Below are 121,896 nucleotides of genomic sequence, written 5' to 3' on the forward strand. Positions count from 1 at the left end.
CTCCATGTCATACTAACTCGCCCTTCTTTCATATGATTCCCTGCACTCTGCCAAAGGTTTGATTATGTGTCTTAGTATCTACTTTGATACCCTATAAGTAGAGTCTTTCAGGGGTCCACTGCGGTAGGTTCCTGTCCTGTTACTTGTTTTCTCCTCCGTCCAGTGCACATCCCATTTGTCTTTCTAAGTGAGGATTGATCATCTTATCCTGGGTCCTCTTTCTTGTTTATCTTCTTTAGTTGTATAGATTTCATTATGTTTATCATATCTTATAGGTCTATATAAGTGAGTATATACTATGGCCTGCCCAAATCCCATTCTATTTTTTTTCTTCTCAATGCAGTTTATTCAGGAACCTTGAACAATCTTCTGACCCTGGGGAAAGCCAGCCCACAGCTTAAATAGCCTCTGGGTAGCCAACCCCAGCGTGCCACGTGGGCAATGCAGATAGGTCCACATACACGGAAGCAAGCCAGATCCTCAGCCTTAGCCAAATATTGAGTTGTTTGTGACAGAGAGCACTCACCATCAGGAAGGTAGGAGGCGAAAACCAGCTCCATCTTTAAGGCGTGGCATTATGCAGCTCTCTACAGTTCTCTCTTTTTGTTTTAGACGCATCAGGCAAGAGTAGAGGTCTGATCTCTGATATTAGAAATAAGTTGGGACTTTGTACCGATGTTCATTTAGGTGTCATCCACCCAAAGAGCATCAGACACATCCAATACCTTTTTCTCAGAGGCAGGACTTGGGGCATCAACCCGCATGCAATCAGACATGCTATTCTCTGGGTCGAAAGCGGCTGATCCTGAGTGCAGTGCTTAGCCTCACATCCTGAGCATAACATTTTAGCTTTTTATGGTAGCCAACCATGCTTGGGGAGACTGTCCTGCTTCAATGGCTGTAAAGGCCTGAATGATGATCATTACGCTGCATTACGCTGTTGTGAGACTCTAATCTTGCATATACACCACAGGCAAACCAAGGAGACCAACATCCGAAGGCCTGCTAATGCTCCCATGCCTGTCCATTCCTTCAGATGATTCATGGCTGCAGAAATCCATGATGATAATCCTGTGGCTAGTTCTGCATCCACTCTGGTAGAATTTTCCATAACAATGGCCACTCTCAGCTGCTCCATCATAGTATCGAATTCTCCAGTCCAATTACCTAAAATATAGCTAGACAATTGTTTAGACAGATTTGCAGCATGGGAAAAATTCTCATATTGTATGCTAGTGACACAAAGTCCAGCATACTTCCATTGACAGCCAAGTTGAGCGATTTGCCATAGGGTATCAATTTGCTCCTGCACGAGGTCAATCCTCTGATTGAACACCATCAAGCCTCCTTTTAGTTGAGCCTTAATTCCTTTTTGTACATCTAAAGCATGAGCTACATTGGCTAAAAGATTATTTAAGGTCTGAGCAGTCTGCACAGTATGACTCATGGCTAATGCCGTGGTGGTAGCTCCAACAGCCACCAATGAGATGGCAGTAACAATGGCAGCTGTAATTCCAAGATCCCTTTTCTGTCTGAAGAGAGTCATAGCATGAGGAGCATCAACGGGCACAGGCACCCAGTGAGGCATGCGAGTAACTAGGGCATACCTAAATTCACTAGCATTCCAGCATTGGGCAAAAAAGCAAGTATCATTACCACAATTACTTGGCTCTATCTGGGTAACAATGAATAAAAATGGGGGATATACACAAACAGGTGTGGACTTATAGCAAATATTATGAGGAGCCTTAACCCCTTCGTTGGAACATCCTGCATCAGTTCTAGAACTAGCAGTGGTGGTGTCTGAGGTCTGAGTAGGTTCAGGAGACCATTGCCCCCAGGGGAGAGACGTGCTCCATGTAAATTGACAAACTCCATGTTTTCCTCCACTTTTGAAAGTCATTTAAGGTTCTTAAATTATCTTTTCTTTTTTTTTTCTTTTTCCTTTTTTTTAAAATTTTCATCAATTGCACTTTATTCATTCTGCATCCCCCCCATAAGCTCCTCCCTCCTCCCCTCCCAATCCTACTCTCCCTCCTCCCTCTGCATGCATGCCACTCCCCAAGTCCACTGATAGGGGAGGTTCTCCTCTCCTTTCTGAACTTAGTCTATCAGTTCACATCAAAAGTGACTGCATTGTCCTCTACTATGGCCTGGTCATTTTCATGGAGTCCTTGAACTGTTCTGATTGTATGTTTTGAGAGATAGATCAGTTTCTTCAATTGTATCTTCAATGCCTGAGATTCTCTCCTCCATTTCTTATATTTTGTGGGTGATGCTTATCTCTGTGGTACTTGATCTCTTCTTTATGTAGTCCATTTTCAGAGTATTCTCTGTGTTTACTTATTGATTCAAATTCCCGCTTTCAAAATTTGAATACTTTTAATAATTTTCTTCAGCTGTTAAATTGTGGTTTCTTGTATGATGTCCTCTCTTTGTTTTCCTTGTATTTCCCTGTATTTCTTTGAGACATTTGTTCTTTTCCACTTTATATACCTCTAATAACTGCATAAACATATATTTAATGTCCTTTTCCTGTGTTTCAGCTTCATTAGAATATCCATTGCTCTCAGGGCTGGGTTCTGGTGGAGCGAGGATGTCTTGGTTTTTGTTCACTGTGTCTCTATGCCATCTGGTTGTCTGTAACCTTACCTGTTTTTCCTAGAAACTGCAGCAAAGATTGGATCCTCCTGTCTTTGCAATTTAGAGTAGGATTCAGGAAAATGTCAAATGTGCAGTTCAGATGCTAGCATCTTGAAGGGCAGGGCACAGGGCAGTGTATGGTCAAATAAACATGTAGGGGCTGGTGAATTGAAGGACAGTGGTGTGCATGCACCAGAATCCTGAATTTTGGAGTGCAGGTACTGGTGGTCATCATTAGCAACGTGCAGGTGCCTTAGGTGGCATCCATGGGAGTACTCAAAATAAAGCTGGGCTGCCACATACAGATCTGCCCAAAAATGTGCTCCTCGTACTCAGGTTCCTCTGAGCTCTGCATTCTTGGATCTGGAATCTCTGTAATTCTATTGTTCACCTGGTGTCCATAGGGTGACCAGAAGAACAGTGGCTTGGTGGCTGGGATGCTCTCCCAGTAATCCTGAAGCTGTCCCACAGGGAGCAGGAGGGATCTGAAGTCTGGCTGCTAGAGAGGAGAGTCACTGGTACTGGGATCTAAACTCACTGGAGTATGTGAAGGGCCAGGTGGCCCAAAGTTTGCTGCTCCTGGATCCCTGAGATGGCCCCAGGGGACCTGGATCAGATTGACTCCATTTCCTGGATGACATGTCCAGAACAGGAAGAAGCAAAGTTGGTGGACTGATCTAGCCACCTTCAATACACTGGTCTCAGAGTCTCTGAATCTCTGCCCCTTCAGATTTGGGGCACACTGATCTCCACCATCTTGGAATCTCCTTTTCTTGATCTTTCATCCTTCTTTTCTTTTTTGATGGGAGACTTTTGTGATCTTTTGACTTTCCTCATGGGTCTGTTTATGTCTATTTAAGTTGTTGAATTATTGTTGAATTCATCTTTGAATAATGGTTGCTTGGGAAAATCTAAAACTTATCCATCTCATGTACATTTTTAAGCTTACTGGAATACAGTATGTTTTAAAAATGTTTCCTTAGAATATTCTGAATTTCGTTGGTTTCTTTAATAATGTTTTTCTGTAAATTCTGATTCTGTTAATTTGAGTATTCTGTTTTTTCCTTCATTTACTTGAGATATGGGTCTCTCAATTTTGTTTCTTCAGAAAGAGCCAGCTCTTCCTTTTGTTAATTCTATGTATTGTTTTATTTGTTTCTGTTTCATTCATTTCTATTACAATGTTATTAGTTCTTTTTAATATATTATTAATTGTGTACTATTCCAGCATCTGCTAACACCTCTCCTCCCAGCCTCTCCCTTTCACCTCACCTCCCAACCCAATGTGCCCCTCCTCTCTTTCTTGTCAAAAATAAAAAAGAAGTCTCCCTTGGATATCAACCAGCCTTGGCATATAAAGTTGCAAGAAGATTATGTACAACTTCTGTTATTGAGGCTACACAAGGCAGTCCAATTAGGAGAAAAGGATCCAATGGCAGACAAAAGAGTCAGAGAAAGCTTTGGTCTTATTGTTTGGTGTCCCCACAAATACCAAGCTGCACAGCTGTTACATATGTGAAGAGAGCCCAGATCTGTGACATGCATGCTCTACTGTTGTCAGTGCATTCTCTGTGAGCTTACACCAGGAGCCTTTCTGTCGGGCAATCCTGAGCATGGAAAGGAAAGGTCTTTGCCTATAGGGTGCTCCAGAGAGGAGATAAGAGGTCAGTGATGAGAGGGAGTTAGTCAGCTGAGGTGGTCAGTGGACTCTAGCAGCTGACTTCTAAAATACAGACCTTTCTTTGGCTCTGACTTGTTGACAAGGCTTTCTTTCTTTATACAAGTTTCAGAGTACAAACAGATTATTGATTATAAAAGTGGTACAGAATGGGTGTTTGATATTTTTTTTCATTAGATATCCAGGGTTAAAAGCTCAGTTACAATTTTAAAAGTACACACAGAACATACTTGATTATCATTATTAGCCCTATAACTCTACTTTAAGGAATCTAAAGAAGGTCTCCTTCAAAGAAAACACATTTCCTATATGAAATCGTGTTTTTAGGCTGGCATTGTTTGCAGTATGAGTGCAGTCCAGAAAAACAGAAAATATTTTAACTGCTCTTTTTGATGCATAGCAAATACAAATAAATAGCTCCCTTTGCTATATGTATCATCATCTATGCTACAAAGTAGAAAAAGTTTATTTAAGTCAATCTATCTTATTTACTAAATTTTATTTCATTGGGAGTGAACCCTCTGTGACCTTCTAGCTTTAAACTACATTTTCAGGGAGCTCTAAACTGACAATATAAGGATCTTAAATTTATACCTGAATCATCAGGCCTCTCAGGGTTCTCATATTGCCTTTGTTTACCTTGCACCAATATACTGTTTAGGGGCACATGCCCCAAGAAAATTCCTGAAATAATGGCCTCATCTCTCTCATTTGCTTAACTCTGCCTAATCATCTCCAGGGCATAAAGAATATTTGCAAACAGTGGACAGATAAAGATAAGTTTAGTATTTACATAAGACTCAGGACTCATCAGGCCTAGCTGCATTGTCTTCCTCTATGGCCTGGTTAGGTTGATCAGGAGATGTAATCAAGAGCCAACCACTGAGTTTATGTCAGCAACAGTCCCTGTTCCCCTTACAATGCAGCCAGTCCTGATTAGACCTGATAGGCTAGGGTCAGCGGGAAGGGGAGGAGGACCTCCCTATCAGCAGACTTGGAGAGGGGCATGGGAGGAGATGAGGGTGGGAAGGTGTGCAGGGAATGAGCAATGTTGCTACAGCTGTGATGCAAAGTAAATAAACTATGATTAATAAAAATTCCTATTTAAAAAATAAACACAGACATAATATTTCTGTAGAAGAAAAAATAGAAATTGAATCATAGTGCAGAAAGTCCCCAGTAATGCAACACATAGACAAAAACAAACAAACAAACAAACAAACAAACAAAAAACCAAACAGAAGTTAGAGAAAGAAAAACAATGATGGCAATAGTCTGCTCAGCTTTGCTGGAATACCACCAAGCAACTGTGCTGGCTCCATGACTCTTAACAATTTTAGTGAATACGGCTGTGTCATTATCCGTTTCTGATTTAATAGTTTATGGATAAATGGTATTTATGACATAGAGGTCATTTTAGTCTTCAGAATATTACTGGAGGAACAAGAGTGAGAATTAGAACAATTCCCAGGATTATTCTGGAATTAATAATGAAAGACAAAGAGTCCTGTCCTGAGTCAAAGGATGTAAAAGACTATAGAATTTTATTTGCAATTTCCACAGCTGAGATAGGTAATGATTGATCTGAGCTTATCGTTGCAATTTGTTGATACAAGTGTTGCATATTAACCTCCAAATCAGAACTGTTCCATGGAGATGGGACCTATCTTACTCCCATGTTACCTTAGAAAAATTATAGGAGTGGGATAACAAATATCCACTGAAACAGTGAGTAACAAGAAAAATGAGGTGAACTCATGATGATGGAAACATGAAAGTGCATTTTATACACTGATATCATCAAAATAAAATATACACATACTTAGAAACTCAAAGTATACAAAAAACAATTGCAGGCTTACTTGACAGTATTACTTTATCTCAATATGAGTAAAATAGATTTTACTGCCCTAGGGAAACTGGTTAAGCTGTTGAGCAGAAAGCTTATTTTTAATTAAACAAAATATACAGTAGAAATGGGAATTATAAAGAGTTCATGTCCTTGGCAATAACAGGAAGCAGAATATACCAGGGCACACACATCATTGGAAAAGCAGTCTAATGAATTAAATGTGCAATGAATAGATACCTATATAAGGTGAAATATTGATCCAATTTCTCCACACAGATCAGCACGAGTGCATCCCTTGCCCAAGTCAAGAGTACCCAAACCCCGAGAGAAACCACTGCCTGCCCAAGGCAGTGACCTTCCTTTCCATTGAGGATCCTCTGGGCATGGCTCTGGCCTGCATAGCTATGTGCTTCTCTATCATCACAATTGCAGTTCTGGGGATCTTTCTCAAACACCGAGAATCAGCCACTGTTAAGGCCAATAACCGGACTCTCAGCTACATCCTGCTCATCTCCATTCTTCTCTGCTTCTTCTGCTCCTTTTTCTTTATTGGTCGCCCAAACACAACCTCCTGCATACTGCAACAAATAACATTTGCACTTGTGTTCACCTTGGCTGTTTCCACTGTTTTGGCAAAAACTATAACTGTAATTCTGGCCTTTAGGGTCATGAAGCCAGGAAGAACAATGAGAAGGTTGTTTGTCTCAGGTGTCTATAATGCTGTCATTCCCATCTGTGTTCTGATCCAACTCATTCTCTCTGGAGTCTGGCTAGGAACCTCTCCTCCCTATATTGACAAAGATGTACACTCTGAATATGCTCATGTCATCATTTTATGCAATAAGGGCTCAGTTACTGCTTTCTACTGTGTACTGACCTACTTAGGGACCCTGGCCCTAGGGAGCTTCACTGTGGCTTTTCTGGTGAGAAACCTGCCTGACACATTCAATGAGGCCAAGTTCCTGACATTCAGCATGCTGGTGTTCTGCAGTGTCTGGGTCACCTTCATCCCTGTCTACCAGAGCACCAAGGGAAAAGCCATGGTGGCTGTGGAAGTCTTCTCCATCTTGGCCTCCAGTGCAGGACTTCTGGGATGCATCTTTTTCCCTAAGTGCTACATTATTCTCTTAAGACCTGATCAGAACTCTTTGAGATGTATTAAAAACAAAAAAATAGCAAATAAAAATTGATCATTTTGATGTATTAGTTTTCTAATAAAACCCATTAGTATACTAAAATTAAATTATGTATATACTTTTAAGTAGCCTTTTTCTGAAATGTATATTTAAACAAAAACAAGAGCTCCTCACTTTGTCTCACAATCACAGACATTCTATTTCAGAATAAAAGCTGCTGCTGAAAACACATTTTAGTAAGTTATGCATGTTACTTATTAATTTATGGACAATATATATTCAAAATGTAATTACATGATAGTAATTGAGATAAATAGTACATGAAGTAAGTACTTGTTTTCTTTGTTATTTTGGGGAGTATGACAGGGCTTTGGGTGGTATTTGAGATTCTTCTATAGAACAGGGATGAAAATCAATGTTGAGTCATTTTACATATGTCTAGGAAAAGAGAGCAGGGCTAGGTAGTAGATATTTTATCCTTTTATAAAATTCCTTACTCTGATTTTTTGAATGGCTCAACCTGTATAAAATACACCCCCCCATTCCAGAGATTGATTTTCTAGTTTCCGTCTGATACAGATGACCTGGCCAAGTCTCAGACTACAGGGGGACTTGAACCCCCTGGAAACGAACTCACAAAGACAGACCATTTAACACAACGATACACAAGACTCACAGAACAAGAAGCCGGCCATCTTACCTCCCGATGCTGGGTCGGTGGTCCCTGGGCAGGGGTCTCAGATCCCGGACGAGCCCCCAAATGAAAGACCCCCGAAGGTTGTCTTCTGTCAGGGAGACCCCGTACCCAAAGATCAACGAGTCCAGTTGTTCGGATGCAACCAGCAAGAGGCTTTATTGAGTACACGGGTACCCGGGGCGACAAAGTCTCTTGGAAGACTTGCGCGCCTCTCGGTTGGGGTGACGGGTTTTTATAGGGCTCGGGAGCAGGAAGCAAACTAGAAGGAGCCGACGGGCTCGGACTTCTTTTCCGTGCCTCCTGGGAGACGTCTCAGGAGTGCCTGGTAGGGGAATCATTTGCTTCCCCGTCTCAGAGGTAACCCTTCTTGGGTTCCCTCCTGTCTGGAAACACGAGCGGAATGGGACTCTTTGGGGCGACGCCCCTGAGAGAAGTCTACGTGCTTCATCTGGGAGACGAAGGAACCGGACCTCCGACACGGTCTCCATCTGAATTTTTGTTTTTGCTTTGGCGCCGATCTCGTACCACGCGGTTTGTGTTGCCTTCTGTCTGCCTGATTTTTGTCATAAGTGTAGTGAGTGTTGTTTGTCTGTCTACCTTTTGTTTTCTGTTCTGAAAGGCCTCACGAAATTTGTTTAAAATGTGTGCCTATGCGCCTTATTAGATCCATAAGCGCATATTGTATAGGCTGCCACATGGTCTAAAGTGTCTCAGTGTCTCGTCGCCATCTTGACTTCACCATGTGATTTTATAATGTAACCGCCATCTTGGTATGAATAAAAAAGAAAAGCCTTGGTCAAATAATTCTCATTTCCTTCTAGGTTAAAAGGATAGCTTATTTTAAATTGGTATTGGTTTTAAAAATTAAATTGCTTGCACTGGTAAATTTTGGTTTTAAAATCTGGTTTTAATTTTAAAAGATTATGTTTATGCCTTGTGACTTCTACAAAAGGGGTACTTTGTTTTAATATTGCAAAAACGGGTTTTAAAAAATTGTTTAAAGTTTATCAGACATTTGGGTATGACTATGACTGAGAAAATTGCAGTTTTTGAAATGTATCTTATGGAGAGCTGTTTGTTTGATAAGCTGCTTTGTTTATAAAAAAACATGTTTAAACCCTGTTCTTTATCTTGAGACAAAGAAAAGGGGAAGTTTCACCAAGTTCCTTAAAGCTTGTTCTAAGTTCCTTAGAGTTTGGTTGTTACCTTTATGTTATCAGATGCAGGAAAGTTATTTTAAAAAAAAATTGGCAGTTTCAGAACTCCTCTTTATAGTAATGTAACTTGCTTTTGCTTTGCCTATAAAAAGCAAATTGTACGTAGACTCTGGGCTTCAGGATCATGTCAGAATGGAAAGGATTTTAGTGAGAGTTTTTATGTTGTCTAAAAAGCAAGAAAGAGAGCAAAAAAAGTAAGCATGTCTGGTTAAGCCAGAAAAGAAAAGCTGGAAATCTAAATGTATATAGCATGTTGCAGAAGGTTAGTGGATGTGTTATAAAAAGCCAGAGAGTTAATATGATTTAAAGAAAAACTGTATTTTAAAATGTTATACTTCATTTAAAAGGCTGGTGATTCCTCATTACAAAATGTTTTTTATGCTCTTTTAAGGAAAAAAATTCTAGCTGATAGGTTTGGTATGGCTAAAATAATTACAGTTTAAAATTGTTCTGTTATGCAGTTGGTTCTAAAGCTTGTTCGATTACTGGGAACTTTTGGTTGTGGGGGATTATGGAAGCTCCGAAGTGTTTGCTGTATCATCAGCACCTAATGGCCATGTTTGGTATTGTCAGTCACATCCTGTGCTAATGCTAGCACATGGCCAGCCGCCATGATGGTTCAGCAATAGAGAGCTGGTGAAGCTGTAGTTTGGCTGCCATGTTTGTTTAAGGATTCCAGCTCAGTTCAGTTACACGTGGCCAGCCGCCATGCTGGTCCAGAGATATGTTTAGTCATTAGTGCTAAATGCAAAGCTTTTTAATGTTCAATTTTAATGCAAGTGGTAGAAGCAGCAAGATTAGCTAGCCTCTCTATAAACTGTATCCGATTAAAAGGTTTGCTTTGATTTTAGTTCAGAAAGAACAGATTTAAAGTTATGCTAAATACTGCAGTTGAGCCTTACCTAGTCTCTTATCTATTTGTCTTAAAATATATACTTCTAGGACATGCATCTCGAAAATATGCTAGAATCAGAGATCATAGCATTCTGTTTTATAGGACAGAGTTTAGAGCAGATGATAAAAACAGAGTAACTCGGATATGCTGGCCCTCAAGCTTGTCAGAAATCTGAATTGGGCATTTTAACATGTGTAAGCTTATTGTGACAGGAAGTCCCGCAATCCTGGCAGTAGGTCCCCCAAGGTCTCCGAGAAGATTTGGGCACAACGACAGATGAATGCTACTCTGGATTGTGGTATGCTAACCACTGGGCAATATTGCCTCAACTGGCCCACTGCTAAGGCCCAGCCAAAACTGTGGACACCTGGCGTCAATGTTTCACGTTGCTAAGGGCGAGGTGAGGCCATTCTCTCGTTTCTTTCTCAACAGAAACAGTCTCTCATCTTATGTGCCTGGCAGAACTGCGTCTGTTCAGGATGCTGAAACACAGGAGCCAGGGACACTGCCTAGGTAATGGGCTAACTAGTCATCCCTGTCATTTTGATTGGCACATGGATTGGTATTATTTAGCTTATAATTTATCCTTCTCAGGTCTCTGAACACCTTGACGGCTATGCTAAGCTTACAGTAGCTTTGCAGCTAGAGAAAAGACAATTAGATCGACTGTTAGCTCATTGATCAGCTCATTAGCTAGAACCACAGAGTACTAGATACCTTATTTAGAAAAAAAAAAAGACAGGTTTGCCTTGCTCACAGGACTCATGTCTTAAGATAAATAAGTGGAGATTATATAGGGTCTGAGAATACAGGAGTTTAGGTTGTAAAAATCTAGAGTGTTATTATTTAGTTTAAAAAAATGTTTCAGGGTTGATAAATTCAAAAGATTGGAGAGTCTAAGTAGTTTTTTTAAGATATAATTATAAGTTATAAAGAGATAAATATTTTAAAGCAGATTAAAAATGGGAAATATTTTAAATTTCTCCCCCCTTTGCTACTGTTGTGCTTTTAAAAGTTCAGAGTGTTGACATTGATCAATAGAGTTCTGATAAGTTGATGGAGCAATAACTGCTTATTATTCAGTCACCAGGTTAAGATTTTAATTTCCTTTGTTGGCTTCTGAAGATAAAGACTAAAGGTGCTTCTCGTTATTTTAAAAACATCTGTTTAATGTGTGTATCTGACCCAAAAGTCATAGCTTTTAGTATGGTATTCTTAATATCTGCCATTTCTGGGGTAGATTTTGACACAGAAATATCCTAAACCTATTCCTTCTAGTTGCTTTGTTAAGGAAAGTTCAAGCATCCAGGGTTTAGCACTAAAAGCCAGTAATGTATTTCTGCCTAACTTTCCAGTGTAAACATAAAAGTAAAAGTGAAAACTAAAAGTATATGCTGAGTGTATAAAAATGGCCAAGCTTCATTCGTGACTAATTACAAACAGCTATGCCCACAGGAAAAAAAAATGTTACTGTGGACACACTTAGGTCGTGTATAAAGGTTATAAAACAAACAGCTAACTGATACTCATTCAGTGGGATGCAGTTTTACCTGTTCCTCTCAAAATGTTTGATTTGCTGATATGTTACTTTTCTGAGTATTTAAAATTATGTCTATTTCCTTTTGTGTACTAAAATTTCACATGAGTTTCAGGGATGTGACCTGGATCTGGCATAGCTCAAAAGGATCGCAGATGAGATTTTCCCTGATCTTTCCCATTTAATAGACAAATTTTAACTCCTGTCTCCAGTCTGAATTTGTCTCAGCAGATCTGCACTTGTTTAACTCTGTCCGGGATCAGCTGTGGACTGCAAGCTGAGATCTGGACTTCCTGGAAACTGACATGATTGCTCCCTGCCTCTTCGGGTGGATCAACGAACCAGATGCTTGGGACTTCCTCATTGCCCAGCCTTTGACTGGCATTTCAGCCTTCCTAGCCCCTGATGCCTACGGTCCAACGGTCAGCTCGAAGAAGCTCCAGAAGACGGATCTACGCCCAAATCCCCCCTAGCAGGCTGAAATGCTAAGTCAAAATGGGCTCCCTGGCATTAGCTATTGTCTTGGACATCTGCTTAGCTGAAATGGACACTAATATTGCAGCAACTGGGCTAAAAGCCTAGAGAGATCCTGTAATAGTTCTCCTTGGCTTACTACCCCTATATCCACCCTGAAGGAACCCCAGATCCCATTATTAAAATAAATCTATAAGATACAAGGGGTAATATCTGGAAGACCCAAGATTGGGTCTTCAAATGATCATAGGAAAGGAGGAAATAAAAGACCAAAAGATAAGCAGCAATTGTTAACACTATGTAGAGTGGGCGCAGTATAGAGTAAGTTCCCTGAGGGGATAGCTACCTCGCTGCATTCTTTCCCGCCTTCCCGGTTCCGGGTGGGTACGTGACTCGGCTCACAATCTGCCTTCCTGCCTTCCCGGTTCCAGGTGGGTACGTGACTCGACTCACAATCTGCCTTCCTGCCTTCCCTGTTCTGGGTACGTGACTTAACTACGGCTTTGTTCAAACCACCCAATCAGAACCCTGTAACTATGCTCGCTTCTGTAACCGCGCCTCCTGCTCCTGAGCCCTATAAAAACCCGTCACCCCAACCGAGAGGCGCACAAGTCCTCCGATAGGCTTGGTCGCCCCGGGTACCCGTGTATCAAAATAAACCTCTTGCTGCTTGCATCCGAAGGCTGGTCTCGCTGTTCCTTGGGAAGCGGGGTCTCCCCGTCTAGATAGGCTCCTAGGAGTCTTTCATTAATATCTGTGGTCATGGATGTGTCCCAAAGCAAACAGTTTAGGGAACAATGGGTCATAAGAAAGTATGGCCTGCTGACCTCCGGTGCTTATCTGGCAGGCCAGGCTCTTAGGGAGGGTCCCAGGGCTTAGTTCCCAACATCTCCTCCCTTTTTATCTCTTTCCTAAAAGGGGACCCTTTAGGATTCTCAATGAGCATAAAAAAGGCATTTTGGAAGAGCCAATTTGTATAGCTTACTCGGGTTATCCACACAAGCAAGTTTTGGAGGCTGCATTCCCTAAAGCAGGACGTCACCACCACTGTCGACAGTCTATGTCACTTCTGGTACAATGGGACAAAACCCTCAGAGTGCTAGGGCCATAGACAGCGCATATCAACAAGTGCGGCGGGCACAAGTACTCATTATGATCAGGGGCACAAACGGGGTCTGAGCCTGGTGGAAGGCAATGCTTGGCTGTTACCCGTCATTGGAGCAACCTCCTCTTATTGCGAGGCTGTCCTGTCTTAGGTGGGCGAAGACTGACTTGCACACAACCGTCACTGACTTACCAGACCGCGCAGTTTGTGAAAGTGTAACACATTAACTCTCCTCAGAAAGAATGAGAGCCAACCCCAAGTTAAGAGCTATAAGACATTTGCTTAATATGTTTGAATTAATTTTAACAAAATTGGTCAGCCAATTGTGAGAATCGTAAAGGGTCCAGATCTAGTTGGGAGAGCGGCCCCAGAACTTCCATCTTGGGCCAGGGGATATTAGGGTGGAGAAATCGAGGGGGCGGGAAGCTGGGGCATCAGGTGGAAGCTCTACCACAGATTCTTCTTCCCCAGCCAGGCAATGGTAGTGGACTCCAACGGGCTTGATTACGGAGCTTACCTGGTTCTTAACAAAGTTTGTGAGATGATTAAAGGCCCAAGGGCCAAAAGAGAGGAGCAAGAATAGGCCCATGAGGGGGCCCAAAAAACTGGGAGGGAGGGTGGAAAGCCACGGTGAGGTGGCGAACCAATTTTGATACAAGGATTCTTGTTGTTCTCGAGCCTTTTTGCGTTCTTCTAGGCTCTTTTTGACCTTATCTAAACTGTTTTGTACCAATCCAGTCTTATCAGAATAAAAACAGCATTCCTCTTTAAGGGCGGCACAAAGGCCTCCCTCTTTGAGAAAAACTAAGTCAAGGCCTCGCCGGTTTTGATGAACTACTTCAGAAAGGGAAGCCACAGAATCTTTAAGATTTTGAACTCCCTCTCGGAGTTCACTCAAGTCTTTGTCAATAGTCGATTGGAGCTGGGAGAAATGTTGTTGAGAGGTGACCATAGAGGCAATACCAGTTCCAGCTCCTGCGGCACTCAAGCCCAGAAGTACCATAAGGGTAATAGCAGCTAGGGGCTCTCTTATTTTATAGGTATGCCATTATTATAGAAAAATAAAAAACTATCGGGGTCTTGGACAAAAAATCGGGGAAGAATAACAATGACAACACAATAGTCTTTTTTTATCTATAAATCCTTATTAATAATGTAGGTAGTGAGTCCCGTGGCGCAAGCAAGGTAAGTATTATTTGGGGCTTTTGTATAAGAAAATGTTTAATTGACAACAATTGTCTGATTACAGACCGATTGTAATGGTCGCGGGGGGAGCATGTTGGGCCCAACAAGGCAGTAGCCGAATCCTGAAACCGAACTAAGGGTAAAGCCTCCCTCAGGGGGGGCATGCCAAAGTAAGTCAGCAGTTTCATTGGTGGGGACAGGGCCACTCATCATGGCTATCCCCTCATAGAATGGTGGAGCTTACAAGATTAGGAGTAAGACCAGTGGAGCAGGCAAAATAAGTGCCATTAGGTGCAGCAATATATGTAAAGCTTGAATTTACAAGAGTAATATTGCAAATTTCTTGTAAAACCACCAGGGGAAGCATAGAAGGTCCCAACAGGCACGTTCCAATCCCAGACACCTGTGTGACTGTAAGGCTGACTCCCTCTGGGTGCTGCCACCGTAAGGCATTAGAATTATTAGTTGTAATTACTTCTAAGGGTAAGGCTATGCCCTCATGTAAGGGTGGCCGTGGTGAGTAACACACCCAGCATTCCTGAAAATCAGTGGTGTTAATTTGATGTATGGCCTCTTTGTTGACGGGCAGAGGCAGAAGGAATGTAATTGCCTTTGGCAGGGTTACTAAGTGACTAGAAATCACAGGATGGCCCACCAAGATGTGTTAATAATGGTAATTTGGAAAGTTCCTCAGAAGAGTTACTTAGGAAGCCCTGAGGGAGATTAGGATTTAAGGTATTTCAGGAAGATGATCTTATCGAAAGCTCTAGGTCAGCCAGGAATGCACTATTGTATCCGGATATGTCCGGTCAAGCAAGATGCCAAAATTTAGGGGGCAGCAAGGTGCCAGAAGGTCCCCCTTTATTTTATTTTTACAAGGCCATAATACCAAGGGAACCGTGCCTGTCTTAGGCGGGAATCTGGGGTCTTCAACCCTTGCTAAGCTCGTCATTGGATACATCAGCAGCGATTGGCTGAGCTCCTGTCTTACGTGGCAAAAAAAGGGGGGAACAGAAGACCACTGTGGATTCTCTTACCCATCACAGGCTAACTGGTTCAGCTCACTGGGATGATTAGCATTAGACCTATTCATAGTCTTGGCTGACCATCTCTAGCCTTTGATATTGTACCTGGATGGGGTGTACCTTTAGGGCCTCAATCTGCTGTTTAATAGAAGCCTTAATTGTATTGAAAAGAACAGGTCCTATTGAAAGAATTATCAATAAGATAAGCAGGGGACCAGGGAAAGGAAGGAGATAGGGAAGGAGCCCATTCCTGTGCTGCTTAAGTCCACCATGAAAATATATCAGCTGGAGGCAAAGGATCACAGTCCATTGAAACAGTTGTTTGTTTTTTTTTTCCATCACTTCTGTAAAGAGATATAAAAGGAATATGGTCTCAGGGTAATTCTTTTACCCTGGACTGATGAGTGTTATAATTATTATCAATATACTTTACTAATCGTTCTGGCAACCATCTGGCTGCATCTATCTCTTTAGAATTGATGCAAACTGCTTCTCTGCCCCGTATCAGGACAGGACCTGGACCATGCCATTTGTTGTCAGAAGGATCTTTTCATGGGACAGTAGCAAACTGTCTTTCTGTATCCATATGCCAGAAACATTCCACAGCTGAATGTCCATATTTTCGAGTTTCAGGCCCGTGTTAATTAAAGCCTCACAGTACTTTTCCAGAGCACGGAAGAATGTAACCACCCCGGACCCTGGTCCTCTGCTCGGGCAGAGATAAGGAAGTGAGCAAGCAAAGACCTCCACTCTGCAAAGAAGAATGACCAGATCTATGCTTGAGAGATAACATCACCTAGCAATCAACCCAAATGGACTCAATTCTTCTCCTGAAGAGCCCCTGACCTTCTCTCAGGCTCGCTCCTCAGAGAAGACACAGGTTGAAGCTAATTGCTCTTCCATATTTGGCTGTAGCCACATCCCCACTAGCAGGAGATTCGGCAAAACTACAGCTCCACACACTCTCCATCCCTGAACGATCATGGCTAGCCACGTGTATAATCCCCCACAACCAAAAGTTCAGGGTCATCTTTGACTATATATGGAGCTCAAATAAGTTTTAGAACCAACTGCATAACAGAACAGTACAGAACACTCTTAAACTGTATAAATTATTTTAGCCATACCAAACCTATTAGCCAGAATTTTTTCCCCTTAAAAGAGCATAAGAAAACATTTTGCAATGAGGAATCACCAGCCTTTTAAATGAATTATAACAATACAGTTTTTGTCCTCTGGTTACATACATTTATTAACCTTTTGCAACGTTCTATATACCTTTGATTTCTAGCTTTTTTTTTTTTTCTGGCTTAACCAGACATGCTTATTTTTTTGCTCTGTCTTGCATTTTTAGACAACATAAAAACTCTCATCAAAATCCTTTCCATCCTAACATGATCCTGCTGGAGCCCAGCATCCGCAGTTTGCTTTTTATAGGCAAAGCAAAAACAAATTACATTAATACAAAGAGGAGTTCTGAAACTGCCAAATTCTTTTTAAAATAACTTCCCTGTAGCAGACAATATGGTCCAAGGTCACATAAACTCTAAGGAACTTAGAACAAGTTTTAAGGAACTTGGTTAAACTTCCTCTTTTCTTTGTCTCAAGGTAAAGAACAGGGTGGAAACGTTTTTCCATAAAGCAGCTTAACAAACAGCTCTCCATACGATACATTTTAAAAACTGCAATGTTTTCAATTAGGACAAACAATACGGCAGGGTTTCATTTAGTAAAATTGATAAATACCCAAATTATTGTCATACCCAAATGCCTGATAAACTTTAAACATTTTATTATAGCCTTAAACATTTAAACAATTTTTTTAAAAAACCTTTTTTGCAATATCAAAATAAAGTATCCCTTTGTAGGAGAGAAGTCACAAGGCATAACCATAATTTTAAAAGTCAAAACCAGATTTTAAAACCAGAATTTACCAGTATAAACAATTTAATTTTTAAAACCAATACTAATTTAAAATAACTCATCCTTTTAACCTAGAAGGAAATGAAAATTATCTGACTAAGGTTTCCTTTTTTTTTCATACCAAGATGGCGGTTACATTATAAACCATATGGTAAAGTCAAGATGGCGGCGAGGCACTGAGGCACCTCATACACCAGGTGGCAACCCACACACATGCGTTCATAGACCCCACAAACACGTAGGCACACACTTCATGAGGCCTTTTAGAACAGAAAACAGAAGGTAGACACGAAAAAATACTGCACAGAGACATTCAGATAAGAAAAACATTAACCAGCTGGCCAAATTTATTGAAAATACTGATGAAGTTAGGGGCGTCCCCCTGAACTTTGGCAGCTGTGACCACCTTGATCACGTCTTGCTACCCAGATACAGACACCTCAAGCTCAGGAATTTTAAGAACAAAGAACAGAAAATACTACATGCACAAACATTGCACAGAAACATTTAGACACTTACAGCCGGCACACAAAAACTAAACACAGAGACAAAGACAAAAAACAACCACGGTACCTGCTTTTTAAACATTTAAATATATATAGAGAGCATAACCATGATTTTCACTCAGAACTAGAAAAATTCAGAATTTATCAGTGAACACAATTTAATCTTTAAAACTAGAAGTGGCTCCATCTTTCTGGTTTCTGTTCGAGAGCTGGCTGAAGCTGACACTGGCTGAAGCTGGTGGGAGGGGGCGGAGTAAATTGCAGTCTTGCTAAGCTCTGCAGCTGGCAGAGGCAGGTCTTAGGCCTCTGAGGGTTTGGGCGTTCTCATCCACCCAGTTCTCCGCAAGCCTGGCCCTCGGTAGGGGAGTGGGAAGGAGACAAGTAGAGTCCCCGTTCCTCCTGCTCACCGTGCTACGGCTACGGCTCTGATCCATGCCATTTGCCCCAGCCCACCTAGGGGCCTTTTTTGTTTTGGGTGGAAGGGAAGCATCACAAAGGAAGTAGGCTATGAGACTTAGCAGTTTCTTCCCCTGACACTGTTTCATCCTCAATTTGTAATGAGATGAGGTCTATCTCTTCTTTAGGAGGCTTTTTGGTACCAGCTCTTTTTTATGTACTATCTCTTAACATTTGCTTGCACTGCCAAGTGTAGGTGGCCAATCAGAGTTATGCTACCTGGAAGCCTCTTTCAAATCACTCTCCTCTGAGGGGTCTAATTGGTCAGGGCCTTCTTTGGGAAAAATGGGGAAAGCTAGGGAATTAACAGTAATGACGGGGGGATAATTATTATCTTTATCTCGACCTCTTTCTCTAAGGTCCTCGAGAGGGCAGGCTCCAACCTGATCCTACTTTTCGGCCTATCTCTGGCCCATCAATAGCAAACCATGGACAAATGTCCAACACAAAAACAAAGAACTTAATTAAGTCCTTTTTCTTTTAACCCATATTCCTCTCTCCCTGAGAGAAGCCTTTAAATCCTTTACAAAAGCGGCTTCTTTAGACAAAGAATGGCCCATCTTTATGGGACGGAAATGTAAAATAGAAACTCACCAGGCGTTGCTGCTCCTCGGGTGCCAAAGCGGGAGCCTCAGAGACTGCCTTGATCAAGGTCTTTACTCTGGGGGTCCGTCCGACTTGACCCATACCTCGTGCCCCACGTTGGGCGCCACTTGCCCCGACCCAGAGAAAGGAAGGACTCAAGCAAATGTGCACTTGTCAGGAGTCAAATTTTATTGAACCGAAGTAGGCTTTTAAGGCCAACCTTAGATAGGGGCGGGGCGAGGGAGGAGCACAGTGCAGAATCCTTTTTACTCAGGGAGGGGTAGGTTGGAAAGGCCTATTTTAGAGTCTCTCAGCTCAGGAAGGGACAGGTTGGAAAGGCCTACTTTAGAGCCTCTCAGATCAGGAAGGGGCAGGGTGGAAGTTACAGAATCGTCTTGGCCCGGGGCCTGGAACACTTTGCAGTTATTTTAGGATGTCAAGGTACAGTTAGCACATTTCTGTAACTGTCAAGCAGGATTTTGGCCAACCAGGTACAGCAGGGTGGGGGGAATGAGAAAAGGTCAGAAGTTTCTCGGGGCTTATCTCCAACAGCATTTCTGCCTGGCCTTTCTGTTCTGGAACTATATGTGGACGGTGTCCTCAGGCAAACCTGTGCTCAGGGCCAGTTGCACCCTCGTGGCATAGTCTGGGGATGGAGAGATCTCAAAAGCTTGCACTAGCATGCTGATCTGCGCTGGACTAAGCCGCGTTCAAGGCCTTCTCCGTTCTGAGGGCGGGCCTCTTGCTTGTTGTACCCTGGCGACAAGCTTTTCAGGAGGCTGTTGGGAGGCTTCATGGCGGAGCCTGCGTGGTCTGTTTTGAGGTCTTCCTCAACACGCCAGTCCTATTTCTGCGGTTTTGAAACCACACGCGGATGCAGGACTCTGGAACCCCAAATTTCCTGGCCAGTTCCTGCCTGGTCCTGAAGCTCGGGTAAGGTGTCTTGGCGAAAACTGAGAGCAAGACCTCCTTCTGCTTGGCCTGCCAAACAGTCTTTTGACGCCGGGATGTCTTTGCCGTGCTGCAGCCACCCACATCTGCCTGATCTTTCATCCTGCCGAGGACACTTTGACAGGAGTTCTTCCTCTCCAGTGTCTACTCAGAACAACTCCCAGGATGGTGCAGGCTATGTCAAATGCGTAAAGGGGCCTGCTACTCCCCTTGAAATACCAACCTGAGGCCCCACCCACTACCTAAGGGCCTCCTATTACAGGCTAAACCGTGGAACATTCTTCTGCTTCCAATCTGTGCAACCCTTCCCTCCTCCTGCGAATTTTCCCATAGCCCACCCTAAAGCAGCCTTTCCAGAAACAGGTGGTCTTGTGTTCTACCTTAATTCCACTCCGTAGCTCACAATACACACCTGTGTTGGCCCACAAGGAGTTTGAGGGGAGAGTCTAAGGCACGGCTTCTGATGATCAGGCAAGGAGAAGAGGCTTAAGCCACGAGCAGGCTTTGCCTACTTTAACAAGGTCATTCATTCAGCTCTGGCTGATGCTCAAGGAGGAACGTGGCTAGAACAGATCTTGCATTCTGCGTGTGCTGTCTGCCTTAAGTTCCTTTCAGCTCCAGTCTCCTGGTGTATGATTTCAACAATCTAAATATGGTTAGGACCGTGCAAGTCTAAGCATTTGGGCAGAGAGAAAACTTATCCTGCAGAAAGACTCCTGGAATGATTTCTGAATTTCTCCTTCAGTGGCAGGCCACAGAAGGTGTCAAGTTCCCTCTTGGCCCCTCTGGTTCCACCTATTTAATCCACAGTACACTTTGTCCTACTGGAGAAATTTTACAGATTCCTAGAAACTGTGTATGAACCTCAGAAGCACACATTGTGGATCCCAAGACTTTTGGGAGAGGATACTGAAGTCATCTCCTGCATTTCAACTAACACTACTTGTTGCTGCCATTAATTTGCATCTCTGATCATTAGGCACTGTTTTCCAGAACACACAATTTCTGGGACTGCCAAATGTGCCTGTCGTTCTTCAGGGTGTGGCTTTGCCCTAGATGGAGGAGAACAGTAACAGCTGAGCAATTCTACTCCTGCCTTATTTTTGCATCTCCTGTTTTACATGCACCATAATTTTAACTTTTTTCTTGCAGTCCCCATCGACAGTACCTGGGTGTACAATAGATCCTTTAGAAGTTATTCTGCTTCTTCCAGAGATCCTCTTTACCATCCCTGAATACACAGGTCCATAAACATCTGTATTTCCTTTGTGACATAGAACTCTTGCGGATAGGGTCAGAGGTTTATCTGCAGCCAGATGCAAAGCTGTGCTGCTGCATGCAGTGGTGTGTATCAAATCTGAAATCCTCAGTTGAGATTTTCCTACCTGCCTAGTACCTCATGGCTGCCTGATGGGAGACAGCTCGTATTGTTGCATGAGGGGCCTAAGCCTGACAGGCCCCTCTGTTGGTTTACCGATGGCAAGAGGTTAGCCTGTATGTCCCTCTTGGAGCAGTGATCTCTAGACCAGTGCTTTCCTTTGCCACAGCTGCCATGAAACCCCGGGAACCTTTGCATTCCCTTGGAGCCAAAATCTGCTTGTTCCCTTCTGTGAGTAAAGGGACCACTTGCCTCTGTGTTAACACACCTCCTATTTTGCATTCTAGAGATTATAAACTCACAGTTTTTTTTGGTAAATTCCCAGATTCATCCAAAATAGCACACCGGGTGTTTTGAGAACTGGGAACTCTAGCTGTAGCTTGTCCTGTGAGGTCGGCATGATGCTCCTGAGAGCCAATAGCAGTTGTCTCTCTTAATCATTCATCTCTTGGGGCCGCTCCTCCTTTTCATGCTCTAAATACTCTCCTACATGTGGTATTTTCAGTATCATGTGCCAAGAATGGCATCAGTGCTTATCTGGTGTCAGTCTGGTACTGCCCTCTTTAGAGCTGAACCCAATCTCTGTATGAAGTTAGTGAACAGTCTTCTCTAGGGCCTTGAATTACCTTAGTGAATGACGCTGTTGTTTTGCACAGGCTCCTTAACAGATCCCTGCACTCTTAACACTGCAACATGACATTATTCAGTGACTTCATCATCAGAACAAATGAGGGACCACCTGGGAATGAGAAAAACAACTGTGATTATTTGAATTGAAGCCAGGTGCAGATAGCTCTTGAAGGGCGGGATGAACTGTTCTGAGAAACAACCAGCTGTAAAGTATAGAGCAAAAGTGATCTGATTTTCAGGCATAAAAATCCTGTGCTTTGCATGTTCAGGGTCATGTCCTGTCTTTGGAGGTGCGACCCTATCTCGACAGCAATAAAACCTTTTGCTTTTGCATTGAGTTGTGGTCTGTGAGTGTTCCTGTGAAGGGCGCAATCCTGAGCTCCTGAGCAGTGAGACTCCAGGTCTTACATTTTGGTGCGTTGCCCAGAAAAGAGTGTGCCCTTCCTTACCCCTCAACTGGCTGGGCTCAGAGGTCAAGCTCTGAGCAGGTTAGTCTGATTTCTGGTATACCACTGTTTCTCTTTAGTCACCTATCTGGATATTTTTGGTCATATGCTCAGTCCCTGAGATAGACAGACTTGTCAGAATATCGGTTGACTGGGAACTGGAGGATGTTCCAGATTCCATTTGGGGAGGCTAGGTCCTGATGGTCTTCCTCCTATCTGTTTCTCTTCAGAGACAGCCGCCATGAGGCAGCCTCTCAATCAGAATTCTATGGTACCACCGGTAAGGTTGTCCTTGTCTAACTGCCTGTCTTATTCTCTTTGTCTCTATCATTGTTGCTTCTTTGACTTTCTTGATGGACGACTTTATTATGGGACAGGCAGTGACTATCATTTCTTGGAGGTGAGATAAAAGGCACATATTTGTTTGAATCTGTCCTATTCACCAGCCCACTTGGGATGATTGCCAGAAACACTTGCAGGCACTCTGAACTACTGAGGAATGAGACGGGTCCTCATTGGGACAAGAAAGACTGTTCCTGGAATGGACAGGAGGCCTTCCATCCTCCCTAATGAGATTCATGATGGCTTTCCCCTCACCCGCACCAACTGGGATTACAACACATCTGGAGGTAGAGTCTATTCCCTAATTGCGGGTCTCCATGGGGCCGCTTGAAATCCCACCGATTTGACGAAGGTAAGAGAGATGGTTCCGGTTCCAGATGAATCTCCTGCAGCCTTTCTTGAATGGCTGATAGAGGCATACTGTTGGTTTACGCCCTATGACCCTATCTCAGATGAGCCTAAGCCAATGGTGACTATAACCTTTATAGACCCGTCAGCCAGAGATATTTGTAGAAAATTCCAGAAAATAGAGGGTTTACAGGACAAGACTTTGAAGGATTTAAAGGTTTTCTACAGCCAGGAGATGGAAGAAGAGAAAGAGGAAAGAAAGCAGAAAGAGCAGGAAGGGAGAGAAAGAGAAAGGATAAGAGGCAAGACATAAAATTGACTAGGATCCTGGAGAGTTCCTGGAAATCGGAGGGGCCCTCTGTCTAAGGATCAGTGTGCCTATATCAAGGAGAAAGGACACTGGATCCAGGATTGTCCCAAAAGGAAGATGAAGCCCTACACCTGGACCTGGCACACCTCCGGGCCACCAATCCCCAGGTAACTCATCTCCAATATGTGGATGATATACTATTAGCAGCAGATTGTAAAGAAAGCTGTTTTGAGGCCACCAACCAGCTGTTGCAAGAGATGGGTGAGCTCACCTACAGCGAAATAGTCCCATCCTGCAGGAAACAGGTCAGTTATCTGGGATATATATATTAAAAGAGGGAAAGAGATGGCCGTCGGAGGCTAGAAAAGAGACTGTATTTCATATTCCCTCTCCACGTACTACTGAACAACTGAGGGAAATTTTAGGTACAACGGAGTTTTGCTGGCTGTGGATTCTGGGATTTGCCAAGATGGCAGCCCTTCTGCATGCCCTTACAAAGGGCAGTGACTCTTTCATCTGGGGAAAGGATGAACAAGCTGCAGTTGGTAATATCAAACAAGCCTTAATATTGGCCCCAGCATTGGGACTCCCTAATGTAACCAAACCCTTCTATCTCTATGTGTGTGAGAATCAGGGAATGGCCAATGGGGTGCTAACACAGAAAATTGGACCCTGGAAGAGACCAGTAGCCTATCTATCCAAAATGCTTGATTGAGTAGTGGCAAGATGGCCAACCTGCCTGTAAATAATAGCAGCAGTGGCGGCACTAGTAAAACATGGAGACAAACTGACTCTGGGACAGGACCTCACCATCTGTGCTCCTCATGCCCTTGAGAGTGTCATAAGGCAGCCACCTGATTGCTGGCTCACGAATGCCCGCATGACACAATGCCAGGCCTTGCTCTTGAATAATGATAGAGTCATTTTTGCTCTGGCTACAAGGCTAAACCCTGCCACCATATTGCAGGATCCAGAAATTCAGCCCCTGGAGCATGATTTTTTGCAGGTTCTAGTAGAGGAACAGGGATTGCAAAAGGAATTGAAAGATCAGCCTCTGCCCAATGCCGAGGTAACATACTATATGGATGGGAGCAGTTTTTTGAGAACAGGAAGAGAAAGGCAGGGGCAGCAGTAGTAGATGGACATAAAGTAATATGGGCCCAGGCGTTGCCGGAGGACACGTCTGTTCAGCGAGCTGAATTGATTGCTTTAACCCAGGCATTATCTCTGGAAAAGGGAAAAAAGATAAACATCTACACTGATAGTTGGTACGCCTTACCAACAGCCCATGAGCTCGGGGCCATCTATCAGCAGAGAGGCCTGCTAACATCAGCTGGTAAAGAGATAAAAAATAAAGACAAGGTTTTGGCTTTGCTCAATGCCTTGTTGCTGCTGGACAAGGCAAGCATTATTCATTGCCCAGGACATTAGAAGGGGACTTCCAGGGCAGCAAAGGGGAATAACATGGCCGATCAGGAGGCTAAAGCAGCTGCTAGAGGAAACTCTGTCCCAATGGTACTAACTGCTGAACTGCCCAGAGAAGAATGACTAAACTACTCAGAAAGTGACTTAAAGTTAATATGGCAAAAAAAGGGGATATTTGACACCGACGTGGGGGCATGGATTAACTCCAAAGGTAAGATCATTCTACCAGAGGAAGACGCTGAGAGAATAATAACTCAGATGTATAAATGGATTCACTTGAGGGCAAAGAAATTGGCTGCAGTTGCCCGCCAATCCCAGTACCCCAGGCCTTGCCCTTGTGATACCTATCAACAGGCTGTGCATAGCAGTTGCTATAGGGTTGTGCAACAAGGTACTGGAAAAGATAACATCACCTATTTCACTGCCATATTGAACCAAGTCAGGGAGGAGATGAGGATAGACGATTGGTCCCACAGTGTGCCAACAGGAGGCCATGGATCTAAATTACCCCAAGACCTTTTTTGGGGGACAGTAGGGAAGCCTGTATGCTGAAGAAAGGTACCTCCCATTCACCTTTCAGATGGAGGAGGGCTGCAGGATAAGGTCAGACAAGAACAGGTTAAACAATATATTGAAGAGTTAATAAAAAAAAAGAATACTCATCCCTCAATTACCACCCTCTGGTTCTTCCTGATAGTAGAGGAAACTTTATTTTAGACCCCCAGACTATATGTTATTACTGCCACTCATAGCCTCCTAAATGACACCAATCATTTGCTTGAAAGTGACTGCTGGCTCTGCCTCTGACAAGGGCACCCTGTTCCTCTGGATCTACCCCCTTCTTATGCCACTTATTCCACTGCTGTGTGGGTCCTGACACTCAGCACCCCCTATGAGAGTGCAGTCTCTCTTCAACCAACATGTTACCTGTTTGACAAACCCTACAAAAATGATAGCTCAGATCTACCTGTAGGGGATGCTACTTTGCCATTTGTGATTCAACAATTGACATCTCCACAGCTCTCTGCCCTGACAATAACACTGTTTTCTTATGCAGGAATAATATAGCCAATACGTTCTTGCCCACAGATTTGACTGGGACCTGTGTACTGGCAACTCCCTGATCTTAGCATCATTCCAGGGGATGAGGCAGTCCGTCCCCAGCTTTGACTTAATGGCTGGAAGAATGAAGAGAGCCATTCAGTTCATTCCTCTGTTAGTGGGAATTGGGCTGACTGCTTCAATAGGCACTGGGTCAGCTGGTTTGGGTACAGTTTTTATTTTTTTTTTACCTCTTGTTGTACAACTGTACAACAAACTGTCCCAACAGTTAATTAGTGATGTACAATTGCTTTCGAGCACCATCAATGACCTCCAAGACCAGCTCAATTCCTTAGCAGAAGTAGTTCTCCAGACTTGGAGTGGATTAGACCTCCTTATGGCCAAAAAAGGAGGAATCTGCTTAACCCTACAGGAGAAATGCTGTTTTTACACTAATAAATCAGGCATTGTCAAAGGAAAGATTAAAAAATTACAAAAAGATCTTGAAAAAAGGAGATGAGAATTAATAGAATCTCCCTTTTGAAATGGGATAATGGTCGGCTCCCCTATGTGCTTCTCTTACTGGGACCATTTGCTACCCTTTTGCTCCTTGTCACAATAGTACCCTGTATTGTTAACCGATTACTCACCTTCGTCAGGGAATGTGTAAGTGTGGTTCAGGTCCTGATGCTCCAGAGGCAGTATCAACCTCTGAGGTTGATCCACAATTTTAGGGTTAAAATTGGAACACAAAGAAAAGGGGGGATGAGAGCCCATCCGAGAATGAAAACAACTGTAAAAGAAAAACAGCTGTGGCCATTCCCATCCTTGAATTAAAGCCAGAGGCACATAGCTCTCAAATGGCAGGATGAACTGCTCCAAGATAGCCTTGAATTGAAGCCAGAGGTAGGTAGCTCTTGAAGGGGAGGGTGAGTTGTTTTGAGAAAACTCACAAACAGCCAAAAACTGCAAACAACTAGCTATAAACTATCTTCATGCTATTCTTGCTGACCAATCAATGTATAGAGCAAAAGTGGCCAGATTTTTAAGTATAAAAACACTGTGCTTTGCATGCTCTGAGTCATCTCCTGCCTTTGGTGGGGTGACCCTATCGCGATTGAAATAAAAAAAAAAAAAACAACTCTTGTTTTTGCATCGATTGTGGTCTCTGGGAATTCCTGAGAAGGGTGAAATCTTGAACTCCTGAGCTGTGAAACCCCAGGTCTTACAGGATAAATATAAAAGAAGTAAGTGAGTGAAATAACAGTAAATTTTTGAAATAGTTTTAAGCAATCATACTGTGAATTATCTACATAAAATCCCTATAATACATGTAAGTACATGCATGAATATAAACATGTTGCAACCTAAATACTTTTAATAATGCACATAGATATGTATAGTTCAACACTGACCAAGGAAGCTTTTCCTTGAACCAAAATCACGATTGAAAACCACAACCAATAACAAGGCAGAATTCTGGAGAACAGTCACATCTGATACATCTACAAAACAATCCCAGATATAAGACTCAGTGATCATGCATAACAGGAGGTAAAAAAAAAAATTCTATAACACAGAGGATCAGAGTATGTTCTGGTAATGTGTCTCCTAATAATACCAGAAGCTACACCCATAATATAATGGACGAATATAAAAAATAAAGAAAAAAAAAAGGCTTACCCATATACCTGTATAAAAACGAGCTGAAAATTGGAAATGCTAATAGATATGCAAAAGTGACCTAGGAAGAAGCCACTGTCCTTAATCCTATGAAAATATATGCAGGGAACTAATAATGCTGAGAGTGTGAGAAAAAAAAAAAAACTATTTCCAGGAAAGTGCATAAAATCAGTTATCCAATACCAAGCAATCAACACTGAAAACATGAATGGAAGTAACATTATTAAACTGAGCAACTTATATTTAGAGCATAATACCAATTTGAAAAAAGAAGATGAATTTGAAAGAGAAATAGAAGAGGTCTATGGGAAGGTTTGGAGGGAAGAAAAGAGAAGGCACAAAATGATGTAATTATTAAATAACCTTAAAATGAATTAAATATTAGCTCTTTAGGTCATGATTTTAAAATGCATCACTATTGAGTAGTATAAAAACATAAAACTTACAGGTAGATAGATGGAACTAGAAAAAAAACATATTATATGAGGTAATCCAAACACAGAAAGACAAACTTCACGTATTCTCTCTTCTAAGTTTCCCAGCTCTAAACTGAATACGTGTGTACTCATATGTGAGTCCATATCCGGAAGTAATTAAAAAACCAAGAATGAAATAGTGACCATTTCCAAGGTGAGAATGGAAGTGTGTGGGGGCAGTAGGAAGTATAAGAGTATAGAGATTTGAAAGAGGAAATGGGAAAAAACTTGAAGGGAGTATAATAATTTCGGAGGCAAGACAGAAAGATATACAAAAGGGAAGATGCTAAAATAACAGTAAGGATGTCTGAAAAAGTAATATGGAATCATACTAGTAACTATCTAAGATATGTATAATCCATGTAAGCTGTTGTATAAAACTAAAATTTAGTTTCAATGAAATTTTGCCATCTGTGATGACAATTGTCCCTCCATCTAACAAAAACTCCAACACTAGACATGAGAAGTCAACTTTTGAGTTATTGGGAAGGGTTTTATAAGAGAATCCTCAAAAATTATGTGCTACTACCCATCTGAACTGAAAACCACAGTCGATTTCCAGCCCGAAAAGATGTTGTTTGTTCGGTCTGAAATACCTGAAAATAACAGGATGCAGGATGAGGAATTAGGAAAACGAAGAGGTGCCGCCCTAACTCTTGAACTTTGAATTTCCACCAACTGCCAGCTTCTTGGAATATAACCTTATAGTTCTCCTCAAGTGCCTGCTTTTTCAATAGTACATAACACATTGAAGACATGGCATGTATGCTTGTGGGTGCTCGTGTTCCACTTAACATTCGGTACAGTCCTGTCCAAAAGCTCCAATACCCCATCCACCCTCTTAGGAGCTGTCCAGACTTTAAATCTATCTACTGCAGTTCAGCTCCACTTCTAGCCACTCACGTTGTATTATAGGTGTTTCATAGACAAAAAAAAAAAAAAAGTATTTGTTTTATCTTGTACGACTGTGAACATCCTTACGAAAGGGCACTGAACTCATGACGAAATGTCCCAGACACGGAAATTCTTAAAGCCAAGCACTCCATAGCCAGGGAACTACAAATAATCCCAGAGTGCATTGTGCCGGCTCTGTGAGAGCCTCTGTGAGGGCTGCTGAGAACTGCCTCAGAGCAAGGACTTCTGGGATTGTTTGTAGTCACATAGCCAGGTCTCACTGTATCATCCGCTTTGCCGAGTCGCAGACGCAGAAATACAATTCCCAGAATGCTGTACGCACTACATTACACACTCAGAAGCCATCTTCCTCCTCCTTACTTAGCCTGGAGCTTTGTCAGGACCCAGAAGTATCCCCCGGAAGCACTTTCCCCGCGCCACAACGCACACAGCGTTTTCCCTGGTCCCCGGAGTTCTGTAAATGTCCCCTCCCTGCGCCCCTCGAAGTCTTCCGAATCAATTTGTGGGGTCATCGCCCCGCCCCCTGGTACAGGAAATAAACACTCAGGGCTGCTGGAAGCCACTTGTGTGCAGAAAAAAAATGTGCGCTTTTAATTCTCCTGATTAGACGCAGTCCAGCCGGTCCCTGGTCCCTGGAGAAGGGATCCTGGGGTCTCTCCTCCCTTTTAAAATTAATTTCGAGTCTCCCAGTCAAAGCAGGACTAGTCTTGGGAAGGCAGAAACGTGCTCACATGGAAAATAAATCTTTTTTAAATATTTAAAAAAAATGGAGGCAGGAGAGATGGCTCAGAGGTTAACAACGCTGGCTTCTCTTCTAGAGGTCCTGAGTTCAATTCCCAGCAACCACATGGTGGCTCACAGCCATCTGTAATGGGATCTGGTGTCCTCTTCTGGTGCACAGGCAGAATGCTGTACAATGAATGAATGGATGAATGAATGAATGGATGGATGAATCTTAAAAAAAAGTGCCGACCTTTGTCATCGCAACTACCAGGGCTCTGGGATACAGAGAATGCCTCTCTTAGCAAGGTGACAGGTTCCATCCCAGGGACCACACGGTGGCGCTCAAAGCATCTGTCAAGGAATCTGGTGCCCTCTGGTGGCGCACACGTGTCACTTAATAACTAGCTTTATATATGTGATGTTTTCATTTAATACTATGTATTAATTTCAATTTAATAAGAACAGACAAGGGCTTGTCTTGAGAGCAGGCTTCCCAGAGTCCTGTGGAGTCGGGACGCAGGAGGTCTCTGTGCTAGATCAAAGCAGGGCCTGGGGCTACCCAACCTGTGTCCATCCTCCAGTGCTCTCCTCAACCTGATGGTAAGATTCTGTTGCTGAGGACAACACCTTCACAAGTCATTGAACACAGCGAATCCCAGCTGGCACCTACCGAGAACATTCACCCTTATAGACTGCTGTTTGTGATACTGGAACATATGCTGCATGCCACCAGGAGAGAAAAGTACACACCAACCCTGCCATGGAGGCCCACTCCATGAGAAGGAACCTTGATCCAATACTGCTTGAGTGGCCAGGAACCTGAGTCCACAGAAGCCAAGTACATTAGAGAAATCTAAATGCTACAGTTGTGCTAAAGGACCACAGCCATACTCATGGATTGGTGCCTTGCTAGGCCATCATTGAAAACTTCCTCCTGCAGCAGATGGGAATAAATACAGAGACCCACATCCATTCGATATGCAAACAGTGAGAGGCCTTGGACCATTCCACCCTAAATAAGATGTCTCCAAGAAACCCATGCCCCTAAGGGCTCAAGAAACTCTGCGTGCAGAGTGTAAGTGCCAGAGTGGATGAAGGACACAAGGGTAACAAGGCCTTGTAAACACAGCAGGACCAACACACATATGAATGCACCCTGACCCACAAGCTAGCTTTTCTTTCACTTTCCCCTGTTGGGGTTGCTTCTCCAGGCAAAGAGTATGTGTTCAGTCCTGATGCCACTTGATATGCTGGGGTGGGTGGGTATGCACAGGAAAGGCAGTGTGATCCCCTTTTCTGAAGAGCCAGGTGAGGGATGATAGTGGAAAAAGGGAAGGTAGGACTGGGAGGAGAAGAAGGAGGGGTCTAAGAGAGGGATGTAAAATGAATAAATAAAAATTTAAAAAATAAAATTAAGAAATAAGGGGGCAGGACAGATAGCACAGAGTTTAAGATCACAGGCTGCTCTTCCAGACTTTCTGTGCTCAATTCCCAGCACCCACATGGTCATATCAATCTATAGTGAGACCTGGTGCCCTCCTCTGGCATGCAGACAGAATAATGTACAAATAATAAACAAATCTTCCATAATAAAGAGAACTACACTATGAATCATAAATAAAGTTTCCATCCCTCCAAAACGAACACTCATTCCCCTTAATAATAATAATAATAATTAATGAAAATCTTAGTTTTCTCCAAGGGACTCTCATTGAGGCAACAAACCAGACAAATGTGTATGGCAACAGAAAAATTCAAGGGTATACTGTGGGTTGTCAATGCTGCCTCTTCAGACACCAGGCATCCACCTGGTACACAGGCACACCTATCCATGCAGGCAAAACAGTCATACATGTGAAAATAAACTAATAGATGGGATTTACACTTCTTAGAAGAGGGGGAAAAAGCACAAGGGTCCATTAGTAATTAAAGGTAGTTCATTGCCCACCCAGCCCCAGCTTAAATTTATGTATTCCCAGTTTAAATGTGCCAGTTCAAAATTCCCTGCTCAGCCAGGGCCCAGCCATTCCCTGCTCACTGCAGAAGGAATCCAGGGGCCCCTGCCCCCCTTTCTTTTTGTGAGTGCCAACTCTCCCAGTCAAAACAGGGCTGGTTTCAGGAAGGCAAACAGAGATTATAAGTCATTTTTAAAGACTATAACAAGAAGCCAGGTGTGGTGTCGCATGCCTGTGGCTGTCAGTGGGGCAAGCAGAGGCTGGTTTGAATTCCAGGCCATATGGGTTTGCAAAACGAGTTCAGGACAAGGCAAGGCCACAAAAGAAACCCTGTCTCCAAAAGCAAGGGTTTGCACCCCTGCCAGCTCTTCACACTCACTTGTCTAGACATGTCCTAAGTCATGAAGTATGACTTCAACCAGGCTATAAGAAAGCCCTGCCAAGCACAGTGCACACACATTTAATCCCAGCACTCGGGAGGCAGAGGCAGGTAGATGTCTGTGAGTATGTCTGTGAATTTGAGGCCAGCCTGGTATACAAAGAGGCCTGGACAGCCAGGGCTACACAGAGAAACCCTGTCTCAAAAACCCAAATTAATAATAATAATGATAATAATAAGATTGAAATAAAAAAATCAGAGCCTGGCCTGCTGGCACATTGCCAGACCCAGGTTCCTTTCACAAGGAAGGCACACAGTAGAGTTTATGGGAAAAATAGCAGATGGAAGAAAGATTTTAAACTTCATTTTATTTCATTTTTAAAATCTCAATTACATTAATTCTTAGTGGATTAGCGAAACCAAAGACTTAAAGTCAGTGGGTATTGTTTTAAAGTTTAAAGCAGAAGCATGAATAAAGGCTAGTTAGTTGGAGACATGTCCAACCTCCTTTGAGGAAGAACTAGCCTTAATGCCCTGAGGGGACAAATTAGCCTTACTACATTCTTTTCTGCCCACTAATTATACAGTTGCTAGGAAACTGGCCCATAGGGCCAGGCCAGAACTGTTTGTACTCTTGCTGCCCAAAGTGGACCAACCATTTCAAAAGTCAGTTTCCATTTCACAATCACATAACACCAAAGCATGTAAGTCCCTGCTTGCGGTTTTGCCCCATAAAAACATTGCTTCCCTAGATCTCAGGGCTACATTCCTCTCCTGTGTCCACAGGAAGTTTGTGTCCCATGTCTGAACATGTATACAATTTTAAAAACCTCATGTATTTACAGTAGAGTGTACCCCTGGGCTTTTGGGGTTCCCAAACTGGGCATAACAGTTTCACTCTGAATAAGACCATTAGTAATTTATAAACATCTTCCAATGACAATAAACACTTGTAGCCACAGGAAACAACCCAAAAACTACCCAATCTCCCTTAAGGAATATAGGACATCATTCTCATTGATTTCATCTAGCTGACATTTTGGACATGCAGAAATATTTTTGGGGACCCAAAGAAAATTGGAAAAAATGTTTAATTAAATAAGAAATATTTGTGGTCCAGTCTTTGAATGTTGAGAAAATAATAAGTTAGTAAAAGTCCTGTTTAGAACAGTCTAAAATGCGGGACCAATTAAGATTTGTAGCTTTCTTCAAAGCTCTCTTGGGAACAGGCTGTGATGAGAAACAACAATTGAAGCAGTTGAGGCAGAAACAAGTAGAATTCTGGAACATGCAAGATTCTGAAACAGATGTGTTAATGTCTCAGCATGCTGGAAGGAGTATTCTGTCAGGTTTTGTCCAGCATCTCCAGTATTCACTTCTTTTGTTCTGCAAACATATAATTTCTCACAAGCATTATACAGTTCTAAAAGTATAAATGTATGAGATGTTCAGAATGAAATTAAACTGTAAACCAATTTTATCAATGCCAATTAAAAGAATGGCATAATAAATATTGAGGATATTATAGCCAAGGATTTATTGGTCGTGTACTGCTGAAGTTCTGGCTAGAGACATTTTTTTATGTCTCAGTCAGCTTTAGAATTATGTGAAGCGATTATCAATTTATATTGCCTGTTTTGTTTGGTATTCTTAATTTCTTTCTTCTTGTGTGTGACCAAGGTTTTCGGGTGGTCTTCCTCTGTGATATCTGATTTTTATTTGTTTTGAAGGAACCCATAATTTCTCTTCTCCTGTATGAACATATAAAAAACCTCTTCCCCAGTATGTAACACATCCCCTACTGTCCATTGTGAAGTTAGGGTATCTTTGAAATATATAGGCTGAAATAATTCAGCAATTTTTTTCTATAACCCAGTGTCTTTGTGCAGCTGTTGTTTGTTGTTCATTAACATTTAAGAAATTTAAGGTCAAAAAAGCATTATGTAATCTATCTCGTGGGGGGGGGGGTTAAAACCCCTCTCTGTTTGTTAAGCATGTCCCTTAAAGTATGATTCAATTTTTCAATGACTGCTTGACTGGCAGGATTCTGCGGAATACCTGTTACATGTTTTATCTTATAATATGTAAAAAAATCTTTCCATTTTATTAAAGACATATGCTGTAACATTATCAGACTTGATTTGTGTAGGCATAACCATAACTTCCAGAACTTCTAATAAATTTGTAATAACTAAATCAGCCTTCTTAGAACTTGTGGCTTCGCCTGAAAGATGGAGCTGGTTTCCGCCATCCACCTTCCCGATGGTGAGTGCTCTCTGTCACAAACAACTCCGCATTTGGCTAAGGCTGAGGATCTGGCTTGCTTCCATGTATGTGGACCTATCTGCATTGCCCACATGGCATGCTGAGGTTGGCTACCCAGAGGATATTTAACCTGTGGGCTGGCTTTACCCAGGGTCAGATGATTGTTCAAGGTTCCTGAATAAACTGCATTGAAAAAAAAAAGAACTTGTGGCTTTTGTTCATTGGAACCCTGAATATGTGTCTATAGTATGGTGCACATATTTCAGTTTACCAAACTCTATAAAATAAAACACATGATTTGCTAAATTTCATTTCTTTGTTTACCATTTGGGTTACTTCCTGCAGGTAGTGGAGTTTAATTATATAAAGAACAAGTGGGACATTTTCGCACAATTTCTTTGGGTTGTTGCCAAATGATAGAAAACTCTCTTTTTAAACCTTTGCTGTTAACATAGTGTTTTTAAAATGAAATTCTGAGGCCTCTAACAAACTTCCTGTCAATAGTTGATCAATTTCATCATTGCCTTGTGCTAGAGTGCCTGGTGGATGCATATCAGATCTGATCTGTTATATACAATGTATTATTTTTATTTCTTATTACTCGGTGTAATTGAAGAAACAGTGAAGTTAAGTCCAAATAATCCTGAATTAGATCAGAAGTTTCTATATGTAGAACAATAATTTTTGCATATTGAGAGTCAGTGACTATATTAAGAGATTCTTGAAAATTTGATGACACCAAGAGAATTGCATATAATTCTGATTTTTGAACTGAATCATAAGGACTCTCCATCACTTTACTCAGATTTTCTGACTTAGAACCTGCCATTTTTGATTTATTGGCATCCGTATAAAATGTGGGAGCTCCAAAAATTGGAGTTCCTTTTATTATATGAGGAAGAATCCAATTGTTTCTTTTTATAAACTGAAGTGACTTGATTTTGGGGTATCTGTTGCTGATTTCTCCGAAAAACTCACAACAAGCTCTTTGCCAATATCCGTTCACTGCCCATAATGATACAATCTCAGCATTGGGAAAGGTCACCACAATTCCAGCTGGATCTATTCCAGCCAACTGATGAAGTCTCATTTTTCCTTTTAAGAGTAATTCAGGAACTTTTCTATATCGATTTTTAATTTTTTTTTATTTTGCTTGTGTACCAAAAATACCCCATTCTAAGACAAAGTCCACCTTATGCATTAGAATTCCTGTGGGAGAATGAGTGAAAAGCAAGATAACCAAAATATAGGCCGTCTTTGGATCAATATGGTCTATATATGCATCTTGTAATTTCCTTTCTACCAGAGACAATTCATTTTCATCTTCAGTTGATAACGTTCTTGGACATTTAAAGTCCTTATCATCATATAAGGTTTAAAATAAGTTATTTAGCTTTGAGTAGCTAAACAAAATGTAGGCTATAGCCAGTTAATATCTTACAGTAATTTTTTGAAAATCATTGAGAGTTTTTAATTGGGTTCTTCCAAGTTGTTGAGTTTTTTTGTAGACCTATTTTGTATCCTAGGTAATTAATAGAATCTCCTCTTTGTACTTTTTCGGGCGCAATCTCTAAACCCCAACAAGGCAAAGTTCTATTTATTCCATCAAATATATTTTCTAATGTTTTTCTATCTGAATCAGCCAATAAGATAGCATCCATATAGTGGTAAATTATTGATTGAGGAAACTGCTTACAAATTACCTCCAACGGTTGTTGTACAAAATATTGGCACAAAGTAGGACTGTTCAACATCCCTTGTGGTAAGACCCTCGAGTGGTATCTCTTTATTGGACAGCTTCTATTCAAAGTGGGTCCTGAGAAAGCAAACCTTTCCCTATCATACTCATGTAAAGGAATTGTGAAAAAGCAATCCTTTAAATCAATCACTATAATAGGCCATTGTTTAGGTAACACGGAAGGCAATGGGATTCCGGATTGTAATGACCCCATTGCTGGAATAATTTTGTTAATGGCTCTGAGATCTGTTAACATCTTCCATTTGCCAGATTTCTTTTTGATGACAAATACCAGAGAATTCCAAGGGTTGTTGGACTCCTCTATATGCTGAGCCTCCAGTTGTTCCAGGACTAGCTGTTCTAGTGCCAGTAATTTTTCTTTACTCATAGACCATTGTTCAATACAAATAGGTTGGTTTTCCAACCACCTTAGTGGTAAGGCTGTGGGAATTTTATCAGCAGTGGCTTTCCAACAGGCAGTTGAAAAAATGGCCTCTGCTGTATTTTGTTTATGTACAGCCTGGACAGTCTGAAACTGTTTTTGATGGCATTTTAAAATAATTTTAGCTTCTTTATCAGGAGTATTACCTGTTTTTTGCCTCATAACGTGGGGGGATGTTAATCTGGGTCTTCCATTGTTGTAACACATCTCTTCTCCATAAGTTTATGGCTATCTCAGCCACATATGGTCTTAGTTTTCTTATTTGACCTTCTGGTTCTGTACATTTAAACCATCTAACACTTTGTTTCACTTTAGATAAAGTCCCAACTCCTTGGAATTGAATATCCACCTCCTGAAGTGGCCAATTTGGAGGCCAGGATTTACAAGTAATAATTGTGACATCAGTCCCAGTATCCACCACACCTTCAATTTCAATACTATTTAAAATTATCTTTAACTTTGCCCTATGATCATTTATAGAGGTTTGCCAATATATTTGCTTTTTTGTTCCCTTCCCTTCCTTTTTTTTTTTTTATTTACCTATGAAACCTACCCTGGCCTCACTGTTGAAATTTTTAATGTTTATTCCCAGAGCAGTGGTGTTTATCTTTCTTGTGGAGGAGTATCCCTGTCCTGTACTGGGGCCTGAGAAAGGCCCCTTCAGGCAGTTTTTGATAAAGGATTACCCCATTTATCTGTGCTCTATATTCACTTATCCGATGTCAACCCTTGCCACATCTGCTGCATATTCTAGGAAGTATAGGCTTCCTTTTTGAATTATTTTGTTTTTTACTGGTAACTCCATTTGCCCATCAAAATTAAGACATTTCCCAATGTCTTTAGGGGTAGCTTCTCCTATCAAGGCTAAATTGGGTGACTGAGGTTTGTTGTCAATTGTATTTATAACCCATTCATCTATTTGTGCACACCTTGCTTTTAATGGCTGTATTACCTCTTTGCATTCAAAATCTTTGCATTTCAAAAAAATTTTCTAGCTAGTGGATGTGATATATTTGTATCCCCAGCTGAAGTCAATCTTTGCAAAACATTAATGAATGTTTCACATGGAGCTTGTATGACCTGAGAGAATGGATCAAGCCTTTTTCCTGATTCCTCAACCTTGTCCCAGGTATTTAAGGCTGCTAAGTGACATAATGCTAAGGTTTCTTCATTATATACAGCTTGTATCTCTGTGTCAGCCTATTGGCCATCACCAAACAACTGTTCCTTAGAAACACCAACAGCCCTGACTCTATTTTTGTATGCTATCTCTCTAGCCTCTTCTCTTCACCATGAAAGCGATTGTAAATATGGCTCAGGTTCTTTTATTGCCTTTGCCATATCCTCCAGAGTCCTTTGGGATTACTGTACTGATTGGCCAGGAATTCAGCACTTATTTTAAAAATGGTGAATGCATTCCAAAATTGTTGACACTTTCTTTAAATTTTCTCTAGTCTGGCACTTCCACAGGGTGCCATTCAGCCTCATGGTAATCCTGTGGGAAATCATCATCTGCTGGTCTCTGTTGTACACTGACTGGATAAGCTAATGTTTGTTTTCTAACCACCTTTGTTTGACTTTACTTATTATTATCTTTTGCCTCTGCCTGAGTATTTTCTTTACTTAGTATTCTAAACAATTTTTTAAGGTCTGTACCCATATTTCACAACTATCTCTCTGTTGTTTGTTTTGTTCAATAATCTCTTCAATCTCTTGTTTTATGCCTCTCTTCTAACTTTTAATTTTTTCTTTATAGTGTTCTTGTTGTTTGTTGTGTTTTCCAGTATCTTTTCTAAAACCTCTGTCCTATTTTCCTGTTGTTTCTTATGTTCTGTAAGTTTTTGTATCTCTAATTTTATTTCCTGTTTCCAACCTTCATTATTTCTTTATATTGTTCTACTTGTTTTTTTTTTGTGTTGTTCCAGTATCTTTTATAAAGCCTTTGCCTTTGAGAATACATAAAAGGCTAAATCAATTATTAAAGTTAAATTGAGGAATATGAATGTAACCATAGTCATAATTTCTAAACTTTCCTTTATTTCTGTCTTAATACAGTAGAAGAGATTATCAGCCAAGCTCAAAGAAGTCTGTTTTAATGTTTCTCTCATCCTGTTAGACTGTAGTGGCAACCAGTTTTGTTCAGTCTCAGGTCTGCCCACAGTAGGCTGTCTTTTGCTCTGAGGCATGATTAAGAGTCTCTTTTAAAGAGCCAGTAATTTATCTGGGCGTTTTTAGGTTTAAAGTTTGGGTTGTATTGCTGAGAGCTTATTCCTCTCCCCCACCAAATTATATTAAAGAAGTATTTAAAGTGTGTGGATACTTAGATGAGTTGGGTGCCATTTGTTGTAGATTATTAATATTTACTATTGATAAATATTTTAGTTAAGCAGTGGTTATTCCTAAACAGCTGTATAACCAAATCACCACACAGAGACTAGGATTTATTTAATTAACCTAGAGCACAATGCAAGCCAACAGTTACTCCATCCTAAACCTCTAAGCCCACAGAGTTTCCTACCATTCAGATTCACCCATCATATGGCGTTTAGTGATATCTTAGTTCCAGTTCATTTCTACATGTGGTGTCAAGACCTCTCTTGGAGATTCTCCTCCTCTCCTCTCCTGTCTCCTTCCTCTTCCTCCCAGGACCAGGATGTCTCACCTTATCCTCTCCATTACTCAGGATTTGGGCTGGTTGTTTTAATTGACAATATAGAGAACAAATGGTGGCATGTTTATGCAAACTTGAGACAGGTGATGCTTATAAAAAGCATCACAATGCAGTATCTGGATTGAAACCAGACAATAGAGGAGAGAAATCAGCTTTTGAATGAACAAGGGTAAATTGTATACATTCCAACAAAAGAATATTATAACAATATAATCTCTTGTATCATATTAAAACAACATGGTCTAAAACTAGACCTTAATAATAACAAAAAATAGTAAACAGCCTGCATATACATGGAAACTGAACTCTACTCAATGACAGCTGGATTATGGAAGAAATAAACTAATTAGACTTTCTAGAATTTAACAAAAATGAAGGCACAACTTACCCAAACTAATGAGACATAATGAAAGTAATTCTAAGAGGAAAGTTCATAGAACTAAGTGCCTTCATAAAGAAATATGAGGCATCTCAAATCAACATAACAACACACGTGAATGACCTAGTCAAAATGAAGCAGACATATACAAGAGGAGTAGATGGCTAGAAATAATCAAACTTAGGGCAGAAATCAATAAATTAGAAACAAAGAAAACAATTCAAAGAATAAGCAAAAGCAAGAGTGGTTCTTGGAGAAAATGACAAAGATAGACAAACCTTTAGTATAACTAACTAAAACACAGGGAGACACTATATAAATCAGCAAAATCAGAAAATAAAAGGGGGTTACAGACACTGAGGAAATTTGAAGAATCATTAGGTTTCACCTTAAAAGTCTATATGCCACAAAACTTGAAAATCTAAATGAAACGGAATATTTTCTTGCTAGATTCTAATATTTGATTAGATTCAACTAATCAAAGTTGAATCTGGATCAGGTAACTAAATTAATAGACCTACATGCCCTTTTGAAGCATTCATCAAAAGTCTCCCTGCCAAACAAAGCCCAGGGCCTTATAGTTTCCATGCAGAATTCTACTAGACCTTCAAAGAAGAGGTAATTCCAATACTCTTCAAACTATTTCACAAAACAGAAAAAGAAAGAATATTACTAAATTCTTTCTATGAAGCCACATTCACCTTGATACCTAAAACTCACAAGAGCTAAATAAAAGGCAGAGATACACTAACAAAGATTATTTCAGACCAATCTCTCTTATGAATATTGAAGCAAAAATACTCAATAAAATACTTGCAAAATGAATCCAAGAAAACATCAAAAATGTCATCTACCATGACCAAGTGGCTTCATCCTAGGCATGCAGGGGAGATACAATGTACAGAAAACCATCATTGTAATCCACCACATAAACAAACTGAAAAAGAAAAACCACATGATCATCTCAATAGATGCTGAAAAGCATTTAATAAAATCCAAGTTCCATTAATGTTTAAAGTCTTGGAGATATCACAGATAAAAGGCACATGCCTAAACACAGTAAAGATAATATACAACAAGCCTATAGCAAACATCAAACTAAATGAAAAGCAATTTAAACCAGTCCCACTGAAATCAGAGACAAGTCAAGTTTGCTCACTCTCTCCTTTCTCGTCAACATAGTACTGGAAGTTCTAGCTATAGCAGTAAAACAACTAAAGAAAATCAAGGGGATACAAAGCAGAAAGGAAGAAGTCAAAGTATCACTATTCACAGATGATATGATAGTATACATGAGTGACCCTAAAAATTCTACCAGAGAACTATTACAGCTGATAAACACCTTCAGCAAAGTGGCTGAAAACAAAGTTGCTAAAAAATATCTGAAGCCCTCTTGTATAGAAAAGACAAGAGGACTGAGAAAGAAATTAGGACAAAAACAACCTTGCAATAGCCACAAATAACATAAAGTGCACTGGTGTCACTCTAACTAAGCAAGTGAAAATCTGTATAAAAAAACTTCAAGTGTTTGAAGAAAGAAATTGAAGAAGATATCATAAGATGGAATAATCTCCCATACTCATGGATCAGTAGGAATAACAGCAAAATGGCCATCCTACCAAAAGAAATGTAGATATTCAATGCAATTCCCATCAAAATACCAACACAGTTCTTTACAGACCTTGAAAGAACAATTCTCAACATCACATAAAAACACACAAAAAAAGCCAGAATAGTTAAAATAATCTGGTACAAAAAAAAAGCTTCTGGAGATATCTCCATCTTGGATCTCAAGCTGTACTACAGAGAAACAGTAAAAATGGTGTTTTATTGTCATAGAAACATACTGGTGAATCAGTGGAATTGAATCAAAGGCCCAGAAATAAATCCACACACCTACAACACCTGAGTTTTGACAAAGAAGCCAAAACCATTCAATGGAAAAAAGAATATCTTCAACCAATGGTGCTTTTCTAACTGGATGTCCACATATAGAAAGATACAAATAGATCCATAATTACCACCCTGCACAAAAGTAAAGTCCTTGTGAATCAAATACCTTAACATAAAACTAACACTCTTAATCTGCTATTTAAAAAAGTGAGGAAGATCTTGAACACATTGGCACAGGAGACAACTTCCTGAACAGAACACCAGCAGCACAGGCTCTAAGATCAACAATCAATAAATGGGATCTCATAAAACTTAAAAGCTTCTCTAACGCAAAGGACACTGCCAGCAGAACAAAAGGATGGCTTACAGACTGGGAAAGGATCTTCACCAACTCTACATCTGACAGAAGGCTTATATCCAGAATATATAAATAACCCAACAAATCAAATAATCCAATTTAAAATAGGGTTCAAGACTAAACAGAAATTCTCAACAGAGGAATATTGAATGGTGTAGAAACACTTAAAAATGCCCAACGTCCTTAAAAATATGAGAAATGAAAATCAAATTCTTGTCATAACGCAATGTCTATACTTCATATCTTTGTAAAATTTATTTATGTGCTAAATCTAAGTATTCTTTCATTAATTTGGTCATACAACACCACAGTGATACTGTGCAAGCTAATATATCTAGGAAAAGGAAGTCCTAATACAAACTTTGTTTGCCTTTTAAGAAAATGTTGTTCTGATTATTTTCTTCTTGAGGAAGCACAAGGGTAGATTTTGCAAGACTATCTTGGAGCTGAAGTCTCATAAGGAGTTATATGCCATTTTTATGTGAGTTACAACTTCCATGAGGAAGACATTCATGTAGGGCCAGATAATTGATATTTCCCCTAAAAATGAAAGGGGCAGTCTGCTTAGGTTTTTTCCTGGGGAAGCTTAGAAGCAGTACTCCAGGGTGAAGGCATAAATGATTCATTAAAAATTTTCCCATTGCTCCAATGCCCCCAGGTTGTCCATGTATTGAAAGCTCTCTAAGCATGTAACAAGTGGAGATCAAGACCAAGCCTGAAAGATAGCATGAAGTCTATTGTAACATGCAGCTCAGCTGTGCTTGATCTTTGTCAAATAGCTGTGCTGACTTCATGGCTTTAATTATACGTAAACTTTGGTGAGGTTTTAATCCATTTGGAGGTGACTTTTGAAAGAAAATAAGCATCTATTTCTATGTTTCTACATATAGACATCTAGTTTGGTCAGCACCATTTGTGAAGATTTTACCTGTTTTTCCAGTGTGCATTTCTAGCTTTCAGGTGTGTATTTCTATTTTTTGTTATAATGCTAGTGTATTTACATAATCAAATATTACTCAGACATTTAAAAAATCAAATCATGAAATGTGAAGGTAAATTCACCTTTGCAGATAACTGAGAGTGAGAGAACCTAGACCCCAAAAGACACATAGGGTGTGTATTTGCTTTTACATATATATTACTTGCAAGATGTATGATATGCAAGCAACTGAACATAATAATGCAGGGGATACATACAGATTAAGAACTGGAGGTTAGGGGAGCCAGAGATTTCTCCATAGGAAAGAGAAATAAAATACTTGGTACAAATGGAAGTTGGGCTAAAAATATAGAATTGAAGGGGATTGGGAAAGGAAGAGGGCAATGAAAAGGTAACATGAGAAAACACAGGTAAAATTAAGGGTCATTTGTTTGGTACAGTGGAAAACTAATGCAATAGAAATATTTTTAAGTTACGTTCATATTAAGAGCCAATATAAATGAAATCACCACACAAGAAAGTCCCAACTGGAAATCTCTTGTCACTAAGTAAAGCATCCAGTACTGGTAATAGTTTATGTTTAATTGAGGTATTGGCCAAAGTAGTGTGATCTTAATGCCAAAACAATACAGGCTTTTGCCAAGACTATAGGATGCTCTCCATAAATTGACTGCAATGCAGTATTGCTGGAGACAACACTTACACTTACATGGAACATAGATAAATAGAGCTTGTGCCTACATATAACCTTCACACTTACATTCTAGCAATTTTGATATGAGAAGTACTCTGCAACTACAAGAGGAGAAATATAAGCACTAACCCAGCTACCAAATTTTTGAACTATAACATAGTCCTACCTGTAAGACATATTAGTGCAAGAGTTGTAGGAGTAAATAACCAATCTATAGTTTGATTTAAGGTCCACTTCACATGATGCTATCCACACCGGACACTGGATTATTGATCAAGAAATAGAAATTACATAGCCCAGGGTTCTAGGGAAAAAGCAAATACTACATTCTACTAAAAGTAATAAAAATGGACCTTGCCACCATTCTGCAATACTCATAGACCAGTATCTTGTTCATCCATCATGAAAGAAGCTTCATCCTGCAGCTGATGGAAACAAATTCAGAGACCCATAACGAAAATAGACAGTCAGTGAGAGACCTCAGAATATGCCCTCCAGGCTCTTCAGTAATTCAGCCAAAAGAGTATAAGAGCCAGAAAGGATAGAGGATATCAAAGAAGAAAGCATTTTAAATTAAGAGGACTGAAGAATATATAAGCTGTGCATGTGAGGCAGCATGCACAAGGCATTTAATGTTGTCCCTAGCCAAATCTCTAATTGATAAGTGCTTGCAAAGGAAAATATAGTTTTCTCCAAGGTACACTCATTTTATCCGAGGGACTACTCTTAATTGTACTTTTAAGCATACATTCCAAAAGGTAGATGGCAAAAATTTCGCTCACTGGCATGTTTGGATTTTCATGTCCTGTAATTCTGGCATGAATTTTAAAAAATTTATCACAGTTCTCATTTTAATTTGCTGAAGAGTTTTTACTAGTTTTAAAGCTACATGGACCCTCTGTGTGTACTACTGTTTTGTGTTTAATATTTTATGAGATTTCTGCATGTGTGAACAAGTCTACATCTTTTCTCCCCTTGAGCTCTTTTTCTTTTCTTTGTTTGTTCTAATAAGATGTGATTGTTTTTGTCTTTTTTCTATTTTACTTTCTTATTATACATTATAGCCCTCCTTGTTTTATATGAGGGTGAATTTAAACAGGATAGAAGGGGAGATGGGAAAGAGTTGCCAGGGTTAGAGGAAGGGAAAACTTTAATCAGGGTGAATATATGAGTAAAGCGACTATTTTGAAAAGAAAAAAAGGAGGAGGAGGAGCAAGAAGAGAAGCAGGAGGAGGACAAAGAAATGAAGATGAAGATGATTATTATGAACAACAAGAACAAACAAACAACAACAACTGGATAATTGCATCAAAAGAAATGTTAAATAGCCATGCACAAAAGATCCAGAATATTTAAAAAGTGCAAAAAAATAATTTATGAATAATAGAAATAGAGGAAGAAGACAAAACTCACATCAAAATCCCAGAAATATTTTCAGCAAAATAATAGAATATATCCTTAACCTAATGAAGAAGGGGTAACCTATAAAAGTACAAAAAGTATAGAAAACAACAAAGCCTACCAGAAAAGAAATTGTGCTCATCACATAAAATCAAAACCCTAAAAGTAAAGAAAAGTATATTAAACAAAGAAGGTATATTAAAAGTTGCAAGTTGAAAAGACTAAGTTGCATATACATTCAGGCTCATTACAGTAACTCCTGATCTCTCAAGAGAGATTCTAAACCTAGAATGGCTGAGACCGATTGTATATGATCTTTAAGGGATCCTTATTACTATATCCAGTAAACTTTCAATAGTAAATGGTGAATAAAAATATATTGTACAATAAACCAAAATATGAGCAGTATTTTTGTAAAACTCCTTCACTACAGAAGCCAATCAAAGCAAAACTCCTATCTAAAAATGTTAATCACATCCAATAAAAGACAAAAAATGAATTATCCCAAGCATCAAATAAAAAGAGGCAAAACCCACACACCATAACTACAAAATAAAGGGAAATAATAAACATTGTTCTTTGAAAACTCTGAACTCAGTTGTCCAATTCTCCAACAGAAGGACAGGAACTAACAGAATGGACTAGACAAAAAATGTCCATTCTTCTGCTTCATCTACTGAACACTCTTTACCATCCAGGTTAGATAGCATTTCTGTGTAAAAGGATGTAAGGAGACAGTAGAAGAATGTGGACCAAGATAGAAGTTTAGGGGAACTTTATTTTATACAGTTCGCACAAAAAATTCCTACAATTCTTGAGTCAATTTAAAAGAGAATATATACTGTACACACTGAATGAGGAGTTCTACCATTATCCATATGAAAACAACAGATGACTTGCGCAAGTCCAGCACACATATATACTCATGTTTACTGAAACACAGCTGACTGTGTGCTAAGATAGAATAGACTTGATTGTCCTGAATCACATCAGTGCAAAATATTATAATATTCAGTTTTTTTATTCATGGAAAACATATACATTTTTTTGAGATTTTAATATAATCACATTATTTCTCACATCTCTGTCCTCCCTACAAAATCTCCCATACACCCCTCTTTTGGCTCTTTCAATTTCAAGTCTTGTGTTGCCAATAACTCCTATTACATGTATCACACATTATATATGCGTGTGTGTGCATGTATGTGAGAGAGAACATTTAACATTTCAAGAAAGTCAATCATTTTACTTTGAAATTGTGGACGAACTAAAAACGTATCATCAAAAATTGTGACCTTAGCTAGACACAGAAATCAAACATTGTCTGACTTCACTCCTAATTGGGCTATAAGCAGTCAGTACCCTGAAATAAGAATTGAATGGCCAGTATTAGAGCCTGAACATCAGGGTGTAGTGGCATGACTTGTCAAAGAACACATTTCAGTGACAAGAGGAATAATTTAAAGAAATACTTCAGGGTGCATGCATAGGAGCTATTACTAATAGCTTACATTGTTTACTTGAGAAATATTCTGTGTATATTTTTTAAATCTCAATAACCAAAATGTTTTAATTACTGTGTAAGAGATATTAATTTTTTATATATAATTTATTCTTCCATCAATTTCCTTTTATTTTCACCCTCCTGAGTTTTGAGTAATCATTCTTTGCTTCTTTGAAAATTCAAGCCACTTTTTCATAAACTATTTTTACACACTTAACATCAAAATTTGAATTGTAAAATATTTTACAATATTATAATACTAGGAATATATGACAAACCACTGAATTTTATCAAGGGTATTTATTATATATAGTATTACAGGAAAAAGGAAAATGAGTAGAGATGAAATACTATTCTTTCTAGTTGTTTTTAAGAGACAGTTGCCTGAGTCCAGCCATCTCAGGAAAAAAAAAATCCTCCTTTTTTTCTTTTTTATTGATTATTATAATTTATTCACTTTATTTTCTGGCTGTAAGCCCCACCCTCATCTTCAACCAGTTACAACCTACCTTCCTCTTCTCCCGCTATGCCCCTCTCCTAGTCCACAATAGGGAAAGTCCTTCTTCCCACTATCTTATCCTAGTCTATCTTATCAAGTCTTACCAAGAATGGTTGAACCTTCTTCCTTTGTGGCCTGGCAAGGCTGAACCTTCCAGGAGTAGCTGATCAAGGAGCCTGTCACTGAGTTCATGTCAGAGACAGCCCCTGTTACTCTTAATAGGGAACTCACATGGAAACTGAGATACTTATGAGCTACATCTGAGCAGGGGTTCTAGGTGTTCTTCATGCATGGTCCTTGGTTGGAACAGGACCCCCTAGGCCCATATTTTTTGGCTCAATTGGCCTCCTTGTTGAGGGCCTCTCCCATCCAGGCCTTTTTAGCTCCTGAATCTTCCATATTAATCCATGCTTTCTGCACAAAATTTGGGTATGAGTCTAAGAATCTGCTTCAATACCCTGCTATGTAGATTCTTTCAGAGGCCCTCTGTGGTAGTTTCCTGCCCTGTTTCCTATCTTCCCCCATTACAGATGTCTATCCCATTTGCCCTTCTGAATGAAGATTAAGCATCTTCCTTAGGGTTCTTTCTGTTGTTTAGATCCTTTAAGACTCTAGATTTTAGTATTTTATTCCTATATTATATGACTAATATGCACATATGAGTGAGTATATACCATGAGCGTATTTCTGCTTCTGGATACCTCACTCAGAGTGATCTTTTCTGGTTGCATCCATTTGCCTGCTTATTTCCTTCTTTTTAATTGCTGAATAGTATTGCATTGTATAAATGTGCCACAATTTCTCTGTCTATCGGTTTGGGGACATCTAAGTTGTTTCCAAATTCTGGCTATTGTCGATAATGCTGTTATGAGTATAGTTGACCAAATGTCCTTGTTGTATGGTTGATAATCTTCTGAGTATATGCCCAGGGTTGGTATAAATGAATATTCTAGTAGCACTATTCATAATTTTCTGAGAAAGCACCAGATTGATTACCAAAGTGGTTGTACAAGTTTATATTCCTACCAGCAATGGAGAAGGGTTCCCTTTTCTCCACATCCATTCCAGCTTGTGTTGCAGATGATGTGATATAACACTAAAAAATTCAACCAGGGAACTCCTACAGCTGATAAACAACTTCAGCAAAATGACTGGATACAGAATTAAATTTAAAAATTCTGAAGCCCTCCTTTATACAAAAGACAAATGGGCTCAGAAAGAAATTAGGGAAACAAAACCCCTTTACAAAAGCCACAAATAACATAAAGTACCTTGGTGTGACTCTAATCAAGCAAGTGAATGACTTGTATGAAAAAAAAAGAACTTCAGGAAGATATCAGAAGATCTCCCATACTCCAGGATTGGAGGATTAACATAGTAAAAATGGCCACTCTACCAAAAGAAATCTAAAGACTCAATGCAATTCCAATCAAAATACCAGCACAACTCATTACAGGCCTTCAAAGAACAATTCTCAGTTTCATATGGAAAAACAAAAAAACCAGAATTGATTTAAAAAAAAATGCCTGCACAATAAATATTTTCTGGAGATATCTTCATCCAAGATCTCAAGTAGTACTATAGGGCAACAGTAATAAAAAATGGCATGGTACTGGCAACTGTACTTTAAATCTTAAAGGAGTGTGCATCTACTCATTAATCATTTTTATTAAATCATATCAGGAAGCTGAGGGGAAAAAACAAATATAGAGGAATCAACTGCTGTCTTAGTTTTAGACCCAGTTTGAGGGTGCCCAGACAGCCAATGCTACCTTGGGCTATTGTTTCAGCTCATCAACCTTAAAACATCCATGGCTTTACTATTAATAGTGTACTTTTCTTAAATTTAAATTGTTCTCTAAGAGTTTTTACAACAGAGCCGTTAGCAAAAACATCTTCCCTGACCTTATTAAACAATCTATTTTTTTCCAAATTCTTTCTAAGTATAATGGTCATTGCTAACAATCTACATCTATAGCTCATTTCAAGGGCAATGCTTAATTCATTAAACTGCTCCAGTAAACATGTGAAAAGAGATCAAGCATTGTTAATTTTAAATGCCAGTGATATTGCCCAGTGATGAGATAGAAGCTTTCTTAAAGTTTTCATACAACTCATGTTATAAGGAATATGGGCATCACAAAGGCAACAAGCAGAGATATGCTACATAAGAACACAAAGTCATCAGGAAAATTAGTTCTTGGGATTATGCTTCTCCAAGACAAACTCATCATGATTATGCTAACAAGGGAGCCACATTCCATGAGTTCTATCGCTGTTCTGCTGTTGCTCCTGCATGGTGCTTGACAGAACCAGGTAGCCCAAATAATTTGCCTATATGTGGGTGAGGGGGGGTAAGGTTATCCCAGGCCCTGGGAAGGAGAATTCAGGGTATTGCATGGGCTGTACTAGCCTGGACGGACAGATAACATGGAAGGACTGAAGGATTTCTGAGAGAAAATGGCAGGTAGGTTTGATTTGATATGTTAACTAGGAAACTCTGCCATTAGTTTCAGGTTTGAATCCTACTTCTATGGTAACATAAACTTCAGAGAGAGAATCATGGTCTCCATTGCATAATGATCTTCAACTGAGCTCACAGGGAAGAAAGGTGACAAAGACAAACATTCTGTTTTTCTTTTCTTTCTATATATCGTCTTTCTTTTCTTTGAGGGAGGGCAGTTAACCAAACTAGACTCAAATTTTTGCTGTTTTGCTTTGTTTTCCTTACTATATGTTATTTTATTAATTGTTTTTATTTTTCACAATTTATTCATTATATATGCTGATTGAAGGTCACTCCCTCAACTCCTACTGGTCCCTCCCTCCACCTTCCCCCATCCCCTTCCCGTAGACTACTCAAAAGGAGAGTCCCTCTCCCCTGCCATTCACCCTTACATTATCAGAACAGTACTCAGCTATTAAAAACAGAAAAATAAAATTTCTGCTTGTATTTATTTTCCATGGGTCACTGTACTCACCTTAGAAGATTTCATACCATGAAGCTTGCCTGCAACCTTACCTTGAACTAAACACTAAGTATAACTCATTTTAATGAGTCCCATCCCAAGATACTGTTTGATTGACCATCTCAAATCCAGAAACATGTGAAATTTGAAATGCTATGCAGTCTGAAATATTTTATCACAGGCATTTCAGAGAATGTGATTCTCTTGCTGCCTGGAGGGCTGTTTCCCACCAGCCCAGGAAGGCATGAGGGGCAGAAGATGAGTAGTATAAAGCTTGGAAAGCTCACGAGCATAACAGTGGTTAGCCACTCTGGGAGCCACCTCAGAAAGTAAGTTCAACTTTAATTCCAGAAAACAGAACACAGTTGCTTATATTCCTTGGGGAGTACCTGGGATGCTCCAAGCATAGGTGTAGATAATTGTTTAATACTAGGAAATTCAGGAATGCTAGATTTGCATTAAACAGCACATTCCTATTATATGAATAAGAAGAACAAGAACACAGAACCAAATTATCCTATATTTGAAGGGAGGGGAGAGTTATCAGGGATCTGTGTCAAAGGCCATCTATCAAATTTGATTGGTGGTTTCCATGTCTAAAGATACTCTCCAGATGAAGTCAGGCAGAGAAAACGCACCATTGACATGGTTACCCATCTAGGCCAGAAGCAGAGTCATACATGGAAAAGAAAGCCTCCTCCCTCATATCTCAAAATTCAGTGTGGGTTGTGATGATTTTCAATAGAACCCCTGGAACAATAGGTATGTGTACACAAAGAAACTTCTACAGGCTACCACTGTTGTGTTACTCTCAGAGAACTTCCTGGCTGGTGTTAGTTCACCATTCCCTACATATTCATCCACTGGATTAAAAGTTTTTTGTGTAAAGTGAGGCAATTGAAAACAGTAAATGTTGAGAATCAGGATTATCAATAAGTCTTCCATAAACACCTTATTATATAATACTGTTGCATTTAATTGATATTTACCATTCATTGTATTCTTTTTAAAAATAAGTTTATTTACTTTAAATTCCAATCATAGTCCCCCCTCCCTTCTCTCCCCCAGAACTACCCTCCTTTCCTATTGCCCTTATTCCCTTTCCCCTCCAGAAATGGGAGGTCATTTCCATTGAGCTAGTTTTTCAGTTCTGTTGGATCTCATTGGACCAAAGAACACAAAGGTCTTTCTACATTGCTTATAGTCACAGAATTCCTCTCCAGTAAGGTAATTTTGATGATGATGATGACTCTAGATTTGTGCAAGGCCTCACCATTTTAACACATTCATAAGTTCTCGCCAGTATGAATCCTTTCATGAAGATGAAAATTATACAAATGTGGAATAGTTTCGCCTTGTTAAAAGCACTCATAGGCTTTTTGTCCATTAGGATTTCTTTCATGAGTTTGAAATTGATTATGAAGTGCAAATGTTTATTCACATTGATTGCAGTCAGACAGCTTCTTTCCAGTATGTGTTCTTTTATTTATTAGGAGAAGTTATGTTCAAAGGCTTTGCCACATAGTTATATTCATATGGTTTCCCTGCACAATGTTTTGTTGTCTTAGGAGATGAATATTACATGCAAAGTCTTTATCACACTAATTACCCTCAACAGGCTTCTCTCCACTGTGTGTCTTTTCTTTATTGTGGATACCACACTGCTGTTCAAAGGCTTTATCATGTTGGGTATATTCATAAGGTTTCTTTATAATATGTGTTCTTTCATGGCTTATGAGATGACTTTTTTGTGGAAAGGCTTTACTGCACTGGTTACATTCATAAGGTTTCTCTCCAGTGTGTGTTCTTTTATGTCTTAAGAGAGTACTGTTTTCTGCAAAGGCTTTACCACACTGGTTACATTCATAAGGTTTCTCTCCAGTATGTGTTCTTTTATGGCTTATGAGATGACTTTTTTGTGGAAAGGCTTTACTGCACTGGTTACATTCATAAGGTTTCTCTCCAGTGTGTGTTCTTTTATGGATTAAGAGATGACTGTTTTGTGCAAAGGCTTTACCACACTGGTTACATTCATAAGGTTTCTCTCCAGTGTGTGTTCTTTTATGGTTTAAGAGAGTACTGTTTTTTGCAAAGGCTTTACCACAATGGTTACATTCATAAGGTTTCTCTCCAGTGTGTGTTCTTTTATGGCTTAAGAGAGTACTGTTTTCTGCAAAGGCTTTACCACACTGGTTACATTCATAAGGTTTCTCTCCAGTGTGTGTTCTTTTATGGCTTAAGAGAGTACTGTTTTCTGCAAAGGCTTTACCACACTGGTTACATTCATAAGGTTTCTCTCCAGTGTGTGTTCTTTTATGTCTTAAGAGAGTACTGTTTTCTGCAAAGGCTTTACCACACTGGTTACATTCATAAGGTTTCTCTCCAGTATGTGTTCTTCTATGGCTTATGAGATGACTCTTTTGTGCAAACACTTTACCACATTGATTACATTTGAAAGGCTTCTCTCCAGTGTGTGCTCTTTTATGCCTTATGAGATCAGTGGTATAGGAGAAGACTTTACCACATACAGTGCATTTAGAAGGTTTCTCTCCAGTACGACTGCTTGCATGCCTGCACAGATAATTACCACATGTGAAAGATTTACCACAATCAGTGCTTTACACTAATAAATATATTTATCTATATTAATTAATTTCATAATTTGATCTAATGGTAAAGGAGAATCAAATTTTAAAGTTTTATCTTGTTATTTACATTAATGGTTTTTCCCTTCATTATGGGTATTTTTGAAGATCTCTGTGATGGTAAGAGCATTTGTTACGTGGTTCACTTTTATAGCTTCATTTTTCTATAAGAGTTTTATATATATATATATATATATATATATATATATATATATATATTATTGTAAGTATACAGACCTTTACCACAGCAATCCCATTTGCATTGTTTTTACTGTATGAATGACACTTCCTTTGCAAAGTGAGCCACGAGAAGCAGAAGAAGTTCCAAATTCTTAGTATTCATAGGTATTTTCAGCAGTATTAGTTGCTGATGAATTCTCAGTGAAGTTGCAAAACCAATTAATAGTAACCATTTATCGCATTCAGAAAATCTACTCAAAGTGGGGACTACTACAAAATTAATTGTTCTTGGAGAAAGACAGGTACACTGCTTCTTTCAATATTCCTCTGCTCATGTGCCTTACAAACATTGTGACATATGATATACCTATTTAAATTACAAGAATAATAAAGGATTCCCTCACTGAATTAACACAGTTTGTTTTTTGTTCATTATAGACATGTCATATAGGGATGAAGGTTTCTCCACAACAATATTCTTGACTCTCATAAGCTGCTCCTTTCACTAAACTTTACAATATGACTGCATGAATATGAGTAACAGTGGTTGTTATTAGAAAGTTTTGGACACATACTGATCACCTATTCAATATGTATACCTCTTACAATATCTGAGTAGATAAAATGAGACTAAACAGATTGGCAGTTCAACTCAGTAGCTGTAATGTCTATATGATTTAAATGGTATTTTCTGTTACAACATTATTTTATTTTCTTCTATCTTAAGGAATGCCTTGCAAACACAAATCAGATACCTGACATTGAGGTGAATGGAATTGTGAGATTATACTTAAAGCAGTGCTGGTTTTACACTGTTGCTTTTCTTTAAAACCTCTAGGACACAGCCAGGTGTGCTGCTACGTGCCTTTAATCCATGCATTCATGGAGGCAGAAACAGGCAGATATGTGTGATTTCGAGGTCAGGCTGGTCTAACAAGCAAGTCTAAGAAAGTCACAGATACCCAGAAAAAATTCTATCTCAAAAACAGAAAATAAAAAGCAGCCAATAAACAAAAACAAACAAACAAACAAACAAAAAAACACCAAACTTCCAGGACACATTAAAATTTAAGATTTATATCTGTATCAACATGCACATAAAGTTACCTTTTATTACTTGTAGAACTTTGAAAATGTTCTTCAATATTATGGTCATCCCAATTGTAGCCTAAAATATAGTACCAGAAAATATATATTATTGGAAATAGCATGTTATTATTAAGGCAAAACTTAAATCACTATCTTCTGTGACCCTTAGAACCATGCCTGTTTTATTTACCTCATTCCTCCTCATTCTCAATTGGAATTACAGAAGAGGATCAATAACAAAGTAAGAGTTGTCTTTTTATTTTAAAAGTGAAAGAAAAATTGCAGTCTTACCTATAGCAGTGAGGTTTTCACAGGTCTCTAGCATCACAACCTTGTAGAGTTGCTTCTGGGAAGGTTCCAGCAAGGCCCACTCTTCTTGGCTGAATTTCACATGGACATCATTAAAGGTCACTGAATTCTAAAATATACCATACATTTGTAAAAAAGAAAGACTGGCAACAATATAAATTTATATTTCATTGGCAATATAATCATATAATTCTAATGCTTCTTCCATTTATGTTCTGACACAGAAGTGCTAATGTTAGACAGTTGGGTGCTGTGCATCAGGTAAAGGATGGGAGAAGAAAAAGCCTAAAGGTTAGATTGTAAAGGAAAAAAAGGCTTGCTTTGAAAACCTGTGTTAAAGGTTTTGTATTGGTTTGTAAGACATGAATATGAAGTAGCCATTAGTTGGGTTCTTGAGTGATCTATGAATCATCTTCAGTTACTTGGGTGAGTAGGTCAGGACACTTTCATGAGACAGGTGGAAGGAAAAAACACAGGCATAATATTTTATCTAGCAACAAATGAAATGTGGCTATCACGTGACAGTGAACAGATGGGTGGTGTCAGTCAAAAGACAACATGGCACTGGATATCATGTTTTGACCAGGGATCAGAGATATGGCATACCAGTATATGAAAATGGGGGCTCATATATTTGTGGAAGGGAAATTGTACTACAGTGAACAGATGGATAAAAATAATGTGAGTGGCAAGCAACAATAATCATAGCTGATAACATCATATTTCTGAGTTCCCAGACAAAAGAAAAGGCATAGAACACATGATTATTCTTTGATCATTGTTTTGTTTATTCTCCTTTCTAAATCATGTATAGTCTACAGTTTAAAAATAAAGATTAAAACTTTTCTATTAAAACATAAGTGTTAATGTTATCACTAAGTCATTTTAGAAGAAAACTGAATAATGAAGTTTAACTATGTCATATCTGAACTCTTTTGAATAGGATATAGCTTTTGAATAGTCATGGTAATTAATGTGGACAAAGACAGAGAGAAGAGAGCGAAATAGAAAGAGAGAGACAGAGACACACAGAGAAATTAAGAGATGAGCAGTACTAAGTACACATCAGAGAAATTTATGAACAGTTACTAACTACAAAAATTATGGACAAGCTGGGTGTATTCTATTATGCCTTAATTCCATCACTCAGGAGGCAGATGCAGGTGTATCTTATTGAATTGGATGCCAGCATGATCTATGCAAAAAGTTCCAGGACAGCTAGACCTATATAGTAAGACAGAGCCTCCCCTAAAAGTCAATCAAACAAACATAAAAGATTGAAAGAACTCAGAGGTCTTAACTGAAGCTTGTACAAGAAATTATACATCCACTCCAGTTGTGCATTCCTTTTCCAGAAATCTGCACTGCCCCAGCTTAAACTTTAACTCTAATAACATCTTACTAAAAGGGAATGCATGTTTAAACAGCTAAAAATAGAAAAATGAAAATATTAGCAATGTCAATGCTGATCATAAATAAGCAACATAAGGTAGAAGAGATGGCTCAGCAGTGAGGAGCTCTTGCTACTCTTCCAAATAAATGGGCTCAATTGTCATTGTTTACCTGGAACCCACTACTATCAGTTCATGAGTTCTGAACACATCTTCAGACTATAGTGAAGATCAGGCACACAAGAGATGCATATTCATGCATACAATCAAAATACTCATATTCAGTAAAAATTAAAAACAGATCCCAGCTGGAAGGGCTGAACTCACACTGTGTCTGATCAGCAGGGTAGCAGAGACTGCACAGTGACCAATAGTTGGAACTGTAAGCCTCCAAACACCACTGACTGTATTTACCAGGTGAGATGAGAAAAGCAGTTGGGTTCAACCTCAGAGCACTCAGCTAATCCCTTGAAAATTTCTTGGGATGTTTTAGCAGGAATAAGGTTTTCAAGCAAATAGACCCAAGAAGCAAGCAGGAGTAACCATTCTAATATCTAATAAAACAGACTTTCACCAAAAATTAATTGAAAGAGATGAGAAAGGGGTAATCCAAGATGGCGGTGCTGGGATGACACTGTCTGAGGAGCAGGGCAGCAATATTGGTACAGTGACTAAGAGGCTGAACTCTGGACCCTAAAACAAAAGCAATTGTGTTTCTCAGGTGAGAGGAAACTCCACGGAGTGGGAATAAGTTGGGTCTACTCTCAGGTCACCCAGCAAGAACCCAGAAGAAACCCCAGGTCACACAGTCACTGGGTCACTTGACCAGAAGCACACACTTGCATGTCCTGATCACCTTCCCAGGCTGAACTGTGTACCCCAGGGCACAAGAGACTGGGAGTCCCAGTCTTGAGAAAACCCCAGAGAAGGAAGCAAGTAGGGCTGACCTCAGGTCAACCAGTCTATCCCTGGAAAAGGTCCTGCAGACCTGCAGGCACAAAGCAGCCAGCCCTGAGTGGGGCTCCAGCTGCCCACCCTACAACTAACTCTCCATCACAGACAGAACTGTGTACCCCAGGGCACTAGAGGCTGGGTTTTCCTGTTGGAAGAAAACCCCACAGGGAGGGAAACAGCAGGTCCCAGCTTAGAGTACTCAGCTGACCCCCCACCACCACTAACACCACACATATGGGAATGTTCTCAGAAAAAGTTCTCAGTTTCCTGTCCAGTCACCAGCTTGGAGCCACCACTCACAAGCAAGTGCCTACTCACTCCACACGCCCCCTCCCTAACAGTACAGACTGGGTTTTTCTGTTGAGAAAAAACCCAAAGGTGGTGGAAATATCTGGCCCTACCTCAGGACACCTAGCTCTAGAAAAGTTTCTGGTTATCCACAGGCTCCAGGCTCTAGCCTCCTGCTGCACACATGAGAGTAGTGCTCATATGCCACTGATTACCACTTGGGTACTGGGGCAGAGAGCCCCAAACTCAGACCTCCAGAAGCCTGGGTTCCCTAAGATCAACCCCCAAATACTGCTCCAAGGGACAATGAGTTTTCCCTAATTAAACTGACCAAACCACAAGGCACCCAGGTTACAGCAGCAGCTCACTAAATTTACAGCAAGAGGGAAGCTGTCTCCAGGACTTCTCTGGATGAGAGGGTAGTTCCCTTTACTAATGAATACCACAATTACTACTCAGGTCTGCATGCCTGAGATGAGCTGTGGCAATTCCTGAAAAACACCTGCCATTCAGTGACCATACCTAAAAAACGGAGGAGAGCTACTTTGGGAAAAAATCATCTTCCTGCCAAGGTGATTCCACCCACCACAGGATCCCAGGAAGTACCAGAAACTAACCCCCATCACCTAAGATAGCCTAATGGGTAGAGGCTAGCATAAAAGCTCAACCAACAAAAGACAGAGCAATATGGCATCCCTAGAACAAGTTATCCAGGAGCAAGCAGCCCTGGAGCAAGCAGCCCTGGATAACCCAGCGTAAATGAAATTCAAGAAGATGACCTTACATCTGTGCTTATGAACAGGATAATAGAGGAAACAAATAAACTTCGTAAAGACCTAGATGCAGATAAAGTCAAACAGAATATTGCCATTTGCAAAGAAATAGAAGAAGATAAAGACAAAGTGATTGTGGCCATCCTTAAAGAAATACAGGAAGTTGCAGCCAAACAATCTGTGGCCTTTAGAGAGGAAATACTTAAATCCCTGAAAGAAATTAAAGAAACAGAGGATTGTTCTAACAAACAGCTGAAGGGATTGAAGGAAACTAGTCAGAGAGGTGAAGGAAATCAATAAAATGGCTCAAGATCTGATGATAGAATTGGAAAAATTAAAGAAAACACAAATGGAGGAGATTGTGGAGAGAAAGAACTTAGGGAAGAAAACAGGAACTACAGAGTTAAGCATAATGAATAGACTATGAGAGGGAAGAAAGAATCTCAGGTGCGGAAGACACAATGGAAGAAATAGATGTAGCTATCAAAGAAAATGTTAAATCTAAAAAATTCCTGACATAGACCATCCAAGACAACATGAAAAGCAAAACCTAAAAATAATAGGAATAGAGGAAAAAGAAGATTCCCTCCTCCAAGGCCCAGAAAATATTTTCAACAAAATCATAGAAGAAAATTTCCCCAACTTAAAAGAGAGGTTTATAAGAATATAAGAGGCCTACAGAACACCCAATAAATTAGACCAAAATAGAAAATCCTCCCACCACATAATAAATGGTAAGTATACAGAACAAAGAAAAAATGCTAAAAGCTGCAAAGGAAAAAGGCCAAGTAACATATAATGGCAAACCCATTAGAATCACACCTGATTTCTCAACAGAGACTATGAAAGCCAGAAGGGCCTGAACAGATATCATGCAGACCCTAAGAGAACACAGATGACTGTCCAGGCTACTATACCCAGCAAAAGTCTCATTCATCATAGATGGAGCAAACAAGATATTTAATGACAAAAACAAATTTAAACAATACCTATGCACAAATCCAGAGGTACAGAAGCTCCTAGAAGGAAACCTACAACCCAGGAAAGCTAACTACATTCAGGAAAACACAGGAAATAAATAATGTCACTACAGCAAAACTAAAAGTAACCAAGCACACAAACACACTACCACAAGCAACATCAAAATAAATGGATCTAATAGCCACTGGTCATTAATTTCCCTCAACATCAATGGACTTAACACTCCAATAAAGACACAGACTAACAGAATGGATATGTAAACAAGACCCAACAATCTGTTGCATTCAAGAAACACATCTAAGACACAAAGATAGACATTGCCTGAGAGTAAAGAGCTGGAAGGAGGGTCCACGCAAATGGACCCAAGAAACATGCAGGAGTTACCATTCTAATGTCTAATAAAATAGACTTTAAGTATATAGAATCCATCAATGTAATCCACCATATAAACAAATTGAAAAAAAAAAAAAAACAACAGAGGATCATTTTCTTAAATGGTGAAAAAACATTTGACAATATCCAACAGTTATTCTTGTTTAAAGTCTTGGAGAGACTGGGGACAAAGGCACATATCTAAAAATAGTAAAGACAGTGTAAAGAAACCCCATAGCTAACATCAAACTAAATGAAAAGAAAGTTAAATCAATTCCACTGAACTCGGGGACAAGACACGGCTACACACTCTCTCTCAATCTCTTCAATACAGTACTCAAAGTCCTATCTAGGACAATAAGACAACTAAAGGAGATCAAGGGGACACAAATTGTTAAGGAAGAAATCAAATATCACTATTCACAGATATGACAGTATACAAAAATGACCCCAAAAATTCTACTGTAGTGAACTCCTACAGTTGAAAAACACTTCAGCAAAGTGGCTGGATATAAAGTTAACTCAGAAAAAAATCAGTAGCACTCCTGTATACAAATGACAAATGGACTGATAAAGAATTAGGAAAATAACACCCTTCACAATAGCCAGGAAAAAAAATATATTTTGATGTTATCCTCAACAAGCCAGTGAAAAACCTCTATGAAAAACAAAACAAAACAACTTCAAGTCTGTGAAGAAAGAAACTGAAAAAGATACCAGAAGATAGAAATATCTCTCATGCTCATGGATTAGTAGGATCAACATAGTAAAAATTGCCATCCTATCAAAAACAATCTACAGATTCAATGATATTCCCATCAAAATATCAACACAATTCCTTAAGGAACTTGAAAAAAACAATTCTCAGCTTCATATGGAAAAATAAACAAGCCAGAATAGCTAAAACAATCCTGTACAATAGGAGATCTTCAGTAGGTATAACCATCCCTGATCTCAAGCTCTACTATAAATTAATAGTAATAAAAACTGCATGGTACTGGAATAAAAACAGAATGGTGGGTCAATGGAATTGAAGTGAAAACCCATAAATAAACCCATACACCTATGGACACTTGATTTTTGATGAAGAAGTCAAAACCATGCAATGGAAAAAGGACAGCATCTTCAACAAATGGTGCTGTTCTAGCTGGATGTCTACATCTGGAAAAATGAAACTAGATCCATATTTATCACCCTGCACTAAACTGCAGTCCAAGTTGTTCGAAGACCTCAACATAAAACCAGATACACTAAATCTCTTAGAAGAAAAAGTGGGAAAGATCCTCGATGTCATTGGCATAGAAGGTAATTTCCTCAACAGAACACCAAGAACACTTGCTCTAAGATCAAGAATTAATGAATAGGATCTCGTGAAACAAAAAGCTTCTATGAAGCAAAGAACTTTGTCAATAGAACAAAATGACAGCCTACAGCCTGACAAAAGATCTTCACCAACCCTACATACAACAGAGAGGGCTAATAAACAAGATATATAAAAAGATCAAGAAATTTAACTCCAGCAATCCAAATAATCCACTTTAAATCTGGGGTACAGAACTAAACAGAGAATTCTCCACAGAGGAATATCAAATGGTGGAGATTAAATGCTCAATATCTGTAGTCATCATAGAAATGCAAATGACATTCCATCTTAAACCCATCATGGATAATGTCAAAAGCTGAAGTGACAGCAAGCTAGTGAGAATGTGGAGAAAGAGGAACACTCCTGCATTGCTAGTAGGAGTGCAAACTTATACAACCACTTTAGAAATCCATCTGATGCTTTCTCAGACAGTTGAAAATAGTGTTACTTCAAGACCCAGCTCTACCATTCCTGGGAGTATATCAAAAAGATGCTCCACCATTCAACAAAGATATTTGCTCAACTATGTTCATAGCATCTATATTTATAATAGCCAGAATAGTGAAACAAACTACATGTCTCTCAACTGAACCACTGTTTTACAGAAATTGTGGTGCTTTTACACAATGGAATGCTATTTGGGTATTTAAAAAAAAGGAAACCATGAAATTTTCAGGCAAATATATGGAACTACAAATGATCATCTTATGTGAGTTATTCCAAAACCAGAAAGACATGCATGGTATGTACTCATTCATAAGTGGATAATGGCCATAATATAGGATAAACATACTACAATCCACAGACCTAAAGGAGCTAAATAAAAAGGAAGACCCTATGGAGGATGGTCGATTCATATTCAAAAGGGCAAATAGAATCTACACCAGAAGTGACTGAGGAGAGGGAACAGGATGAGAGCCTAACATACATATCCTTCATATCCTTCAAAAGACTACCCAGCAGGGGATCAAAGCAGAGGCTAATACTCACAGCCAAACTTTGGGTAAAACACAAAGAATCATAGAAAAGACTAGGGGGTAGAAAGTAGAAAGAGCCAGATATGGCAGGACTGCCATAAGAAGACCAACAAGGACAACAAATCTGGGCTCATGGGGACTTGCAGAGATTGATGGACCCACCAAAGGCCATGCATGAAGAGGAACCAGACCCCTGCTCAGTTATAGCTGATAGGCAGCTCAGTCTCATGTGGGATCCATAATAAGAAGAGTAGGGGCTGGCTCTGACATGGACTCTGTTACCTGCTCTTTGATCACTCCCCCCTGGTAGAGGGGGCATTGCTACACCACAAAGGAAGAGAATGCAGGCAGTCTTAGTGAGCCTTGATAGGCTGGGGTCAGATGGTAGGAGAGGAGGGCTCCCCCTATCTGAGAATTGGAAATGGGATCAGGGTGAAAGAGGAACAGAGGGGTGAAACCAAGAAGAGACTAGGGAGGGGGCTAAAATTGGGATGTTAAGTGGATAAATTATTTTTAAATTTTATTTATTTATTTATTACAGTTTATTCACTTTGTATACCCACTGTAGCCCCCTCCACCATCTCCTCCCTGTCCCAGCCATTCTCTTTCTCACCCTATGCCCCTTACATATTCTCCTGATAGCGGAGGAACTTGTCCCCTTCTGTCTGAACATAGCTTATCAGGTCTCATCAAGGATGGCTGTAGTATATTCCTCTGTGGCCTCACAAGAGTGCACCCCCCAGCAGGAGGTGTTCAAAGAGCTGAGTTCATGTCAGAGAATAAATTATAGAAAAACAAATTTAAATTAAAATGAGTTAAGTTTGAATAAAATAAATAAATAAAGTCTTAAAACACGAACACAACAGGTAGAAAGAATGTCATACACATGAAATTCAATAACTCAGAAAGCTCAGACACTGTTAGTGTCATGAATACATGCCATCCTAAGAAATTAGATATACTCTCTGCCAAACTTCAAAGGTAAGATGTGGATGAAGATCAGCACAACAACCTATGCTTACATATACAAAACAAAACAAAATGCTACATTCCAGGCTCAGCAGTCAATGTTTATGTTGATGTTGAGGCCAGGCATGTTGATCTAAATTTAAGACCAACACTAAACTGGAGTTAGATCTGTAAGTTCAAAACCTTTTTGGTCTACATACCAACTTTCAGGACAGCCAAGGCTACAAAGAAACTTTTTTTTCAGTGTCAAAAACAGAAACATGATCTTCTCTGGGAGCTTTTTTGATTCAATCAAATAAGTTCTGACCAAGTTCACTATAAGCTTATTGTCATCCCATGACGAAAATGTAGTCTAACTTCAATGATCCTAAAATTCTGCCATAGCTCATACACTGTTCAAATGTTCACAGTCTCTTCTGATACACAGAGAATCTCTTGGGTGCCACATCTTGTAACATCAGAAGCAAGTTATATCATTCCAACATAGATGCACAGAATACCCCTTTCCAATTCTTGTAGAGAGGAATGTGTACATTTTTAGGGAAGAGTAGACCAAGGAAAGAAGATCAGCAAGGAAAACAACAAACCCTGATGCTGTTTGGAAAGGCTTAGATGGTCTTATCCCTGAAACATCTCATACATCCCCAAGATTGCTTACTTCCGCTGCCTATAGGCAGCACTATATGGTAGGTGTCTCCTAACTTAGGTATCTCAACATCTTGTAGTGTCAAGATGCAACTCAGGCTTCACCCTCACCACTTCACACAATAAACAGTTACAGTATCTTCCCTGGGGAGCTGACTCTGCCAAAAACAGATGGCTGGCACAGTGTTGAACTAAAAACAAAAAGGAAGAATCTATTATCTTAAATTTTGCATTCTTCTTGTTTCCAGAATGTGCATAACATGAGTGAGACTGTCAAGTTGGATTTTAAGTAGGGATGGACAAAATGGGATGGATCTTGCCACACTTGGAACACATTTGGAGCAGGTTTTATATGAAGTTCTTTCCGGGTATTAGGAATCACTTAGCCTACTTCTTTGATTAATGGAAGAATTATCAGGAGGGAGTGTTAATTTAAGGACACAAACTTAGGCTTCAAATCCAGACCTAGGACATTCTCTTTGATGATGATCTCCTTAAAAATTCCAGTCTCTGTTTCAGCATGTGACTGCCATCTGAAACTACCTAGTGATGCTTTTCTCTACAAACCAAAGACTACATTTATTTCTGCTCCACTTGACTCTTTCTTCCACTGTGGTCCAGAAGGTCTCATTAATAATAACCATTCAACAGATTAAATGTTCTTCCTAAGAAATCCAGCCCATGCAGGGGGTGCATGTGTTCTGGTAGGTTGTATGCCACCTGATACCATCAGCCTTCCATCATGGCCTCTGAGATTCATCATTTATTCCCATCTGGGATTGCTCACTGGCCCACTGGGCCTAGGCCTCACTGGGTCTGTGTCTCACTAGGCCTATGTCTTGGTTGCAAGCCAACCAGGCATGGACTTTTACTTGAACCTCTGAGGTGAAAGTCCTTAGAGCAAGGCACAGCAGCTTATCCAAGAATGGTAACACTTTGGTATTGCCATAGGCTCTGGAATACCAAAGTTTCCACTACCACTGGTGATTTCATTTCAAAAGAACTAGCTACCTGTAATAGTCAATAGAAAATTCTTTCCACACCCCCATCTAGTGAAAATGGGTGTTGCCCTAAACTGTTCTAGCTGTCCCTGAGAGAAATGGAGCCACTGTTCTCCATCTGAAAGCTGAGCTCCAGGCCTCCGCTGAATGGAGAATGACAGAATGAAGCACATTCTAGAAATATGGAAATATCAATAAAGAAAGCAAAAACAAGCTGGCCATGGTGGTGCACACCTGTGATCCCAGAACTTGGGTAGGTAGAGGCAGAGTGACTTTGAGGCTAGCCTGGTCTATAAAGCAAGGCAAGGACAGCATATGCTACACAGAGAATCCCAGGCTCAAAAATCCAAAAGAAAATTATTTTTTTAAATGCAGAAATTTAGGGAATCCTGGAGTTCCCTATCACAAAACATCCAGGAATTCTGAGACATTATGAAAAGACAAAACATGTTGATAATCAGATTAACAGAAGGATGAGATCAAGGGTCCAGAAGATATTTTTAACAAAATCATACAAGAAAAATTTCTTCACCTAAAGAAGAAGATGTCTATCAAGGCACAAGAAGCATACAAAAATACCGAAGACACTGGACCAGAAAAGAAAGTCCTCTTACCAGAGAATAATAAAAACGCTAAATATACAGAACAAATAAAGAATATTAAAAGCTGTAATAGAAAAAAAAAATCAAACAGGCCACACTAACCAATAAAACAGACAAACCAAAACAAACAAAAACCAACCAAGAAATAAACAAAGGCAGATCTATTGGAATTAATCCTGTGTTCTCAGTAAAGATGCTAGAGGTTGAAGGACATAGACAGTGTGCTTCTGACTCTAAAAAACTACAGAAGCCAAGAAAAATTACTAACTATGCCCAGAACCTTTCAATCATCAAATGGAGAAAATAAGATGTTGCATGTTAAGGTCAAATTTAAACAATATGTATCTATAAATACAGCCCCACACAAGGTGCTAAAACCACCACCACTTTCACCACCAAAATACCAAGATTAACAATCACTGTTCATTGATATCTCTTAATACCATTGACCCAAATTCACCAACGAAAAGACACAGGCTCACAAAATGGATGATAAAACAGAATCCACCCTTCTAAATACATCAAACACAGCTTCACATCAAGATAGATATTATCTCAAGGTAAAGTGTTGGAAAAGATATTCCAAATAAATGGACTAGAGTATCAAGCTTGTATAGCAATTTTAATATCTAACAAAACAGACTTCAAAAACAACTAAACACAAGATGGCAAAAGACATGATATATTAAAATAAAACAACCAGCAATAAAACATATCAATACTTAACATCTATGCCCCAAATATAAGAGCACCCAAGTTATAAAAGAAACCCTTCTGTAGCTTGCATCACATCCTGGTCCTCATAAACTGATAGGGGAAGGCTTCAATATATAACTATCATCAATGGACAGCTCCCCCTGACCAAACTGAACAGAGAAATGCTCCAGTTAACTAACATCAAAAAACTAAATATACCCAAATGATGTTTACAGAACATCCACCCAAGCACAAAAGATTGTTCCCTCTTCTCAGCAACACATATATTGTTCTCCAAAATTGATGATATACTTGAACAATGGAAGTCTCAAAAGATATAAGAAACTTGCAATAACCTTCTGCATCCCATCAGATCACTGAGGTTTAAAGCATCACATCACCAATAACAAAATCAATAGAAAGCTTACAAACTCATAGAAATTGAACAACTCTATTGAATAAAAAATGGATCAAAACTGAAATAAATAAAGAAATTAAAGACTTCCTAAAAGTCAATGAAATGAAGACACAACATATCAAAAGTCATAGTACACAACGGAATTGTTGACCAGAAGACAGTTCATACCACTAAGTACATTCAGAAAAAATAATCAGAAAGATCTCTTAGTAGCAACTTAACAGCACACCTAAATACTCTAGAAAAAAAAGAAGTAAACAAAACTAAAAGTAGATAGTGAGAAATTACTGAACTGTGTCTTCACTGGTAAAACCGAATGTTTCCACAGGAAAAGAAAGGTGGATCCTATCAAAATTGATAATGATTAGATTTGAATAGTAGAGATCTCCTGAATAAGCAGAGGTAACTGTTCATCAGATAGTGTGGTCATTCAGTCCAAACTAACTTAATAAAGACTATAGTTTTCTTCTCAAATAAAAAAGGATACTTTTGTCATTTCATATTTAAAAGAGTTAAGAGGTTTAAAATGTTTGAAGTAAATTCAAAGGTATAAACTGGTTTGAGTTGGAATAACTTGGAGTGAATATAACATACTTGAGCAGTGTGGTGATAGGCCATGCATTTAATCCCAGCAGAGACAAGCAGTTCTCTATTAATTAGTTGTTTTCTAAATTCAGCAGTTACAATCACAGGGTGTTGATTGTTCATAGCCTTAATCCCAGCATTTGGGAGGCACATGTCTTTTACATACCACCTGGGAGGGAGAGGCAGGCACATAGGATTTACAGTGATTTTATTTAAAAGCTGCTTATAAAAGGCAGGCTGAAAATCAAAGTGAATGCCCTTTATTATCTAGAAATAAATACACTTTAAGGTATATTTGTAAACTTTCAAAGATTTTTTAAACTTTAATTGAGATATTATACTTTTCTATTTCCAAAAAATCATTTTGCCCTTTAAAAGATATAACATGCCTAAAAAGGTACAACCCTCATCCCTGAATTAGGGATGGGGCAAGGTTTTGATTTAATCTTTTCAGGAGAATAAAATCATCCAACTACAGAATATGTAGACCACTGGACACATGAAACTTCTGAAGAAAATGACAGATCACCAAAAAAATGTTAAAAGAGAAGGAGTAAACTGGCCAACTGGTATCACTCACCTTCATGTTATCTCTTCTGTCTTCTACAGACATAAGTGCAAATTGTCTTTATATGATTGCTAAAGAACAATCCAAAATCTCTATCTCATATCAGAAAAGCCACCTGGTAAGAAACAGAGGAAAACAGAAAAAATAAGGGATGATTCTATTGCCATGAATCTCATAATCTTCTGGCATGATGTGACTTTTGTACTTACCACAAACTTCAATCATCAAGAATGTGTACAGTGTTTGTGAAAGAATAAGGGGGTGAGAAAAAAAGCCAAAAAAATAAGCCTAAAATATAGCCAAGTTTACATGAAAAGACATAAGTAACCTCTAGCATGAAAAATTTGCATGGGACCAGAGATACCTTTGATTTTCTAATTAATACAAATTAAATAAACACAGATTTCACAACTGCTAGAAGACAAACTCAAAGTGACACCTAAACAGTTATATTTCTGACCATCCAGCTACTACTAACCTCATTTACAGAGAGTCCTTTTGCTTTAGAAGTCTCTTAAAAAATGGAGGTGATCATAAGCTGGGCTATGGCTTGCAGTCCCTCATGTCCCCTTGTGGGTTCAGGCACAGCCCAGCCATTGCAGACAAAATGATGGAGAATAATTTAGTTTCTGTTTCCTGCTGCATGATTTATGTCACAATATGTGGAATCTTTCCTATCCACCTACTTAAAACCAGGCACACCTGACAAAGTTCTGCATCTCAGAAATTCCCTTTGTACCCTGGAATTGAATTTCCCCAAGTTATGCCATTGTGACTGGTGGTAGTTGAAAAGTTAAAGAAAAAAAAAAAACATAATCAAGTATTGCTGAAAGATTACCACCACCACCTCTTTTCTTCCAGTTTCAAAACGAGTTCCAAAATTTGTTACGCAAATCTCTATGTGGAATACAACATTCATCATCTCTAGAAATGAGAACTTCAGTTTTCCAATCTGTCCACTGCAAAACCAATGCTTGCGTGTGTACACTAGATAGTGATATTATAAGCACCATAACTTTCTACTGCTTGGCAGCAAAGTCATCATTTCTCTGGACAATCAACATTCAGGAAGGGTCAGAGGCCAAGGGTCTCTGCCAAGATCACCACATGGAGACCAACAGAACCACAGCCTGAACCACAGTCCATCTCGGCCAAAGCAGATCCGGATGTGATAGCTCAGCAGCCTGCTATTCCTGGCCTGGGGACAATGGCTCCACACTCAGCATGACATGGTCTCTGGTCTCAATCACAGCTCTTTAGAGCTATATCAGAGGAAAATCCCAAAACAAACCCATAAATTACCTCCCACTATTGCTCCTGACTGCTAGGCCTACCCAGAATCCCTCATTAGCTTGAACAATACAGCTGAGTCTTAGGACAGTAGTAGCTCCTCTACCAGTGGATCAAAGATCAAATGATGCTGATAGCAGAGGCATTCTAGCTTTGCCCTAACCCCTATGGGCACACAGAATGCTAATGTTGTTATAAAAGAATGAAAATTCCAATTATTCTATTTTAAAACCTTCCAGTGAAGAGAGGCAGAGAAAGCACCCATCTGACCATCCTACTCACCTCAACTCCAAGAGTAAAAAGCCCCAAAAGCTCACCAGTTCAGATGACAGATCAGGGTGGATAGGCCAAAGGACCCAAGGCCAAAGGCTTTCTAGCTCAAAGCTCAAAAAGCCCAAAATCTACTATGCTAAAGCTCCTTCCACTTTTACACTCTTTCTTAAATACATTTCAGCTGAAAGTTCCGCTTACTCTTTAATCCCTGTCAGCTGGCTTCTTGCTTTGCCTCTTGATCTACGGTTAACATTATTAAATCCTGTGCACAGAAAGCTTTTGAATTAAAGGTATGTTCCATGGCTGACGGAACCATACCATAATCACCTGTTTAGAATAAACAGAAAGTTCTTGGAATTAAGGTTTGTGTTAAGGCTCAACCATACCAAACAAAGCACAGGTTTTTACAGTTCACAATCTATGGGATCACACTGGGATCAAATATCCTGCAACATCCTCATCTTGGAAATGTTTTAAAATACAATCTTCTACTTTCCCAGGGCACCTGCTCATCTTCCAAGATACAGGTCATTTATGTTGCACATTCCATTACATGATCAGTGTCCAACGCAGTCATCTCTACCTCATATTTGGGAAGTCCTTCAGCCAAACTTTAGTCAAAGCTAAATAGTAACAACCATTAAAGAAACAAATGGCCATGAATTTGAAAGAAAGGAGTAGGTAATGGGAGCTCAATGAAAATGAGAAATAAAACAAAAAGGATATGGCTGTACCTAGGAATGTTGGAATAGAAAGTTTATTATAGATATATGAGAGAACATAGTCAGACACAGGAACATCTGGGACAGTCTAGGATTGACATGAACTTGATCCATGTGAGAGGAGAAGAGAGCCAGATGAAAAGGGTGGGAAGGTAAATGATAAATGAAAAAGACAAGGTAACCAAAATGGTTGGAATACATAAGGAATGAGAGCTGGGAGGAGGGCAGCTCAACTTCTGAGGTAGAGATCTGTGTATGACACCCATACCTGGTAACAGGAAAAGATTGAGGGATGCTGGGAGAACCTGACAGCCAGGTCTGCTTTGATTGTTAAGTAGCCTCCTTAAAGATTCATCCCAGCATTTGAGATGTAAGAGCAGAGAGGAATGAAAAGGTTGAAATGATTTCATTATAACCTTAAAATTATTTTTAAAAGTTGAAAATGGCCTTATGGTCCAATATTCTTCAGAGACTTTGAATATGTATTAGAGAACACCAAGTATTACTCACAACTTCTTTTCTCAGGTTGTGCACTTTCAAATGTGGGGAAGGGAAACATCCCTGTTAGTCACTACCACAGCAGTTTATCCAGAACTTCTGTTTTGTTTGAACTCATGCAACTATAGAAATTTGCTTCCCAGAAACAAGCTCAGCAACTAATCCATATTCTTGATTCCCTTTGTGTATGACTCCCCCCAAATGTACAGTTTTCACTTTTATTGACCATCTAAAATTGATTACATGACTCATTACCATCTTCCCTTCTCCCCCTCCCTTTCTGTGTTGTGACTACACCAGCTTCAAAGTAGGTTAGTGAACTCAATTCTTACACAGGTCCCTCTTTATTTGTAATTGCCCACCTCTAAAAATTTAGGGTCTTCAGGGGACATTAATTCACTGTTCTATTTTACTTCACACTCACTAGTCAGGGCCCACCTAAAAAGAGCTGCAGGACTATGTTCTAGGCACTAGGCAGTAGGGGCAGCATTCAGTGTTCCAATAAAGTGTAAACTACATAGCATGTGAAAGGCTGATCTACAGGAGACATTGCTTTAACAAAAACAAATATCAAAGCACTAGGGGAAAAGGAATAAAATTCTTAATGACTGGATTATCAAAGAATATTATCTAATAAGAGACTAGAGCAGTAATGCATCAACAAAATAAAATTTAATAATACCAACAACTGACTTATTTATTTATTTATTTATTCATATATTTATTTATTATGGATACAGTGTTCTGCATGCATCTACACTTGCATGCCAGAAAAGAGCACCATATCTCATTATAGATGTTGTAAGCCACCATGTGGTTGGTGGGAATTGAACTCCTGACCTCTGGAAGAGCAGCCAGTGCTCTTAAACTCAGAGTTGAAAAAAAAAACACATAGCATACTGACTTTGAAAAACACAGGCCATTCTCTTGTAGAGGGAAAGCCATTAATAAGATACTGTTTGATGTTATCCCTGTGTACAATATTAGCTGCTGAGACCTGTAACCTGACAGACACAGCTTAAGCCCATAGCCTGTGTCTCAAATTTGAACTGACAGAACTGTGTCAATGAGGATTGTACATATGGGCATAGGACAGTCCCTTAATTTGAAATTCAATATTTACTGGAGCAAGATACCTGACCTAAATTGTACACCCACCAATCTTGTCTGCTTTCATTTGCATTCATGAATTAATAAATACACATTGGGAATTTACAAATTAAAAAGACATAACCCTGACACATTTCTACACAATCCTGGTGAGCAAACATGTGTATCCCGGGATCCTAATCTCTAACAGGTCTGGTTAGCATACTGCTTATCTGTGGAGTGTTTTACAGGCAGTCTTCCCTCAGCTAAATTCTAACTGGTACCACTAGTTTCTCAGCGATAGTAAATCCTTTACATCATCAGTTCTACTCTTCTATATCACAGCTTAATATTTGAGTGCTCTCTGACACAGGACATATAATTTATAACCCCCACAAAATCCAAATGGATCTTTTAGAATGGAGAGACATCTTCAAAGGTCACCAGGAACTAGGCCTAAAAAAGGGCACTTAAATTTCACTAGAATAGTGACTCTATTATAAAGCCACCAGGAATTGGACCATGGGTCACCAATTCCAAATACAAGGTCGTAAGATTCCTTACCCAAGGAACAGCCTGAGGATAACAAGAATGGGAAGGTATTTTATCTCAAAGTGGGGCATTTGTGCTGAGCAGTCTACCAACTTTGTAGTAGAACCTTCAGTGACAAAGAAAATACCCAACATTCCTGAGGCCTAGAGATAGCTCCGCCAATGTTAGTTATGTTAGCTAGCCAATCACTTTGTAAAAAGCTTGCCCTTGCTGAATGTCAACCAATCCTGTAACTATTAAACCAGAACTTCCTGGTCCTTCCTAAAACCCCAATCAAAACCCTGCCATGCACCTGCTCAGGGCTCTCTCTGATCCACTGTGTTTGTAAAAATGGAGAGACCCAGCATAAGCCCAAATAAAACTCTTTGCTCTTGCATATGTGGTCTGGCTCCTGATGATCTTTGGTCACCCTAAGATCTGGCCATAACATATGGGTTCTTATATTGGATCCCCAAGTCTCCCAAGCACCCCAGGCACATGGAGCTGAACAACAGCCAGTAAATGAGCACTCTGTCTGTATCTGTCTGTGTCTTTCTCGGTGTTTCTCTAGTTTGTTTTTTTGGGACTCAAGGCAAAATGTGTAATATGTGTCATCAGAAAGGTTAGAGCTGATGCTCTGGACAGCTGTGGGCCACAGGGGGTCTGGAAGACTTTCCAGACCCCCCCCAAAAGGGCACATCTGTAAAGGGAGTTGAGCACCGAGTTTTCTTTGATATCTGGATCTTTGGACAAGGATAATGCAGGTAGCTCCTGCAGCAGAGATTCACTGATATCCTACTTTCCTTTTCCACTGCAGGAGTGGTGGGATCTGCTGTCTGGCTCTGTGTATTTTTCTGCTGCACAAGCAATGGGATCTAGTCTGTGTCTTGTTTAACTGTTTTGACTCTCGCTGTCATTTTTTGTCTCTGGGACTGACTGAGGACATGCGACAAAATCCTTCTATCCCCCTAGACCTGATTTTTTTTCCCATTTCAGGAGGCTTGAGCCATGCTTCACAGTCTCCAGTGAGAGTGGCAAGAATGTGGCAAGGGATTGATACAGTATGTGGAGCCCAGGATTGGCACCTCTGCCAATGTTCTCTGGTTTCTGGTCTGGCAGATCTTATCCACTACTCTGGCCTCGGGTCTGGCAGAGTGTGTCCCCTGCTCTGGCCTCTGATCTGGCAGAAATTTGCTGCTGCTGTGGTCTCTGGTCTGGCAGAGTTTGGCTGGTGCTTTGGGCTCTGGTTTGGTAGACAGAGATCAACAAATATGTTGCTGCTCCATTCTCTGGTCTGGCTGAATGCAGGTCATCATTCCAAACTCGGGTGTAGTTGGATGGAGCCTGATTTGGGGGTAGGTCACCACTAATGGAATAGGATAGAGGGCCCATAGAGAGACAGGCCACTGTTCTGAGTTTTTGGTATTTTTTCTTCCATTCTCTTCGAGCGCATTATACCCAGTACATTTTTTTTCCTTTGTTGTACTTTTGTGATTTTGTTTGCTTGTGATGGTCTCAGTGGGCTGGTGATCAAACAGCTGTGCTCCATTGTGACTTTGCCTTCCCCATGCTCCCAACACTACAAGCTGGGGCACCTCTGGTCATCAGTGGAAACACATATTTCCACATATTTGGCAAGGAAGGCTCGGTTGGAGAGGGGTCTGTGTGCAGATAGTCTTTCTGGGCTTGACCTTGTTGCCTCCTTGCTATCTCTATGAGGAAGTTCGGTGACCTGAGGTTAGCTCTAGCTTGGAACAATGACCACCAAATAATGCTCTTAGTTGAAAGGTATTGTAGTTATTACTATTATTATTATTTGGTTAGGGTCCCCTGTAGCCCAGCCCGGCCTTAAACTAACCAGCTATAAGATGACCTTGAATTTCTGATCCTTCTGCTCCACCTCGTATCAAGTGAGGTACACTCCCAATCCCACAAACTTCTTTTTTTTTAGCCATATGTGGCTTCAACAAGGAAGTGAACCAAACTCAAATAGGGAAGGCTTGGCTCCACTGAGTTCCTGGGTCTGAGCCTGTGTACTGGCACTGTACACAGAATACCCACCTGAGCATCTTGATATGTCACTTATTATCATGGCTGTACTTATGAGATTGTCACCTGAGAATGAAAACAATTCTTTTTTAGTTAAGGTCTCATACTGGCAACTAAAAGAATTTTATTAGAAAATCTTAGAAAGCACATGTATGATTGTGGTTTGAATGGGTGGGAAACCTCTGTCAATGTGCTCCCCAAAGTGCTAAAAGTCATAAGCATGGGGAATGGGGAGGAGTAGATGAGGAATTCACCATGTCTGGGTATCTACCCCTACCCCCCAGAAAATGAGTTGCTTTAATTAATCACCAATGCAAGAAAAAAAAATAGCTAGAATGCATTTGAGGTTCAAGGTTTAGAAGTGAGGCTGCAGGGGTCCTTTTGGCAATGCTTTTGAAGAACTGCATCCATTCAAGTGCAATGTTTGTAAATTCACACTGAGCAAGGAAGGCAGGGAAGGGAAGGGGAGGGAGGAGAATAAAAAGGAGGACAGGGGAGAAACATGTTCAAACTTTTCCTGTCAAGAAAACAAAAAGAAAAAAAAAATCTTAATGAAGTCCCACTTTTTGTATGTGTGCCCAAGAATTTTTTTATCATTATTTATTTAATTATTTGTGTTAAATATTTTTTTAATTTTTTAAACTTTTATTAATTACACTTTATTCACTTTGTATCCCCCCATAAGCCCCTCCTTCCTCCCCTCCTAACCCCACCTACTTTTCCCTTTCTTCATGAATGATCCTCCCCAAGTCCACTGATAGGGGAGGTCTCCCTTTCCTTCCTTCTGATCTTAGTCTGTTAGGTCTCATGAGGAGTGGCTGCATTGTCTTCCTCTGTGGCCTGAGATCAAAGAGCAGGCCAATCAGTTTATGTTACAGGCAGTCCCTCTTCCCATTACTATGTAACCCACTTGGACACTAACTGTCATGGGCTACATCTATGCAGGGGTTCTAGGTTATCTCCATGCATGGTACTTGGTTGGAGTATGAGTCTCTGGAAAGACCCTGGTGTTCAAATTTTCTCATTCTGTTGCTCTCCTTGTGGAGTTTCTGTCCTCTCCAGATCTTACTATTTCCCACTTCTTTCATAAGATTCCAGGTACTCTGCCCAACACTTGGCCATAAGTCTCAGCATCTGCTTTGATAGTCTGCAGGGCAGAGCCTTTTAGAGAGCCTCTGTGGCAGGTTCCGAACTTGTTTCCTGTTTTCTTCTTCTTCTGATGTCCATCCTCTTTGCCTTACAGGATAGGGATTGAGCGTTTTAGTCAGGATCCTCCCTCTTGATTAGTTTCTTTAGATGTACAGATTTTAGTAGGTTTATCCTATATTATATGTCTATATGAGTGAGTATATACCATGTGCCAAGAATTTTTAAGTTGTGTTTATGTGTACATTCCTTTCATCATATTTACATATATACTCTAAACGTTTGCTGAATAATGGTGTTTCAATGTCATTCCCACATTTCAACTGAATTATTTTTGGGCACTAAATCTAAACCTAATTCTTATCAATATTTGGAGGTTTTACTTGTTTTGAATGTGTGGTTTTATTTTCTTAGTTAACAGTGTGTACACAGTCCCTTACACCAGGGTCTCATATTTGTGTCTCTAACAAAGTAATGAAAAACATTAAATAGTACTAATAATGTTAATGACTAAAATGAAAATAACTGAGTGCATTGTACAATGATCTCAGATGCTCTTTTCAGACAGGACATTTTATGATGAAATTTTTTTTCATGAGGCACAAAATGCCTGCTAAGCTTAAGGCTTGTTTACAACATTCTCTTGAAAACAAGGTTCAAGATGAATCCTGAAGTCATAACATCAAATGATGTATAGAGAGGACATAATCACCTTTGCAGATATGGGCTCCTAGGGATAAGTATGGTAGGATTCAAAGCTCAGGACACTTTCTGAGAATATGACTTCTCATAAAACCTAATGAAAAACTTGATTCATCCCAGAAAATGAACATATACATAAAACCAAATACATATAAAGCAGGTAAATGTCAGGAGAAGGACCAGGTTAAAAACTAACACCAAATAAGTATCACTGTTGCTGTATCTGGAATTTCTACCTTATTTGGAATGCAGAGACAAGAAGACTGTTAACTCCTGTATTGAAGGAAGTACATCTGCATAAAGAAAAGCAATGTTTCGATTCTCCTGTTCTTTTTTTTCTCCTCCCCTTCCTCCTCCTTCCTTACCTCCTATATGTGAAGCAAATGTTCTACCTCTGAGTTGTATTCCTGCCTTCTGTACAAAACAGGCAGAAACAGATAATCTTTAGATATAATGAAGCCAGATGCTCAATCTCACTAAAGCTTAAAGGAAGTAACTTGTTATGGGATAAATTAAAGAGAACACAGAGAAGGCAACAGGCATAGAGTAGGCTGTCCTAGTAACAGCAGTAACAGAACAAGACAAAAAGACTCCAGGAAAAGTTTTTTACAGATGGCATAATGGCTGTCATTAACAAATAAAATGCTACATGCTCCCATCCTTTAGGTGAGAATTCTGTTTTACTATCAGATTATGAAGACTTTGTTAAAGGAATTTACTTTTTAAAAGGTTATTTGTCCTTCCACAGATAGTTATTGTGAATTAGGTACCCAATATTCTGCTAAGTCCTGAACACACAAAAATGATTGATGTAAACACCACTTTCTCTATAAGCTTACAATCTTGTGGGGTAATCCACCATAAACAAACCCATAGACCATGCATAGAAATGTATACATCACTATGAATTCCACTATGAAACCTAAAGGAAAGCAAGAGGTACCTAACACCCCAGAAAAGATAAAGAATATACATATTCAAAGGCTGAGAGATGAGAACATTTTAGTTCAGTAGGTGAAATGAAAGAAGGTGAATTTGTTTTCAGTATACTAGGGAAGAAGAATGGAATGATGATGATGATGATGATGATGATGATGATGATGATGATAATAATAATAATAAAAGATTAAAGAAGGATGGTAGCCATCCCTCTCTGCTGCTGCTGTTTTTTTCATCCTTGCACCCTCTCATGTGACTCTATGCCCTCTAGTGGTGACGGGAGGCAACTTCTCCATCATATCTCTCTGGAACTGTTGATGGTTTGTTTAATCAGCAGAGCCTGCAGGGCTGATGGCCTCCAGGGAGAACCCATGAACGGGAGGCTCTGGCAGGGTGACTCCAGGAAGTGACCATGCTTCCTCAGCCCGGTTCCGGATGGAACTTGGAACCCTGGTTGCCAGGTAACGGGAGGCCAGCAGCAGCAACAGCAGCCTGGACAGACCAGCTGGTCCAGAGGAGCTGGAGAGATGAGTCTGTTCTGCTTCCAGACCTCCACGGGCTCAGGTCTCAGAGAAGACAGCGGTGGTCGCCTGTGCCGCTGCTGGAGACATGTGGTGCGCTCCATGACACATTTCTGGCCTGTTCCCCACTGGGAGACCAAGGTAACCAGGGCTGTCCTGCAGCAGGGAAGCTTTCTGGTCCACCCCACCCCCCATCCACCGCGATCGCAGCCTGCAAGAGTGTTCCTGTTGGGACACTGAGGAACGCTTTTCATGCCTGTTTCCCGCTTAGGTGTAGGGAAAGTGGTCATTGGTGCCCCTCGGGGTTTGCACACTTAAAGCATCCCTCCTGCCCTGGTCCTTCCTCATAGCGAAAGGTAGTGAGCCTTACTGCATGGCATCCTCATGCTCAGCAATGATCGCATGGACTATGTGAAGCAGATGATTCCCTATTTGCCCACCTTCTGGCCCTTTATCCAAAGATTGCCACCATCTGGTTGGTTCTGGACCTGATGCTGAAAAGGCAGGAGAGTGGTTCCACCGGGGATCTAGCCAGCTCTCAGATCTTCTCCTGCTGTTTCCCAGGGCCAGTGCCCTGTGCCCTCACAGAACCGGACGTGTGAGTCCCAGCAGCCTGAGTCCCAGGCCAGACCCCTTAAAGTGACATGGCCAAACATGGGTGATTGTGGCAGGGTGGGGCTCTAACAGGTACCATTCACCTTCCCCAGGGAATCTCACACACCACCCTTTCTCATGCCCTGAGCGACCTTTCCCGGTTTGTGTAAAGGATTCTGGACCCCATTTGCGGTGTTTGTTATGGATGGAGCCCCTAGCACCCCCACACCCATCCCTGGGAAGATTCTAATAGTTCCTTCTAGATGTCTGAGTGGCTTGGGGACACGGGGCAGTAGGGGTAACACCCCCGTGGACTATCACAGGTATAGATCCTTCAGGCGGAAAAGCAGACAAAGACATGAGTAGGCTTGGGGTGGAGGGGGAGGTGAGCAGGAAGGGGCGTTTAAGGCCAGGGTGGAGGGCCAATTTTGGCCAGGAGCCTCACCTTTGGGGTTATCTACCTAGGGACTGTCCTCACGACCTAACCTGCTGGTAGAGGACAGAGGTTTCGCACTGGGCTCCTAGGTTTTGAGCAGCAGAGGGAGAGACAAAAAAGGAAAGGCCCTGGGGGATACCAATGCCCCCCCGCAGTTCCAAAGAGAAGCCAGGCTCCCGACACAGTGTCCCTTTCCCCTGCTCTCACCCACAGTGCCATCTTCTCGTTCTTGTCCCAGTGGCTGCAGAAATTCTCCCAGGATTTCTCTGGGGCCCCCGGACCTTGCCATCGTGAGACGGCTGCTGGACTATGCCAGGATCCATGTGCCCACTGCAGAGTTGGACTGCCAATCTGGGGAGATCCTCCGGGTAATGGATAAGCCCTAGATAAGCTGAAGCCTGAGAAGGAGGAGGAGAATTAGGAGGAGGATGAGGACCCGAGGGAGGCGCCTAGTGAGGTAGCAGCTGATTCCAACCCCGTGTCCCACAGGGGAAGTGTCCTGAAGCTCTGGCCAAGGAAGGAGAGGAGGAAGACTGTCAAATCGACTGTCCTGCGGGTAGGAGAGGGGACTGTGCCTTCTCTGGCATGGAGAGGCCATCTTGGGTTAGCTCACCCCATTCTGCATGCCTTCAGGCTGCTCCCTTATCCCAGATGATGGCTCACCCCTTTTTTTGCTCAGATCCAGGGCTACTTGGGACCTCAACTGCAGAGCTGCCCATGCAAGACACCTTGGTGGCACAGGAGAAACGGAGCCTGGCTTTGGGGGCAGATGCTAAGCCCCAAGAGGATGCTGAGCTCTTGGATCCCATGGCTGCAGGATCCCCAGTCTTGCCAGAAGCTGGTCCAGTGAAACCTCTGGCTTTAGTATCAGAGGATGCACAGGGCCTTGTGGACTTGGCTGATGAGCTACTGTTTTCTCCACTGTAGTGCACTTGGGGGCACCCAATCCCCTGTCCTCGCTGCCCGAGGTAGACATATAGTTGGTACAATTGCCGGCTGAGCTGCACCCTGCGCCTGCTCCCCTTAGAGAAAAGATTCCCTTAATTTTATATATTTTTAAATTGCTGTTTTTCACTCTTGTGTTATTGTTGTTGGTTTCATACTATTATTATTAAAAAGGTGTTGCTTACTCAACTTAAGTGATGTATTCAGAGATGGGGCCTCCCCATCGGCCCACAGTGGGTGGCTTAGCCAAGGGGTATGGAGCCTGTTTTTGTCGAGAGTTTTCTGCGAGTTGGGCATGTGCATCCATTTATAGAAGATGCTGCCAGGTGTGTAGTTGGTGTGCAGGGGGTCTACTGGGATAGATTGAGCCCCAGAAAAAAAAGCCCAGCATGGCCAGTGCTTGACAGCAGAATTTGGGGGCCACAGCTGGGCCAAGAGCTAGGCTCTGAGGACCAGGACCAGGACCAGGACCAGGAACAGTACCAGGATGCAGCTCTGTGGACACTATCCCTGAGGGGGAAAAAAACTATAATTTGAGATACAAAGTACATTTTGGGGGATCATTTAAATACATGATATTTCTACATAGCCATGCCTGTTTTAGAACTCAGTTTTGGAGCTGGGCATGGTGGCACACACCTGTAATCCCAGCACTCAGGGAAGAAGAGACTTGAATTTGAGGCCAGCCAGGTCTACAAAGTAGATCTAGGACAGCCAAGACTACACAAGGAAATTTTGTCTAAAAAACAAACAAATAAATGAACGAACAAACACAAAAGAGAGCTAATTGTGTGGACCAAGCTGACCATAATCTCAGAAAGATTAGGTTTCCATGGACTCCCAGGTTTACGATGACAGGGATGCATCTCTGAGCAAAGCTAAGATATTTTTAATGACTTATTCTTGAATCAAGGAATGAATGGATAAAATAAGATGTACACAGGTAACTTTTTTTTCTTTTAATGAACAGTAATAAGTCTTCAAATTCTACATTTATTTACAATTGCAAAATCATTTCTGATGTTGTCAGTAAGTGGGTTTTCTCCTTTGCTTTAATTTCATCCATTGAAAAATGTTTGAGTATGTATGTGCCATGAGAGGACAACTTATTGCTGTTTACTATCTGTTTACATCCCATATATAAGTTTTCAACATGAAATCCAAAGAGTCTTTTGACCAGTGAAAGAACTGGCCCTTATTTAGGTTTAAAAATGATTTATGTATGTGCTGGTGTGTGAATTTGTACATACAAAGGCCCAAGTATAGAAATATTAGAAAAATTCTATAGGAGTAATATTGGCTACCCAGAAATTGAGCTCAAATCATCAGGCTTAGAAACAACCAACTATTCCCACTGAGACAACTCTCTGACATTCACTTGTAGAACTGAGACAGTTTTATGAATAAGTCTTTACTCCTAAGAATGAACTAACACATTTCAAAAAAATGACAGCATTATATCATTTTAATTTGTACATAGCATTTTTATTATTATTATTATTATTATTATTATTATTATTATTATTATTATTATTTCATGTTCTTCCATCCTTATAGGACAATAGGTTTATAATCTGGATAGAAGACAATATTTTACTGATGTAATATTTCAATTAAGTTTATTTGAGTATCAATGAACTCAGTGGGGAATGTCTGTGGTAAGCAAAACTGGCAACATGACTTTGAACATATAACAATGACTAAAATAAACCCCACCAAGTTGTCACCAAGTCTTCATACATTTGTCATGGCCTAAGAACCCATAGTCAGATTACACATACACACACAACATGCTCTTTTGAAATAAATATCATTGCTGTTACATTATTCAGCACTTCTAGATAATTCTCTCAGAAGGCAGTACTTCAACATTATGTGTCATGTAGTAACTAATGGGAACATAAGAAGAATGGAACTTCAAATAACATATATATGTGTGTATATATATATTCATATATATTTATGCATATATACATACATACATATAAACTATTAAGCATTTTAACATTAACGTTGGTAAAAATAGAACACATTGGGGGAACATCCTCCACCCTTGGACGTGTACTCAGAAAGCTGACATGAGAATCAAGACTTCAAATGCAGCTTTGCCTAATTACTGACATCCAAATCAGGCTTGAAAACAAACATCTTAAAGGAATTTGTGAAAATGAAAAACAAAAGCACCATGCTTTCTCAGAGGCCCTTCATTGAAAAGCATGATCACATACCACATGGTATAAATAAGCAATGGATCACATCGATGATGGGAATCCCATTCTATACTTTTCAGCAGAAAAATACCTATCAGCAAGTGGAAATGCATTAGATCAACAGCAGACACAGAAAGAATAACAGATTTACCTAATAAACTTCTGTGATTGGATTTGATACACATACATCAAACTTCAATACCTACTCCAATGTTTCAAAATATAGAACACAACCACAATTGGTGACTTCCTCCATTACGTTATAAGTGAACATGGTAAATAATTTACTTCCTCCAAGGCTATGATGAAAAACAGATTAAAAAAATTTTTTTAGTAGATTCTTAGGGAGTACAGATTTTAGTATGTTTATCCTGTATTATATGTCTAATACCCACTTATGAGTGAGTATATACCCTGTGTGTCTTTCTGCTTTTGGGATACATCACTCAGGATGATCTTTTCTAGATCCCACCATTTGCCTGCCAGTTTCATGATTTCCTTATTTTTAAATGCTTAGTAGTATTCCCATGTGTAAAAGTACCACAATTCCTATACCCATTCCTCAATGGAGTGGGACCTGGGTTGTTTCCAGCTTCTGGCTATTACAAATAAAGCAGCTACAAACATGGTCCAGCAAATGTCCTTGTTGTACACTTGATCAAATTTTGGATATATACCTAGGAGTGGTATAGCTGGATCTGGAGGTAGCACTATTCCTAATTTTCTGAGAAATTACCACATTAATTTGCAAAGTGGTTGTACAAGTTTACATCACGACCAGACATGGAGGAGTGTTCCCCTTTTCACACATCCTCTCCAGCATGTGTTGTCACTTGAGTTTTCGATCTTTTCTGTTCGGATAGGTGTAATGTGATATCCTGGGTTCATTTTGATTTGTATTTCCCTGATGACTAAGGAAGACTTTTGAGGGGGCAGGAGTTCCACAAGGAGAGCATTGGGACTGATACTGCAACCAAAGACCATGCATGGAGATAACCTTGAACCTCTTCAACTCCTGCCCAGATATATTCCATGGCAGCTCAGTCTCCAAGTGAGTTTCCTAGTAATGGGAACAGGAACTGTCTTTGATATGAACTCAGTGTCTGGCTCTTTGGTCACCTCCCCTTGATGGGGGGGGCAGGCCACAGTAGAGGACAATGCAGCCAGTTCTGATGAGATCTCATAGGCTAGGGTCAGATGAAAGTGGAGGAGGACCTCCCATATCAGTGGACTTTAGGACAGAAATAGGAGGAAGTTAGGAGGTTGAATAAAGGAGGGGATGAAGGATGGAGCCACAGCATGGATACAATGTGAATAAACTGTAATTTACAAAAACATAAATTTTTTAAAAGTTAAAAAAAAGAAACAACCTTCAGATACTAGAAGGTTTTTTTGTTTACATCCCAGGATATTGTTTTTTGAGAAAGAGATTTTCTGTATAGCCTTGACTGATCTGTCATACTTTCTAGACCAGGCAGGCCTTAAACTAACACAGATCCATTTCCTTCTGCCAGTCATAGTGCTAGTATTAGAGGCATTTGCCAACAATCCAGGCTTTGATTTTTTTAATTTAATTTAATGTTTTATTTTTGCGACATGGTATCTCAGTGCATCATTGCCAATCCAGGATTCTCTTTGTAAATCAGGCTGACCTTGAACTCACAGAGACCTACCTTCATCTGCCTCTCAAGTGCTGGGACTATGGATGTGTGTCACCATGCCTCGTAAGACTTTCTTATAGCCTTGTCACACTATGTGATTTCAGATATATCTAGCCACACATCTAGCCTGTTTTTTTAGACAATGTTTCTCTCTAGCCGTGCATGTCCTGGACTTGCTTTGTAGACCAGGGTGACACTGAACTTACACAGCAGCATGCTTGTGTCTCCTAGAGAGACAGGATTAGAGATATGTGCCACAAAGCCTGGCTCAGATTTTTTATTTCAATAAAATATCTATATGATTAAAACATAAATTGAAACATATACATATGATTAAAACAAAATGTATATATTAATATATAACATATTTATTAAATATATTGGTTTATATTACTATATTTAGTGAGAATATATTAATTATACATATGAATATTTTGGTATTTTGAGAGAGGGTTTCTCCTTTTAGCCTTGGCTATCTTGGACTAGATCTGTAGACCAGCCTGACCTTGAACTCACAGAGACTGGCCTGCTTCTGCCTGGCAGAGTACTGGGATTAAAGGCCTATGCCAACTCTTAGTATTTAGGCTCCTGTTTCTGGCTTTCCTAGCAACCTGTGATGTCATTACGTGTTGACTGCCAGGGAGGGCAGGTGTAGTTACTTTGCTCCTTAAAAGGATCTGCCTGCCCACTTTGTCTCTCTCTTGACCTCTCGCCCTCTTGCTATTGCCTTCTTGCGCTCTCCCCCTTCTCTGTTGGGGTGCCCCCTTCTCTCTCTTCCGCTATCATGTCCTGCTGTCTCCTTCTCTCTCTCTCTTCATCTCCATCTGAGAGACCACCTGAGAATGCAAACAACTGTAAAATAAAAAACAGCTGTGACTATTCCCATCTTTGAATTAAAGCCAGAGCCACGTAGCTCTCAAAAGGCAGGATGAACTGCTCCGAGATAGGTTTTAAAAAATAACGGCAGGGTGAATTGTTTTGAGAAAACTCACAAACGGCCAAAAACTGCAAACAGATAGCTGTAAACTATCTTCATGCTATTCTTGATGACCAATCAATGTATAGAGCAAAAGTGGCCAGATTTTTAAGTATAAAAATCCTGTGCTTTGCATGCTTGGAGTCGTCTCCTGTCTTTGGAGGGGTGACCGTATCACGATTGGAAAAACAAAAAACAAACAAACAAACAAACAAACAACTCTTGCTTTTGCATGGAGTCGTGGTCTGTGGGGATTTCTGGGAAGGGCGCAATCTTGAACTCCTGAGCTGTGAGACCCCAGGCCTTACATTTTTGGTGCGTTTGACCGGGAAAGGGCGTGCCCCTTCCCCAACCCTCATCAGACTGAGTTCGGAGGTTGAGCTCAAAACAGGTTAGTCTAATTTCTGTTTTGCTTTGCTTGTTTCTGTCTTACCAATCTGTTTCTGTTTAGGCGCCTATCTAGACCTTTTTTTAGTCATCTGATCATTCATTGTGATAGACAGACGTATCAGACTATCACTTGACTGGGAACTGGAGGACGCTCCGGTTTGGGAGGCTAGGATTGGGACGCTCCTCCTCCCATCTATTTCCTGTTAGAGATGGCTGCCGCCAGGCAGCCTTTCAATCAGAGTTCTGTGGTACCACCCGCAAGGGCGTCCTTGTCTAATTGTCTGTCTTGTTCTCTTTGTCTCTATCTGTGTTTCCTCTTTGACTTTCTTGACAGACGACTTTATTATGGGACAAACTGTGACTACACCCTTATCCCTCACCCTTGATCATTTCTCAGAGGTGAGATATAGGGCACATAACATTTCAGTTGAAGTTAAAAGGGGAAAATGGCAAACTTTCTGTTCCTCAGAGTGGCCTACTTTTCAGGTTGAATGGCCACACGAGGGCACCCTTCACCTTGACAAGATCCTTGCTGTCAAGATTAAGACCCTCCAGACTCCAGGAGGCCCTCTGTCTAAGGATCAGTGTGCATATTGCAAGGAGAAAGGACATTGGATCAAGGATTGTCCTAAAAGGACGAAAAAGCCAGAAAAACCGAATGCCCAAGCCCTGGAGACCCAGGTCCTAACCCTGGATGATGACAGTGATTAGGGGGGGACAGAGTTTGACCCCTCACCCAGAGCCCAGGGTAACCCTTAAGATGGACGGGAAGCCAGTCCACTTCTTGGTGGACACTGGCTTCCAGCATTCTGTTCTGTTACAAGATTTTGAAGCTAAAAAAGAAGAAATCATCGGTCCAAGGAGCCACTGGATGTAAACAATACTCATGGACTACCCGAAGAATGGTGGACCTTGGAGTGGACCGGGTATACCACTCATTCTTAGTTCTCCCTGAATGCCCATACCCGCTGTTAGGGCGAGATATTCTAACTAAGATAGGAGCCCATATCCATTTTAGACCAGATGGCCCACATTTGTCAGACAATAAAGGAGATCCCATTCATGTACTGACAATTCAACTGGAAGATGAATGCCGCCTTTCTGAAAAGGTGGTAAGTCCAGAAAAAGACATTGACTGGTGGCTACAGAGATTCCCCGGGCATGGGCTGAAACAGATGGCCTAGGAAAAGCAGAGAAACAGCTCCAGTTCTGATAGAGCTGAAGCCTCAGGCTACCCCAATCACGGTGTAATAATATCCAATGTCTAAGATAACCCGTGAGGATCCACCCTCACAAACAGAGGTTCCTTGATCTAGGGGTTCTCAGAAGGTGCTATTCTGCCTGGAATACTCTATTGCTGCCAATTCAGAAGCCTGGATGCAATGACTATTGACCCCTACAGGACTTGAGGGAAGTTAACAAACAGGTCATGGACTTACACCCTACTGCACCCAACACATATAACCTGTTGAGTTCCCCTCCCCCTGACAGGGTTTGGTATATGGTCCTGGACCTTAAGGACACATTTTATTTTTTTGTCTCCAACTCAGCCCTACCAGTCAAGACATTTTTGCTTTTGAATGGAAAGACCCAGACTCAGGGGACTCAGGTGAGCTTACATGGACTCAACTTCCTCAAGGTTTAAAAATTCTTCTACTACATTTGATGAAGCCCTACACTGGGACCTGGCACACTTCCGGGCCACCAATCCCCAGGTAACTTTTCCCCAATATGTGGATGACATTCTATTAGCTGCAAATTGTAAAGAAACCTGCCTTAAAGCCACCAACTAGCTGTTACAAGAGCTGGGTGACCTTGGATATAGAGCATCAGCAATAAAGGCCCAGCTCTGCAGGAAACAGGTCAGTTATCAGGGATATATATTAAGAGAGGAAAAGAAATGGCTATCAGAGGCTAGAAAAGAGACTGTATTTCATATTCCCCCTCCACGGACTACTAAACAACTGAGGGAAATTTTAGGTACAGCAGGGTTTTGCCAGCTGTGGATTGCAGGATTTGCCAAGATGGCAGCCCATAGGGCAAAGACTTTCATCTGGGGAAAGGATGAACAAGCCACATTCGATAATATCAAACAAGCCTTAATGTCAGCCCTAGCATTGGGACTCCCTGATGTAACCAAACCCTTCCATCTTTATGTGGCTGAGAAACAGGGAATGGCCAAGGAGTTGCTAACACAGAAAATTGGACCCTGGAAGAGACCAGTAGCCTATCTATCCAAAACGCTTGATTCAGTAGTGGCAAGATGGCCAACCTGCCTTCGAATAATAGCAGTAGTAGTGGCACTAGTAAAAGATGCAGACAAACTGACTCTATGACAGGACCTCACCATCTATGCTCCTCATGCCCCTGAGAGTGTCATAAGGCAGCCACCTGATTGCTGGCTCAGGAACACTTACATGACACCTTACCAGGCTTTGCACTTGAATAATGATAGAGTCACCTTTGAACTGGCTATGGAGCTAAACCCTGCCACCTTATTTACGGATCTAGAAATCCAGCCCCTGGAGCATGATTGTTTGCACGTTCTAGCAAAGGAACAGGGATGGTGCAAGGACTTGAAAGATCACCCTCTTCATAAAGCTGAGGTGACATACTATATGGATAGGAGCAGTTTTTTTGAGAATGGAAGAGAAAGGCAGAGGCAGTGGTGGTAGATGGACATAAGGTAATATGGGCCCAGGCATTGCCAGAGGGCACTTCTGTTCAGCAGGCTGAATTGATTGCTTTAACCCAGGATTTAACTCTGGAAAAGGGTAAAAAGATAAACATCTACACTGATAGTCAGTACGCCTCATAAACAGCCCATGTGCACGGGGCCATCTATCATCAGAGAGGCCTGCTAACATCAGCTGGTAAAGAGATAAAAAATAAATAGAGATAAAAAATAAAAACAAGATTCTGACTTTGCTCAATGCACTGTTGCTGCCCAACAAGGTAAGCATTATTCAATTCCTAGGACAGCAGAAGGTCGAGACTTCCAGGGCACCAAAGGGGAATAACATGGCCGATCAGGAGGCTAAAGTAGCTGCTAGAGGAAACTCTGCCCCAGTGGTATTAACAGCTGAACTGCCCAGAGAAGAATGACTAAACTGCTCAGAAACTGACTTAAAGTTAATATGGCAAAAATGGAATATTTAACACCAATGTGGGGGCATGGATTGACTCTAAAGGTAAGATCATTCTACCCCAGGAAGATGCTGAGAGATTGATAACTCAGATGCGTAAGTGGACTTACTTGGGGGCAAAGAAATTGGCTGAAGTTGCCCTCCAATACCCGTACCGAATACTAAACCTCACCACCCTAACTGAGAGAGTGACTAGGACATGTGAACCTTGCCAGAGAGTAAACATAGGTAAGAATTTCCAGAGCCCAGGAAAGCGGCTAAGAGGAAGTAGACCCAGAATGCATTGGGAGGTGGATTTCACTGAAATTAAACCAGACAGGTATGACAATAAATATCTCCTGGTTTTTGTGGACACTTTTTCAGGATGGGTGGAAGATTTTCCCACAAAGAAAGAAACCACAATGGTCGTGACCAAAAGATTCTGGAAGACATTTTTCCTCAGTAAGGTATTCCAAAGCTAATTGGGTCAGACAATGGGCCAGCCTTCCTTGCTCAGGTAAACCAGGAGGTGGCCAGATTTCTGGGACTTGATTGGAAGTTACATCATGCTTATAGACCCCAAATCTCAGGACAAGTAGAGAGAATAAATAGAACTCTAAAAGAGACTCTCACAAAATTGACAATGGAGACTGGGGGTGACTGGGTGGTGCTTCTTCCCTTGGCCCTCTTTAGAGTCAGAAATACTCACTCCCTACTAGGCTTAACTCCCTTTGAATTACTATATGGGGTTCCTGCTCTCCTCCCTTGACTCTTCTTGGGGACCCTCTTGACATAAGTAGTGGTAACTCTGACTTGTCCAGGCTAAAAGGACTGCAGCTTATGCAGAAAGAAATATGGAGCAAGGTTGACAGTGCATATGCGCCCAGGTCCTTGGAGGTGCCCCATCAGTTCCAGGTGGGAGATCTGGTATATGTGCAGTGACATGGCAGCCAGAATCTGGAACCTCAGTTGAAGGGTCCTTATTACATCCTGCTCACCACCCCAACTGCCAAAGTAGAGAGCATCACAGCTTGGGTCCATGTGTCACACGTTAAGCCTGCTCTTCATCAACCTGCAACACCTGGAAAGTCCAAGCCTACAGCAACCCACTAAAACTGAAACTCATCAGGGACAATAAACTCTCAGACCAGAACTCCCCTTTGTCAGGGAAAGTATAAGTGAAGTTCAGGTCCTGATGCTCCAGAAAGAGTATCAACCTCTCCATGAGGTTGATCCACAATTTTAGGGTTAAAATTGAGGCAAAAGGGGGGGTGTGTGAGAGACCACCTGGGAATGAGAAAAACAACAGTGATTATTTGAATTGAAGTCAGGTGTAGATAACTCTTGAAGGAAAGGGTCAACTGTTCTGAGAACAACTATCTACAACCACCTGTAAACTATCTACAACCACCTGTAAACTATCTACAACCAGCTGTATACTACCTAAAACTAGGTGTAAACTATCTTCATGCTATTCTTGCTGAACAATCAATGTATAGAGCAAAATTGGTTTCAATTTCAGGTATAAAACCCTGTACTTTGCATATTTAGGGCTGTCTCCTGTCTTTGGAGGAGGGACCCTATAGAAACTGAAATAAAACTCTTGCTTTTGCCTCAAGTTGTGGTCTATAATTGTTCCTGGGAAGGGCACAATCCTGAGCTCTTGAGCAGTGAGACTCCAGGTCTTACAACATGAAATTAAAATGCTTTTGCAATCCATTCTTTAGGTGGTGGAGCAGCTTATAAAATGGGAAACCTCTTTACAAGCTATACAACAGACAGGTTCAATTCTAGACCATTCAAAGAAGTCATAAAATGTAAACATGAACAAAAAAAAAACAATCCAGAAAGATAATCCTCAGTGAGGTGTCCCAGAAGCAGAAAGACATACACGGTATACACTCACTTTCAAGTGGATGCTAGACCTATAAGATAGGATAAACAAACTAAAATCTGTACACCTAAAGAAGATAAATAAGAAAGAGGACCTAGGTTAAGATGATCAATCCTCACTTAGAAACACCAATGGGATGGATATAGGCAAAAACAAGAAACAGGACAGAAGCCTGCTCCAGAGGACCAATGAAAGACTCTACCTAGCAGTGTATCAAAGCAGATGCTGAGACTCATATCCAAACCTTGGGCAGAGCACAGGGAATCATATGAAAGAAGGGAGAGTTAGTGTGACCTGGAGAGGACAGGAACTATACAAGGACCAAATATATCAGCACAGGGGTCTTTTATGAGACTGTTTCTCCAACCAAGGACCTTGTATGCATATAACCTACCACCCCTGCTCAAATGTAGTCCATGTGAGCTCTGTGTCCAAGTGGGTACCATACTAAGTGGAACAGGGACTATTTTAGACATGAATTCAGTGGCTCACTCTTTGATCTCCCCCCTCCCAAGAGAGAATCAGACTGCTAGGCCACAGAGGAGGATATTTCAGCTACTCCTGATGATACCTGATAAGCTAGGGTCAGTTGGAATAGGAGGAGGCCCTCCCCTATCAGTGGACTTAGAAAGGGGTAGGGAAGAGATGAGGGAAGGAGGGTAGGATAGGGAGGGAATGAGGGACTGAGATACAGCTGGGATACAAAATTAATAAACTGTATCTAATATTAAAAAATAAAAATAAAAAAGTGGGACATATAACAAATTTCCTAAAGATGAAACACAAAATGCTGACAGTTTTTTGTTTCTTTGAAAACAGGATTTTTTTCTGAATAATTTTGGCTGTCCCAGGCTCTCTTTATAGAACAACCTGTGCTTGAACGCACAGAGATCCACCTACCTTTAACTTCCTGAGTGCTAGGAATGTATGTGCTCACCAATAGCCTGAGCTGCTGACAGTTTATTTTGTTTTAGCATTTTATTTTTGTTGTTTCATGCACTACATCTGAACTGCAGTTTCCTCTTCCTCCACTCCTCCCAGCCACAATCTATCCACCTCTACTCTGCCCAGCTCACCTCTCCTTCATCCGGTTGTATTTTTTTTTCCATTCATTTTATTTTCAATGAAAAAAAAAATGTGATGGCATGGCAAGTTATAATAAGACTAGGAAAAATCCCTCACATCAGAGTTGGTCAAAGCAATAAATGAGGAGAGAAAGTGTAGCTAAAGCAGGAAAAAGAGTCAGACACACCCCCATTCTCACTGTTGGAAGTCCCTCAGTGAAATCAGGATAATAATCATAAGGTGTATGCCAACAACCTAGCTCACAAGACTCATAGAATGTTTATGTTTTTGTCCTTCAGTCTTTGATCCCCTATGAACTCAGTTGACTCAGTGGGCCATGTGCTTGTTGTGTCCTTAATATCTCTGGTTCCTACAATACATATTCTCTCATTTGTGGGGTTCCCCTGGATACATCATTGTGTTTGGATAAGGGTCTCTGCATCTGTTCCCATGAGATGCCTCGTGATGTCTCTCTGATGACAACTGGGCTAGGCACTCATCAATGATTATAGCATAGTATCTTTCATTGTCATTTTTTGTCTGTCATGTTTACAGATATCGTGTGTCTCTAGGTTATCTTGACTCTGGTTCATGGTCATCCAGGCAGTGTCAGGCATGGACTTCCCCTCATGGTGTGGGCCTCAATGTGTTTTCTGGAGTGTATTTCACATTATTGGGTTGGGGTTTTCCTTCTAGTATCTTCTGTAGGGCTGGATGGCTGCATATATACTGGGTATAGTAGTCTGGGTTGGCATCGGTGGTCTCTTAGTGTCTGCATGATATCCATCCAAGCCCTTCTGGCTTTCATAGTCTCTGCTGAGAATTCTAGTGTGATTCGGATAGGTCTACTCATTATTTGAATGCTATTTTGGTATTAGCAGTGTCATGCATAGAACAGTTAATTTTCATGGTGTCATCCCCATATAAAATAGAATCTCTGTAACCTAAGAAAATAAAAAATGAACACACTATAACGTGTGTTGAGTGAATTAAGACGAAGAAGGGACTAATTTGAGGTAAAAATAAACTATATATAAATGCTGCAAAAAATTAAAATACTTGTAATTCAATTATGATACTTCAGAATATAAATGCATCAAAAAATTTAATTCCTATGCCATCAATATACTCAAAAATGTATGTAGCATTTTGCCTTTGCATGATGATGAATATTTTTCTATAACTCCTCATATGAAAAGTACTGTTGTTTAAGTGATTTCTGAATGAATTACATAACATTATTAAAAGCAGAAAATTTGGTAGTTCTATGTGAAAGATAATTATATGCATAGTTTATGTTCCCTCTAACTCTCTCTTTATAGGAAAGGATTTAGGAAAATGATTTACAATCTGTGAGTCAATTAATTCAACAGTGGATGCCTAAAAATGGAAAATCGAGGAATCTATCAGTGGCTTAGTCCATGAGGCTGGTTGGCTCAACTCACCTTCATATACACAGAACTCCTCAAGAAGAAGGTTCTATAGTCAATGAAGAAATAGACTTGCTACCAAAGTGAAAAAGAACAGGCAAAGAGTAAAGCATTCCTTCTTCCATGTCCTTGTATAGGTTTCCAGTAGAAGATGAGGCAAAGATGAGTGGTTGGTTTTGCAGTATGAAGATATGGATTAAAGTTATATTTTTCAGCTTTATAGATCCAGAAGAGAAGTAGAGAAGACTATTTCACACAAGCAAGAGTACTTTACAATTGTGTCCTTAATTTGGGTGTTTTGCTTAATTCCATATGCAGTCAAGTTAAAAACCAAGAGTCATGATCACACCTCTTTTCAGCTTGAAAGATAATCATATCTCCTCTTTACATTAACTTCCAAATGAAAAGAATAACAGGTCATAGTAATGCCTAAAAATAATTTAATGACGCAGAGTACAACAGCAGACAAATTACATATTTATCTTGATAATAACTGAAGCTAACATTATAGAACTGTCCTTCAAAACCGTCCAGGTTAGAAACAACAAAGTCCAGGTTAGAAACAACTCTCCACCGCCGCTGGGCCACTCCACAACACCTCCCTCATAGGGCAACCCACATTAAGCACAAGGATTCACCTCCCACCTGCTATGTGTATGTAGGGTCTCTAGGTCCAGACCAAGCATGCTCCTTATTTGATGGCTCAGTCTCTGCAAGCCCCCTGGGGGCTGGGGCAGCTGTTTCTGTTGGTCTTCTTGTGAGGTTCCTCGCACCTCCAGGGCCTTCCATCTTTTCCCCAACACTTACTCAGGATCGCTAGAGCTCTGCACCTTTCTTAGGTGCAAGTCTGAGCATCTTTCCAAGCTTATTTCTGGCTGGAGTCTCTGAGACAATGGTCAGGTTAGGGTCCAGGCAACCGGGTTTTACAGTCCCAATTCTGGGCGTTCTCAATGTGGTCAAATATCGTCCAACAGAGCCTGATATTCTTCTTCTGTGAGAGGAGCCTCGAGTGTTGGTTCGATCTGCTCCCATGGTACATTTGGGTCCAGAGTGGCTGGTCCAGGTTCCTCTTCCACTGTTCTCACCAGTTGCTCCAGGAAGAGCTGGACAGGGCAGGAGTTGCGGGATTCTGGGTAGGCCTCTGTGAAGAAGGTGAGTTCGGGTCTTGACATCAACGCTTCTGCACACTGGCCTCCTGCAGAACCCGATGTCAACAAGCTGTTCCGGGAAGCCTCCTGCTCAATGCAACATGATGCTCCAGGAGCCCTTTCCGGGCCAGGAGAGGCAGGCAGGTCCTCACCTTTAGCTGTGCTGCCTCCAGCGCGGCCTTTCTGCCTGGCCTTTCTGTTCTGGAACCATATGTGGACGGTGTCCTCAGGCAAACCTGTGCTCAGTGCCAGTTGCACCCTCGTGGCATAGTCTGGGGATGGAGAGATCTCAAAAGCTTGCACTAGCATGCTGATCTGCGCTGGACTAAGCCGCGTTCAAGGCTTTCTCCGTTCTGAGGGCGGGCCTCTTGCTTGTTGTACCCTGGCGACAAGCTTTTCAGGAGGCTGTTGGGAGGCTTCATGGCTGGAGCCTGCGGTGGTCTGCTTTGAGGTCTTCCTCAACATGCCAGTTCTATTTCTGCGGTTTTGAAACCACACGCGGATGGAGGACTCTGGAACTCCGAATTCCCTGGCCAGTTCCTGCCTGGTCCTGAAGCTCAGGTAAGGTGTCTTGGCGAAAACTGAGAGCAAGACCTCCTTCTGCTTGGCCTGCGAAACAGTCTTTTGACGCCGCGATGTCTTTGCCGTGCTGCAGCCACCCACATCTGCCTGATCTTCCATCCTGCTGAAGACACTTTGACAGGAGTTCTTCCTCTCCAGTGTGTACTCAGAACAACACCCAGGAAAGTGCAGACTATGGCAAATGCGTAAAGGAGTCCGCTGCTCACCCTTAAATACCGACCTGAAGCCCCACCCACTCCCTCGAGGCCTCCAATTACAGGCCAAACCGTGGAACGCTCTTCTGCTTCCAAACTGTGAAACCCTTCCTTCCTCTTGCGAATTTTCCCATATCCCACCCTAAAGCAGCCTTTCCAGAAACAGTTGGCCTTGTGTTCTACCCAAATTCCACTGCTTAGCTCACAGTACGCACCTGTGTTGGCCCACAAGGAGTTTGAGGGGAGAGTCTAAGGCACGGCTTCTGATGATCAGGCAAGGAGAAGAGGCATAAGCCAGGAGCAGTCTTTGCCTACTTTAACAAGGTCATTCATTCAGCTCTGGCTGATGCTCAAGGAGGAACGTGGCTAGAACAGATCTTGCACTCTGCGTGTGCCATCTGCCTTTAGTTCCTTTGAGCTCCATTCTCCCGGTGTATGATTTCAACAATCTAAATATGGTTAGGACCCTGCAAGTCTAAGCATTTGGGCAAAGAGTAGACTTATCCTGAAGAAAGACTCCTGGAATTATTTCTGAATTTCTCCTTCAGGGGCAGGCCACAGAAGGTGTCAAGTTCCCTCTTGGTTCCCTGCCACGGACCGGCCCAGTCGGGCTCCCGTCTTCCGCGGGAGAACAAGGCTTTAGAAAGGAAGACACGGTTTCGGCGAAGAATTGACAGAGACACCTTGATGGTTTTGACTCTGCTGCAACTTTACTGAAATCAAGCTAGTATTTTTATAATGATTTCACAAAAGGCACCTTAAAATTGGCATATTTTCCAGAACATTCAGACTTTTACCAAGAATACAAAGTTTACATTTTAACTCAAAATGCAATTAAACATAAAGCAGTACCCACAAATAATCTTGGCCTAGAAACTTTTTGATCAGAGCAAACAAAGGAAAAGAAACCTCAAATATAGTTTTATTATTGCTAACCAATGAAGAGGAAAGTCAGGAGCTAAATCAGATGCCTGCCAAAGTCCTTCTCTATATCAAAATCTAACTACATCTTTGTTAACCCTCCTCCCATATGTCCTGCCCAAGATTAATGATCTTCTCTAGGAACAAGGCACTGAAGGGAGGGGGAAACTCCCGCCAGCTGCACCTCTCATGCTATTATTTCTTAAGAAGGAGCCTATTACTCTGTCCCTCGAGAAACTCATCCACGCACACTTACACACACAGACACACACACGCGTGCGCGCGCACACACACGCTTGCATTTGCCCCGTTTGCGCCTGCATACTTTCCTCCCACAGGTACAGCTAGTCCTCAGCACACGCTGAGAGTGCTCAGCTTCCTGAAGAACTCTCCAGATACCAGAGAGAGACAGCACCAGTCTGATCTGCAGAATCCAAAAACAAACAGGGAAGGTTTCAGATAAGCCAATGGCCAGAGGTAGGCGAAAGAACACTTCCAACATAAATCAGGACATCATGACTTCACCAGCAAACCCCAAAATCGATGGATACACCAATTCAGCAGAAGCACAGGAAAATGATTTTAAAGCCATGCTTGCCCAATTATTTGAGGCTCATAAGGAGGAAATGAACAAGTCTTTCAAAGAGATGGCCAGTCAATTGGAGGCAAAGAAAGAAGAAATAGACAATATCCTTAAAGAAACACAGGCAAACATAGCCAAACAAATAGATACATAAGTAGAGGAAAAATTAGTGGCATATAAGAAGGAAATGAAAAAAGAAATAGAGGCCATCGTAGAGAGACAGGAATCCAAATTCAAACACATGAAAGAAATGGTGCAAGGCATGAAAACAGAATTAGAATCAATAAAGAAAACACAAAATGAGAAAACCCTTGAGCTGGAGAACTTGGAGAAAAGATCAGGAACCACAAAAGTAAGCATCACCAACAGACTACAAGAGATGGAAGAGAGAATCTCTGGAGCTGAAGACACACTTGCAGAAATGGATACTTCTCTCAAAGAAAAAGTAAAATCAGAAAAGTTCCAATCACAAAATATCCAAGAAATCAAGGATGCTATGAAAAGACAAAATCTAAGAATAATAGGAATTCATGAAAAAGAAGACTCCAGACTCCAAGGTCCAGAAAATATTTTCAAGAAAATCATAGAAGAAAATTTTCCCAACTTAAAGAAAGAGATGTCCATAAATATACAAGAGGCCTACAGAACTCCAAATAGACTAGACCAGAAAAGAAACACATCACGTCACATCATAGTCAAAACACTAAATCTACAGAACAAAGAAAAGATATTAAAAGCAGCAAGGGAAAAAGGCCAAGTAACATATGAAGGTAGACCTATCAGAATCACGCCGGACTTCTCATCAGAAACTATGAAAGCCAGAAGGGCCTGGGCAAGTATCATGGAGACTCTAAGAGATCACAAATGTCAACCCAGACTACTATACCCTGCAAAACTTTCAATCAACATAGATGGAGAAAACAAAATATTCCATGACAAAACTAAATTTATACAATATCTACACAGCAAACCATCCCTACAGAAGATACTAGAAGGAAAACTCCAATCCAATGAAAACAAATTCACCCAAGAAAACAGGGCATACAGATAATGTCCCAACAAAAATGAAAAGAAAAAAAGCAATGAATCAGGGTTAGATCATCGACTCCATTACAAAAGGAACTAACATGCATTGGTCACTATTATCTATCAATATCAATGGACTCAACTCACCAATAAAAAGACACAGGCTAACAGAATGGTTAAGGAAACAGGATCCAACATTCTGTTGCATCCAAGAAACACACCTATGCAACAAAGACAAACACTACCTCAGAGTAAAGGGCTGGAAAACTGTTTTTCAAGCAAACGGTTCCAGAAAACAAGCTGGAGTAGCCATCCTAATATCTAATAAAATAGACTTTCAACCCAAGTTAATCAAAAAAGATAAGGAGGGCCACTATATTCTCATCAAAGGAAAAATCCACCAAGAGGACATCACAATCTTGAATATCTATGCCCCAAATACAAGAGCACCGACATTCGTAAATGAAACATTATTAAAGCTTAAATCATACATTGATCCTAATACCTTAATAGTGGGAGACTTCAACACTCCACTCTCACCAAGGGACAGATCAACTAGACAGACACCAAATAGGGAAATAAAAGCACTCACAGAATCCCTAAATCAAATGGACCTAATAGACGTCTACAGATCATTTCACCCAAACTCAAAAGAGTACACCTTCTTTTCAGCACCACATGGAACCTTTTCCAAAATAGACCATATAGTGGGCCACAAAGCAAGCCTCAACAGATACAAAAGGATTGAAATAATCCCTTGTATACTATCTGACCACCATGGACTAAAGCTCGACCTTAACAACAACAGAAACAACAAAAAGCCGACACGCACATGGAAACTAAACAACTTACTACTCAATGACAGCTGGGTTAAGGAAGAAATAAAGAAAGAAATTAAAGACTTCCTAGAATTCAATGAAAAGGAAGGCACAACATACCCAAATTTATGGGACACACTGAAAACAGTGCTCAGAGGAAAATTTATAGCACTAAGTGCCTGCAAGAAGAAATTCGTAACATCACATACAAACAACTTAATGGCCCAACTGAAAACCCTAGAAAAAAAAGAAGCAGATACACCCAAGAGGAGCAGACGGCTGGAAATAATCAAACTAAGGGCTGAAATCAATCAACTAGAAACAAATAAAACTATCCAAAGAATCAATGAAACAAAAAGCTGGTTCTTTGAGAAAATCAACAAGATAGACAAACCCTTAGCCAAACTAACTAAAAAGCAGAGAGAAACTATCCAGATCAGCAAAATCAGAAACGAAAATGGGGACATAACCACAGACATTGAGGAAATCCAAACAATTATTAGGTCATACTACAAAAGCCTATATGCCACAAAATTTGAGAATCTAAATGAAATGGATAATTTTCTTGAAAGATTCCATCTACCAAAACTAAGTCAAGATCAGGTAGAAAGACTGAATAGCCCTATATCTCCCAAGGAAATCGAAGCAGTCATTAACAGTCTCCCCGCCAAAAAAAGCCCTGGACCAGATGGCTTCAGCGCAGAATTCTACAAGACCTTCAAAGAAGTGCTAACTCCAATTCTCCTCAAGCTATTCCACAAAATAGAAACAGAAGGAACACCACCAAACTCATTCTATGAAGCCACAGTCACCTTAATACCTAAACCACACAAAGACCCAACAAAAAAAGAGAACTTTAGGCCTATCTCTCTTATGAACATTGACGCAAAAATACTCAATAAAATACTTGCAAACCGAATCCAAGAACACATCAAAGATATCATCCACCATGACCAAGTAGGCTTCATCCCAGGCATGCAAGGGTGGTTCAACATAGGGAAATCCATCAATGTAATCCACTACATAAACAAACTGAAGGAGAAAAACCACATGATCATCTCCTTAGACGCCGAAAAAGCATTTGACAAAGTCCAACACCCATTCATGTTTAAAGTCTTGGAGAGATCAGGGATACAAGGCACATACCTAAACATAGTAAAGGCAATATATAGCAAGCCTATAGCTAACATCAAACTCAATGGAGAGAAACTTAAATCAATCCCACTGAAATCAGGGACAAGACAAGGCTGTCCATTGTCCCCATATCTCTTCAACATAGTACTTGAAGTCCTAGCCAGAGCAATAAGACAACTAAAGGAGATCAAGGGGATACAAATCGGAAAGGAAGAGGTCAAAGTGTCACTATTTGCAGATAATATGATAGTATACATGAGCGACCCCAAAAATTCAACCAGAGAACTCCTTCAGCTGATAAACACCTTCAGCAAAGTGGCAGGATACAAAATCAACTCAAAAAAATCAGAAGCCCTCCTATATACCAAAGACAAAAAGGCTGAGAAAGAAATTAGGGAAACAACACCCTTCACAATAGCCACTAATAACATAAAGTACCTTGGTGTGACCCTAACCAAGCAAGTGAAAGACCTGTTTGAGAAAAACTTCAAGTCTCTGAAGAAAGAAATCGAAGAAGATATCAGAAGATGGAAAGATCTCCCGTGCTCATGGATTGGTAGGATTAACATTGTGAAAATGGCCATACTGCCAAAAGCAATCTACAGATTCAATGCAATTCCCATCAAGATACCAACTCAATTCTTTACAGACCTTGAAAAAAAGATTCTCAGCTTCATATGGAGAAACAAAAAACCCAGAATCTCCAAAACGATCCTGTACAACAACAGATCATCTGGAGATATCTCCATTCCTGATCTCAAGCTGTACTACAGGGCAACAGTAATAAAAACTGCATGGTACTGGCATAGAAACAGAAAGGAGGATCAATGGAACCGCATAGAAGACCCAGAAATAAATCCACACACCTATGAATACTCGATATTCGACAAAGAAGCCAATTCCATTCAATGGAAAAAAGACAGCATCTTCAACAAATGGTGCTGGACCAACTGGATGTCTACATGCAGAAAAATGAAAATAGATCCATATTTATCACCCTGCACAAAACTAAAGTCAAAGTGGATCAAGGACCTCAACATAAAACCAGATACCCTAAATCAATTGGAAAAAAAAGTGGGGAACAGCCTAGAACTCATTGGCACAGGAGACAACTTCCTGAACAGAACACCAACAGCACAGGCTCTAAGAGCAACAATCAATAAATGGGACCTCATGAAACTGAAAAGTTTCTGTAAAGCAAAGGACACCGTCATCAAAACAAAACAACTGCCTACAGATTGGGAAAGAATCTTCACTAACCCTTTATCTGATAGAGGACTAATATCCAGTATATACAAAGAACTAAAGAAGCTGAAAAGCAGCAAATCAAGTAATCCAATTAAAAAATGGGGAGCAGAGCTAAACAGAGAATTCTCGACAGAGGAATATCGAATGGCAGAGAAACACTTAAAGACATGCTCAACCTCATTAGTCATCAGGGAAATGCAAATCAAAACAACCCTGAGATATCACCTTACACCCATCAGAATGGCCAAGATGAAAAACTCAAGCGACAACACATGCTGGAGAGGTTGTGGAGAAAGGGGAACCCTCCTCCACTGCTGGTGGGAATGTAAACTGGTACAACCACTCTGGAAATCTGTCTGGTGCTTTCTAAGACAATTAGGAATAGTGCTTCCTCAAGACCCAGCTATACCACTGCAAGGTATATACCCAAAGTTTGCTTAAGTACACAAAAGGGATACTTGCTCAACCATGTTTATAGCAGCTTTATTTGTAATAGCCAGAACCTGGAAACAACCCAGATGTCCATCAACAGAGGAATGGATACAGAAATTGTGGCATTTTTACACAATGGAATACTACTCAGCAATCAAAAAGGAGGAAATCATGAAATTTGCAGGCAAATGGTGGGATCTAGAAAAGATCATTCTGAGTGAAATATCCCAGAAGGAGAAAGACAAACATGGGATATACTCACTTATATAGACTTATAAGATATGATAAACATAATGAAATCTATACACCTAAAAAAGATAATCAATTGAGCAGACATGGGGTAAGATGATCAATCCTCGTTTAGAAAGACAGATGGGATGTGCATTGGACGTATGACAGGAGTCTACTGAGTGCATCTGAAAGACTCTAACTAGCAGTGTTTTCAAAGCAAAGACTCATGACCAAACCCTTGGCAGAGTACAGGGAATCATAAGACAGAAGGGGAGTTAGTCTGATGGGGAAGGATAGGAGCTCCACAAGGATCAAATATATCTGGGCACAGGGTCTTTTCTGAGACTGACATTCAACCAAGGACCATGTATGGATATAACCTAGAACTTCAGCTCAGATGTAGCCTGTGGTAGCTCAGTAACTAATTGGTTTCCCAAAGTGAGGGGAACAAGGATTATTTCTAACAGGAACTCAATGACTGGCTCTTTGGCCTCCCCACCCCCCAAGGGAGGAGCAGTCCTATTAGGCCACAGAGGAGGGCTTTGCAGCCAGTCCTGAAGATACCTGATAAAACAGGATCAGATGAATGGGGAGGAGGTCCCCCCATCAGTGGACTTGGAAAGGGGCACGGTGGAGATGAGGGAGGGAGGGAGGGACTGGGAGGGAAAGAGGAAGCGGGACACCGCTGGGATACAGAGTTAATAAAATGTAACTGATAAGAAAAATAAAATAAAATTAAAAAAAAATCACGGAAACACAACCTAAGCACCTCCTGAGACAAGGGGCAGCTGGGCTGGTAGCGAAAATTCCTTGCAAGTGTAAAACTGGAATACACTTGAAATAAAAGAGCTTTCCCAGCTCTACAGTAACCTTGTTCTTACATGCTGATTATCTATACATAGCAACCTAAAGAAATACAAATAGGAAAATAAGCCCGCATGAATCCTGTATACTCCTGGTTGTGCAAGTCCATCAAAGTATAAACAGCAATGTATATACCAAACTGTGCCTTAAGATGAATTCTCTGATGGAATAAAGAGAACAATCAAATCCCTTGAAAGCTAAGTGAGAGAGAGCACCTGCAGTGGTAGGCTGGCTGTCTTTACTTAAGAAGAGTCACTTCATTCTGTAATGCCGGCACATAAGTCCTGAAACAATAGTCCTAGAAATGTTTCAAGGTGCAAGGATCCTGTGGCCTTTCCAAGCAGCAAGTGTTCATTCCACTGGGATATCCAGACTCCCCAACCCCACCGCCCCAGGCCAGGCAGGAGGCAACACTGGACTCCCTACACTTCCTTTCTGGGACGACTGGCCCCAGTATCACTCTTCCTCAGGATGCAGGGCACAAGTGTAGCCCTAGGAACTCCACACAGTGTGCTCCCGCCCTCCCAACTCCTGTGGCCCGAGGGCGCGGTCCCAGGTACCAGCAGCCTCCACAGAAGCTCTTGGCAGAACCTGGGCAGGCTCTCCGACCTGCCCAGCCCGCCAGCTTCCAACTGCACAGCCCTAGCCTCACCCCGCGACTGCCATCCTGCGGGTCCCTCACACACGCCCACAGCCAGCCAGGGACAACCGCTCCGCGATGGCCAACACCTGTGGACCTGCCGCTCCTCCACCTTGGGAGCCAACGCTCTCCCCTCCCCAACTCCCAGCCACTATGCCTGCCCCAGCACCACCTAGCCCACTGGATGGCTGCTGGGGGCGGAGGCGGAGCCCAGAGGCAGAGGCGGGGGAGGAGCCCAGCCGGGGAGCGGAGGCGGAGCCCGGGAGAGGAGGAAGGCGGAGCCCGGGGGCGGAGGTGGAGCCCAGGCGGCACCCACCCCACACCCTTACCTGGCTTCTCCTGGTCTCAGCCTACCACAATGAAGCTGTGCCACAACCGCCACGACCGCGCCCGGGAAGCGGGTTCCCATCGCTGCCCTCGACGCTGTCGCCCACCAGGCTCGGGATGAGCTCAGCGTCTGTAGCCATAGCAATGGCGCTTGCATCATCCTTGACAATGGAGGCGCGCAGTGCGCCTGCGCTGCGCCTCGTGCAAGCCCCTCCCCCGCCCTAACCGAGTAGGTTCTGCCTTCGAGATCAGGGTGCTGTGAGGCCTGAATTTTACTATTAATTTTACAGGACAAAAGGATCATTGAGATAAGTGTACCTCCAAGCATTTCTTTCCTGTTTTCAAACCCCTTGTCTTAGTTACTTTTCTATCACTGTGCTAAGATATCATGACCAAGGCTGCTTATAGAAGAAACATGTGGTTGGGAACCTAGAGTTTCAGAGGGTAAGTCCATGACCTTCATGGAAGGGACCATGGTGACAGAGAGGAATGGCAGGCAGAGCACCCGAGAGAACAATGGCTGAGAGCTTACATCCTGATCTACAAGTATGAGGCAAAGAGCTGAGAATGGTGTGGGATTTTAAAACCTCAAAGCAGTGACATACCTCTTCAACAAAATCACACTTCCTAATTTTTCTAAAACAGTTCCACCAACGGAGGACCAGATTTTCAAACATATGAGACTATAAAGGTCATTTTCATTCAAACAGCTACACTCCTCAATAGCTTCCTATGTAGCCAAGAATTAAGATAAAAAAATTTTCAATGTCCCAAAGCATCCCAGGCACTCAGATTCTTGTGCAGTTTTGTTGTTGTTGCTGCTGTTTGGTTTTTGAGACAGTTTCAAATAGTCCAGGTTGACCTTCATTCCTGACCTTCCTGATGCTCCATTTACAGGCATGTTTCACCACACTTGATTTATGATCTTATTTGTTTGTTTGTTTTGTTTTGCTTTTCAAGACAAGGTTTCCCTGTGTAGCTTTGGCTCTGTAGACCAGGATGGCCTCGAACTCACAGAGATCCGGTGTGTCCACCACACCCTCTGACTTCTTCTTCTTCTTCTTCTTCTTCTTCTTCTTCTTCTTCTTCTCCTTCTTCTGAGGTATTTTTATCTTTTGCGTAGATGAATGATAAGAATATTTTACTTGAATGTATATAAATGTGCCACATGAGTGCCTTATATTTCAGGAGGTCATATAGCATCAAATTCCCTGAAACAGGAGCTACAGAAAATTGTCAACCACCATGGATATGCTAGGAAGTCTGAAGAGAGAGAGAGAGAGAGAGAGAGAGAGAGAGAGAGAGAATATTTTATTTTTTTAAGATTTCTTATTTATTACGAATACAATATTTTGTTTGCATATATACCTACACACCGGAAGAGGGCACCAGATTTCATTATAGATGGTTATGGGACACCATGTGGTTGTTGGCAATTGAACTCATTACCTCTGGAAGAACAGCCAGTGTTCTTAACCTCTGAGCGATCTCTCCAGCCCCACAGAAAGTGTTTTTCATCACTAAGCCATCTTTTCAGCCCATATGGCGTCCTCTTTTATTATTATTATTATTATTATTATTATTATTATTATTATTTTCTTCTTGCCTTGTATATGGCAAACACATTCATCTTCTTTCATTTCCCCTACTGAATTAAAATGCTCTCACCTCTAGGCATTTCAATATGTATATTTTTATCCCTTCTGGGGTGTTAAGTACCTCTTGCTTTTCTTTAGGTTTCATAGTGTAATTTATAGTGATGTACACATTTCTACGCATGGTATATAGGTTTGTTTTTGATGAATTACCCCACAAGACTGTAAGTTTATAGAGAAAGAATGGTGTTTGCATGAATCATTTTCTGTGTGTTCAGGACTTAGCACAGTACTGGGTACCTAAATCATAAACAGTAACTATCTGTGGAAGGACAAATAATGTTTTAAACAGTAAATTCTATTAACAAAGTTTTCATAATATGATAGTAGTACAGACTCCCACCTAGAGGATGGGAGCACATAGCATTTCATTTGTTAATGCCAGCCATTGTGCCATCTGTAAAAAACATTTCCTGAAGTCTTTTTATCTTGTTCTATTACTGCTGTTACTAGGACAGCTTCCTCTATGCCTGTTGCCTTCTCTGTGTTCTTTTTAATTTATCCCATAAAAAGTTACTGCCTTTAAGCTTTAGTGAGGTTTAGCATCTGGCTTTATTATATCCAAAGACTGTCTGTATCTGCCTGTTTTGTACAAAAGCCAGGAATACAGCTCAGAGGTAGAACATTTGCTTCATATATAGGAGGTAAGGAAGGAGGAGGAAGGGGAGGAGAAAAAAAGGAACAGGAGAAGCAAAGCATTGCTTTTCTTTGTGCAGACACCCTGCCTTAAATACAGGTGTTAACAGTCTTTCTGTCTCTGCCTTCCAAACAAGATAGAAATTTCAGATACAGCAACAGTGCCATTTATTTAGTGTTAGTTTTTAACCTGGTCACTCTCTGACATTCACTGTGTAAGTGCTTTATATGTAGTTGGTTTTATGTACATGTTCATTTTCTGGGAAAAAATCTATATTTTCATTAGGTTTTGTGAGAGGTCATATCCTCAGAAAGTGTCCTGGGCTTTGCATCCTACCATACTTATCCCTAGGAGACCATATCTGGAAAGCAGATTATGTCCTCTTTGTACATAATTTGATGTTATGACTTCATGATGCATCTTGAACCTTGTTTTCAAGCGAATGTTGTAAACAAGCCCTAAGTTTAACAGGCATTTTATTCCTCATGAAAAAAAAATTCATCATAAAATGTCCTGTCTGAAAAGAGCATCTGAGGTCATTGTACAATGCACTCAGTAACTTTCATTTTAGTCACTAACATTATTAGTACTGTTTGTTGTTTTTCATTACTTTTCTAGAGATCCAAGCATGATGACCCTGCTGTAAGGGACTGTGTACACACTGTTAACTAAGAAAATAAAACCACACATTCAAAACAATCAAAACCTCTAAATATTGATGAGAATTGGTTTAGATTTAGGGCCCGAAAATAATTCAGTTGAAATGTGAGGAAGACATTGAAATACCATTATTCAGCAAGCTTTTAGAGTATATACATATGTGTGTGTGTGTGTGTGTGTGTGTGTGTGTGTATAAATATGATGAAAAGATGCACACATAAACACAATTTAAGAATTCTTGGGCACAGAGACAAAAGGTAGAACATCATTAAGCAGGATTTTCTTCCTTTCTGTTTTCTTGCCAGGGAGATTTTGAACATGTTCCTTCCCTTCCTCCCTTCCCCTCCCTTTCACTTCCTTCCTTGCTCAGTATGAATTTACAAACATTGCACTTGAATGGATGCAGTTCTGTGAAAGCATTGCCCAAAGGCCCCCTGCTACCTCACTTCTAGACCTTGAATACAAAATGCATTCTAGCTATTTTTTTTCTTGCACTAGTGATTTTTTTTGGGGGGGTAGACACACAGACATGGTGAATTCCTCATCTATCCCTCCCTCCTACCCTGGCTTATGTCCTGTAGCACTTTGGGGAGCACACTGACAAAGGTTTCCCACCCATGCAAACCACAATCATACATGTGCTTTCTAAGATTTTCTAACAAAATTATTCCAGTTGCCAGATTGAGACTTCACCTACAAAAGAATTGGCTTGGTTCTCAAGCAACAATCTCATAAGTGCAGCCAGGCTAATAAGTCATGTGCCAAGGTTCTCAGATGGGTACTCTTGGCACGGTGCCAGTACACTGGCAAAGACCCAGGGAACTCGGTGGAGCCAAGTCTTCTCCTTTTGAGTTCTGTCCACTTCCTAGTTGAAGTCACCTATGGCTCAAAAAGAAGTTTGAGGGATTAGAGATGTAGCACAGTTGATAAGTGGTGGAGCAGAAGGATCAGAAATTCAAGGTTATCTTATAGCTGTTTAGTTTCAGGCCATGCTGGGCTACAGGGAACCCTAACCAAATAAAAATAATAGTAATAACCACAATACGTTCTGGTTAAGAGCATATTTGAAGATCATTGTTCCAAGCCAGAGCTAACCTCAGGTCACCTCAGAGAAGAAGCAAAGAGGCAACAAGGTCCAGCCCAACAGGATTTTCTGTACACAGACCCCTCTCCAACTGAGCTTTCCCAGCCAACCATGTGGAAATGTGTGCTCCCACTGGAGACCAGAGGTGCCCCAGCTTGTAGTGCTGGGAGGATGGGGCAGGCAAAGTCACCATAGAGCACAGCTGTTTGGTCACCAGCCCACTGAGACCAACACATGCAAACAAAACCACAAAAGAACAGCACAAGAAAAAATGTACTGGGTACAGTGCGTGCAAAGAAAATGAAGAAGAAAATAACAAAACTCAAAACAGTGGCCTGTCTCTCTATGGGCCCTCTATCCTGTTCCATAAGTGGTGACCTACCCCAAAGTCAGGCTCCACCCAACTACACCAGAGTTTGGAATGGTGTCCTGAATTCAGCCAGACCAGTGAATGAAGCAGTAAAATATCTGTTGATCTCTACCAGACCAGAGTCTAAACACCAGCCAAACTCTGCCAGACCAGAGACCACAGCAGCAGCAAATCTTGGCCAGATCAGAGTCCAGAGCAGTGGCCAAGCTCTGCCAGACCCCAGGCCAGAGTAATGGCTAAGCTCTGCCAAACCAGAAACCAGAGAACATTGGCAGAGGTGCCAAGCCTGGAGCTGCACATACTGTATCCATCCCTTGGCACCTCCTCGCCACTCTCACTGGAACTTGTGGAGCATGGCTCAAGCTTCTCTGAAATGGGAAAGAATCAAGTCTAGAGGGATAGAAAGATTCTGTCCCATGTCCTCAGTCAGTCCCAAAGACAAAAAAAAAATGGCAACAAGGGACAAAACAGTTAAACAAGACACAAACAGCTAGATCCCGTTGTTTGTGCAGCAGAAAAATACACAGAGCCAGACAGAAGATCCCACCACTCCTGCAGTGGAGAAAATGAAAGTAGGATATCAGAGAATCTCTGCTGCAGGAGATACCTGCATTGTCCTTTTCCAACAATCCAGAGATCACAGAAAATTGGGTACTCTACCACCCTTTACAAATAGGAGCACAGTCATCCTCTCTGAGGTCCAGAGATCACAGAAAACTCGGTGCTCAATTACCTTTACAAATGTACCCAATTGAGGGGGGTCTGGAAAGTCTTGCAGGCCCCTTCTGGCCCACAGCTGTCCAAAGCATCAGCTCTAACCTTTCTGACCACACAGATTACACATTTTGCCTCGAGCCCTGAAAAATGAAACTACAGAAACAAAGAGACAGAAACAGACAGATACTGACAGAGTGCTCACTTACTGGCTGTTGTTCAGCTCCATGTGCCCAGGGTGTGTGGGAGACTTGGGGATCCAATATGAGAACCCATATGTTATGGCCAGCACTTAGGGTCACCAAAGACCATCAGGAGCTGGACCATATATGCAAGAGCAAAGAGTTTTATTTGGGCTTAAGCTGGGTCTCTCCATCATTACCAACACAGTGGATCAGAGAGGAGAGCCCTGAGCAGCTGCATGGCAGGGTTTTGATTGGGGTTTCAGGAAGGACCAGGAAGTTCCAGTTTAACAGTTACAAGATTGGGTGACATTCAGCAAGGGCAAGCTTTTTACAAAGTGATTGGCTAGCTAAGATAATTAACATTGAGTGAGCTATCTCTAGGCCTCAAGAATGTTAGGTATTTTCTGTGTCATTAATGTTCTACTACAAGGTTGGTAGGCTGCTCAGCACAAATGCCCCATTTTGCTATAAGATATTTCCCATTCTTGTGGTTATCCTCAGGCTGTTCCTTGGATAGGGAATCTTACGACATTGTTTTTGGAATTGGTGACCCATGGCCCAATTCCTGGTGACCATGGGGCAGACTCACTAGTCTGGTGACCTTGAGGTGACCTTTTTTAGGCCTAGTTCCTGCTGACCTTGGGGGTGACAGATAGGTTCTCTCAGTTCTAAAAGATACATTTGAATTTTGTGGGGGTTGTAAATGGTATGTCCTGTGTCAGGGAGTACTCCAATATTAAGCTGTGATATAGAAGAGTAGAACCAATGATATAAAGGATTTACTATTGCTTAGAAACTAGTGGTCCCAGATAGAATTTAGCTGAGGGAAGAATGTCTGTAAAATACTCCACAGATAAGTAATATGCTAACCAGGCCTGTTAGAGATTAGGATTCCGGGAAACTCATGTTTGCTCACCAGGATTATCTAGAAATGTGGCAGGGTGAGGTTTTTTAATTTGTAACTTCCCAACATATATTTATTAATTTATGAATGTGAATGAAAACAGACCAGATTGATGGGTGTACAGTTTATGTCAGGTAACTTGATCCAGTGAATATTGAATTTTGAATTACGGGACTGTACTATGCCCATATGTACAATCCTTATTGACACAGTTCTGCCAGTTCAAATTTGAGAAACAGGCTATTGACTAATGCTTTGTCAGGTTACAGGTCTCAGCAGCTTATATTGTACATAGGGACAACATCGAACAGTATCTTATTAATAGATTTCCCTCTACAAGAGAATAGCCTGTGTTTTTCAAAGTCAGTATGCCTATGTGTTTTCTTTTTCAACTCTGAGGTTAAGAGCAGTGGGTGCTCTTCCAGAGGTCAGGAGTTCAATTCCCACCAACCACATGGTGGCTCACAACATCTATAATGAGATCTGGTGTTCTCTTATGGTGTGCAAGTGTACATGCATGCAGAACAGTGTATACATAATAAATAAATAAATAAATAAGTCAGTCAGTTGTTAAAATAAATTATTAAATTTATTTTGTTGATGCATCACTGCTCTACTCTCTTATTCGTTAATATTCTCTGATAATCCCCAGTCATTAAGAATTCCATTCCTTTTTCTCTAGTGCTTTGATTTTTGTTTTTGTTTAAAGCAATGTCTCCTGCAGATCATGTTATGTAGCTTACACTTTATTTAAACACTGAATGCTACCTCTACTGCTCAGGGCCTAGAACATAATCCTGCAACTCTTTTCAGGTGGGCCCTGACTGGTCAGTGTGAGGTAAAAGAGATCAGCAAATGAGTGTCTACTGACCTCCCTGGGTTTTGTTTGTTTGTTTGTTTGTTTGTTTGGAGGTGGGTGATTACAAATAAAGAGAGACCTGTGTAAGAATTGAGTTCACTGACCTACTTTGAAGCTGGTGTTGTCACAACACAGAAAGGGAGGGGGAAGTGGGAAGATGGCAATGATAATGGTAATCAATTTTAGATGGTCAGTAAATGTGAAAAGTGTATGCTTAGGGATGGGAGTTATACACAAAGAGAATCAAGAATATGGATTAGTTGCTGAACTTGTTTCTGGAAAGCAAGTTTTTACAGTTACACTAGTTCAAACACACAGAAGATCTGGACAAAGTGGGGTGGTAGTGCCTAACAGGAATGCTTTCCCCTCCCCCCATTTGAAAATGCACAACCTGAGAGAGAAAAGGTGTGAGTAAAACTTTGTGTGCTCTAATATATACTTGAATTCCCTGAAGAATATTGGACCATAAAGCCATTTTCAACTTTTAAAAATAATTTTTAAGATTATAATGAAATAATTTCAATCTTCTCATTCTTCTCTACTCTTACGTCTCAAATGATGGGATAAATTGTTAAGGTGGCTACTTAACAATCAAAGCAGATTTGGCTGTAAGGTTCTCCCGGCATTCCTCAGTCCTTACCTGTTACAAGGTATGGGTGTCAATCACAATTCTCTAGCCCAGGAGTTGAGCTGCCTTCCTCCCAGCTGTCCTTCCTTATGTATTCCAAACATTTTGTTTACCTGGTATTTTTTCATTTATCATTTATCCTCCTGGCCCTTTGTTCTGGCTCTCCACTTCCCTCTCTCCTCTTATCTCACATAGCTCAGGGTCATGTCAACTTTAGACTGTCCCAGATATCCCTGTGTCTGACTATGTTCTCTCATCTGTCTATAATAAACTTTCTACTCCAACATTCCTAGGTACAGCCAAATCCTTTTTGTTTTATTTCTCATTTTCATTGAGTTCCCATTAACTACTCCTTGCTTTCAAATTCATGGCCATTTGTTTCTTTAATGGGTGTAATTATTTGGCTTTGACTGAAGTTTGTCTGAAGGACTTCCCAACTATGAGGTAGAGGTGACTGCACTGGACACTGATCGTATAATGGAATGTGCAACATAAATGGCTTGTATCTGGGAAGATGAACAGGTGCCCTGGTACAGTGGAAGATTGTGTTTTAAAACATTTCCAAGATGAGAATGTTGCAGGATATTTGATCCAAGTGTGATTCCTCAGATTGTGAACTGCAAAAACCTGTCCTTTGTTTGGTGTGGGTGAGCCCTAACACAAACCTTAATTCTGAGAACTTTCTGTTTATTGTAAACAGGTAATAATGGTATAGATCTGTCAGCCCTAGAACATACCTTTAATTAAAAAGCCCTCTGTGAACAGGATTTAATAATGTTAACCCTAGGTCAAGAGGCAAAGTGAGAAACCAGCTGACAGGGATTAAAGAGTAAGTGGAACTTTCAGCTGAAATGTATTTAAGACAGAGTGTAAAAGTGGAAGTTTTAGCTTGGTAGATTTGAGGCTTTTTGAGCTTTGAGCTAGAAAGCCTTTGGCATTGGGTTCCTTTGGCCTATCCCCTGTGAGCTGTCATCTGAGCTGGTGAGATTTTGGGGCTTTTTTCTCTTGGAAATGAGGTGAGTAGCAGGGTCAGATGGGTGCTTTTTCTGCCTCTCTGAGCTAGAAGGTTTTAAAATTGTATAATTGGGATTTTCATTCTTTTATAACAACACTAGGATTCTGTGTGCCCATAGGGGTTAGGGCAAAGCTGGAATGCCTCTGCACTCTGCATCATTTGATCATTGATCCACTGGTAGAGGAGCTACTACTGTCCTGAGACTCAGCTCTATTTTTCAAGCTAATGAGGGACTCTGGGAAGACCTATCTGGCAGTCAGTAGCAACAGTGGGAGGTAGTTTATGGGTTTGTTCTGGGATTTTCCTCTGATGTAGCTTTAAAGAGCTATGAGTGAGACCAGAGGCCATGTCATACTGAGTGTGGGACCATTGTCCCCAGGCCAGGAAGAGCAGGCTGCTGAACTATCACAACCTGATCTGCTTTGAACGAGATGGACTGTGGTTCAGACTGTGGTTCAGGCTGTGTTTCTGTTGGTCTCCATGTGGTAATCTCAGCAGAGACCCTTGGCCTGCAACCCTTCCTGAGTGTTGATTGTCCAGAGAAGTCAGGATTTTGTGGCCTGGGCAGTAGAAAGTTGTGGTGCTTATAATATCACTGTCTAGTGTGCACACACAGGCATTGGTTTTGCAGTGGACAGATTGGAAAACTGAAGGTCTCATTTCAAGAAATGATGAATGTTGTATTTCACATACAGCTTTGCGTAACAAATTTTACATATCATTTTGAAACTGGAAGAAAAGAGGTGGTGGTGGTCATCTTTAAGCAATACTTGATTACGTTTTTTTAACCTTTCAATTACCACCAGTCACAATGGCGTGATTTAGGGAAATTCAATTCCAGGGTACAAAAGGAATTTCTGAGATGCAGAATTTTGTCAAGTGTACCTGGTTTTAAATAAGTGAATAGGGCAGATTTCACTTCTTGTGACATAATTCATGCAGCAGGAAACAGATACTAAATTATTCTCCAACATTTTTTGTGTGTGAGTGTCCGCAAGGGCTGGGCTGTGCCTGAACCCACAAGGGGACATGAGGGACTGCAAGCCATAGCCCAGCTTTATGATCACCTCCATTTTCCAAAAGACTTCCAGAGCAAAAGGACTCTCTGTAAAGGAGGTTAGTAGTAGCTGGAGGGTCAGAAATATAACAGTTTAGGTATCACTTTGTGTTTTCCTTGTAGCAGTTGTGAAATCTGTGTTCATTTAATTTGTATTAATTAGAAATCAAACGAATCTCTGGTCCAGTGCACATTTTTCATGCTAGAGTTTCCTTATGTCTTTTCATGTAAACTTGACTATATTTTAGGCTTGTGTTTTTGGCTTTTTCTCCCACCCCCCTCATTCTTTCACAAACACTGTACACATTCTTGATTGTTGAAGTTTGTGGTAAGTACAGAAGTCACATCATGCCAGAAGATTATGAGATTTGTGACAATAGAATCATCCCTTATTTTTCTACTTTCCTCTGTTTCTTGGCAGGTGGCTTTTCTGAAATGAAGTAGAGACTTTGGATTGTTCTTTAGCAATCACATAAAGACAATTTGCACTTATGTCTGTAGAAGGAAGAAGAGATAACATGAAGGTGAGTGATACCAGTTGGCCAGTTTACTCCTCTGTTGACATTTTCTTTTGGTGATCTGTCATTTTCTTCATAAGTTTCATGTGTCCAGTGGTCTCCATATTCTTTAGCTGGATGATTTTATTCTCCTGAATAGATTAAATCAAAACCTTGCCCCATCCCTAAATAAGGTTGAGGGTTGTACCTTTTTAGGCATGTTATATCTTTTATAGGGCAAAATGTTTTTTTGGAAATGGAAAAAGTATAGTATCTCAATTAAAGTTAAAAATCTTTGAAAGTTTACAAATATACCTTAAAGTGTATTTATTTTTAGATAATAAAGGGCATTCACTTTGATTTTCTGCCTGCCTTTTACAAGAAGCTTTTAAATAAAATCACTGTAAATCCTATGTGCCTGCCTCTACCTCCCAGGTGGTATGTAAAAGGCATGTGCCTCCTAAATGCTGGGATTAAGGCTATGAACCACCAACACCCTGTCATTTTAACTCTTGAATTTAGAAAACAACTAATTAATACAGAACTGCCTGTCTCTGCTGGGATTAAATGCATGGTCTATCACCACACTGCTCAAGTATGTTATATTCACTCCAAGTTATTCCAACACAAACAAGTTTATACCTTTGAATTTACTTCAAACATTTTAAACCTCTTAACTGTTTTTAATATGAAACAACAAAAGTATCTTTTCTTTTTTTTTTTCAATGCAGTTTATTCAGGAACCTTGAACAATCCTCGGACCCTGGGGAAAGCCAGCCCACAGCTTAAATAGCCTCTGGGTAGCCAACCCAGGCGTGCCATGTGGGCAATGCAGATAGGTCCACATACATGGAAGCAAGCCAGATCCTCAGCCTTAGCCAAATGTGGAATTGTTCATGACAGAGAGCACTCACCATCGGGAAGGTGGAAGGCGGAAAAGTATCTTTTCTATTTTTAAAAAAAAAACTTTAGGCTTTATTAAGTTAGTTTGGAGTGAATGACCACACTGTCTGATGAAAAGTTACCTCTACTTATTCAGGAGATCTCCACTATTAAAATCTAATCATTATCAATTTTGTTAGGATCCACATTTCTTTTCCTGTGGAAACATTCGGTTTTACCAGTGAAGACACAGTTCAGTAGTTTCTCACTGTCTACTCCTTTTAGTTTTGTTTACTTCTTTTTGTTCTAGAGTATTTAGATGTGATGTTAAGTTGCTACTAAGAGATCTTTCTGATTATTTTTTCTGAATGTACTTAGTGGTATGAACTGTCTTCTGGTCAACAATTCCGTTGTATACTATGACTTTTGATATGTTGTGTCTTCATTTCATTGACTTTTAGGAAGTCTTTAATTTCTTTATTTATTTCAGTTTTGATCCATTTTTTTATTCAATAGAGTTGTTCAATTTCTATGAGTTTGTAAGCTTTCTATTGATTTTGTTATTGGTGATGTGATGCTTTAAACCTTAGTGGTCTGATGGGATGCAGAAGGTTATTGCAAGTTTCTTATATCTTTTGAGACTTCCATTGTTCAAGTATATCATCAATTTTGGAGAACAATATATGTGTTGCTGAGAAGAGGGAACAATCTTTTGTGCTTGGGTGGATGTTCTGTAAACATCATTTGGGTATATTTAGTTTTTTTGATGTTAGTTAACTGGAGCATTTCTCTGTTCAGTTTTGTCAGGGGGAGCTGTCCATTGATGATAGTTATATATTGAAGCCTTCCCCTATCAGTTTATGAGGACCAGGATGTGATGCAAGCTACAGAAGGGTTTCTTTTATAACTTGGGTGCTCTTATATTTGGAGCATAGATGTTAAGTATTGATATGTTTTATTGCTGGTTGTTTTATTTTAATATATCATGTCTTTTGCCATCTTTTGTTTAGTTGTTTTTGAAGTCTGTTTTGTTAGATATTAAAATTGCTATACGAGCTTGATACTCTAGTCCATTTATTTGGAATATCTTTTCCAACACTTTACCTTGAGATAATATCAATCTTGATGTGAAGCTGTGTTTGATGTATTTAGAAGGGTGGATTCTGTTTTATCATCCATTTTGTGAGCCTGTGTCTTTTTGTTGGTGAATTTGGGTCAATGGTATTAAGAGATATCAATGAACAGTGATTGTTAATCTTGGTATTTTGGTGGTGAAAGTGGTGGTGGTTTTAGCACCTTGTGTGGGGCTGTATTTATAGATACATATTGTTTAAATTTGACCTTAACATGCAACATCGTATTTTCTCCATTTGATGATTGAAAGGTTCTGGGCATAGTTAGTAATTTTTCTTGGCTTCTGTAGTTTTTTAGAGTCAGAAGCACAGTGTCTATGTCCTTCAACCTCTAGCATCTTTACTGAGAACACAGGATTAATTCCAATAGATCTGCCTTTGTTTATTTCTTGGTTGGTTTTTGTTTGTTTTGGTTTGTCTGTTTTATTGGTTAGTGTGGCCTGTTTGATTTTTTTTTTCTATTACAGCTTTTAATATTCTTTATTTGTTCTGTATATTTAGCGTTTTTATTATTCTCTGGTAAGAGGACTTTCTTTTCTGGTCCAGCGTCTTCGGTATTTTTGTATGCTTCTTGTGCCTTGATAGACATCTTCTTTAGGTGAAGAAATTTTTCTTGTATGATTTTGTTAAAAATATCTTCTGGACCCTTGATCTCATCCTTCTGTTAATCTGATTATCAACATGTTTTGTCTTTTCATAATGTCTCAGAATTCCTGGATGTTTTGTGATAGGGAACTCCAGGATTCCCTAAATTTCTGCATTTATAAAATAATTTTCTTTTGGATTTTTGAGCCTGGGATTCTCTGTGTAGCATATGCTGTCCTTGCCTTGCTTTGTAGACCAGGCTAGCCTCAAAGTCACTCTGCCTCTACCTACCCAAGTTCTGGGATCACAGGTGTGCACCACCATGGCCAGCTTGTTTTTGCTTTCTTTATTGATAATATTTCCATATTTCTAGAATGTGCTTCATTCTGTCATTCTCCATTCAGCGGAGGCCTGGAGCTCAGCTTTCAGATGGAGAACAGTGGCTCCATTTCTCTCAGGGACAGCTAGAACAGTTTAGGGCAACACCCATTTTCACTAGATGGGGGTGTGGAAAGAATTTTCTATTGACTATTACAGGTAGCTAGCTCTTTTGAAATGAAATCACCAGTGGTAGTGGAAACTTTGGTATTCCAGAGCCTATGGCAATACCAAAGTGTTACCATTCTTGGATAAGCTGCTGTTCCTTGCTCTAAGGACTTTCACCTCAGAGGTTCAAGTAAAAGTCCATGCCTGGTTTGCTTGCAACCAAGACATAGGCCTAGTGAGACACAGACCCAGTGAGGCCTAGGCCCAGTGGGCCAGTGAGCAAGACCAGATCGGTATAAATGATGAATCTCAGAGGCCATGATGGAAAGCTGATGGTATCAGGTGGCATACAACCTACCAGCACACATGCACCCCCAGCATGGGCTGGATTTCTTAGGAAGAACATTTAATCTGTTGAATGGTTATTATTAATGAGACATTCAGGACCACAGTGAAAGAAAGAGTCAAGTGGAGCAGAAATAAATGTTGTCTTTGGTTTGTAGAGAAAAGCATCAATAGGTAGTTTCAGATGGCAGTCACATGCTGAAACAGAGACAGGAATTTTTAAGTAGATCATCATCATCAAAGAGAAGGTCCTAGGTCTGGATTTGAAGCCTAAGATGGTGTCCTTAAATTTACACTCCCTCCTGATAATTCTTCTGTTAATCAAAAGAGTAGGTAAATGATACCTAGTACCAGGAAAGAACTTCATATAAAACCTGCTCCAAATGTGTTCCAAGTGTGGCACAGTCCATCCCAATTTGTCCATCCCAACTTAAAATCCAACTTGACAGGCTCACCCATGTTATGCACATTCTGGAAACAAGAAAGATGCAAAATTTAAGATTATTCCTTTGTGTTTTCATTTTAACACTGTGACAGCCATCTGTGTTTCGCAGAGTCAGCTGTAAAAGTTCATTGCATGAAGCAGTGAGTGTGAAGCCTGAGTTGCATCTTGACAGTACAAGATGTTGAGGTACATAAGTTATGAGATACCTCCCATAGAGTGCTTCCTGTAGCGAGTGGAAGTAACCAAACTGAGATGTATGAGACATTGTAGGGATAGGGAAATCTAAGCCTTTAAAAATAGCAACAGAATTTGTTTTCCTAGCTAATCTTCTTGCCTTGGTCCAGTCTTCCCACACTATGTATACATTCCTCTTTACTGGAATGGGAAGGGGTTTTCTGTGCATCTAAGTTGGAATGATATGATTTTTTTTCTGGTGTTACAAGATGTGGCAGCCAAGAGATTTTATTGTGTGTCAGAAGAAACATCGAATATTTGAACAGTGTATGAGCTATTGCAAAATTTTAGGATCATTGAAGTTAGACTACATTTTCATCATGGGATGACAACAAGCCTATAGGGAATTTGGTCAGAACTTATTTGCTTGAATCAAAAAAGAGAAGATGATGTTTCTGTTTTTGACATTGAAGAAAAAGTTTCTGTGTAGCCCTTGTGGTCCTGAAAGTTGGTATGTAGACCAAGCCAGTTTCGAACTTACAGGTTTAGCTCCAGTGGAGTGTTGGGTTTAAAATTAGGCCAACATGCCTGACATCAACATCATCATCATTGGCTGCTGATCCTGTTTTTTTTTTTTTTAATTTTGTTTTGTTTTGCTTTGTTTTGTATATGTAAGTGTAGGTTACTGTGTTGATCTTCATCCATATCTTGCATTTAAAATTTGGCAGAGAGTATATTTAATTTGTTAGGATGACATGTATTCATGACACTAATACTGCCTGAGCTTTCTGAGTCATTGAATTGCAGGTGTGTGACATTCTTCTTACCTGTTGTGTTTTTTAAACTTTATGTATTTATTTAATTCACATTTAATTTAAAATTGTTTTCTGTAATTTATTCTCTGTCATGAACTCATGTCTTTGATCACCTCCTCCTGAGGGGTGCAGCCTTGTGAGGCCACAGAGGAAGATGACGCAGCCATCCTTGATGAGACCTAATAAACTAGGGTCAGGCAGAAGTGGAGGAGTTCCTCCCCTATTAGGAGACTAGGGAAAGGGCATAGAAGGAGAAAAAGGAGGGTGGATAGGGCTGGGAGGAGATGGGGGGGCTACTATTTGATATCTTTACCTGATCTTGATTCAACTTTAGTAGGTGAACAATTGTATATTTCATTTAGATTTTCAAATTTTGTGGCATATAGACTTTTGACATAAGAGTTAAAGTTTCTTTGGGTTTTCTCAGTGTCTGTTATATCTGTCTTCCTTTCAGACTTTGTTATTTTGGGTAGTGTCTCTCTGACATTTACTTAGCTTGGCTAAGAGTTTGTCTATGTTTTTGATTTTCTCAAAGAACTAGCTCTTGGTTTCATTGATTCTTTGAATTATTCTTTGTTTCTAATTTATTGATTTTAGCCCTGACTTTGGTTATTCCTAGTTGGGTGTGTCTGCTTCTTTTTTCCTAGGGCTTTCAGGTGTGCCATTAAGTTGCTTGTATGGGATGTCTCCAATAACTTATGAAGCTTTTAGTGCTATTAAAAGTCCTGTTAGGACTGCTTTCATTGCATCCCATGAGTTTGGGTATGATGTGCATTCATTTTCATTGAACTGTAGGAAGTTCTTTCTTTATTTCTTCCCTGACCTAGATTTCATTGAGTAAGGAGTAGTTCAGTTCTCACGTGTGTGTAGTCTTTTTATTATTTCTGTTATTGTTGAGGTCCAGCTTTAGTCCATCATGGTCTGATAGGATACAAGATATTATTTCAATCATGTTGTATCTTTTGAGGCCGGGTTTGTTACCTACTGTATGTTCAGTTTTGGAGAAGGGTCCATGAGTTGCTGAAAGAAGATAGATTCTTTTCTGTTTGGGTTAAAAAATTCTCTAGATATCTGTTAGGTTCATTTGATTCATGACATCCATTTGTGTCATTATCTCTCAGTTTAAGTCCTTTTCCATTGCTCTGTCCCTTGATGATAGTGACATGTTGACCTCCCCCACTATTAATGTACAGTGATTGATATGTTCTTTAAGTTTTATTAATGTTTCTTTTACAAATCTGGGTGTCCTTGTATTTGGGGCATTGTTGCTCAGAATACAGATGCCATCTTGGTGGAATTTTCCTTTGATGAGTATGAAGTATCATTCCTCATTTCTATTTATTTATTTATTTATCTATTTATTTATTTATTTTTATTTAGGAGCAATGACTGATATCAGGCAATATTTTCAAAGTTTGAAATTATGTATAACAGCATAGTTTTAAAAAAAATCTTTCAACATTTTATTGTGTTCTTTTTAAATTTTTATTAATAATGGTTTATTCACTTTGTATCCCCCCTGTACCTCCCTCCTTCCTCCCCTCCCAATCCCACCCTCCATCTTTCACACCCCTATCCCTTTCCCAGTCCACTGATAAAGGAGGTCCTCCTCCCCTTCACTCTGATCCTAGTCTATCAGGTCTCATTAGGGGTGGCTGCATTGTCTTCTTCTGTGGCCTGGCAAGGCTGATCCCCCCTCAATGGGAGGTGATCAAAGATCAGGCCAATGAGTTCCTGTCAGAGACAGTCCCTGTCCCCATTACTATGAAGCCCACTTGGATACTGAACTTTCATAGGCTACCTTTTGTGCAGGGGTTTCAGGCCATCTCCATGAGTGGTCCTTGGCTGGTGTATCAGTTTCAAAAAGACCCCTGTGTCCAGAATTTTTGGAACTGTTTCTGTCCTTGTGGAGCTCCTGTCCTCTCCAGGTCTTACTATCTCCCACTTCTTCCATAAGATTCCCTGCACTTTGCCCAAAGTTTGGCTATGAGTCTCAGAATCTGCCTCTATACCCTGCAGAGTAGTGCCTTTCAAAGGCCCTCTGTGGTAGGCTCCTGTCCTGTCCCTGTTCTCTCTCTCATCTGATGTCCATCCTCTTTGCCGTTCTGCATGGGGTTTGAGGATCTTAGCCAGCATATTCCTTCTTGATTAACTTCCTTAAGTGTACAGATTTTAGTATTTTTATCCTATATTTTATATCCAATATCCACTTATGAGTGAGTATACACCCTGTGAGTCTTTCTGCTTCTGGGATACCACACTTAGGATGATCTTTTCCACTTACCACCATTTACCTGCAAATTTCATGTTTTCCTTGTTTTTCATCGCTGAGTAATATTCCATCGTATAGATATACCACAATTTCTGTATCCATTCCTTAACTGAGGGCCAACTGTGCTGTTTCTGGCTTCTGCTATTACAAATAAAGCTATTACAAACTTAGTTGAGCAGATGTCCTCGTTGTATACTTGAGCGCCTTTTGGATATATGCTTAGGAGTGGTATAGCTGGATCTTGAGGAGGCGCTATTCCTAATTGTCTGAGAAAGTGTGCCAGGTTGACTTGTAAAGTGGTTGTATAAGTTTACATTCCCACCAGCAATGAAGGAGGGTTCCTCTTCCTCCAAATCCTATCCAGCATGAGTTGTCACTTGAGTTATTTGTCTTAGTCATTTTGATGGTTGTAATGTGAAATCTCAGGGTGGTTTTGATTTGCATTTCCCTGATGACTAAGATTTTTGAACATTTCTTTAAGTGTTTCTCTGCCATTCTATATTCCTCTATTGAGAATTCTCTGTTTAGCTCTGTACCCAATTTTTTAATTTGTGTTACTTGATTTGTTGGTGTTTAACTTCTTGAAATCTTTATAAATACTGGATATTAACCTTCTGTCAGATATAGAGTTGGTGAAGATCCTTTCCCAATCTGCAGGCAGTCATTTTGCTTTGATAACAGTTTCCTTTGACTTATAGAAGTTTTTTTAGTTTCATGAGGTCCCATTCATTGATTGTTGCTCTTAGAGTCTGTACTGTTGAAGTTCTGTTCAGGAAGTTGTCTCCTGTTCCAATGAGTTCAAGGCTCTTCCTCACTTTTTCTTCTAACAGGGTTAGTATGTCTGGTTTTATGCTGAGGTCTTTGATCCACCTGAACTTTAGTTTTGTGCAGAGTGATAAATATGGATCTATTTGCATTTTCCTACATGTAGACATCCATTTAGACCAGCACCTTTTGTTGAAGATGCTATCTTTTTTCCATTGTATGGTTTTGGCATCTTTGTCAAAAATCAGGAGTCCATAGTGTGTGGGTGTATTTCTAGGACTTCTATCTGATTCCGTTGATCCACTAGTTGGTTTCTAGGCAAGTACCATGCAGTTATTATTACTGTTGTTCTATAGTACAGCTTGAGACCAGGGATGGAGATACCTCCAGAAGATCTTTTATTATGGAAGATTGTTTTAGCAATTCTGAGTTTCTTGTTATTCCATATGAAGTTGGGAATTTTTCTTTCAAGGTCTGTTAAGAATTGTGTTGGTAATTTGGTGGGAATTGCATTAAATCTGTAGATTGCGTTTGGTAAAGGACCATTTTTACTATGTTAATCCTGTCAAGTCATGAGCATGGGAGATCTTTCGATCTTCTGATATCTTCTTCTATTTCTTTCTTCAGAGAGTTGAAATTCTTTCATACAAGTCTTTGACTTGCTTGGTTAGGGTCACACCAGGGTACTTTATGTCCTTTTTGACTATTGTGAAGGGTTTTGTTTACCTAATTTCTTTCTCAGCCCTTTTGTCTTTTGTATACAGGAGAGCTACTTATTTTTTGAGTTGATTTTGTATCCCGCCACTTTATCATCTGCAAATAGTGATACTTTGACTTCTTCCTTTCCCATTTGTATTCCCTTGATCTTCTTTAATTGTCTTATTGCTCTAGCAAGAACTTAGAGAACTATGTTGAAGAGATATGGAGAGAGTGGGCAGCCTTGCCTTGTCCCTGATTTCAGTGGGATTGATTTAAGTTCCTTTCCATTTAGTTTGATGTTGGCTATAGGCTTGCTGTATATTGCTTTTCCTATATTTAGCTATGTGCCTTGTATCCCTGATATCTCCAATACTTTAAACATGAATGGATGTTGGATTTTGTCAAATGCATATTCAGAATCTAAGGAGATTATCATGTGTTTTTTTTCCTTTCAGTTTCATAATATGGTGGATAACATTGATGGATTTCCATATATTGAACCACCACCGCATACCTGGGATGAAGCCTACTTGGTCATAGTAGATGGTATCTTTGATGTGTTCTTGTATTGGGTTTGCAAAGTATTTTGTTGAGTATTTTTGCATCAATGTTCATGAGGGAAATTGACCTGAAATACTCTTTCTTTGTTGGTCTTTGTGAATTGTAGGTACCAAGGTGACTGTGTCTTCAATGAATAAGTTTGGTAGTGTTCTTTCTGTTTCTATTTTGTGGAATAGATTGAAGAGAACTGGAGTTACCTCTTCTTTGAAGGTCTGGTAGAATTCTGTACTGAAACCACCTGGCCCTGGGCTTTTTGTGGATCTGAGACTTTTGATGAATGCTTCTCTTTCCTTAGGGGATATAGAACTATTTATTTGATTTACCTGGTCTTGATTCAGCTTTGGTAAGTGGAATTGATTAAGAAAATTGTCCATTTCATTTGGAGTTTCAAATTTTGTGGCAAATAGACTTTTGAAATAAGTCCTAATTGTTTGGATTTCCTCATTGTATCTTGTTTTCTCCCCCTTTTCATTTCTGATTTTGTTAATTTGGATAGTATTTCTCTGCCTTTTAGTTTGCTTGGCTAAGGATTTGTCTATCTTGTTGATTTTCTCAAAGAACCAGCTCTTGGTTTCATTGATTCTTTGAATTGTTTTATTTGTTTTTAATTGATTGATTTCAGCTCTGAGTTTGATTATTTCCAGACATCTATTCCTTTTTGGTGTGTCTGCTTCTTTTTTTTCTTAGGGCTTTTAGGTGTGCCATGAAGTTTCTTTTTTTTTTTTTTTCAATGCAGTTTATTCAGAAACCTTGAACAATCCTCGGACCCTGGGGAAAGCCAGCCCACAGCTTAAATAGCCTCTGGGTAGCCAACCCAGGCATGCCATGTGGGCAATGCAGATAGGTCCACATACATGGAAGCAAGCCAGATCCTCAGCCTTAGCCAAATGTGGAATTGTTCGTGACAGAGAGCACTCACCATCGGGAAGGTGGAAGGTGGAAACCAGCTCCATCTTTAAGGCATAGCATTCTGCAGCTCTCTACATTTCCCCCTTTTTGTTTTAGATGCATCAGGCAAGAGTAGAGGTCTGATCTCTGATATTAGAAATAAATTGGGACTTTGTACCGATGTTCGTTTGGGTGTCATCCACCCAAAGAGCATCAGACCCATCCAATACCTTTTTCTCAGAGGCGGGACCTGGGGCATCAACCCGCATGCAACCAGACATGCTCTTCTCTGGGTCCAAAGCAGCTGATCCTGAGTGCAGTGCTTAGCCTCGCATCCTGAGCGTAACATTTTAGCTTTTTATGGTATCCAACCATGCTTGGGGAGAATGTCCTGCTTCAATGGCTGTAAAGGCCTGAATGATCAAGGCTGCATCACACTGTTGTGAGACTCTAATCTTGCATATATACCACA

The 121,896-nt window shown here is 40.4% G+C and overlaps 2 protein-coding genes across 2 annotated transcripts in view; one reads left to right on the forward strand and one right to left on the reverse strand.

Moving 5' to 3' along the window:
- LOC132650716 (vomeronasal type-2 receptor 116-like) overlaps positions 1–7,336 on the forward strand; it is a gene marked incomplete at its 3' end in the record, with an annotated part of 25,427 nt that extends 18,091 nt beyond the window's left edge. Inside the window, exon 6 of the mRNA XM_060376055.1 lies at positions 6,450–7,336. Coding sequence (XP_060232038.1) covers positions 6,450–7,336 — 887 coding nt within the window. The remainder of the gene's footprint in view (positions 1–6,449) is intronic.
- Positions 7,337–51,456: 44,120 nt separating this feature from the next.
- Positions 51,457–101,191, reverse strand: LOC132650717 (zinc finger protein 120-like; the record flags this gene model as incomplete). The annotated part of the gene is made up of 5 exons (XM_060376056.1): positions 101,112–101,191; positions 100,160–100,184; positions 53,875–54,001; positions 53,602–53,662; positions 51,457–52,156 (listed from the first exon to the last, which is right to left on the reverse strand). Coding segments are annotated over exons 1-5 (993 nt in total), but the record flags the coding sequence as incomplete, so codon positions are not given.
- Between the last annotated feature and the right edge of the window lie 20,705 nt (positions 101,192–121,896).

The sequence above is a fragment of the Meriones unguiculatus genome (assembly GCF_030254825.1).
Source record: "Meriones unguiculatus strain TT.TT164.6M chromosome 13 unlocalized genomic scaffold, Bangor_MerUng_6.1 Chr13_unordered_Scaffold_28, whole genome shotgun sequence".
Taxonomy (NCBI): Eukaryota; Metazoa; Chordata; class Mammalia; order Rodentia; family Muridae; genus Meriones; species Meriones unguiculatus.